This window comes from Panthera tigris, chromosome B3 (genome assembly GCF_018350195.1).
Source record: "Panthera tigris isolate Pti1 chromosome B3, P.tigris_Pti1_mat1.1, whole genome shotgun sequence".
NCBI classification, from domain to species: domain Eukaryota; kingdom Metazoa; phylum Chordata; class Mammalia; order Carnivora; family Felidae; genus Panthera; species Panthera tigris.
This window is the reverse complement of record NC_056665.1, coordinates 45,010,466-45,154,644: the sequence shown is the minus strand read 5'-3', so window position 1 is coordinate 45,154,644 and position 144,179 is coordinate 45,010,466. Positions and strand designations below refer to the sequence as shown.

Sequence of the window (144,179 nt, the reverse complement as noted above, 5' to 3'; positions counted from 1 at the left end):
AGAGCATTGTCTAACACTTGCTAAGTCCTCTGATTCAAAGACATGGGATCATAGCCTATTATTTACCGTTGATTAGGGCTCAGACTCCATAAACTTAATGCTATTTGTGGATTTTTGTTCAGAATAGATGCAAATGATTTCTATTAGAAAAGATAACCTGGAAGCTTATATTTTATTTATCTTGTAAAATGTGAGCCAGAAGGTTTATTTCTGTATTCTTTTTATCGACTGATTATATGTTTGCCACATTCTCCTATCCTTGGAGACAGCTCCATCCTGCCGTTTCCCTTAGTGATGTTAAATACATCTTTAACACAGGCTTGCTGTGAAATTATGAGAATGAGAACTGTTTCAAACTCTTGAAATGTATAGTTTGATAGTTCAAACCTATGTCAGTAAAATTTCACTTAGAGTAATTTGTATTTTGGATTAAAAAAGCAAGTACCATAAAAATAAAATCTGTTACTAATATATTCTATGGTATATCTGATTGAATACTCCCAAGAAACAGTCTTTGAGGATTGTAATCATATTAGTATTGCATCAATAACATTGCCTGTCGTTTTTTCATAGTAAATGTAAAAGCCTTTTAAAAACCTTCATTATGAAGGATTTTAAGTATACACGAAAGTAGAGCATTAAAATGAACCTCCATGAACCCTTTATACAGCTTCAATAATTGTCAATCCATTTGCCAGTCCTGCTCTGTCCGCACTTCCACTCACTATTAATTTGAAGCATTTCCAGATAGTCTATCATCTTACTGTAAATACTTTTTTTAAGTTTTAAAAATGTTTATTTTTGAGAGACAGTGTAAGCAGGGGTATGGCAGAGAGAGAGAGAGAGAGAGAGAGAGAGAGAGAGGCAGGCAGGCAGGCAGGCAGGCAGACACAGAATCCGAAGCAGGCTCCAGGCTCTGAGCTGTCAGCACAGAACCTGACGTGGGGCTCGAACCCACAAACCGTGAGATCATGACCTGAGCTGAAGTCTGATGCTTAACTGACTGAACCACCCAGGAGCCCTGGTGAGCACATTCTTAAGTTAAGACACATATGGGGCGCCTGGGTGGCTCAGTCGGTTGAGCGTCCGACTTCGGCTCAGGTCATGATCTCGCGGTCCGCGAGTTCGAGCCCTGCGTCGGGCTCTGGGCTGATGGCTCAGAGCCTGGAGCCTGCTTCCGATTCTGTGTCTTCCTCTCTCTCTGCCCCTCCCCCGTTCATGCTGTGTCTCTCTCTGTCTTAAAAATAAATAAACGTTAAAAAAAAAAAAAGACACATAAGCAAAACACCAAGTTCTTTTTGTAAAAAAAAAAAAAAAAATTTTTTAATTGAAGTATACCTGAGACACTTACGTTCATTTCAGGTGTATACCATACTGATTTGACAATTCTATGCATTATGCTGTGCTCTCTGCCCATGTAGTTACAATCTGTCCCCATACAACCCTATAACATTATCGTTGACTATATTCCCTAGGCTTCACCTTGCATTCTCACAACTTGTTCGGTAACTGGAAGCCACTCCCCTTCACTTATTTTGCCCATCCCCCCATCTCCCTCCCCTCTGGCAACCATTGGTTTGTTCTCTGTATTTGTGGGTCTGTTTCTGCCTCTTGTTTATTTTTGTTTTTTAGGTTCCACATCTAAGTGAAATCCTATGGTATTTGTCTTTTCTGACTTACTTCACGTAGCATAACACCCTGTAGGTCCATCCATGTGGTCACGGTGGCACGATCTCATTGCTTTTTATAGCCTATAATATTCCATTATATACATACACCATGTCTTCCTTATTCATTCGTCTATCGATGGACACTTAGGTTGATTCCATATCGTGGCTATTGTAATTAGAGCTGCAATAAACATAGAGATGCACATATTTTTTCAAATTAGTGTTCTTGTGTCCTTTGGGTAAATATCCATTAGTGGAATTACTGGATCATATGATATTTCTGTTTTATTTTTAAAAAATATTTATTTTTGAGAGAGAGAGAGAGGAAGGGAGGGGAAGGGGCAGAGAGACAGGGAGACAGAGAACCTGAAGCCTGCTCTGAGCCAACAGCAGAGGGCCTGATGTGGGGCTCAAACTCATGAACTGTGAGATCATGACCTGAGCCAAAGTCAGATCCTTAACTGACTGAGCCACTCAGGCGTCCCTGTTGTAATTTTTTGAGGCCCCTCCATACTGGTTTCTCCACATTCTTACTAACACTTGTTATTTGACTGTTTTTGATTTTAGCCATTCTGACAAGTGTAAGGTGATATCTCATTGTAGTTTCAGTTTTCATTTCCTTGATGATGATTGATGTTGAGCATCTTTTCATGTGTTCTTTGGCCATCTTTGGCCAAAGAAGACATCTTTGGCAAAAAGTCTATTCAGGTTCTCTGCCTGTTTGTAATGAGATTATTTTGAAGGGGTGTGTGTGTGTGTGTGTGTGTGTGTGTGTGTGTGTGTGTGTTGAGTTGTAGAAGTATTTTTAAAATATATTTTGGAGGGGCCCCTCAGTGGCTCAGTTGGTTAAGCATCTGACGCGTGGTTTTGGCTCAGGTCATAATCTCACGGTTTTGTGAATTCGAGCCATATATATATGTATATGTGTGTATACATATATGTATATACATATATATGTGTATATATATATATATTTTTTTTTTTTATATTAGCCCCTTATCATAGATGTCATCTGCAAATATCTTCTCCCGTTTAATAGGTTGCCTTTTCATTTTGTTGATGGTTTCCTTCACTATGCAAAAGTTTTATTTTGGTATAGTCCCACTTGCATGGGGTCAAGTCCTGATTTTACCACTAACTAGCTGTGGAACCCTCCACTTCTCTGTCCTAATCCATAAAACAGGGAAAGTGCTAATCCTCATAACAATCCCTTATGGTAGGTAGTAAGTAACATTTCTAAAGCCCTTAGTACAGAGCTTGGCACATTGTGCACCAAGTAAATAACAATAACAAAAGGGGATGATGCTCATTTTTTCAGGTTCTCTTTCAACCTTACCCAGATGCATGCAATTTATATTCTCATAATTAAAGTATGCAAACAATTTTGTAACCTGTTTTTTTTCTACCTATAATCAGTCTTTATTATCTAATTACCCTCATAGATACTTCTCTATGAGTCTAATTACCTCTCATGATGATCGTTTTGAGCTCTTTAATATTTCATGATGATGTAGGCTACTTTATCAACCTCTTCCTCTAATGCAGGCATTTAGATTATTTCCAGCGTTGTGCTATTGTAGAAAGGCTACATCTTACATGGGAATGACCAAAGAAAGGGAGAAGTTCCAGGAATGTGTCAGGGAGCCAAAGGGAAGGAAGGGGTATTGCTGGGGAAGATGGTAAAAGCACATGTAAGCTCCCTACACTGCCCCCAATAAAACAGAAAAAGCAGGGGCTCTTTATATGGAAACAGAGGTTGAAAGAGCTAAAGGGACCTTAGAGGTCAAAGCCACTGAATCTGCAATTTGGAAAGATCTCTGAGTGTGGGCACCCAGCCCACTAGGAGTGTGGTATTTAGGCACTCTGCACCTTGGTGCCCTTGCCATAGCCCGTGGGTCCTGGCCTTTTCCATGGAAGTATTGAACTTGGAGAGCAGAGAAAACACAGAGCTCTCCGATGTTCTGCTTGCCTAAACACAGGGGATGTTCTGCTTGCCTAGACTTCCACAGAGATGAAATTGATAAATCAGCTCACGGAAAATTTCACCTTTCCCGGGAGAAGTGGGTAGACAGGAGAGAGAGTGTTTGTGAAACCCATGGAAGAATCTAGAACTGAAGCAGTGAGGCAAATAGTTGGCTGCTCTGACCCTCGATGCCTAGAAGCCAAGCTCTGTGGCTTTGCCTGAGGCTGGCCAGGACCTGGTGGTCCAACTCCATCTACAAAACTGCCTTCGGCATAAATCCTAGAGATGGCAAATCACTGCTGCAGAAACTTTCGTTCTAGTCCTCTGCTCTGTGTACTGGCCTCAGTCACGTGTCTTGTGTGCTCTCCTATCAGGGGAGCAAGGTTGGACAACCCTGGGTTTCTGCAGCCCAGGCAAAAGAAGCCCTCGCTGGTGACTCGATTTGTTCCAGCAGTGAAGGGTTTTATAAAAATTCACACATAGTTCATTTGCACTCCATAATTTGTTTTTCTCTTTCTATATACATTAACCCTGGTATCATCAAGTCACACTCCCGTGTGGCTTCATGTATCCCCTGGCCTGCTACGACACCCCACACCCCCGTGCCTCAGTGAAAGAGACATTGGGGGCGGTGGTGGTAAAGAAGTGGAGGGGCTGTCTCCATTCCGTGTCATTTCCCTCCTGCTTCTCTCTCCTATGGTCTTTCCTCTTCGTATAATACTTAACTGGATTTTAAAGTCTTTTTATTTTTTGACAAAAATTACATTCAGACTGCTTTTATTGTTTTTTAAAAAAAGGTACGTTCAGACTAACAGAAAACATAGGGTTGTATATATCTTTTTCAAACGAGTGTTTTTGTTTTCTTTGTAAATACCCAGAAGTGGAATGAGTAGACCCTGTGGTACTTCTTTTTTTAGGTTTTTGAGGGAACTCCCTACTGTTTTCCAGAGTGCCTGCACCAATTTACATTCTCACCAACAGTGCAAGACGGTGCCTTTTTCTCTACATTCTCACAAACACTTGTTATTTATCCTTTTGATTTGAGCCATCTGAAGGGTATAAGGTGATAATTCATTGTGATTCCGATTTGCATTTCCCTGGTGATTAGTGATGTTGAGCATCTTTTCATGTGTCTGTTGGCCAGCCATATGTTGTCCTTGGCAAAATGTCTATTCCATTTCTCTGCCTGTATTTGGCTCGGATTGTTTGTTGTTTGGCACTGAGCTGTATGTTTTTTTTAAATCTATATTTTGGATATTAACCCCTTATCAGATTTATCATTTGCAAATAGCTTCTCCCATTCAGTAGGTTGCCTTTTCTTTTTGTATATGTTTTCCTTTGCTGTACAAAATCTTTTGGTTTGGTATAGTCCTAATTGTTTCTGCTTTTGGTCCTCTTACCTGAGGAGACGTATTCAGAAAAATGTTGCTAAGGCCCATGTCCACAAGTTTGCTCCCTATGTTTTTTTAGGAGTTTTATAGTTTAAAGTCTTACCCTTGGTCTTTAATCCATTTTGAGTTTGTGTATAGGGAAAGAAAGTGTTCCATTCTTTGGCATACAGCTGTCCACTTTCCCCAATACCATACGTTAAAGAGACTTTTTCCTCATTGTATGTTCTTGCCTCCTTTGTCAGAGATTAATTGACCATATAAGTGTGAGTTTATTTCTGGGCTCTCTCTCCTGTTCCATTGATCTCTGTGTCTTTTTTTGTGTGCATTCCATAATGTTTTGATTATTATAACTTTGTATTATCATTTGAAACCTGGGATTGTGATTCCTCTAGCTTTGTTCTTTCTCATGATTGTTTTGGCTATTCAGAGTCTTTTGTGGTTCCTTACAAATTTTAGGATTATTTTTCCTAGATGTGTGAAAAAGAGTATTTGAATAGGGATTACATTAAATCTGTGAATTGCTTTGGGTAGTATGGACATTTTAACAATATTCTTCGAAACCATGAGCATAGAGTATCTTTTGTGGTTGTTAATGTTGTCTTCACTTTCTTTCATCAATGTCTTACAGTTTTCAGAGTACAGGTTTTCACCTCCTTAATTAAATTTATTCCTAGATATTTTGTTCTTTCTCATGCAATTGTATTAGAATCGCTCTATGTTTCTATTTTGTTCTTAGTGTACAGAAATGCAACAGATTTCTATATATTAATTTTGTATCCTGCAACTTTACTGAATTCACATATTCTGATAGTTTTTGTTTTTTTTTTGGTGGAGTCTTTAGGGTTTTCTATAGATAGTATCATGTCATTTGCAAACTGACAGTTTTACCCCTCAGATGCCTTTTTTTTCTTCTTCTTGTCTGATTGCTGTGGCTAAAATTTCCAGCACTATGTTGCTTAACGGTGGTGAGAGTGGACATTCTTGCCTTGTTTCTGATCTTAGAGGAAAAGCTTGCAGGTTTTCACCATTGAGTATGATGTTAGCAGTGTATTTGTCATATATTTCCTGATTATATTGAGGGGTATTCCTTCTATACCCACTTTTTTGAAAGTTTTAATCATGAATGGATGTTGAGTTTTGTCATGCTTTTTCTGCATCTATTGAAATGATCACATGATTTTTATTCTTCATTTTACTGATGTGGTGTATCATGCATCGTTGGGTAAAGGTTTATCAATTCGGTGTATCTGTTCAAAGAACAAGTTCTCAGCTTCATTGATTTTTGCTAATTTTTTTAAGTCGCTCTTGCATGTGATCTTTAGTATTTCCTTCCATCTACCAATTTTGGGCTTTGTTCTTCTTTTTCTATTTCTTTTAGGTGGAAGGCTAGATTGAATTTTGTACGGTTTCTTAAGGTAGGCCTGGATCTATAAACATCTCTCTTAGAACTGCTTTTGCTGTATCCCAAAGATTTTGAAATGTAGTGTTTCCATTTTCATTTGTCTCCAGGTATTTATTTCTTCTTTCATTTCTTTTTTGACCCATTTGCTGCTAAGTAGCATCGTGTTTAGTCTCCATGTGTCTTTCCTCCAGTTCCTTTCTTGTAATTGATTTATAGTTTTGTATTATTGTGGTCAGGAATGATGCTTGATGTGATGTCAGTTTTCTTAAATTTCTCCAGACTTGTTTTGTGGCCTAATGTGATTTATCTTGGAAAATCTTCCATGTGCAGGTGAAAAAAATTGGTATTCTGTTTTGGGGATGAAATGTTCTGAATATATTTGCTAAGCCCATCTGGTCTAATGTGTCAATCAAAGCCACTGTTTCTCTATGGATTTTTCTGTCTAGATGAACTATCCATGGATGTAAATGGGGTGTTAAAGTCCCATGCTCTTATTGCATTACTGTCAACTTCTCCATTTATGTCTTAATATTTGCTTTACGTATTTAGGTGCTCCTATGTGGGTGCATATTTACAACTGTTAGGTACTCTTGTTGAATTGATCTCTTTATCATTATGTAATGCTCCTTATTGCTTATACAGCCTTTGTTTTAAAGTCTGTTTTGTCTGATAGAAGTACTGCTTCCTCAGCTTTTGTTGTTTTTTTTTTTTTTCCTTTGTGTGGAATATCTTTTTCCATCCCTTCAGTTTTCATCTATATGTGTCTAGGTGTGAAGTGAGTCTTTGTAAGTAGCATATAGATGGGTTTTTAAAAAGTTCATTCTGCCACACTATATCTTTTGGAGCATTTAAGCTGTGTTTGAAGTAATTATTAATATGTATACTGCCATTGTGTTAATTGTTTCCTGGCTGTTCTTGTAGTTCTCCTCTCCTCCTTCTTGTTCTTTTTCCTTGGGATTGGCTTTCTTTAGTGTTCAGCTTGACTCTCTTTCTCTCCATTTTTTGTGCATCTCTTATAACATCCTTTATATATGGCAGTTGATACTAAGGTGATCACTTAAGTTCAAACACATTCTACAATAACTACTTAAAAAAATTTTTTTTAATGTTTTTATTTATTTTTGAGACAGAGAGAGACAGAGCATGAGCAGGGGAGGGGCAGAGAGAGAGGGAGACACAGAACCCGAAGCAGGCTCCAGGCTCTGAGCTGTCAGCACGGAGCCCGACGCGGGGCTCGAACTCATGGAGTGTGAGATCATGACCTGAGTTGAAGTCAGACACCCAACCGACTGAGCCACCCAGGCACCCCTACAATAACTACTTTTTAAACTCTTCCCTCCACATTTTGTGTATATGATGTCATATTTTACATCTCTTTATTTTGTACATCCTTTGACTAATTTTTGTAGATGTAAATGATTATACTACTTTTATGTGTAACCTTCGTACGAGCTTTCTAAGTGATCTACTAAGTGATTTTCCTGCTGTATGTTTTTCCTTTCATACGCTTCTTCCAGTTATGACCTTTTCTTTCCACTTGAAGAAGTCCCTTTAACATTTCTTGTAGGACTGGTTTAGTGGTGACAAACTCCTTTAACTTTTGTTTGGGAAACTATTTCTTCTTCAGTTCTGGATGATAAACTTTCTGGAGAGGATATTCTTGCTTTAGGATTTTTCTTTCAACACTTTGAATATTTTATGCCATTCCCTTCTGGCCTGACAGTTTCTGCTGAAAAATCATTCTGTGGCCTTATGACGATTTCCTTGTACATATGTGTTTGCTTTCTCTTGTTACTTGTAAGATTTTATTTTTGGCCATTTTAATTATTTATGTCTTGTTGTGGGCTGTTTTGAATTTATCTTGTTTGGTACTCTCTATGCTTCCTCGACCTTGATGTCTCTTTCTTTCCCAAATTCGGAACGTTTTTAGCTATTATTCCTTCAAAGAAGTTTTTTGCCCCTTTATTTATCTTTGCCTTCTCCTTCTGGGACCCCGAGTATGCAAATGTCTTGAAGTTGTCACAGAAGTCACCCTATTCTCATGTTTAAAAAATATTTTTTCTTTTTGCTGCTCAGCTTGATTGTTTTCCATTACCTTGTCTTCCAGCACATGGACTCATTCTTCTGCCCCCTCTAATCTTCCATGGATTTCCTCCAGTGTATTTTTCACTTCAGTCATTGTATTCTTCAGAACTGTCGTACCAGTTCCGACTGGTAACTTTTTATATTTTCTATCTTTGTTGAAGTTCTCAGTGGATTCACTCTTCTCTTAAGTCCAGTGAGTATCTTTAATTCCATTACTTTGAACTCCTTTTTTAAAAAAATTTTAATGTTTATTTATATTTGAGAGAGAGAGGGAGAGAGACAGTGCGTGAGCAGGGGAGGGACAGAGAGAGAGACAGAGACAGAATCTGACATAGGCTACAGGCTCTGAGCTGTCAGCATAAGACCAGCACGGGGCTCACACTCACCACCTGTGAGAACATGAACTGAGCCCCAGTTGGATGATCAACCGACTGAACCACCCAGGCGTCCCTCTGTTACTTTGAACTCTTTATCAGGTAGAGTTTTTCCTTCGGTTTTGTTTAACTCTTTTAATGTAGTTTTATCTTGTTTTACTTAGAAAGTATCCCTCTGTCTCCTCATTTTGTCATTTTGTCTGATTCTCTTTGCCTCTGTATATTGGGTTAGGTCATCTATGCCTCTGGGTCTTGAAAGTAGGGGCCTTATGGAGAAGGCACCCTGTGGTGGTTTGTAGTGAAATCTCCCCCGGTCACCAGAATCAGGCACTGTGGGCATGTCCCCTGTGTGGGCTGCATTTCTGTTGTGCCTTCCTGTTGCGCATTAGCCACAGCTGCTGCTGGCACTCTTATGGGCAGGGCTTATCTCCCATGTGGCTGGGCTCAGCCCTACTGCAGTCACTGTGCCTGTGCTTGCGGGTGGGGCCAGCCCTCAACCTGGCTGTGTGCAATGATTGGTCACAACTACTGCAGATGCACCGGTGAGGAGGGCCTGCCCCAGGCATGGCTAGGAGAGGCCTGGCAGTAGCTACTTTGGGCAACACTGGTGGTTGGGTTAGCTCCCCACCTCCCTAGGGCAGGCGTTGCTTTTGGAGGGGCATCAGTCCTGGCCGGGGCTCCCCATTTACGTCTTGTGGGGCAATAGTCACTTTGGAGAAATTCTGGTCTCAACTGAGGTTGCCTGCCAGGGGTGGCAGGGTGGGAACAAGCTGGGGTGGGGAGATTGTATGAGATGGGTTTGCAGGGGAATGCTGGGGTGGGGCAAACAGTGCTGCCAAGGGAGATGGAGAGTGTCAGAAGTGGCTTCTGCAGGCATCTGGGTATCTAGGTGAAAGGAGGCCACATGTCAGCACTTCTGTTTCTGGAAAAATCTTCTATAGATCCTTGTCTTTCTGGCACCTATCCTAAGATTGCCAATAAATCTCATTCACACATAACCCTGGTGCTTTTCAAGCTTCTATTCCTGTGCTGGGTCTCCTGCTGTTGCTGGCTCTTTAAACACAGGGACTTGGTTTCTCATAGCCCTGTGCCCTCCTGGAGTTAAGCCCCACCGATTTTCAAAGTCAGGCACTGATTTCCAGAGTCAATGTGTGCGGCGTACCCGTCTGGGGTCTGGTCCCCTTGCTCCTCTGTGGTTGTGGTCTCCCTCCTACTTGTTAGCAGCCATACCTGTGGTCTGGTTCCCTCCCTGCCTTTCCCGATGTGGCCTTGTCTTTACGACTTCAGCTGTGGAGAACTTTTCCTGCCTGCCTTCAGGTCATCTTCAGAGCGAGGTACGATACCTGCAGGGGTCGCCTCTGTGTGTGGGAAGCGGTACACTCCGGATCCTTCTACTCTGCCGTCTTTTCTCTCTCCTCAATTTCTTATTCTCCTTTCTTTAGTATAAAGAAGAGTTAGCATGCTTTTTTTCACTTGACTGTATATCCTAGAATGCGTTCGACCTCCGTAGGGAGGTCTTCCTCGGTCCTTTTGACAGCAGCAACGGATCCATTTTGTTGCTGAACCATAGTGCAAACCTCTCCCTTTGGCCATTTACGTAGTTTAAAGTATGTTGCACTCATAAATAATACCGCGCTGACTAAACGTGTACATTTTTTGGAATTGTTGAGTATGTACCTCCAGTGCCAATTCCTACGAGAGTGTTGGATCAGAGCATAAATGTGTATGTAGTTTTATTAGATAGCTCCTGATTTCCCTGCACAGAGGTTACGCCATTTTGCTGTCCCTCTAGAAGTGTTTGAGAGCACCTGTTTCCCCACACCTCACCAATAATGTATTATCAAGGTTTGGAATTATTAACTAGCATTGTTCTTATTATCAGTGAAGTGAAATACCTTTTCACCTATTTAAGAGCCTTTTTTATATCTTTTTATGATTTTTCTATTCATACCTTTTGCATATTTTCTATTCAATTTTGGTCCTTTATTCCTCTATTTTAAAACAATTCGTTTATTCATATTGATCCTTGAGTTGTGATATATGTGGGAAATATTTTCTTTCTATGTCATTTACCCTTTTGCTCTGCTTTTGGTCTGATTTTCCTATGCAATGTGTTTTATACTTATGTATTTAAATATATCAGTCTTTTTTTTTTATGGCATCCAGACTTTGAGTCTTTATTAGAAAGTCCTTTTCTATGCCCAGATTATCTAGGAATTCATCCGTGTTGTCTTCTACCATGGTATAGTTTTCTTTTGTTAAAGCGGATCTCATGTTTAAAAAATATTTCTACTAAGGTATAATTTATAACGAACTGCTCAGTTCTTCAGTGTGTTATTCTCTCAGCTCTGATGAATGCAATCAAGGCATAGAACATATTATCACCCTCCCTTTTCAAAAATGTCAGAATTGCTTTGTGATCTGAAGTCTCTCCCTGCCTATGCCTATTTTTGCCCTCTCCCCTTTCCGGGCATTCCCCCCAATAAAGCTCTTGTATGTTTAATTTTGTTTCTGTGTTTTGGAGGACTAAAATGGACACAGGTGGTAACAGAAGTAGAATGTGGAAACAGATGCCTGGGGACCCATGGGGGGATTTTGCATTTCTCTTCCCTCAGCCGTGGGTTCCGCAGGGCTAAAAGTCCTGTTCCCACTGGGGATGTGCTCTTGCCAGGACACAAAGCTGATCACCTGCCTATGTCACTGGGACACTTTGAGCTGCTCACATCCTAGAACATCCTTCTCCTAGTGAGAAGTGGAGCCCTCATCTTAGCAGGAATATTGACCCCAGTCATCAGAAGATCTCAGAGCTGCTTTCACAAAATAGGGGCAGGGAGGAATATGTGTGGAAACTCTTTTTTTTTTTAATGTTTATTTTTGAGAGAGAGGGGGGAGAGAGCGAGACAGAGAGAGAGAGAGACAGAGAGAAAGGGAGACACAGAATCTGAAGGAGGCTCCAAGCTCTGAGCTGTCATCACACTGCCCGATGTGGGGCTCAACTTCACGAACTCACGAGCCATGAGATCATGACCTGAGCTGAAGTTGGATGCTTAATCGACGACAGACTCGCTCTTCGTGCCCACTACAGGATTAGTCTAATAGGCAGCTTTGACTTGGGGACTTGTTACCATGCTGGTCAGAAGTTTGTGGACTGGTGCTCTTCCTACATAACCCTTCCTTCCCTCTTCCTGTTGACAAGTGTTGGACCTAAATTGCTGTCTGAAAGCACCTGCTGACTTCTGGTCACTCGCCCTTTATCCCTCACAGGTGCTTTCCCCAGTCATCACCTTGCATGCTCAACCCTGAGCCTGCAGCTCAGAGGACCTGACCTGGCACTTCGAGGTCACTGGAATTGACCACCTGATTCTCCTCTGTATTTAAAATTGCCCCTCCCATAGGGCCTGGAGGCAATGTCATTTTTTACTCTTTCATTCCTAAGCATAACTGTCCCTGTCTCCAACTTCCATGAGGATAATTAGCCTCCCTCCCCAGGCTCCTCAGTGATTCAGACAGACACCTGACCAATCCCTAACACCAGATGGGTCAGCACCCCAGAGTAAATACAGTGTGAGCTCATACCGAGGCCCCAAATGAAGAAGCCATGTTGCACCATTCGTGGACAGCTTTGTCCAGAGGGCTCAGTTACTGAGCAGAAGGCTCATGCTCTCTTACGGAAATTGCAAAAAAGCTCAGAGAAGCTATTTCCTAGAAATCAGGGTTCCTACATTATTCTTTCAGGAATCTGTGCAATTATGCCAAGTTAGGGGCCTACCCCAGGCTGATATACTTTTAATTACAAATATACAAAGGGCTTATATTCTTGAAGAGTGTTGTATATATACAATACTATATACATATACACACATACATACTTATATACACGCTCATATACCTATAAACACATATATGTAATTGTTAAACATGTAATTCATGTATGTATAATTTACATAATTGCATAGAAAATACCCCATATACAATATAGAATGACTGCTTTATAGAAATTTTACAAACATCCCCTTTCTTTTGTTCTCTTCATATCCTAACAGAAGAATATCAGAAACTTTACAAGGGCGATAATACGGTCTGACTTCTCAATCTGCCACCAGAAGGATAAAATTTATCTTCTTTCAACACTCCACCCAGACACATTCTCAGAATATATAGAGAAGGTATTGGACTTAAAACGTAGTCACATTTTTGTGTTACAAATTTGAAAGCTCTGACTTTCAAATTTGCAAGACTCAAGGCATTACTCTAACCAAATTATGCCCCTTTTGGAAAGCAGGGAACAGAGAGAAGGAACTAAAGCTGCTTTGCATAATACAGCTAGCTATTGGCCATATTGTGAGAGGGAGGTAACTTGGAAAGTGTGAGACAATTGGGAGACACATTCTCTTTCTCCTTTGAGATTTACACTATATTGTCTCAGAACTATTATTTCTCTGTGTTCTGTGCTGAACTGTTGACAGAAGAGAGCGGGGTGTCTGAAAATTACAACTGCAGAGTCTATCCCTGAAGGATTGGGGGTGAAAATGGGTATCCCCGAATATGCTGCCAGACCACATGCTCCAGCATTTCCACCTCATGCTCTCCAAGGTATGATTCCAGATCAGACTGTGGAAAGTGTGCCCCAAGTACAGGGCAGGGGGTTCTGGAGTAAGATCAATCCCTACTAGAAGGCCTTGGTATTTTGGATGGAAGGCAGAGGGGATAGGAGGTGAGTAGGAGATCTAAATTAGGAGTTGGGGGCGGGGGCCTTCATAAGGAGTTTAATTTCCTGGGCACATAGTTTTAATCATACCCCTTCTACACTGAATTCCTTTGGGTTTCTTCCAAATCCTTCCGTGTAGTCTGATCTACCTGGAGGATGTTGTGGGGGGGTTTCTTGGCGGACAACGAGGTCAACCTTCCCCTGGTGCCTGAGGAGAGGGAAGTGGAGCTGTAGGCAGTGGCTGGGGGTGGGGGTGGGGGTAAGGAGGGATGCCCCCCAGGACAGTCAGGGACAGGGCTGAAGAACTACTCACGGGAGAGTTAGCAGATAGAAACTCTGACTTCCTGATATTTACCAGGAAACAAGAGAACCGAGTCTGGAGGCTGTCAGTAGTGGTCTGCACAGGGTGAGGAACACCAGTAGGAGACCGTGAGCCAAAGAACAGAGCTGTTGACTATAGTACTCTGCACGATTGTCCTATGACACTAAGCAGGGCTGCCTGTGCCATGTTTTGCTGTGGGACAAAAAGAGGCCCAGAATGTTACAACATTCTGAGATTACTTTTTAAGAACTGCCTCCCTGGAAGGAAGGAGAGAACTCCTCCGACGGTTGGGCGGTCCCACAGACAGAGTGTCTTACCACATCAAAACATAGAACTTCTTTTCTTAATGATTATGACCTTAGACCCCTTCAGAGTGTCCCCTGGTTTCAGCAGAGGAGAAAGATAACACTGAGATAAAGCAAACAGACGCTATACTACCCCATAAGGAAAAGGTGGCCCCTGTAATTCTAAGTCAGCAAACTTGAAAAGGGCTCTTTGAAAAAGCGATTAACAAGTCTTTGAAAAAGCTTACACTGTGAGCCAAGTAAGTCACTAGGGATCTATTTTATTTCTAGCAGTTTATCTCTTTCTCTAACCACTCACTACTCTTATCTACTCAAACTGCTATATTATTTTAGAGGGGCCAATTTCTTCCTCTCAAGTAGCAATCTCTTTCTGTAGCTCCTAGACGAGTGTTAAGTGTGAGTAGCAGGGACACTATGAAGAATTGTCTGTATTAATTTGAGGTTATTTATGAAAAAATAATAGAATGCATATGATCTAGTATTAAGCCGCAGATTAAGGGCAGAAACATGTCGCCACCTTTACCTATCTGGAAGCTGTCAATAACTATGTGTGGTACTGAATTAAGAAATGGTCAAAATTTTAAGTAAAAAGAAGCTGATAGTGTAAAATTTACTTCAGGCAGTGTTAACAATTCCTTATTTTTTATTTGACCAATATGAATGAAATGCACAGCGGAATCAAGGGGCTGGGCCTCTTCTTGTAGGAGTATTTGAAATAGATGGGGGTCAACAGTTCTTTTCACATAAGATGTATTATGAGAGCCCAACAAGGGGCTCGAACTCACAGACCATGAGGTCATGACCTGAGCCAAAGTCAGACGCTTAACAACTAAGCCACCCAGGTGCCCCTAATTATTGTAGTTTTAAAAATCCTATTTTATCGGGCAGCCAGGGTGACTCAGTTGGTTAAGCATCCAACTCTTGATTTCAATTTAGGTCATGATCCCACAGTCATGGAATTGAGTCCCTGGGTGTGGAGTCTACTTCAGATTCTCTCTCTCCCCCTCTCTCTCTGCCCATCTTACATACTCGTGCTTTTGTGCTCGCACTCTCAAAAAAAAAAAAAAAAGTCATGGGGCGCTTGGGTGGCTCAGTCAGTTGAGTGCCTAACTTCAGCTCAAGGTCATCATCTCACAGTTTGTGAGTTTCAGCCCTGAATTGGGCTCTGTGCTGATGGCTCAGAGCCTGGAGCCTGCTTCAGATTCTGTGTCTCTTCTCTCTCTCTCTGTTCCTCCCCTGCTTGTGTTCTCTCTCTGTCTCTCTCAAAAATAAATAAATAAACTTAAAACAATAAAAAGAATCATATTTCATCAATTCTGTTTTTAAGTGGCAGAGCCTGATGTGGGGCTCGAACTCATGGACTGTGAGATCATGACCTCAGCCATCCGAAACCGAGACTCAGATGCTTAACCTACTGAGCCACCCGCCGTTCCCATATATTTCATCAGTTCTAAGATACATGTTTTGTCCCAGTTTAAGACCTCTTAGCATCAACAGTATTCATTGATCCCTGTTGACCTCCTACAACCTGCTGTAGCTGGCATGCACAGGACATGCAGGTCAACCTGGGCATCACTATTCACATTGTCTCTTCAACAGAGTTAGGTACGTTGTTGGAAAGGTACATATCGAGTTTAGTAAATTTACCATTGTAACCACTTTTAAGTGTACAGTTCAGTGGCATTAGGTGCATTTGTATTGTTGTATAACCCTCACCACCATCCATCTCCAGGACTTTTCCATCATGCCAAACTGAAACGCTCTCCATTAAGCACTAATCCCGTTTTCATCTCCTTCCCACCCTGGTAAGCACTGTCCACCTCCTTTCTGAACTTTGACTAATCTAGGTAACTCATCTAAGTGGCTTCATACAGTATGGGTCCTTTTGTGACTGGCTTATTTCACTTAGCATAATGTCTTAAGATTAATCCATGTTATAGCATTTGTCACAAGTTCCTCCCTTTCTAAGGCTGAATGAAATTCCATTGTATGTATATATCACATTTTGTTTATCCATTCATCCCCTGGTAATTTACAATGCTTCTTAAAAAGCAGCTTGACTGAGGTATGATTGACATAGAGTAAACTCAACACGTTTCAAGTATACTCTTTGTCCTCCTCTGCACACACACGTACATCGATAAAGCCATCACCACTGTATGGCATTACAAAAAGGTACAAGGGCATAGATCACGTATTAGAGAAGCAAATGTTCATTGATGGAGGAATGACCAAAATCTGATATTTTCTTGCAAGGCACCAACAAAATATTTTGTTTATTTTTTTTATAGAATCTTTTTTTTTTAATGTTTATTTTTAAGAGTGAGCATGAGTAGGGGAGGGGCAGAGAGGGAGGGTACAGACGAGCTGTAGTGGGCTCCATGCTGAGAGCAGCGAGCTCAGTGTGGGGCTCCAACTCATGAGCTGTGAGATCATGACCTGAGCCGAAGTCAGATGCTCAACCGACTGAGCCACCCAGGTGCCCCATGTGAGAGATTAGAAAGAGGATTAGCTATAAGGCCATAACAACTTTGTTACAGACACTTTCCTAGGCCGAGCACTGCACCCAAAAGCAGGAAGAATTGCCCAATTCTTCAGAACAAGTTTCAAAGCAATGACTTGTGTGACTGATTCATGCATCATTATTGAGCCATCATTAAGGAGTTGATCAGTCATCTTTGAGGAGCTTCCTATGGATTTAGAACAGAAGTTGCTCAATTTCCAGAGACAAGGGATTGAGTTGGGCCCCAAACTAAAACTACAAATGTAGTCACCTACGAAATGCTACCTAAACTCTGCAGTTCTTCAGCAGCCTCAAAAATTATACTGTCAATGTTAAAGGTTCCAGGGAAGGCAAGACACTGAGCACTGGCATTTGAGCCTGAGTAAGTGTGAAGGAGCTCTTTAAGCAAAAACATTCTAAATGACCAGAAAGCTCTGTGTCTGGCTCTCATGGCAGCCTTTGTTCTTCCTCGGCGGGTCATCAAATAACAAGAGATCCTATGACCAACAGTATCTTCGATTCAAAGAAATGTGGTAATTAGGAAAAGACATGAAAAGTAGCTTCAAGCTTCTAAGTGAGACATTTCTGGTGGTCATCTCCTTCTTGTGATGCATGGGTCTCCTTAGTCCTCAGTCTCAGGAGAACGCAGGCAGAGCCAATGCGGGATGATGGGATTGCACCTGGTCTAAAGGTCCACCTGGTCTACCACACCTACATAGTCCTATTTACATAGTACTACTACTCCAAGCTGATATATTTAAATACATTTTTTTAAATGTTTACTTTTGAGAGGGGGAGAGAGACAGGGTGTGAGTGGGGGAGGGGCAGAGAGAGAGAGGAAGACACAGAATCTGAAGCAGGCTCCAGGCTCTGAGCTGTCAGCACAGAGCCCAATACGGGGGCTCAAACGCCAACAGCGAGACCATGACCTAAGCAGAAGTCGTCCACTTAACCCGACTGAGCCACCCAGGCGCCCCATACATTTAAATAAATTTAAATGATCACTTCGGACTTTACTTGAATTTCCCGTGGTCTTAATCCGTTCCTTTTCACGGGGCTTTTTTGCCTGCGTTGTCTAGGCAGAGGAAAACAGTGGTTCACCAGAAATGATCAGGGCGCTTGTGACAGAGACTTCCATGTTTATTTTGCACAGGTACAAATAAGCATTGCCTGAGAACTGGATTTGGCATATTGTGTGAAGTAAGAGGAGAAAAGTTAAACAACCGGCTCTTCATACCTTTCAGCTACTGAATAAAAGAGCTCAGTCTCTCTCACACACCAATGTATGCTTAACTGCCTCCCTTCTCATTGCTGGGTTTTATGCATAGCGCTCGAGAAAGGTGGAAGGTGTGTAGTTCTATTTAACCCTTCTCCATTCTGTGACAACTGTGCCATAGAGAGTGCGAAGTAGCAAATTGCCTGCAGAAAAGTGGTCTTGATAAGATCAGTTCAGCGAAGAAAAAGAAAATATTTGATTGAACTTATCAGATTCTACTTTTTGAAAACAATCCACACTGCGTTTTATTGATTGAGCCTCTATGACTGTGAAGACATTGGGCCTTGTTAATATGCAAAACTCTAGGAAATAGTTGGTTTGTTTTTTTTTATCCTTTCCCACCCTCTCCTCCCCTACACCGCCACTCTGGAGACCAGGAAACTAAGCCTCAGAGGAGTTAAGCAACTTGTCCAGGATCTCACAGCTGTGAAGTGGGGCCTGGGTGGTGATGGTTGTTTTATTGCCATACAGTAGACATATAACATTATATTAGTTTCAGGTGTGCACCATGATGATTGAAATTTGTATACATTGTGAAATTGTCACCAGAATAAGCCTAGTAAACTCCTGTCACCTCACATAGTTACAATTCATTTCCCCAGTGGTTAGAACTTTTAAGAACTCCCCTCTTAGCAGCTTTCAAATATACAGTACAATATTATTAACTCCAGTCCCCAGGCTGTATATTACATCCCTGTGACTTATAACGGGAAGTTTGTACCTGTTGACCACCCTCACCCCTTTCTCCCAACCCATACCTCTTGCCTGTGTACCAATCTATTCTTTGTACTCAAGAGTGAGTTGTTTTTTTGTTTGTTTATTCAAATTCCACATATAAGTGAGATCATACAGTGTTTGTTTTTCTCTGACTTATTTCGCTTAATATAATGCCCTCAGGTTCCATCTGTGTTTTTACAAATAGCAAGATTTCCCTTTTTATGGCTGAATGATCTTACGTTGTAGATAGATAGTAGGTGTTTTTCTTTTTTCTTTTTAAAATTGAAGTGTAATTGACATACAATGTTATGTTTCAGGTGGAGGACATAGTGATTTGGCAATTCTGTATATTACACAGTTCTCACCATAAGTGCAGTTACCACCTGTCACTATACAAAGTTACTACAATATTGGGGCGCCTGGGTGGCTCGGTCGGTTAAGCCTCCGACTGCAGCTCAGGTCACGATCTCGCGGTTCGTGAGTTCGAGCCCCGCGTCGGGCTCTGGGCTGATGGCTCAGAGCCTGGAGCCTGCTTCCGATTCTGTGTCTCCCTCTCTCTCTGCCCCTCCCTCGTTCATGCTCTGTCTCTCTCAGTCTCAAAAATAAATAAACGTTAAAAAAAAAAAAGTTACTACAATATTATTAACTGTATTCCCCATGCTGTACTTTACATCCCTGTGACTGACTTAATTTTATAACTGGACGTTTATACCTCTTAATCCCTTTCACCTATTTTGCCATTCCCACAACCCTCTGGAAACCACTAGTTTATTCACTATGCTTAGGAAACTGTTTCTGGCATGTGTGTGTGTGTGTGTGTGTGTGTGTGTGTGTGTGTGTGTGTGTGTGTTACAGGTTCCACATATAAGTGCAATCGTATGGTATTTGTCTTGTTTGTGTGTCTGATTTATTTCACTTAGCATAATACCTTCTAGTCCATCCATATTGTCACAAATGGCAAGATCTCAATCTTTTTACGGTTGAGTAATATTCCATTGTGTGTATAGATACTATATCTTCCTTATTCATTCATCTATTGATGGACGTTTAGGTTGCTTCCACATATCGGCTATTTTATTATTATTTTTTTTTATTTTTTATTTTTTTTATTTTTTAATATATGAAATTTACTGTCAAATTGGTTTCCATACAACACCCAGTGCTCATCCCAAAAGGTGCCCTCCTCAATACCCATCACCCACCCTGCCCTCCCTCCCACCCTGCCCTCCCTCCCACCCCCCATCAACCCTCAGTTTGTTCTCAGTTTTTAACAGTCTCTTATGCTTTGGCTCTCTCCCACTCTAACCTCTTTTTTTTTTTTTTTTCCTTCCCCTCCCCCATGGGTTTCTGTTATGTTTCTCAGGATCCACATAAGAGTGAAACCATATGGTATCTGTCTTTCTCTGTATGGCTTATTTCACTTAGCATCACACTCTCCAGTTCCATCCATGTTGCTACAAAAGGCCATATTTCATTTTTTCTCATTGCCACGTAGTATTCCATTGTGTATATAAACCACAATTTCTTTATCCATTCATCAGTTGATGGACATTTAGGCTCTTTCCATAATTTGGCTATTGTTGAGAGTGCCGCTATAAACATTGGGGTACAGGTGCCCCTATGCATCAGTACTCCTGTATCCCTTGGATAAATTCCTAGCAGTGCTATTGCTGGGTCACAGGGTAGGTCTATTTTTAATTTTCTGAGGAACCTCCACACTGCTTTCCAGAGTGGTTGCACCAATTTGCATTCCCACCAACAGTGCAAGAGGGTTCCTGTTTCTCCACATCCTCTCCAGCATCTATAGTCTCCTGATTTCTTCATTTTGGCCACTCTGACTGGCGTGAGGTGGTATCTGAGTGTGGTTTTGATTTGTATTTCCCTGATAAGGAGCGACGTTGAACATCTTTTCATGTGCCTGTTGGCCATCCGGATGTCTTCTTTAGAGAAGTGTCTATTCATGTTTTCTGCCCATTTCTTCACTGGGTTATTTGTTTTTCGGGTGTGGAGTTTGATGAGCTCTTTATAGATTTTGGATACTAGCCCTTTGTCCGATGTGTCATTTGCAAATATCTTTTCCCATTCCGTTGGTTGCCTTTTAGTTTTGTTGGTTGTTTCCTTTGCTGTGCAGAAGCTTTTTATCTTCATAAGGTCCCAGTAATTCACTTTTGCTTTTAATTCCCTTGCCTTTGGGGATGTGCCGAGTAAGAGATTGCTACGGCTGAGGTCAGAGAGGTCTTTTCCTGCTTTCTCCTCTAAGGTTTTGATGGTTTCCTGTCTCACATTCAGGTCCTTTATCCATTTTGAGTTTATTTTTGTGAATGGTGTGAGAAAGTGGTCTAGTTTCAACCTTCTGCATGTTGCTGTCCAGTTCTCCCAGCACCATTTGTTAAAGAGACTGTCTTTTTTCCATTGGATGTTCTTTCCTGCTTTGTCAAAGATGAGTTGGCCATACGTTTGTGGGTCTAGTTCTGGGGTTTCTATTCTATTCCATTGGTCTATGTGTCTGTTTTTATGCCAATACCATGCTGTCTTGATGATGACAGCTTTGTAGTAGAGGCTAAAGTCTGGGATTGTGATGCCTCCTGCTTTGGTCTTCTTCTTCAAAATTACTTTGGCTATTCGGGGCCTTTTGTGGTTCCATATGAATTTTAGGATTGCTTGTTCTAGTTTCGAGAAGAATGCTGGTGCGATTTTGATTGGGATTGCATTGAATGTGTAGATAGCTTTGGGTAGTATTGACATTTTGACAATATTTATTCTTCCAATCCATGAGCAGGGAATGTCTTTCCATTTCTTTATATCTTCTTCAATTACCTGCATAAGCTTTCTATAGTTTTCAGCATACAGATCTTTTACATCTTTGGTTAGATTTATTCCTAGGTATTTTATGCTTCTTGGTGCAATTGTGAATGGGATCAGTTTCTTCATTTGTCTTTCTGTTGCTTCATTGTTAGTGTATAAGAATGCAACTGATTTCTGCACATTGATTTTGTATCCTGCAACTTTGCTGAATTCATGTATCAGTTCTAGCAGACTTTTGGTGGAGTCTATCGGATTTTCCATGTATAATATCATGTCATCTGCAAAAAGCGAAAGCTTGACTTCATCTTTGCCAATTTTGATGCCTTTGATTTCCTTTTGTTGTCTGATTGCTGATGCTAGAACTTCCAGCACTATATTAAACAACAGCGGTGACAGTGGGCATCCCTGTCGTGTTCCTGATCTCAGGGAAAAAGCTCTCAGTTTTTCCCCGTTGAGGATGATGTTAGCTGTGGGCTTTTCATAAATGGCCTTTATGATCTTTAAGTATGTTCCTTCTATCCCGACTTTCTCAAGGTTTTTATTAAGAAAGGGTGCTGGATTTTGTCAAAGGCCTTTTCTGCATCGATTGACAGGATCATATGGTTCTTCTCTTTTTTTTTGTTAATGTGATGTATCACGTTGATCGATTTGCGAATGTTGAACCAGCCCTGCATCCCAGGAATGAATCCCACTTGATCATGGTGAATAATTCTTTTTATATGCTGTTGAATTCGATTTGCTAGTATCTTATTAAGAATTTTTGCATCCATATTCATCAGGGATATTGGCCTGTAGTTCTCTTTTTTTACTGGGTCTCTGTCTGGTTTAGGAATCAAAGTAATACTGGCTTCATAGAATGAGTCTGGAAGTTTTCCTTCCCTTTCTATTTCTTGGAATAGCTTGAGAAGGATAGGTATTATCTCTGCTTTAAATGTCTGGTAGAACTCCCCTGGGAAGCCATCTGGTCCTGGACTCTTATTTGTTGGGAGATTTTTGATAACCGATTCAATTTCTTCGCTGGTTATGGGTCTGTTCAAGCTTTCTATTTCCTCCTGATTGAGTTTTGGAAGAGTGTGGGTGTTTAGAAATTTGTCCATTTCTTCCAGGTTGTCCAATTTGCTGGCATATGATTTTTCATAGTATTCCCTGATAATTGTTTGTATCTCTGAGGGATTGGTTGTAATCATTCCATTTTCATTCATGATTTTATCTATTTGGGTCATCTCCCTTTTCTTTTTGAGAAGCCTGGCTAGAGGTTTGTCAATTTTGTTTATTTTTTCAAAAAACCAACTCTTGGTTTCGTTGATCTGCTCTACAGTTTTTTTAGATTCTATATTGTTTATTTCTGCTCTGATCTTTATTATTTCTCTTCTTCTGCTGGGTTTAGGCTGCCTTTGCTGTTCTGCTTCTATTTCCTTTAGGTGTGCTGTTAGATTTTGTATTTGGGATTTTTCTTGTTTCTTGAGATAGGCCTGGATTGCAATGTATTTTCCTCTCAGGACTGCCTTCGCTGCATCCCAAAGCGTTTGGATTGTTGTATTTTCATTTTCGTTTGTTTCCATATATGTTTTAATTTCTTCTCTAATTGCCTGGTTGACCCACTCATTCGTTAGTAGGGTGTTCTTTAACCTCCATGCTTTTGGAGGTTTTCCAGACTTTTTCCTGTGGTTGATTTCAAGCTTCATAGCATTGTGGTCTGAAAGTATGCATGGTATAATTTCAATTCTTGTAAACTTATGAAGGGCTGTTTTGTGACCCAGTATATGATCTATCTTGGAGAATGTTCCATGTGCACTCGAGAAGAAAGTATATTCTGTTGCTTTGGGATGCAGAGTTCTAAATATATCTGTCAAGTCCATCTGATCCAATGTATCATTCAGGGCCCTTGTTTCTTTATTGACTGTGTGTCTAGATGATCTATCCATTTCTGTAAGTGGGGTGTTAAAGTCCCCTGCAATGACCACATTCTTATCAATAAGGTTGCTTATGTTTATGAGTAATTGTTTTATATATCTGGGGGCTCGGGTATTTGGCGCATAGACATTTATAATAGTTAGCTCTTCCTGGTGGATAGACCCTGTGATTATTATATAATGCCCTTCTTCATCTCTTGTTACAGCCTTTAATTTAAAGTCTAGTTTGTCTGATATAAGTATGGCTACTCCAGCTTTCTTTTGGCTTCCAGGAGCATGATAAATAGTTCTCCATCCCCTCACTCTCAATCTAAAGGTGTCCTCAGATCTAAAATGAGTCTCTTGTAGACAGCAAATAGATGGGTCTTGTTTTTTTATCCATTCTGATACCCTATGTCTTTTACTTGGCGCATTTAATCCATTTACATTCAGTGTTATTATAGAAAGATATGGGTTTAGAGTCATTGTGATGTCTGTATGTTTTATGCTTGTAGTGATGTCTCTGGTACTTTGTCTCACAGGATCCCCCTTAGGATCTCTTGTAGGGCTGGTTTCGTGGTGACAAATTCCTTCAGTTTTTGTTTGTTTGGGAAGACCTTTATCTCTCCTTCTATTCTAAATGACAGACTTGCTGGATAAAGGATTCTCGGCTGCATATTTTTTCTGTTTAGCACACTGTAGATATCGTGCCAAGCCTTTCTGGCCTGCAAGTTTCAAAGGAGAGATCAGTCACGAGTCTTATAGGTCTCCCTTTATATGTGAGGGCACGTTTATCCCTTGCTGCTTTCAGAATTTTCTCTTTATCCTTGTATTTTGCCAGTTTCACTATGATATGTCGTGCAGAAGATCGATTCAAGTTACGTCTGAAGGGAGTTCTCTGTGCCTCTTGGATTTCAATGCCTTTTTCCTTCCCCAGTTCAGGGAAGTTCTCAGCTATAATTTGTTCAAGTACCCCTTCAGCACCTTTCCCTCTCTCTTCCTCCTCTGGGATACCAATTATGCGTATATTATTTTTTTTTAGTGTATCACTTAGTTCTCTAATTTTCCCCTCATACTCCTGGATTTTTTTATCTCTCTTTCTTTCAGCTTCCTCTTTCTCCATAACTTTATCTTCTAGTTCACCTCTTCTCTCCTCTGCCTCTTCAATCCGAGCTGTCGTGGTTTCCATTTTGTTTTGCATTTCGTTTAAAGCGTTTTTCAACTCCTCGTGACTGTTCCTTAGTCCCTCGATCTTTGTGGCAAGAGATTCTCTGCTGTCCTGTATACTGTTTTCAAGCCCAGCGATTAATTTTATGACTATTATTCTAAATTCACTTTCTGTTATATTATTTAAATCCTTTTTGATCAGTTCATTAGCTGTTGTTATTTCCTGGAGATTCTTCTGAGGGGAATTCTTCCGTTTGGTCATTTTGGAGAGTCCCTGGCGTGGTGAGGACCTGCAGTGCACTTCCCCTGTGCTGTGGTATATAACTGGAGTTGGTGGGCGGGGCCGCAGTCCGACCTGATGTCTGCCCCCAGCCCACCGCTGGGGCCACAGTCAGACTGGTGTGTGCCTTCTCTTCCCCTCTCCTAGGGGCGGGATTCACTGTGGAGTGGCATGGCCCGTCTGGGCTACTTGCACACTGCCAGGCTTGTGTTGCTGGGGATCTGGCGTATTAGCTGGGGTGGGTAGGCAAGGTGCACGGGGGCTGGAGGGGCAGGCTTAGCTCGCTTCTCCTTAGGTGATCCACTTCAGGAGGAGCCCTGTGGCAGCGGGAGGGAGTCAGATCCGCTGCCGGAGGTTTGGCTCCGCAGAAGCACAGAGTTGGGTGTTTGCGCGGAGCGAGCAAGTTCCCTGGCAGGAACTGGTTCCCTTTGGGATTTTGGCTGGGGGATGGGCGGGGGAGATGGCGCTGGCGCCTTTGTTCCCCGCCAAGCTGAGCTCTGCCGTCCGGGGGCTCAGCAGCTCTCCCTCCCTTTGTCCTCCAGCCTTCCCGCTTTCCGCGCAGAGCTGTTCACTTCTGACCTCCCAGACGCTAAGTCGCGCTTGCTGTCGGAACACAGTCTGTCCGGCCCCTCCGCTTTTGCCAGCCTGACTAGGGGGCTCTGCTTGGCCGGCGAGCCGCCCCTCCGCCCCGGCTCCCTCCCGCCAGTCCGTGGAGCGCGCACCGCCTCGCCGCCCTTCCTACCCTCTTCCGTGGGCCTCTGGTCTGCGCTTGACTCCGGAGACTCCCTTCTGCTAATCCTCTGGCGGTTTTCTGGGTTCTTTAGGCAGGTGTAGGTGGAATCTAAGTGATCGGCAGGACGCGCTGTGAGCCCCGCGTCCTCCTACGCCGCCATCTTCCGGAACCCCCCCATATCGGCTATTTTAATTAGTGCTGCAGTAAACATAGGGAGATATATATATAGATATATATAGATATCTATATATATATATCTATCTATATATATATATATATATCTTTTTGAATTAGTGTTTACGTTTTCTTTGGGTAAATTCCCAGCAGTGGAATTATTGGATCATATGGCATTTTCATTTTTGTTTTGTTTTGTTTTTTTAAGGAACCTCGATACTATCTCCCAGTGGCTACATCAATTTACATTCCCACCAACATAGCATGAAGATTTCCCTTTCACTGCATCCTTGTTAACTCTTATTTTTTTCTGGTCTTTCTTTTTATTATTATTTTAGAGAGACAGCATGTACATGAGCTGGGGAGAGGCAAAGGGGGAGAGACAGAATCTGGGGTGGGCTTCACGCTCAGTGCAGAGTCTGACCTGGAGCTTGATTCCATGACCGTGGGATCATGACCTGAGCCAAAGAGTCGGACACTCAACCAGCTGAGCCACCCAGATGTCCCTCTTGTCTTTTTGGTATTAGCCATTCTGACATGTGTGGGGTGATATCTCATTGTGGTTTTGATTAACATTTCCCGTTGATTAAAGATGTTGAGCATCTTTTCATGTGTCTGTTGGCCATCTCTACGTCTTCTATAGAAAAATGTCTATTCAGGACCTCAGCCTCTTTTTTAATCAGACTGTTTTTTCGTGTTGAATTGTAGTACTTGTTTACATGTTTTGGATATTAACCCTTGTTAGATATATCATTTGCAAATATCTTCCCCCATTCAGCAGATTGTCTTTTCATTTTGTTGATGGTTTCTTTCATTGTGCAAAAAGCTTTTTATTTTGGTATAGTTGTAGTAGTTTCTTTTGCTTTAGTTTCCCTTGCCTGAGGTGACATATCTAGAAAATGTTGCTAGGCCGATGTCCAAGAGATCACTGCCTATGTTTTTTCCGAGGAGTTTCATGATTTCAAGTCTCACATTTAGGTCTTGATTCCACCTTCTGTTTGTGTACAGTGTAAGAAAACGGTCCAGTCTTATTCTTTGCTCGCTGTCCAGTTTTCCCAGCACCATTTTTTGAAGCGACTATCTTTTCCCCAGTGTATATTCTTGCCTCTTTTGTCATAGATTAATTGACCATATAAGTGTGGGTTTATTTCTGGGCACTGTCTTCTGTTCTATTGATCTATGTGTCTGGTTTTGTGCTAGTACTACACTGTTTTGATTACTATAGCTTTGTAGTATACCTTGAAATCTGGGATTGTGGTACTTCAAGCTTTGTTTTTCTTTCTCAAGCTTACTTTGGCTTTCGTGGTTCTATACAACTTTAGGATTATTTATTCTAGTTCTGTTAAAAATACTACTGGTATTTTGATAGGAATTGCATTAAATATATAGATTGCTTTGGCTAGTATGTACATTTTAACAATATCAATTCTTTAAGTCCATGAGCATGGTATATCTTTCCATTTATTTGTGTTCTTTTCAATTTCTTTCATCAGTATCTTAATTTTTTTTAAATATTTTTCACGTTTTTTATTTATTATTGAGAGACAGAGACACAGAGTGTGAGCAGGGGAGGGGCAGAGAGAGGGCGACACACAGAATCCGAAGCAGGCTCCAGGCTCTGAGCTGTCAGCACAGAGCCTGATGCAGGGCTTGAACTCACCAACTGTGAGATCATGACCTGAGCTGAAGTTGGTCGCTTAACCAACTGAGCCACCCAGGCACCCCAGTGTCTTAAAGTTTTAAGAACAGTTCTTTCACCTCCCTGGCTAAATTTATTTCTAGGTATTTTATTATTTTTCATCCAATTATAAATGGGATTATTTTTTATTTTTTAAAAGTTTGAGAGAGAGAGTGTATGTGCAAGTGGGGGAGGGGGGCAGAGAGAAAGGCAGAGAGAGAATACCAAGCAGGCTTCTAGCTATCAGCATGGAGCCTAATGCAGGGTTCAGTCTCGCAAACCATGAGATCAGGACCTGAGCTGGAACCAGGAGTTGGACGCTTAACCAACTAAGCAACCCAGGCATCTCTATAAACGGGATTATTTTTAAAATTTGTCTCTCTGCTACTTTGTTATTAGTGTGTGGAAATGCAACCAATTTCTATATATTAACCCTGAAACTTTGCTAAATTCATTTGTTCTAATAGTTTTTTGGTGGAATCTTTAGCATTTTCTATATATAGTATCATGTCATCTGCAAATAGAGAGTATTGCATCCTTACCAATTTAGATACCTTTCTTGTTTTCTTGCTTAATTGCTCTGGCCAGGACTTTGAATACTATGTTGAATACAAGTGATAAGAGTGTAAATCCTTATCTTGTTCCTGATGTCAGAGGAAAAGCTTTTAGCTTTTCACTATTGAATATGATGTTAGCTGTGGGTTTGTCATATATGGCTTTAATTATGTTGCAGTATATGCCTCTAAACCCACTTTGTTTGGAATTCTTTTTTTGAATGTATATTTCATTTGGTTTATTCATCTCTTTGGGGGGGGGCTCCTTTTTATTTTATTTTTTATTTTTTAAAATGTACATCCAAATTAGTTAGCATATAGTGCAATAATGATTTCAGGAGTAGATTCCCTAGTGCACCTTACCCATTTAGCCCATTCCCCCTCCCACAACCCCTCCAGTAAGCCTCAGTTTGTTCCCCATATTTATGAGTCTCTTCTGTTTTGTCCCCCTCCCTGTTTTTATATGATTTTTGTTTCCCTTCCCCTTATGTTCATCTGTTTTGTCTCTTAAAGTCCTCATATGAGTGAAGGCATATGATTTTTGTCTTTCTCTAATTTCACTTAGCATAATACCCTCCAGTTCCATCCACATAGTTAGAAATGGCAAGATTTCATTCTTTTTGATTGCCAAGTAATACTCCATTGTATGTATATACATATATACATATATACATATATACATATATATATATATGTATATATATAACACATCTTCTTTATCCATTCATCCATCGTTGAACATTTGGGCTCTTTCCATATTTTGGCTATTGTTGATAGTGCTGCTATAAACATGGGGGTGCATGTGTCTCTTCGAAACAGCACACCTGTATCCTGTGGATAAATGCCTGGTAGTGCAATTGCTGAGTCATAAAGTAGTTCTATTTTTAGTTTTTTGAGGAACCTCCATACGTTGTTCCAGAGTGGCAGTACCAGCTTGCATTCCCACCAACAGTGCAAAAGAGATCCTCTTTCTCTGCATCCTCGCCAACATCTGTTGTTTGAGTTGTTAATGTTAGCCATTCTGACAGGTGTAAGGTGGTATCTCATTGTGGTTTTGATTTGTATTTCCCTGATGATGAGTGATGTTGAGCATTTTTTCATGTACCGGTTGGCCATCTGGATGTCTTCCTTAGAGAAGTGTCTATTAATGTCTTTTGCCCATTTCTTCACTGGATTATTTGTTTTTTGGGTGTTGAGTTTGATAAGTTCTCTATAGATTTTGGATACTAACCCTTTATCTGATATGTCATTTGCAAATATCTTCTCACATTCTGTTGGTTCCCTTTTAGTTTTGCTGATTGTTTCCTTCGCTTTGCAGAAGATTTTTATTTTGATGAGGTCCCAGTAGTTCATTTTTGCTTTTATTTCCCTTGCCTCCAGAGATGTGTTAAGTAAGAAGTTGCTGTGGCCACGATCAAAGAGGTTTTTGCCTGCTTTCTTCTCGAGAATTCTAATGGCTTCCTGTCTTACGTTGAGGTCTTGCATTCATGTTGGGAATTTTTATCAGAAAAGTTGAATTTTATCAAATACTTTTTTGGTATCTATTGAGATGATCTATGATATTTATCCTTCATTTTGTTATTTGGTGTATCAAAGTGATTGATTTGCAGATACTGAATCATTTTTGTATCCCTGGAACTTGATCGTGTAATGTGATTCTCCTAAAGTATTGTTGAATTTTGTTTGCTAATAATCTGTTGAGGATTTTTGCATCTGTGTTCATCATGGATATTGGCCTGTAACTTTTTCTTGTAATGTCCTTGTCTCATTTTAATGTCACAGTAATGCTGGACTCATAAATGAATTTGGAAGTGTTTCCTGCTCTTCTAACTTTGGGATAGTGTGAGGAAAAAAAGTATTCTTCAAATGCTGAGTAGAATTCATCAGGGAAACCATCTAGTCCTGGACTTTTGTTTCTTGGGAAGCTTTTGATCACTGATTCAGTCTACTCACTAGTAATTGGTCTGTTCAGATTTTCTATTTCTTCCTAATTCAGTCTTAGTGGGTTTTATTTTTCTTGGAATTTATTCATTCCTTCTGGGTTGTTTAAATTGTTCATGTATAATTGTTCATAGTACTTACCAGATATTAGCTGAATTTGTTTACCAATATTTGCTTGCCAAATAGCTTGCCTCACAACTGCATGAAGATACTCAGTAATTTAAAGTATATATTGTTTCCAGTTTGTTCCATTTTATCCATTCTATTCCACCCACATTATTGGCTACAAATGCAAGTCACAATCATAGATACTGGAGATACATAATGAGTAAGATACAGTCTTTATTTGCAAGAAGGTGGCAGGCCAAATGAGCAAGGTTGTGGGGTATAAGTTCAGAGATTAAATGACTATCTAGACCACATTGTGACAGGTGCTAAAAGAGGTTGAAGTTTTAAATTGGACAATCGTGGTTTTAAGCCTTCTCCTTATAAAACAAAAAGAAAAATTAATAGACACAAATAATCAGGTCTCAGCCTAGATATGACCTCTTTCAGGGGCCTTCTCTGACCCACATATTTGCCACCAAAAAACCTATCAAAGCACCTTACACAAATCTAATACCTACTTGTATTCTCCCCTTGTCTGTTAAATTCCTTGAGGTAAAGGCCTACATTCGGTTCACCAAGAATATCCTTGCATCCACCACAGGTTGAGTGAACGATAAATGTCAGCTTTGTGAGGATATCATTTTAAAAATAAAGCACCTGGGGGCACCTGGGTGGCTCAGTCGGTTGGGCGTCCGACTTCCGCTCAGGTCACGATCTCGCGGTCGGTGAGTTCGAGCCCCGCATCGGGCTCTGGGCTGACCGCTCAGAGCCTGGAGCCTGTTTCAGATTCTGTGTCTCCCTCTCTCTCTGACCCTCCCCTGCTCATGCTCTGTCTCTGTCTGTCTCAAAAATAAATAAATGTTAAAAAAAAAATTAAAAAAAAATGAATTTAAAAATATAGCACCTGTTTCCCTTGAATATCTTTTCCCCCCAAAGACCTTATTACTTTAAATTTAGGTTTTTAAATGTTTGGAAGTAGCAAAACTCATTTTTAAAATGAAAAACCTATTAAAAATGTCACAGGGGTGCCTGGGTGGCTCGCTCAATTAAGTGTCTGACTTCGGCTCAGGTCACAATCTCACGGTTCGTGAGTTCAAGCCCCATAACAGGCTTTCTGCTGTCAGCACAGAGCCCACTTCAGATCCTCAGTTCCCCCTGCCCCCGTCCTCTGCCCCTCCCCCACTGGTTCTTTTTTTTTTTTCCTCTCTCTCTCACACAAAGTAAATAATAAAATTAAAAAAAAAAACTTGCAGCTTAAAAAAAAAACATGTTCTGGCGACACGTTGTAGATGATCATAATTTGTTTTCTCACATTAGGAATATTTATTTTGCGGCAGGTAAATATTTATCTAGCATGACAGTCATACTGGTTGGGTGCCTTTATGATACCTGCAGATGAGGGAGTTGACAAAAATGAGCTGCCCTCTGTCCTGGGAGTAGTGAATGGTGCTTTCCGAGGCAGTATCTTTGACTCAAGAAAACCTGGGAGTTAAGTCTGAAAGAGCCTGATGGCTGAGTGAAGGTGACTGGATTCTATTCTCTAAGCCCATGCAAAGGGAAGTTCCTGGGGATTTGTTTTTAGCAGGGAGTTGCATGGGGCAGAGTTGTGCTTCAGGGTGAGGATCTGAAGGCAGGCGAAGCTGTACCGGGGGCAGAGGAATAAGAGGCTGTGGCTGCAGAGAGCCTGACTCACGGTAAGAAAGGACAAGGATGGAGAGCTAATCAAGGAGGAATCCAAGGGCCTTGGCAATCTGCTGAAAGACAGTTTTGCTCACTGTTGTCTCTGTGCTCAGTGCCCAGCAATAATCAGTAATTGCTCCGGACGTGCTTTACTGAACGCGTCAATTCATGTAGGTGGGAAGGAAAGAAGAAGAGCCTGAGATGTAATTGAAAAGCCTGGCCTGGGTGCCTCAGGGCACAGTGGTGTTGGCAGAGGTTTGGAACTAGAGGGCTGGAGCAGGAACGGGAGAGAAGGTGGTGGATTCGGAGGGGGGCGACTGGTGTGGCCGTCGGCCCCTCTCTCCTCCCTGTGCTGTCCTTCCTGTGACCTGTACATCTGTCACTTCTGTCTGCTTCCCCAAGTTCTATCATAGCATCTTTTTTTGTGTCTGGAGGGGTTTTTGTTTAAGAAATTTATGGGTCCTTTCATGGTCCCTGGAAAAATCCTATCATCTTTGGACAGAAACTACCTTGGGAGCTCAACAAGACCAGATGCTCAGTAAATGGGGAGAGGCGTTCTGTTCAAGTGGTTTTCTTTCTCACGTTCCTCAGGTTAAGGAGAAAACTTTAAAAAAATTCTTGGGTGAAATACTTGTAAAAAGAACTCTACCTTCCTTTGAAAGCAGATGGTTGACGTTACTGGTAATATAAATTACTTAAAACGTGTGAATAAGAAAAAACGATGGGCAACATATTCTCGCGATGATGACAGAGTCCTCTGAGGGCATTCTTTAACAAGCCCATCCAGGGGTGATTGTCTAGGGCAGAGCTTCTCACCCTTTACACTGTTGATATTTGGGGCAGGATAATTTCTTATTTCGGAGTGTGTCCTGTGCCCTGTAGGGTCTCGACTCGCAAGATGCTAGCCCCCCCCCCCCCAAACCCCAGCTCCCAGAGTTGCTGAGTTGTGACCAAAAAAGGTCTCCACATAATACCAAATGTCCCCTGGAAGGCAAAAGCTCTCCTGGTTGAGAACCACTAATTTAGAAAAACGAGTATTTGTTTGGCTTCCCTATTTCCTATTAGTTAAGGTCTCAGACTCCGTGAATTTCCCTGGTAATTTCCAGGTCTTTTCTGTAGAGAGGCAAATAATTTCTGTTCACTAGATGATCCTAGGGCCGCCTGGGTGGTTCAGTTGGTTAAGCGTCTGACTTTGGCTCAGGTCATGATCTCAGGGTTGGTGGGTTCAAGCCCCACCTCGGGCTTTGTGCTGACAGCTCAGAGCCTGCAGCCTGCTTCAGATTCTGTGTCTCCCTCTCTCTGTGCCTCCTCCACTCGTGCTCCGTGTGTCTGTCTGTCTCTCTCTCAAAAATAAATAATAAAACATGAAAAAAACTAAAAAAGAGAGATCCCAAATGTTATGATTTTTGTATCACCTTGGAGTATTGACCAGTTTTGTATCTAAACTAGAAACTTTATTCTAACATTGCTTTATAAATGTCTACAAATAGTTTCTCAAGATGCTCTTTGAGCCAGATGTACCTTCTTCCTTCTTCTCTGTCTTAGATTATCTAACTGAGTAAGATTTTGGTGCCTGTTCAGTGTATACTTGTGGAAAGTCATATTTTTAACTTTTGTGAAAGTTATTCAAAGTTTTCAAGTTTTGTGAAAGCAATCGACTTTTCCTTTCCTGGCTGGTGTGACCTGGGGTCACCATCGTGAACTTCAGGTCCGAAGGCTGCTAGTTTTCAGATTTGGTTTTCAAGTCTCCTCAGATCTATCTCTGTGATACTTTAAAATTTTTCCTGTCTCTGTCTATTCTCTCTTCTTATCCCCATTGTCACCGACATGGCTAGGCCCTTTTCATTTGCACATGGACTTCTCTTCCCAGAATCCTCCCAGCTGGCCCCTCACTTCTAGTCCTTTCCTCCTTCCTTCCTCCTTTGGGGAGCTCTGCTGTCAGATAAGGATTCTTGAACCATCCAAGCATGCTGCTCCCAAGACAAAGAGGCCAGGCAGCAGGATCAGAGAAGTTCTGTGTTGAAAGAGCTGGTCTTCCAGATTCAGAGGTACAGGTTTAGGGTTCAGGCTTAGGATTAGAGTTTCAACACAGTGAGGAAACCGAGGCCTAGAGAAGCCAAGTAGCTGTAAAGTCACACAGTGAGGGAGAGGAATATTTTGTTACAGAGGTTGGTAATCAGTTTGAACGCGCCCTGGACAGTCCCTGGAAGTTGACTTGATACATAAACCCCGGATATCACCCTGTTCCCCATTTGTTTCCACTGCAAAGGACAGAGCAGAAAATGGTTCCATTAATGGGTATGGAGAATGGGGTGCCAATTAATCCAAGCTTTTCTGGCCTCTATCACCACCTTCCATGTATGTGTTTATTTGGGGATTAGTCCCCTGCCTGCTTTAACCCCACAAAGGCCTGCCTTCCTTATTCTGCCGCTCATCTAACTGTATAGCAGGTTCTTCCTGATGCTTCCGCACTGGGCTCCGTTTGCCTGTCACTGTGTGTTTCTGTTAGCCCTCTGGACTCGCCAGGTACTTCTGTCTCCCTTCACAAATACCAGCTTCTAACCTCTCCTGCTTTTTGGCTTTTTCACAGAACCAACACGTGAGTAAGTCCCTTAGTTAAAAAAATTTTTCCCACGAGTATAAGTGGATCAGGTTGGTTGTTAGACCCCCTCTGTCTCTGCTTGATGACACGGATGTATGACATTGTGGATGGGAGCTTGACCAGAGCTCATGAGAATACACGCTTCCCCCACGACCTGAAGGTAGGGTGTGCCCACGGACACTTTCGTAAGCCACACGGTAAAAGGGAAGAGTATCCCCTGCTTTCCCAAAGTTTCTGTGAAGCCACTTCGCTTTTTGGAAAGACCTACGTTAGTAGAGTAGCAGCTTGTTATTTTTTTAATTAATTTTTTTAGCAAAAGTGAAACTCCCCTTTGGATTTAACGGATACTAACGTCAGTCTTTTGTGAAAGTGAAGGGAGTGTAGTCTGAGGAAAGCAGGGGATCCCTGCATCTTACTTAAATAGCACCTGAAGTGTATGGATTCTGCCACTCAGAACATGGCCAAGATAACTATGTGGTCCTAGCATAATCATTGCCTCCCCTACATCAAAATATATCCCCGATGGCTCCAAAATTTAAATGTAAAAAGCCCCTAAAAATTATTAAACGCAAATGTGAGTGAATATTTGTATGATCCTGGAGTAGAAATGGGCTTTCTATTCCATTCATTACATGAATCTCCGAAGGCAAAAGGAAAAAATAGAGAAGTTTGACCGTATCAAATAATCGTGAGTTTCTGTCTATCGAGTGTTAAGCCTAGGAAAGAGCCCCATAAAACATAGTCAAACAACGCACTGGGATGACATAGCCACAAAAACTGAACGAAGAGTACATAACTGATAAATTCAGAGCTATGTTTTTTTAAGTTTATTTACTTTTGGGAGAGAGAGAGAGAGAGAGAGTATGCAAGAGAGCAGGGGAGGTGCAGAGAGAAAATCCCAAGGAGGTTCTGAGCTGCCAGCACAGGGTCCGATGCAGGGCTTGAACTCAGAAACTGAGAGATCATGACCTGAGCCGAAATCACCAGTTGGACGCCTAAACCAACTAAGCCACCCAGGTGCCCCTAAATTCAGAGCTCTTACAAATTAATAATAAGTAGCAAATAGTGTAACATAAACATGGACAGAAAAACATTAGTGGGAAAGAAATTGAAGAAGAAATGCAAATGGCCACAAATATATGAAAAGGGGCTCAAGTTTATTACTAATAAAAGAAATACAGATGAAAACCACAGTGGGATATCACTTTTCATCTATCATTTGTGGAAAAGACAAAAACCAAAGATAATGCCAGGTGATGGCAACGGAGAAAAAAGTATTTTTGTGGTAAATGAAGAAAATCCTGTGGATGGTGCCAATTAAATATTTAATTTATTTTTAAATGTTTATTTTGAGAGAGAGCACACACATGCACAGGAGGAGCAGAGAGAGAGGGCAAATCCCAAGCAGGCTCTTCACTGTCAGCTCAGAGCTCAACGTGAGATTCGATCTCATGAACTACGAGATCATGTCCTGAGCTGTAATCAAGAGTTGGACACTTAACCGACTGAGCCACCCAGGCATCCCAAGAGAGTAGTATTTGTTTTGTTTCCCAAGATGATTCTAAAATAGCTTTTAAAAATTCTAAAAATCCATAATACATGTGAATTCTCGATAAATTGGAAAACTGATGAGGCGAACAGATAAAGAAGATGTGGTATGTATACACAATGGAATATTACTCAGCCATAAAAATGAAATCTTGACATTTGCAATGATGTGGATGGAGCTAGAGAGTATAATGCTAAGTGAAATAAGTCAGAGAAAGGCCATATGATTTCACTCATATGTGGAATTTAAGAAACAAAACAGATGAACATAGGGGGAAGAGAAGCAAGCCAAGAAACAGGGTCATAACTATAGAGAATAATCTGATGGGTGTGGTGGGTGAAAGAGGTGATTGGAATCAGGGAGTGCATGCGTTGTGGTAAGCACCAGGTATTGTATGGAATTACTGAATCACTGTATTATATACCTGAAACTAATATTTCATGGTATGTTGACTAACTGGAATTTAGATGAAAACTTCGGGGGAGGGAGGCGGGGAACCAAAACTGATGAAACAAAAAAGAGAAACTGAAAACCGGCAGTGATCACACAACCAAGAATACTGTGGTTAATGTTGGGTGCATTCTTTTCCAGACTTTTCACCTGAACTGTGTTTTTCATAAGAAACAAGAGATGCTGTAATAGTGTGGGGATGAGGGAGGCGGTGGTAGGATGGGAATTAGAGCTCCTGGATACTCTACAGCCTTCAGACTACCTTCTCTTGACTCCCCTGAAACATGTGACTTTTTCATACCTATGATTTGAAATGTCCCTCAATTAAGAAACAGCTTCTGTGTGGGTTAGGAATTTGTGAATGACGGCTCATAGCAGACCTGAAAAAGTAGTGAGTAAAGAAGGTATCTCTCTCTCTCTTATTAATGAAACCTAGAAGTAGGCAGTCAGTCCAGTACTGGTGAAATGGCTCCGTGGTATTACTTTCACCTCATGGCTTCCCCTTTCAAAGTTGCCTCAAGATCCTAGATAGCTGCTGAAGCCCCAGCCATTAAATCTGCATTCATGAGTTCCCAAAGAAGGAAAGAAGGTCTTAGCCTCTCCTTTTTAAAGAGTTTTCCCGAAAGTCCCATTTCTTACTTCAAATGATATTTTTGTTTATGGTTTCCATATAGTTAAATCTGTTTGTTTGTTTGTTTGTTTTTTATAATTTTCTGTTCTAGATATAATACTAAAAAGAAATTCCCAACTTAGGTATCATACATTTCCTGGATGATCTTTTGGAACTGTTTTTTCTTTTTAGATATAAATCTGAAATGTATGTTTATAGTGTTGGGATTGTGATCTCCCTTTCTTTTCCCAAATGGCTGTTCTAAGGAGACATTTCCTTTAACCCATATTTGTTCATCCTATGGTCACTGCCACTAGCCAAGACCCTTCTCTAGACAATGCAGGAGACAGCCACACAAATTCTTACTCTTTTTTCTTCTTCTAGATTTCATTAAGACCCACACTTAATTGTTTGTGCCTGTATTTCTGACCATTCCCTTTTTTTGTTTCAGCCTCTGGGCCTCTTTTAAAGCCAGCGTATATTCCTGCTTGTACTCCTACATGGCATTAGAATCTGTTTTCATGTATTTCTCCCACACGAGACTATGAGCACCTTGAAAGTAGAGACTGTCTTAATCAACTTTGTAACTCTAGCATCTAAAACTTAGCCTCCTCCATCAACAACTGTTACGTGGGGTGAATGGATGAAGCACTGCCATGTCACTTACCATTTATTGTTCCGTTTAGGTTACTTCCTAATGACACAATGGAAGGCATCTTTTTGTTTTTTTAATGTTTGTTTATTTTGAGAGAGTGAGAGAGAGTGAGTGGGGGAGGGGCAGAGAGAGAGGGAGAGAATCCCAAGCAGGCTCCTCACTGTCAGCACAGAGCCCAACACAGGGCTCTATCCCATGATCAGTGAGATCATGACCTGAGTGGAAATCAAGAGTCAGGCACCCAACTGACCGAGCCACCCAGGCACCCTGGGAGGCACCTTAATCTCATTATTAACTTGCTTCCAACTCTCTTTTTTGGTAGGCTATTTCTGAGAAAGTTTCCTAAGCAAAATTAATCCCTTTTTTAAAAAAAAACAATTTTTTTAACATTTATTCATTTTCGAGAGACAGAGTGTGAGTGGGGGAGGGGTAGAGAGAAAAGAGACAGAATCTGAAGCAGGCTCCAGGCTCTGAGCTGTCAGCATAGAGCCCGACACGGGCCCAAACTCCTGGACTGCGAGATCATGACCTGAGCTGAAGTTGGACTCTTAACCAACTGAACCACTCAGGCGTCCCAAAATTAATCCCTTAAATGCTGTTTGGATTTCAGTTAGTTTCAGCTTGGTGGCATTACGTTTTGGGGCATAGCTGACTTCAGGGAGTCTCTACCTGTTAATTCCAAGAACTACAATTGACGCTCGAACAATACAGGGAGTTAGAGGTGCTATCTCTCCCCATCACCCAGTCAAAAATCCATGTAAAACTTCTGACTCCCCCAAAACTTAATAGCCTATTGTTGACCAGAAGCCTTACCAATAACATAAGTCAATTAACACGTTTTATATGTTCAGTGTATTGGATTCTCATAATAAAGTAAGCTAGAGAAAAAAAAATGTTACTGAGAAAATCATAAGGAGAAAATACAAATACTGTACTGTAAAAAAAAAAAAAATCCACATATAAGTGCGCCCACTTAGTTCCAAACTGTCTCGTTGGAGGGTCAGCTGCACCTGTGAACTCTAGTTCTAAGACACCGGTACTAAGAGGACCTTCCCTGGGACACCGAGGCAGTTATTCATTCAGGAAACATTTGCGGTGAACCTATCACCTTCAGGTTGTCATGCTAGCTGCTGAGGCAGAGCTGAGTCATTCGTGGTCCCTGCCCTCAGAAGCTCATGACGCCACAGTGAGGGCCAGTGCATTTGGACAGGCTTATGAGGTGAGGGAATAGAAAACATGGCGGTGGCTGGCCTCTGGGTCTGTGGTACTGAGGAGCGGGTAGTCTGGCTTTGGTAGAAAGGGGGCTCCACTCAAAGTTGGGGGGCTGAAGGGGAGAGTAAGCAAATAAGGCCTCCTGTACAATTCAGCAGATGATCTGCCTTGGGAATGTGAGCAGGAAGGAGCAAGCGGGATTGTATCTACTTGAGAAGATACCTTCTTTCCTGCTTTGAGAATTTTCCTCTGCATTTAGTGAACAGATACATAGTGAATTCTATGGGGGAGGGGGGCGGTGTTCTTTTTTCTTTCTTGAATCTCTTTTCCCTTTTGCTCCAGTTCATGAGGAGTGTCCGCTGAGTGTGGGTTTCATCGAACAACCCTGAGTCGAGGCAGAGTTGATTGTGTTGGGGTCTTTTAACCACTTGTGTGTGGCCAGCTATCGTAGCCCCATCTTCCCCGAGATCCCACTGACCTAGAACATACAATAGAAGCTCGAAGAACCTCCGCCCCCTCTTCCTCAGAACCTTTAATTCCTTTCAAACCCCAGCTCCAGCCCATCCAGTAATACATTAACTGGCTTAATGCCTGTGTATCTGTTTTCACTTTCTGTCCCCTCTGAGTCATATTCTCTTCTCCTTTATTAGTCAGTGGGGTTGCCCTTGCTGTCTCTCTGTGGATAGCATTTCTCTTCTGAGCAGCCTTAGAATTCTAACATCTCCCATGCTGGGTGCTGAGAGAGAAAGCACATGACTTCCTGGAGCTACCAGCCTAATGAGAAGACAAAGCAGATACTTCCCAGAGGTAAACATCACTATATAAAATAAGTAAAAGGGTGCATTTGCCAATTTGTTAATCCAGCTTAAAATGGTTGGATTCCTGCTGCTTGGGGCCTCCTCTGACTTTATTTTCGGGGCTGGAGGGTCCCCAGAACGTCCCCTGAAGTTAATAATAAACTCCGCTGGATTCTTCCAGATTCACTCTGATGAGCTCAGCTTAGTTTCTCTGTTCCCTATTGGTAGGACTTCTAGACCTTCCCACAAACATATGAAGATTTATAATCTAAACCTCAGGGGATGCAAGCCAAGCTATTTGCCCAGTGGGGAAGCTAAACTTAGGAGAGGAGTAAAGGGTTGAGGGCGGGAAGAGTTTGCTGCTTCAGGAACAGTAAAATAGGTATGGTTATTGTGGGAACTCAGACCTGTGTTGGATGCTTTTATACTTAGTGTCCGGTTTCATGTTGCTTTTAATTTTTGATAGCTGAGGGAGTGGCTTCATCATTTTCAGGGTTAAATACCTGGCTGTACTCCTGAACTCTAGGATACATTTGCCTCCAGGCCCATCTGGCTCTGCCTTTACGTCTCAGAAGGGGTGAAAGAAACCTTAATGAAGGGCCTTGTCCTCCAGGTCCGGGTTCCTGCCTTGTGAACTGCCTGGTTCCCAGGCACCGGGGGCCCGGGCCCTTCCCCTCCCCTGTGCTCTACCTTCTCGTCATGACCCGCATGGACTTAAAGTATGGAACCCGCCACCATCCCGAGTGCCTGAGAGATCTCTGCAGGTTGCCTAGCTCACGATTGTCCCGTACCTCCAGCCATCCTGTCCCTCATCTGCACTTTCCCGGTATCAGCTATAGCTCGTTCCTCATCTCTGTGGTGTCAATACTGACCATGTCCAACTGAGTCTCTTCCAGGGCACAAAGGGACAATTTCAGGTCTTTCCCCTGGACTACCCATCTGGCCACATTACTACATCAACACTCTAGGGTTCAAGAATGCTATTTGTACCCTTCTTGAGCTATTCCTTGTGTAAAAGAGGCCTTTGTGGGCTGGACCCGGAGCCTGCATAACCTTCATCAAGGGGCTGCATTTGCCAGCTTCTAAGTCAAGCTTTAAATACGTGTTACCTTGTTTAATCCTCACCACCATCCTATAAGGTAGGTATTGGTGTGAGTCCCCCTTTTACAAAGGAAGTCACTAAAGGGGCACCTGGGTGGCTCAGTTGGTTGAGCGTCCAACTCCAGCTCAGATCATGATCTCACACTCTGTGAGTTTGAGCCCCGTGTCGGGCTCTGTGCTGACAGCTCAGAGCCTGGAGCCTGCTTCAGATTCTGTGTCTCCCTCTCTCTCTGCCCCTCCCTCACTCACACTCTGTCTTTCTCTCAAAAATAAAACATTAAATTAAAAAAAAAAAAAAAAAACTAAACTCGCTAAAGCGTAGAGGAATTACAGAATTTGCCCATGACTGCACAGCTAGACAGTGGTGGAGCCAGGGTTCAGACCTAGCTCTGACTTGGCAAAACCCAGGTGTGCCTGCGGCTACCACATATTTCGTATTACTAATGTGTAAATTATCTCAACAAACTGTATCTCCAGTTTGTCAATGTCATACTAGCATATACTTAGCAAATGAGAGTGGATCCCTATTTTGATTACCTTAAAAATCAAATATTCAGAATATTTTCTTTTATTGAAAGAAATCTATATCTGTGGTATAACTTTTATGGGAAAGAAGGCAGGACTTTGAGCAGGCCATCCAAGAAAAGTCCTGAATAAAGAAATAGGAGGGTGTGGCACCTGGGTGGCTTGGTCAGTTGAGCGTCTGACTCTTGATTTCAGCTCAGGTCATGATCTCAAAGTTCATGAGTTTGAGGCCTGCAGGGGACTCTGCACTGACAGCGTGGAGCCGCTTGGGATTCATTCTCATTCTCTCTCCCTCCCTCTCTCCCTGTCTCAAAAAAAAAAAATTAATAACAACAACAAAAAGAAATAGAAATGTTTGTAGAGATGTTTGTAGATACCAGAACAAGTGTTTATCATTTAATCATGTTTGCCTCAGAAATGTTACAGCTCAAAACAGAGCCAGTGGAGTGGGGCCATAAAAATGGGAGCACAGATGACCCTATACGGCTCTTTTGCTATTGGCCTGTCTCCATCTATAGTCAGAAACAGGCAGAAGATGTCCCCCAAAAGAAAAGACCTAAGTTCCCTAGGCTGTACTGGGGGCTATGTAAACACTTCTTGGAGGAAGAAGGCAACTCTGACAGATCTTGCTTATTATGTTGTTGTTTTCAGACGAAGCCCATTTTTGACATTGGCTAGGATTTCTGCTTTGCCTCTTCTGCCCCCTATTAAGCTCAGCCGACAGGGGGCGCCAGAGGGAGCCAATGAGGCCGGAGGCGGGATTTCCTGCTTGCTTCCGGTCTACTTCCTGCTTCTGTGAGCATCACCATGTCAACGCCTGTTTACTACTGGGCAGGGGCAGTCTCTTTATGTAACTGCACTGAATGCAGTTACAGTAATGGTGGACAAATACCTCAGCCACCTCAGGAGAGGTTGAGATCTCAGCCTGGGGGCCTCTTCCGAGGTCAGGGTCCCCAGCGCCTACTGAGCGGGTGGTGCTCTTCCCATCTCAGAGGTCTGAGTTTTAGCTTGTTGGCACCCTTCTTCCCAAATTTTAAATGAAAAAATTGCCAAATCTTCATTTCTCCAGCCTAGGATTAGTAGTTACTTCCAGCAATTGCCACTTCCTAATTTAGGGTGGCCTGACACCCCTCCCTGTCCCCTACAGTTCTCTACTTAACTTTATATCTAGTTAAGTTCTTTATATTAAATTGGCTCTTTCAAGTATTTGGCTAGGCATGCTGCTTTTATAGGGTGGGGGGTGTGAGGAGGGAAGGGGACGTTGGGTACAGGAGGGAAACCGTGGCAATGCCAGCAGCTTCGAAGAAGGTGTTTTGCATGCTATAATACCCAAACCAGCCAGTGGGGCTCTCACTGAAGTCCAACCACCCATAGCGTTTCCATTCCTTAGACTGCCAAGACGCTAGACTCAGACATGAGTGAGTGAGGTCTACAGTCTGAAACCCTGTGGGTGTCTCTACAACTCACAGATTATTTATAATGGGATGACAGGCAAAAGGATTTTTTTTGAGCAGTTTCTATTTGAAGAACAAACTTTTTTTTTTTTTATAGAACTATTTTTAAAGAAAAAAAAAAGTATTTTATTGTTTTACTCTTGTAATGTTCACGGAACGAAAGAGAAGTGATATTTGGATTCCAGGCCAAAATAAGGCAGGGGCCTACCGGTGTTTCTATGGATCCTTGCTAAAGGGGGTGGGGGTGGGTGGGGAGCTTTCAAGTTCTTGTGCCAGTGTTGACACGTTTCTATGAATGGTTTTGTGGCAGGAGAGCATGGTTACAAACTGGACTATTCTGGTTGAAATACCTGCTTGCCTTCTCAGATATTGCCAGCATTTTTTTTTCCTGCCTTGTTCACCTCCTTGAATGCCTAGTGTTTGAGAATATGCTCCTGAATGATATATGTGAGCTAGCTCTCCCATCTGAGAGCAGGAAGCTGGAAGGTGACTGATAGAGCCACCTGCTGCTCTCTACTTTGCAGAGACCGAGGAGGAGCCTGAGACTGTTCCTGGACATCCTGTGAATATCAGAAAACACCTTGTGGAGGCATTAAAAGAAGGGGATATGGTGTTCACATTTGCTTCCATGGATTCCAACCAATCTTCCTTGGAAACAAACACATCTTGACAAGTGATCTTTCCTAAGCAAGGACAAAGGTATTAAAAAGGTGAGAATTTTCTTCATGTTTCATTTTTTTCTTCCTCTTAGATTCCCATGAAAGTTATGACCAGGTAGGACACAATCTTATGCTTACAAAGAGGACACAACAAGGGAAAATAGTCATTGTTGAGAGGGTTTGTCACATTTTGTTTCTCTCCTTTTAGAGTTTTTTTTCCCCCTAGATCATCTGGTTTTCTTTGATGGTACTCAGTACCCTGTACTGTATTATTTAAAAGATGGTTGTGGTTTGGAGGAAGAAGCATTAAGGCTTGTGGACAATAACAAAACAAAATGAACAAACAAAAAAACTGGGGGAAAGGCGAGTGGGGAAGAGTCCCATATTTGCTTCTTAAAGCATATGTGATATTTGGCAAATTATTTAGCTTTTATCTTCCTATTTAAAAAAGAGGCCTAATACTACTACAGCTCAGGTATGTTGTGAAGACGACCTGGGACAATGTTAAAAAAAATTTGTGGCCCACAGAAAGCACTCGTTAAATATTGTATATGCGTAGCTTTGTGTGCCTCTGTGTGTATATGTATTTTAAATTTGGATAGACTGAATTATCTACATGAGTGATTACAATGCATTTGTTGGATCATATCCAATTTTTTTGTACTTGTTTAAGAACGCTTTTTAAAAAGGGGGTGGCTAGATACCAAATCTAACCAATGAATTGTATGTAGTAAAAGTATCCTAATATGTAAATTGCCAAACAAGACCAAGAAGTGTACTTTTAAAAGGATTGAAATCTTTGGATTTCTAGAACAGACACTGAGAGTCTGAATTTCAGGGATTGTCTCTCTACACTGATTAGAAATTCTAGGCCCCAGATAAGAGCCCCATTTAGGAACAGGGTGGTCAAGGGTGGGGGAAGACTGAGGAATGAAGGGCGGGTGCAGATTTCCTCTTACTAATTAAACCTCAACATCAACAGGTGCTCAGTTCTGTTTCCCTTTCTTTTTTTCTTGGAGGGGGGGGTGGAGCCAGCCTGATCCCAGCACACATGGCCAGTTAGTCCAGTCAGGCTCTAGGCCCCCGCCAACAGGCCAGGTGTAAGAGATTCGTAGGCCGGTCTTTACTGAGGTTATTTGTCTAGTAAAGGAATGTATTTTTGCCATCACTTTGGAGTTGCACTTTTGATGTTCCTGTGAATACATGCAGGGTTAGTGTGTAATTGAAGGCATTTTGTTCTGTCCAAGGATTCCATCCTCCTCCTCCGTCCTTGTGCCCAAACTCTACTGGTTTCTCATTCCGTGAGGATGATTTGGTGGAAGAAGATACAGTGGCAGCAGCGTTACCTGTGGGCCCTGGGCTGCTATATGCTGCTGGCCATTGTTGCTCTGAGGCTTTGTCTCAGATTGAAATGTGACTTTGATTCCCTGGATCTGAAGTCCAGAGATTTTCAGAGCCGGCACTGTAGAGACATCTTGTACAAGTCCCTGAAACTGCCAGCAAAGAGATCCATCAACTGTTCTCGGATCATCCAAGGGGACCAGCAGGCAGTGATTGAGGCTGTGCTGGACAATCTGGAGATCAAGAACAAGCGGAAGCCTTTCACAGACACTGACTACCTTAACATGACCAGAGACTGTGAGCACTTTAAGGCTGAAAGGAAGTTCATACGGTTCCCTCTGAGCCAAGAAGAGTTAGACTTCCCTATTGCCTACTCAATGGTGGTCCATGAGAAAATAGAAAACTTTGAAAGATTGCTCCGAGCTGTGTATGCCCCTCAGAACATATACTGCATCCACGTGGATGAGAAATCCCCAGAAACTTTCAAAGAGGCAGTCAAGGCAATTATTTCATGCTTCCCAAATGTCTTCATGGCCAGTAAGTTGGTTCGGGTGGTTTATGCCTCCTGGTCCAGGGTGCAGGCTGACCTGAACTGTATGGAAGACTTGCTCCAGAGCCCAGTGCCATGGAAATACTTACTAAATACATGTGGGACAGACTTTCCTATAAAGACCAATGCCGAGATGGTCCTGGCCCTCAAGATGTTGAATGGGAAGAACAGTATGGAGTCAGAAATACCTACTGAGTACAAAAAGACTCGCTGGAAATATCACTATGAGACAAAAGACACATTGTATATAACCAACAAGATGAAGGATCCTCCCCCTGATAACATACCTATGTTCACAGGGAATGCCTATATTGTAGCTTCCCGAGACTTTGTCCGACATGTCTTAGAGAACCCCAAGTCCCGACAACTGATTGAATGGGTAAAAGACACCTATAGCCCCGATGAGCATCTATGGGCCACGCTTCAGCGTGCACCATGGATGCCTGGCTCTATTCCCTACCACTCCAAGTTTCACGTCTCAGATATGGCAGCCATTGCCAGGCTGGTCAAGTGGCAGGGCCATGAGGGAAACATCAGTATGGGGGCACCTTATGCACCTTGCTCTGGAATCCACCAGCGGTCTATCTGTATTTATGGGACTGGAGACCTGCATTGGATTCTTCAAAACCATCACCTCTTGGCCAACAAGTTTGACCCAAAGGTGGATGACAATGTTCTTCAGTGTTTAGAAGAGTACTTACGTCATAAGGCCATCTATGGGACTGAACTCTGACATAAACTATAAGAGGATTGCTACCTGTGGGGCAAGAACATGTGGATACATACTCCAGATGGGCTGGGACAATGTGGGGTGGGAGACCAGGGCTCTACAATCTGTGGCATCCCCAAGTTAGGGGGCTGCTATGGGAGTGTGAGTAAGTAGATCTGCCTTGCAACTTGCTGTCCTGGGTGAACACTCCTGGTGAGCATTCACCCACCCCACTCCTAAGAGCTCTCCCACTGACTTTGTCACAGAGTCAAAATAAGAAGCAGTTATTTGGGGGAGTAAGGGAGGGAAGTGTGGCAGGGGACCCTGGATTTCAGTTGAGTGCTTGCTGTCTGCTTTTCTACTCTATGCTGGTTCTAATAAATTCTAGGCTTGGTAGTGGGGGCGGGGTGGGACTTTAATGAAAAGAGGGCCTTTTGTGCTATTAACTTAAAAATAAATAGCTCTTTATTCAAAGCCCTACCTCTACTTTTGTCTAATAAGCCAGAAAAAAAAGATACAAGTGTGGGACTTTTTCTCATAACTATTTGTGACATTTAAAATCCCTGGTGGCTGGCAAGAGAATCTCCATTATTCCAAAGTTGATCATGGCTGAGTGTGTAAATAGCAGATTCAAAAGAATGTACAGGAACAGAGTGGATTCTTTGATTATTCAAAGCCCTCCTCATTTTGTTTACATTGCCAGATTCATGACTTCTCTGTAAGGGAAAAAGGGCGATCTGACCAGTGTGATCACTCATATACTTACGGGACAATTACAGCACTAATTTTGCCAGCTTCACAGCCAAAGCTTAATGTTCCATAGCAAAGACAGCGTTTTAGGTAAGGCCCTCATATAATTTCTTGGCCAAACTGGAACACATTTTAGTGGGGGAGGGGTTGAGAGGAGCACCTGCTTGGCTCAGTCAGTTAAGCATCTGACTCTTGATCTCAGCTCAGGTCTTGATCTCAGGGTGGCGAGTTCAAGCCCTGTGTTAGGCTCCACGCTGCAAGTGAAGCCTACTTAAAAAAAATATCGTGTTGGGAAACCAGAATGAACTAGGGCTGTCTAGCTAAATCAGGAAGTCTGGGTATTCCAAGTTTAGGCCTCTTTAGTCAAAACTCTTATTCAGGAAGGGTCACTATTTGTGGCTCTGTGGTTTATACATTTCCTTATAGGAAAACAATTGTGTGTGTATTCTCCCACACCCGCAGTAAATGTTACCCAATGAAAGATTCCTTTCTGAAGCTCCAGAGAGAGGTGACAGGCAATTGGAAGGCAACTGGGTATTAGTCATAATCTTCTGTGATGGGAAAGGGATATTATATAAAAAGGTAGACATGTCTTATACACAGAGCAACTGGTCTTCTGTGTACAATATGCTCTGGAAAAGGGATTTAGACACCAGCTGGTGTAATGTGAATGATCCGATTAGTGCGTGATGTCACTACTGTGTTTCTTCTTGGTTATGATTTGCTTAATCAAGTTTTCTCTCACAGTCAACCTTCCCTGCAACCCATGTACTCTGACGTAGTTATCATTGTGTCTAACACAGTGAATTTTCTATTGGTTAAGTTGTTATTTCTTGTAAGGGCCTACTCCTCTGGTGATGGGCATTGCCACCCCTCCTTACCTGCACTGTGATACCGAGTCCTCCTCCACCTTGCTCTCAGCCCCACCACGGAGGTGACTGATGAATAGTTATGTGCTCGGCAGATGAGCCCTGTGACGTCTGTTCCCAGCAGTGGTGACCATGGACCTCTCCACCTGCTACCCTTTGGGACTGTCCTTGTTCCTCCTAGGAGGGGGCTGGAAGGGGGGACCTGCTGCTGTGGGAAGTGGGCAGAAAATCTCCCATGTGTGCATGGGTTCTGAGAAAAGAACTCAGGTCTTTGGCCTCATAGTCAACTTTCTCTGTAAGTTTTCATGTGAAATAAATTGAAAAAGTTTAATATAAATTAAAAAGATAAAAGTGTGAACTTGTCATTTTGGGGGAAATAAGTTGTTGGACTTTTCCAAGCCCTGAAATTTTCTCTAGAAATATATTTAGGTGAATAGGAAGTGCTCTTTATTTAATAACATGCGGTCTTCATATCAGAAGGGTCAAAATTTGCCCTCATTTATTGAGTGTATTTTAGAAATCATATGATTAAACCAACATATCTGTTGGTTTTTTCCTTCCTTCTGAGTCATATCTGTTTCTTTAACCTTTCTTGGGACAAGAAAAATCATAAGTGAGTTGTGCAACAATGTTTGTATTACCTCTCAAGGTTTGAATATTTCCTCTTTTTGATTTGGTAAGCATTGTTTAATCACCATATTTTTATTGCACGCTCTGCCTATTGTAATCTTTGCTCTTGATTGAGGGAAAATTTAAGAAAGGAAGAAAAGGCAGTTGGTAACATTGTTTGGGAATACCTGACCTGATTTGTTCAGGGGAGATCAAGTATTTGCATTAAAAATGAAAAGGACAATTGAATGCATTGCCTTCAGTAAGTACCTTCATTAAACTGAAGATCCGTTCTTCTTTCTTCCATTGAGTCAGTCATTTATTACAAAGATAGTTAAGATGTGGTTCCCATCTCTATGAAGCTTGAGTGTGTGTCAGGGACTGACATAACTCCTATGTTCATTCCGCAAATAGTAACTAAACTCTTACTATTTACTAGGCATTGTTCTTGACACCAGGGATATAGCAGTCAACAAGACAGAAATCCTCATGCTCCTGTTGTTACATACTAGCAGGAAACCGACAGCAGACAGATAAGTAATACATATGTGTATCGGAAGGAGATGGTGCTAGAGAGAAATTAAAGGAAGTGATAGAGACTGTAGGAGAGTGGGGTGGAGAGGGAGAGTGCTTAACATTGGTAAATACTGTGGTCAGGGAGGCCCTTAATGAAAAAGTGACATTTGAGTCCAGATCTGAAGAAGATGAAGGGATGATCCATGAGGATAAATGGGGGAAGAGCATTCTAGGCCAAGAGGAAAGAGTTGCAAGGCCTTGAAGCAGAAGCTCGTCTTCCATGTTTGAGGAGCAGCAAGGAGGCTAGTGTCAATGGAGCAGAGGAAAGGTGGGGACAAAGAAGAGGTAACAGTACAAGGGAGAAGGGGTATGCTGTGAATGCCCTTGTAACCCGTCACACAGAAATTGTCTTTGTGTGAAATAGGTAGGACATGGAAGGTTTTGAGCAGAGGACTGACTTGATCTGGCCAGTGTTTCAATGGTGCACCAAGACCAGACTGGTTGGGAGGGAGGGGAAGCAGGAAGGCCAGTTAGGAGGTTCTGGCAATAATCCTGGCACTAGCAATAGTGGCTTAGGCCAGGGTTACAGAAGTAGAAATGGTGAGAGTGGTCCGATTCTAGAAATGCTTTGGCGGTTCTGTTTGAGGACCTGCTGACAGACTGAGTTTGTTTAGGAGAGAAATGGTGGAGTCAAGAATGTTTCCGAGGGTTTTGTCCTGGTGAGGAGTCAGAAGGATAGAGTTTCCGTTAACCAAGACGGGAAACCTGTGAAAGAGTGGGTTTTTAGGGGCAGATCCGGAGTTTGATGTTGCACATAGAAAATTGGAGATGCCTGTTAGATATCTAGGTAGAAACGCTGGGAGACAGATGTGTCAGGAGCCTGAGTTCGGGAGAGAGGTCTGGGCTGGAGACATTTCGTTGGTGTTCCTCCACTTACGCAGTGTGTACGTGATGCTGCATACGAGCCCCAAAGGAGAAAACATGGATGGACACTAAGCCCCTGGATGAACTCTGGGGATCTCCAAACTGAGAGGCCAGAGATGTAAAGAGGAAGCATATAGGAAAGTTGGAAAAGAGCAGCTAGTAGTGTGGTAGAGGGCAACATGGGTGCTCAGTATTCTGGAAGCCTGAAGGAGAAAGTGATCTGGGAAAGAGGGAGTTGATGACTAAGCCTAAAACGGCGGAAAATCACGGAAGACGGCGATGAAGAAGTGGCTACCGGGCTGAACAATGTGGAGGTGACCTGGATGAGAAGATCCGTGTTTGTGGAGTGTGGAGGTGAGAACATGACTGGAGCGGTTCAAAGAGGGTATTAGAACAAATCGGCATTCAGCGCATATAATCATTTGAGTTTTGCTCTAGCCCAAGAGAGGGGGAAAAAACTACAGCAACCGAAGGTTGAGAAGGTTGTCTTATACATTAGAAAAGTGGTAGTATGTCTGTAGGTTGATGGGAAAAATCTAGTCGAGAGAAAAGGTGTGGGAATGAGATGGGAGACCTGCCAGAGTGGCATTCTTAGGAAGAGAGGGGGTAATTCTGTAGGGCACAGGAGGCAAAGCCTATCTTTGATGGAAGACCCACAGTAACAGGAGTGAAGGCCAGTGAAGGGGCTCAGATTGCACGTGGTCAGTTCCATGAAGCAGTGGGAGCTTGTGGAGTTCGGTTTCTCTCTTCTTTCATTAACATTGTACCTGAGGTATAATACACACACAGGAAAGTATGTGTTACTAGGATCCAGGTCAGGAAACAGAACATTACCAGCAATCCAGAATGCCCCTCTATCCCTTTCCAGTTACCACCGAAGCTACTGTAAAGAAAACTATGGTCCTAACACCATAGGTGATTTTGCCTGATTTTTACCTTTCTTGTAAGTACTATATTCTCTTTTGCTTATGACTCCTTCAACTCGCTATTATGAGTTTTATCCATGTTGCTGTGTAATACTCTATTAGACAACTATACCATAGTTTATCCATTCTCTTGTTGATGAATATTTGGGTTGTTTCCAGCATTTCTCTGAGTTATGCTCCTGTGAACCTTCTGGAACCTGTTTTATAGAAAGCACATATACGTTGGGTACACATCTAGGGGAGAAACTCGAGAGGCCATGAGCATACATGTGTTTGACTTAAGACTGTGATGTAGTTTTACAACATGATGAGTTTTACGACTCAGCTCCCACTAGCAAGGTATGAGAGTTTCATCTGCTTCCTTGTGACTTTGGGCATACTTTGTTTTATTGAGTTTCACTGAATTGTGCTTCTGTTTTTCACACCTGGAAGGTTTGTGGCAATCCTATGTTGAGAGAGTCTTTGGGTGCCATTTTTCCAACAGCATTTGTTCACTGTGTCCTTGTCATGTTTTGGTAATTCTTGAGGTGCTTCAAACTTTTTCATTATTGTTATATTTGTTATGGTGATGAGTGGTTTCTCGAGATGGAATCGACTGGTGAAGATGCTGTGAAGGTTGTTGAAATGACAACAAAGTGTTGAGTACATAAATTTAGTTGATAAAGCAGCAGCCAGAGGATTGAGTCCTTTTGGAAGAAGTTTTCTGGGTAAAATGCTATCCAACAGCATCACAGGCTACAGAGAAATTGTGAAAGGAAGAGTGAATGATGTGGCCAACTTCATTGTTGTCTTATTTTAAGAAACTGCCACAGACATCCTAGCAACCACCACCCTGGTCCACGCAGCAGCCATCAACATCGAGGCAAGACCCTCCACCAGCCAAAACATGACAACTTGCTGAAAGCCCAGATGATGGTTAGCATTTATTCTTAACGATAAAGTATTTTCAAATTAAGGTCTGTACTCTTTTTTTTATTTTTTTAAGGCATAATGCTATTGCACACACCATAGACCACAGTGTAGCATAATTGTAACTTTTATATGCACTGGGCAACCAAAAAATTAATTTGACTTGTTTTTTTTGTGATAGCTGTTTCATTGCAGTGGTCTGGAGCCCGAGCCACAAAATGTCTGAGGAATGCCTGTATTTCTACTGTCATTTTAACTGTTCTGGTGATTGGTAGTGGTACCAGGATGTACAGTTTTAATTTGCATGTGTAGTAGCTTTTCATATGTTTATTAGTCAGTTAGATGTCTTGGAAGTTCTCTTATTACTTTTATTTAGTTCAGTGAAATATCGAGCAAGATGACTTTATCAGATGAGGATGGAGATTTTGGAGGTGTTTGGAAAGAGGAAAAGGTATAATTGTTTCAAATTGGAAACTGGAAAAGAAGCCAGACCAAGGGGAAAAAACTGCCAGGCAGCGTTAAGGTTCCAGTGACATTAAGGAGGGTGAGTCTAAAAAGAAATCAGCTATTCATCCACATTCAGCTGCTAGAGGACAGGCATATAGAGTAGGATTTACTCAGGTGTGTGATCTACCCAAGGAAGTATGAGAGGGGGCAAAGGAGCTTACGTTATGTGCAAGAGAGTGATCATAATGATGACCATGGAACTGAATCTGAGTAAGGTGGAAGGGGAGGGGGGAATCCTGAAATAGGTAAAAGGGGCATAGTGGAGTGTCAAGTTCTTGATGTGTTGGGATTGCTTTGAAGTGAGGGATTTGTTCTAGTTCAAGGAGTCTATTAAAGGTTTACAGAAACAGTAACATTTGAACTCTCTTAAATCTTTAATTATAAATTTCCCCTTCCTCCTTTTTGGTCTTCTTGGCAATTTGTTGAACAAGGTAGGTCTTTTCCCTCTACATTTTCCCTCACATTGTGGATTCTGCTTATAGGATCCTATCAGTTCTTTCATTTAACATATTTCTCTCCCCAATATTTCTTATAAACTGGTATTTGGATCTGGGGGAGCCTGATCCAGTTTTGAAATTTTGCCAAGAAAATGTCATGGTTGGTATTTTGTATTTCCTGTTGTATCCCAGCAGGAGGTACATAACATCGTTTTGTGAGTGTGTGTGTGTGTGTGTGTGTGTGTGTGTGTGTGTGTGTGTGTGTATGTGTGTTTTAAAATGATGGGACTGAACTGTGGGGTTTGGACGTTGTCAGCATGATTATAAATTCCCCATAACCTTTCGACCTAATCGTTTTAGCAGTCATTGATGATCGTTGATATTATTTCATAATGAATTGTAAAATGGAAACCTCTTAATTCTACAAATCCTTCACATTTTTATAAAGCACAAATTTTTCATAACTATTATTCCAGTGAGGTACAGTTATTTCCCATTATCAGCTTTTAGAACACTGAACAGTTTAGCTAGCAGCAAATTTACATACATAGGGAAGGTGTTGGTATCATTTTGAACCTGTGGTTTAAAAACATACTTTATATGCTGTGATGCACTTCAATTATTTTGATGCTTGAAATGCTCCATTTTTGGCTAGTGTATTATTTTCCTGTGGCTACTGTACCAAATTGTCACAAATTTGGTAGCTGTAAATAACAGAAATTTTATTGTTTCACAGTCCTGGAGGCCAGAAACCCAAAATCAGTTTCACTGGGTTAAAATCCAGGTATTGGCAAGGCTGTGATCCCTGTGAAGGCTGTAGGGGTGAATGTGGTCCTTGCCTCTTCTACCTTCTGGTACCTGCCAGCCATCCTTGGCTTGTAGCCACATTACTCCAACCTCCACCTCTGTGGTCATATGGCTTTCTCTTCTGTGTCTCAAATCTTCTTATGCATCCCTCTCATAAAAGAGATATATGACTGCCTTTAGGACACACCCTGACTATCCCGTGGTCTCTCCATTTCAAAATCCTTAGTCACATTTGCAAAATTTTTTCAGTATAAGGAAACACATCTTTCAAAGATTAGGACCTGATATCATTGGTGGCCATTATGCAGCCTGCTAAAGCTAGTGAGAGCCCTTTAAAGTTAGGCTTTAAAATCCCCAAAGTTCTGTGTCTTTTTGACTTGACTCCAGGAATTTCTGATAACTGCCTTATTTTCCGAAACAAGAAGGCTTTCCGAGTTCTCTGTATTTCTCATCACTTACCTTTAATTAGCCATTCTCCAAGGAGGTGGGTTTTGTTGTTGTTGTTTTAAAAGTGTGAATGGTATTTATAAACTACAATTTGGGCATTAGGAATGCTCTTTGCTAGTGAGTTGTCCACTGAATCAAAGGATCCAGGAATCAAGCAGGGCTTGGGGAGTAGGAAGAATGACTCTTCTCAATAATACATCTAATAACCCCATTCACAGAATTTTGGCTTCTGTACTTGAAACTTTGGGATCTGCTGGTTGAGTCCCAAGGGAGGAATGTGTCCATTAGGAAACCAACAGTGCTCTCAATGAACTGGAAAGTGTGACTTGCACTTGGGCATTTAGGGTGCTTGTGCCACTGAACCAAGGGGAAAAGAAAGGGGTTACTGTATTGACTGGGGTGCTTGGTCTCAATTGTCAAGGGAAATATGGCTGTTGCTAAGCAATGGAGGGCACTCTCTGGAGTGCTTCCGTAGTGCTTCTACGTTCAGCTGTTCAAAGTTAATAGAAGGCTACAGTAACTCACCAAAGGAAGAATCAATAAGGACTTAGATACTTCAGGAATGAAGGGTAGGGTCTCCTCACTACGTAAAAAACCCCAGCCGGCTAAGATGCTGACTGAGGGCAACAAGAAAATGATCTGGGCTGTGAAGACAAGATGAGAGATAGCCATATGATTTATAACAATGAGGACAATGCCAGCTGTTGCTTTCCTACATATTTTCACTTGTTAATCACCTTCCCTCTCTCTTCTATTAAATATAAAAGTTTTGGTGGTGACTGCTTTATAATTGAGACTCAAGATGATAAAATATCCTCCAGGGGGACTGTCTCAACTAAAATTCTCATCATCCAGATGTTCATAGTGACTGGTGGGATGTTTTGTCTTTCTTTGGGGGGAGAGATTAAGTGTACTTTGTACAAGAAAAGTTTGTTGTGTATAAATCTCAAAAGAGCAAGAGGATGGGTGTACAGGCAGAGTAGTTAAAGGAGGGTGCTGGATATTGTCTGTTCCTTCAGCTCTCTCTCTATATATTTATGCTTTGAGAGAGAGAGAGAGAGAGAGAGAGAACATAAGCAGGGGAGGGGCAGAGAGAGAGGGAGATACAGAATCTGAAGCAGGCTCCAGGCTCTGAGCTGTCAGCACAGAGCCTGATGCAGGGTTCGGGCTCACGAACCACGAGATCATGACCTGAGCCAAAGTTGGAAGCTTAACCAACTGAGCCACCTGGGTACCCCTCCTCCAGCTCCATATTAACTCTTCTATATTTTTTCCTCTTCACTGTTGTGGCAGGAGATCCACAAGCTACATTTCCCTAGACTCTGCAGCTGGATTTCTGTAAGTCTGACCTGTGAGAGGCACTACTGGGATACTGGGGGGGAGAACCCATCTTCCAGTGGTGTCACAAGCAATGGTACTGGCTGCGGTACTCCAGCTGCAGAAGCTGGAGTGCACCAGCACACTGGCAGCTGTGGCTGATGAGAGTAGGCTCTTGGCTGCTTGGTTCCACAGTAGCAGCCTCAGCGATAGTGACTGTGGGTCTTAGGATTTTCCTTTTTGCTTCTTCCAGCCATAGGAATAGCAGCTGTTTCCTTAGTATTCTTTAGATACACTTATTCCTCCTTTGCTCCTCCAGCCCTTTGAAGACCTTTGTAACAAACTCCCTATATTACATTTCTTGTGTTTGAAACACTTTCTAAAAAAAATTTAAAAAATAACTTGTTTTTGAGAGAGGGAATGTGCATGAATGGGGGACGGTCAGAGAGAGAGGAAGACAGAGGCTCCGTGGTGACAGTAGAGAGCCCTACATGGGGCTCAGATTCACAAACGGTAAGACCATGACCTGAGCCATAGTTGGACACTTAACCGACTAAGCCACTCAGGTGCCCCTAAATTTTTTCTAAAGTTTATTTTTATTTGAGAGAGATACAGAGAACAAGTGGGGGAGGGGCAGAGAGAGGGAGGGAGACATAAGAGCCGAAGCAGGCTCCATGCTATCACCGAAGAGGCCCACACAGGGCTTGAATTCCCAAACCATGAGATCATGACCTGAGCTGAAATCAAGAGTTGGACGCTCAACTGACTGAGCCACCCACACACCCTGTTTGAAATACTTAATGTGGTTTCTGTTTCACTGATTAGACACTGACTGATACACTTCCTCTACGACTGGTATTATCAGGGCCCCCAAGACAAGCTGAAGACATAGTTCTTTTCCTCAGGGGTCCTACAGCTTGTCAAGACAAGAAGATAATTCAGTACTAAGTAGGGTGGTACAGGAATTCGGAGACATGGGAAATGGAAAGATGAGGAAAAGCTTCTCAGATGTGGTGGGGCTCAACTAGAACAGACAGCTCTGGGGAAGGCAGGGAGAAGACACATAGCAGGTTTTCTCCTAAGCATTATTTTTTTAAAGGTTAAAAAAACCCAAAAACCTGTTGGCAAAATATACCTAACATTAAGTTGACCATCTTAGCCATTGTAAAGTGTCCAATTCATTATGGTTCGTGTTGTTTTGCAACCAATCTCCCAGAACTTTTTTTGTCTTGCAAAACAAAACTCTGTACCCGTTAAACAACTAAATCCTCCCAACCCCAACCCCTGGCAGCCACCATTCTGTCTAAGTTTGTTGTAGGTCCCTCATGTAAGTGGGACCATAGGGTATAGGTGCTTATCTTTCACTTAGCATAATATCCTCAAATTTCATCCATGTTGTAGCATGTGTGAGACTTTTTTAAAGGCTGAATGATATTGCATTGTATGTGTATGTAACATTTTGTTTATCCATTTGTTCATCAATAGACACTTGTGTTGCTTCAACCTTTTGACTCTTACGAATAATGCTGTTGTGAACACTGGTGTACAAATATTTCTTTCAGTCTCTGCTTTCATTTAGTTTTGGTATATACCCAGAAGTAGGAAGGCTGGATCATAGAGTAATTCTAGTTGAAAATTTTTGAGGGACTGCCATGTTTTCCATAGTAGCTGTACCATTTTATAGTCAGTTGTACACAAGGGCTGCAATTTCTCTACATCCTTACCAACACTTGTATTTTGTTAGTTTTGTTTTGATAGTAGCCATCGTAATGGGTGTGAGGTGGTCCTCAACACTTAAGGTTTTGTTTTGAGCTATATGGTTTTTAAGAAGTTGGTGGAATTTGTTACCTGTTTCTGTGGTAATAAGGTGTTTTTTACCCTATTTAAAGAATGTCTTTTGCTGTTTTTCGGCAGTTAGATTATGGAGTGCATCATTATCCTGTTTGGAGTTTATCAAACTTCTTCACTCTGTCAGTTTAGGGCTTTCCTCAAATCTGAAAAAAATTGGCCATTATTTGTTCATTTTTCTACGTGACAAAAAGAAAATGCTGTATTCTGGATAGATTTTATTGCTAGGTCTTCAATTTCACTGAACTTTTCTTTTGCAGTGTCTAATTTGTTAATTTATCCAATATTTCACTGCATATATAGTTATTTTTTATTTCTATCCCATTTTGGTTACTTAAACATATTTTAAATTTTTTTCATGTTTTTAATACTTGTACAAAATTAGCTGTCTTAACATCCTTGTCTGCTGGCTTTCATCACTGCCATGTCTGGGTCTTTTCCTATAGACTACTCTTTCTTTTAGTTATGGGTCACATTTTTCTGCTTCTTAACATGTCTACTAATTCTTTAATTAGATAGGTGCAGGACATTATGACTGTTACATCATTGAGGAACTGGATTTTGTTTACTTAGCAGTGTCAGGCTTTGTTTTAGCAATTATTTGTGGATCAGTTTGATCCCTTTGAATCTTGTATTTAAAGCATCTTTGCTAGGGTGGGTCTAAGCTAAAGTGGCCTTCACTCCAGGGATATATTTTTTTTAATATATTTTTTTAAGTTTTATTTATTTATTTTGAGAGACACAGAGACAGTGTGAGTGGGGGAGGGGCAGAGAGAGAGGAGAGAGAGAATCTCAAGCAGGCTCAGCACTGTCAGCTAAGAGCCTGATGCAGGGCTCGAACTCATGAAACCACAAGATCATGACCTGAGCTGAAACTGAGTTGGACGCTTAACCAGCTGAGCCACCCAGGTGCCCCTTACTCCAGGGATATTTTATGGTCACTACAAAAGGCATGATCCCCCTCTACTTAATACCCTGGGTGATTACTGAGGACTCTTCACTCTGGCTCTTCACCCTCTGTGAGCTCTGGGAATTGCTGTTTGCAACTAGCCTCATAACCTAAGTCACTTCTTGCTTGATCCTGTAGAGTGTCATTCTACCTATATGCAGCCAAGTACTCAGTGAAGACACAGTGAAGACACTGTATTGATTCCTTTCTGGAATTCTGCTTACTTCCAATTACCTCATTGTCCCTAAACTCTGATCTCTACTTTGCAGCACCACACAGTTACACATGTATTTTCTCGTGATAAGAACTTTTATGATTTTTCTCTTAGCAACTTTCAAATATGTAATACATATATGGTCACCATCTGGGACATTACATCCCTAGGACTTACTTATAACTGGAAGTTTGTACCTTTTGACCATCTTCAACCATTTTGTCCACCCAACTCTACTCCCTGCCCCTGGCAAACACTGATCTATTCTCTGTATCAATTTTTTTTTTTTTTTTAAGATTCCACATAAAAGTGAGATCATACAGAATGTGCTTTCTTTTTCACTTAGTATAATTCTCAAGATGTATCTATCCATCTTGTCACAAATGGCAGAATTTCCTTCTTTTTTATGCCTGAATAATATTCCATTGTGTATGTATTTATATATATCACATTGTCTTCATCTAATGACAGACACAGGTCATTTCAATGTCTGTTATAAATAATGCTGCAAGAACATAGGCATGCAGATATCTTTTCAAGATAGTGACTTTGTTTCCTTTGGAGAAATAGCCAGAAGTGGAATTGCTGGATCGTATGGTAGTTCTATTTTTAATGTTTTGAGGAATTTTCACATGGTTTTCCATAGTGGCTGTACCAATTTATATGATCACCAATGGTGCACACGAGTTCTCCACATCCTAACACTTAATTCCTGTCTTGCTGATACCAGCCATTCTAACAGGTTTGAGGTATGGTATCTCATTGTGGTTTTGATTTGCATTTCCCTGATATTAGTGATATTGAGCTCCTTTTCATGTACCTGCTAGCATTTGTATGTCTTCTTTGGAAAAATATCTATTTGAAATCCTTATTTTTTAATTAGACTGTTTTCTATTGAGTTGTAGGAGTTGGTAATATATTTTGAGTGTTAACATCTTCTCAGATATATGATTTGCAAATATTTTCTCCCATTCAGTAGGTTGCCTTTTCATTTCATTGATGGTTTCCTTTGCTGTGCAGGTTTTTTTGGTTTGTACAGGGCTACTTGTTTGTTTTTGCTTTTGTTGCCTTTGAAGTTAGATCCAAAAAAAAATTACGAAGACTGATGCCAAGGAGCTTACCATCTGTGTTCTTCTAGGAGTTTCATGGTTTCAGGTCTTACATTCAAGGCTTTAATCCATTTTGAGCATTTTTTTTTTTTTTTTTTAAGATTTAAGTATTTCCTACACTCAACGTGGGACCTGAATTCATAACCCTGAGATCAAGAGTTGCACACTGTACCAACTGAGCCAGCCAGGCACCCCTGAGCTCATTTTCGTGTATGGTAGAAGATAGTGGTTGAGTTTCATTCTTTTGCTGAAGCTGTTCAGTTTTCTCAACACGAGTTATTAAAGAGACTGTCTTTTCCCAATGGGTATATTCTTGGCTCTTTGGTCATGAATTAGTTGGGACATATAGGTGTGGGTTTATTTCTGGGCTCTCTGTTCCATTGATCCATGTGTCTCTTCCTATGCCAATACCATACTGTTTTGATTATTATAGCTTTGTTAATATCCTTTGAAGTCAGGGAACATAATGCCTCTAGCTCTTCTTTCTCAAGATTGTTTTGGCTATTTGGGTGTTTGGTGGCACTTCATCTTGGAAAATAGAATGTATAAAAATCATAGGGAGAAAAACATAGAGCATGTGTGTTCACTCCCTTAACTTAGACAAAGGTTTGGTACTTACCCATGTATTCTAAAAGTGTAAAGAATAATCTCCAATCTCTGCCTAGGGGCAAAGGAACCAATTTTGAAGCCAATTTCTCCTGGAACAGAACTTTAAGGGTTCACATAGTCTTTCTGCACAGTGCTCTTGAGCTAATCCTACTAAATTCTTTGCTGCATGTTGACACATTCCTATACCTATTATAAAGTGAAATGCCTTGCCCTAAACCCCGTGGAAAGTCTATCTACCTATGTACTAGGAAAATAAGGTTCTAGTATTACCACAGCATTAAAAAAAAACAAAACAAAACTGGATGAGTTTTCACCAAATTAGAGGGCATTTTCAGAATGGATTGACAAAGTCTTTAAAATCTACTGGAGGGTCCTGAAAGTCTCCAGAAAGGAATGGCAATCATTGTATTAAGCAACTGAAACTGAGTTATGAGACAGCTATGTGGGTCCCATATGCCATGATAGTAAGATAATGTGGACAGAGAAAACCATAGTAAAAAAACAAGCCCTAAATATATTTTAGGACAAATGCCACACATTACAGGCATTAAGATAAAAACCCAAGAACTCTTTTTTTAATTTTTTTTTCAACTTTTTAAATTTATTTTTGGGACAGAGAGAGACAGAGCATGAACGGGGGAGGGACAGAGAGAGAGGGAGACACAGAATCGGAAACAGGCTCCAGGCTCCGAGCCATCAGCCCAGAGCCTGACGCGGGGCTCGAACTCACAGACCGCGAGATTGTGACCTGGCTGAAGTCGGACGCTTAACCGACTGCGCCACCCAGGCGCCCCCCAAGAACTCTTTTAAGAAATTTTCTAACATATATTCAAATAGTGAGGTGAGTATCATGAATCCCATTTACCTATTACTAACCTTAATTTTGTTTTATTAGGGTCTCTCCTCCTCTTCTCCCAGCCCCTGATCACTTCCCTCCTTAGTTTTTGCAGTGCCAGGCATCAGAGTTTCATTCGAAAATATTTTAGTAGCAGGCATGGATTATGATTTACTGCGTTCTCACTTGGACAGCTCCACGTATTGTGCTCTTACATGTGTAGTCGTAAGGACTTAAAGCAATGCTATGAAGGACCGCTTGTATTTTCATTTAGTTTTACAGCTTTGGGGCTTTATACTCCCCCTTCAGGCTTTTTGGTCTTGGAAAAGTGGACCCCTATCTGGATCTTGACTTTCTGGTGCACTGGATGAGGATGGGTTTATTGGTTGATCTTGAAGTTTCCATCACCTTTGAAGTCTCTGATCTGTGAACCTCATCATGGGACCAGTGAAATTTCCCTGGTCTGGGGCTCTGTCATTCCCACAATTAATCTTCTAGGCTAAATTTTAACTCCTGCCAGGATACTTGTCTATCTTCCCTGCATTATTTCAGCTTTGTTTCATATGTCTCCCCCCACCCAAAGCCCATTAAAGGTGCTGTATTTGCTTGCTCTGGGAATGCAAGCTGGTGTAGCCACTCTGGAAAACAGTGTGGAGGTTCCTCAAAAAACTAAAAATAGAACTACCCTACCACCCAGCAATTGCACTACTAGGTATTTATCCAAGGGATACAGGTGTGCTGTTTCGAAGGGACACATGCACCCCCATGTTTATAGCAGCACTAGCAACAATAGCTAAAATATGGAAAGAACCCAAATGTCCATCGGTGGATGAGTGGATAAAGAAGATGTGGTATATATATATAATGGAGTATTACTTGGCAATCAAAAAGAACAAAATCTTGCCATTTCCAACTACATGGATGGAACTGGAGGGTATTGGAGGGTATTATGCTAAGTGAAATTAGAGAAAGACAAAAATCATATGACTTCACTCATATGAGGACTTTAATATAAAAACAGGGAGGGGGACAAACAGAAGAGACTCATAAATATGGAGAACAAACTGAGGGCTACTTCGAGGGGTTGTGGGAGGAGGGATGGGCTAAATGGGTAAGGGGCACTAAGGAATCTACTCCAGAAATCATTGTTGCACTATATGCTAACTAATTTGGATGTAAATTTATTTCATTTAAAAAATAAAATAATAAATAATTTGCTCAGCTTTCAAGACCTCTGGTATTCTGCTTGCAGTCTACCATGTCAACTGTATCTTCCACTTTCCCTTACCATGTGCTGTTCTATTAAGTCCAAATTTTGTAACTATGCTACAAATAATGGCTTCCCATCATATATATATTCCCATCTTATATATATGTGTGTGTGTGTGTGTGTGTGTGTGTGTGTGTGTGTATATACACACACACACATATTCAAATACGTGTACATCAACTTTCAAAATTTTACCCTTAGTAGCATTTAATTATGATCCACTCAAAACTGAAGGCAACCTACTTTCACACTGTGATTGATGTCTACCAAGAGATATTCACTTTTCTTTTCCAAAATTAGCTGTAGATAGATCACAACAAACGAGCCAAACAGCAACCAATCTGGCAGTAAATGCAGAGAGGGTACTCTTTCCTATTAGGGTGTTAAAATAGCATTTAGTAATGCATCCATAGTGGACTGATTTTACATTATTACAAAAGCCCAGCTTTTTGTCCTAGTAGTAGAAAAACTAATCGATTTTTTTCTTCTTTCACATTGACAGACAAGCTTACTATCACTGGAGCCCATGGCCAGCTGGGAAAGGACACAGTGGCTTGAGTTCTTGCTGTGACCCTTTAGTAATTCCAGTAAAGTCTGAGTACCACTATGGGAGCATTAGAACACCTACACTGCAATAAAAGAATCAACTGTGTGATGTGTATGCAAGTAACCAGAACTGACAGGACATGTGACCTAGGACTACTGACCTCCTGCCTGGGCAAAGCAGAGGTGTGTATGGTGACTATAACTGAAGTACAAGAACTGACTTAAACTGGGGGGAATGAAATCTGAACCCCAGGCATTCCATACCAGTTACCTGGATTGAGTACAGAAATGGACCACGTTCTTCCTGTGTCTTATGTCTTTTCATGTCTTTAAAGGGCTCCTTTGTAAGAGGAGATCAGTATGGGCTATATACTCAGAGACACAACTGGGTAGGATCTTGATTTTTAAAAGGAAAGCCATGAAAAATGGAGGAAACAACGTAATGAAACTTGACTGGAGCAGACTACGATGGTTGGTAGGGAAGGTTTGGAAGGGAATGCTGGAATAGATTACTAGAATAGGGTGTGAAAATAAAAGTTAGTGTCCATGTGAGAGCAAGGCTTACACTGACCTGCTGAGGTCATCCGGCAGAAGCACCCAGAGGGTGCAAGTTATTGTTGCTCCAGTTAGTAGGTCAGGCCAGTCAACAGTATCTTACAACAAACTCCTCACCCACGGTGCATATGCTGCTTCTCTTAGCTCTTGGATATCTATTGATACCATTTACAGAATTTTAAATTCCCAAACAGGTACAGAACTCTAGCCCTATATTTCTTTCTGTAACATCTCAGTAACTATTACTAACAAAAAAAATTTTTTTAATCATGACTTACTCCTTAAGAACTAGAAATTTCTGGGCCCCTGGGGGGCTCAGTCATTAGGCATCTGACTTCACCTCAGGTCATGATCTCATGGTTTGTGAGTTCGAGTCCCACATTGAGTGAGCTGGGGTCCTGCTTCTCTCGCTCTCTCTCCCCCACTCCCCCCCCCCCCCCCCCAGCCCCCACCCCTCCTGGGAATTCTGTCTCTAGCTCACTTGTGCCCCCTCTCTCTCAAAAAAGAACTTGAAATTTCTACAACCACTGTTTACTATCAACATACTTGTCCCCTAACCATTATGTGTAACCTCCAAAGTAAAAAGGTTTGGTTTTGATTAACTGCAATTAAGAAAAATCCTAATTCCGTAACTTTTGGTAATTTAGAGAGGTTGAGTTTCAATTTGTTAATGTGTAAAAAAGAACAGAGGTCTTCTGGGGTTGTTGTGAAGATCATCCAGTGGAATATATGTAACAGAGCACTTGGTCTCACCCATAATAAAGTTAGTTATGTTATAGCTATTATTTTACAAACAAAAGTCTGTGCTGCTAAATAGATCAGACTTGAGCACTGGTTGCTTAATGACACCTGTTACATAATGTGCTTCTACAAATGAATAGAGAGAACTATGTGTAATACAAAGACCTATTTAACATTTTAATAGGTTTATAAAAAGCTGTTTTGCTGAAGATCACTGCCAACTCTATTATCTCTCAGCAGCTTTATCTTTTAGAGAGAGAAGGTAATTTTTCATCCCAGGGTAGCTTCATTTCCACCTTTAAGGTGTAAATGCAGCTGACCACAGGATGAGGCTGGCAAGAGCCTACCCTCCCTAAATGATAAAGTGTCAGATCGTTATTAAAGATTCATCTATAGTCAGCTACTAAATTTTGGTTACTTAACTACCCAGTGCCTGACCTTCTCCCTCTGATATTTTGGAAAAGTCATATTCTTATTATACATACCTAGCTTGACAAACAGGAGAACTTTGTGTACTTGAAGGGAAAAAGATACGGTAGGTGTTCAGTAGGACTTTGTATTGAAAAATCTATTGTTAAGATGTAGATGATTTTAAAATGTATGAAGTATGACCAATATGGCCAGTTTAAGAAATAATTTAATGTCCTGTAAAGACTTATTTTATGTAGTTAGGTTTTTTAGTTTGGTTTTGGTTACGGAAGCTGTCTAAAGATGAAGTTTTCCAGGGTGCCTGGGTCGCTCAGTCAGTTAAGCATCTGACTTTAGCTCAGGTCATGATCTGGCAGTTTGTGGGATAGAGCCCTGCATCAGGCTCTGTGCTGACAGCTCAGAGCCTGGAGCCTGCTTTGGATTCTGTGTCTCCCTCCCTCTCTGCTCCTCCCCTGCTCGTGCTCTATCAAAAATACAATAAACATTAAACAAAAAAATGGAGCAAAATGAAATTCCAATCCAGAATTTGGTTTTACCCCTGCTAAAGTTACTATTGATGAAAAGTAACTTCACTTTACTGAAATGAATGCATTTCCTTTATAGAAAAGGAAAGAGCAAATGCTTTCCAACACTTATCTAATATCTTCATATTGCTAGCTTAATAGTTCTACCAGTTATTACTCACATTGAGTTTTAAAATGAGTTTATTAAAGAATGTTTTTAGGAAGGCAACAATGTTATTAAAAAAAACTTCTGTTTCTTCATGCTGAAAAGGTAAGAGGCTATAGTTACAAGCTTCTTTCTATTGGAATTCTGATAGTATAGCACAGTGTAGTCATTTCTGCGATGCTAGAATAAATAAAGTCTCTTCTATGCTTCTCCTCAAAAAAGCGATGAATAATAACAGAAGATGGCATAAAAAAGCCATTTTTTTCCCCATTCATTCTGTAGTATTGGAGCCAGTATCTAGGAAACAGGAGAAGAAGAATAAATTGAAAGAGCAACTTAATTTTAAATATTTTGAGAATATCTTTAAAACAGGAAATAACAGTGGCACTGTTGAGGGGTGGGGAGAAAAAGAAGGCAAGGTTGGGGGAAGCTGATTAAGGAAATGTCTTGAGAACTTTAACTTGCTTTTTAAGGCACAGGTAAAGAAGATAATTCTTAGCTCTCCCTATTTATGCTAGAGAAAAACCAAATTAATATTACTTGGTTCATTATATAAGTTATACCAATTTGGTTCATATAGTTGCCATAGGATGATTTTTTTTTTCTAGGTCCTCTACTGTCCCCAAATTTTAAACCACAAAGAACCGTAACATATAATCAGGAGAAAATTGTATTTTAATTTCTGATGAGAAACCAAAATTCTAGCCACTGTCACTTTTCCTATTTCAGAAAGCTTTTAGGAAAAAAAGGGCTTATCCATTTATCTGGTCATTAAGGAATGACATTTTCTCAATCATTTATATTTTAATTTTGGAAAGAAGAAATTCTAAGATTGTATTCTTTTCTGCTGACAGAACACATGCAACACAAACTTTTCTGGAGTACTTAACAGTTTTCTGACGATCAGTTAATACACTCCTCAGAAGCTACTGCAGTAGGTAAGGCTGATTTTACTATTCATCCACTGAATTCTGAAAAAAACAGATAATCTTGCATCTAAGCAAGAGTAATACACTCTAAGGACTACCAGACAGGAGCTTCTGTGAGTAAAACACACATGTTTACATGGACTCTTTGATATTAGTAATTTGCTCAGGGGTCTTCTTTAACTGACTTTTTGATTCTTAGCTATGTTTCTTTCTTGCCTTTTTTTTTTTTTTTTTGGTGGTTCCACTGGTGAGGGTTCTTAGCTATGTTTCAAACAACTGAAACAGACAATCTATGAGTCTACATCTGTGCTGTCCAACAGGGTGGCCACCGGGAAGCCATGTGTGGTTATTTAAATCAGTTAACTGATAAACATTAAATTTCTCAGTTGCCCTAACACATTTCAAATGCTTAATAGCCCTATGTGGCTACTGAAAAGTACAGATGGAGAACATTTCTATAGGTACGAAAGTCTTACTGAATAGTACTGGACTACATCATTAACTTATTTTGATAGAGGTGCAGGAGTTATAAATTAATGCCCCAGTTCCCCAGTCTAACAAAAACTTAAAAGTCTCAGACTTATGCTGATGCTCTTAGCCTTAATTATAAGGAAAATATGAAAAAAAGTATAATCTGACCTACAGAAATGTCATAATCCAGGAACTATAAAATAACATAGATTTTTTTCTGTCATTAAGCAAGGAAACAGTATTTGATTGGATAATATTAAAAAGCCATCTTTATTCCTACATAACCTTTTGAAAAGCGCAAGTCATTGTAGTGTTGCTACTTTCAGAGACTTGCTGGTATCTGGAAAAGACTTCATTCTTTAAAAAAAGGGCCAAAGGCATTGATGCAGCCCTGAAAAATGATGTATCTGCAAATGCATGCATACATTTATTACTGTAAAAAAGGATACATAAGACTAGAGAGTTATGCAGTAAGATATTAAGTGACGTTCTCTCCAGATGGTGTTACATATTACGCTTTTCTTCTGTCTTCTCTACATTTTTCAGTAATTAGCTTATTTCTTTTGGAACCCAAAATATACAAAATAACCTGAGAAATTTAGGGTATTAAATTTCTACATTTTCTTTTGCTTTTCCAAATTCCCCTTCTTAGGGAGTAACAGTCTTCTCTATTTAATTTCAGGAACAGCTGTTTGAAACACAAATGGTTCAGATCATAAAGTAAAAGTAAGTATATGTTTAAAATATAATCAGCAAAAAGGAAATGACTAATCATGGAAGAGGAAGCAGATACATATAGTTTTTGAAACATTTAAGGACTTGAACAAGGTCCTAGGTCTGCTGTGGAAAATATATCTGCACAGATATAACAGAGAGGGGAATGGATATTTATCATTATAACTGATAAGGGTCTTAGGGTTTTTCAAATTCTTTTACACGATTACTTTTAAATATAAAACATATAAGCATCCAGCAACGCAGAAATCATAGGATAAACTGTCAAAATTAAACACTTCAAATGTGCAACTGAAAAAAATTTGCTTATTTTTACTCACACAGATTGAATTTGTGTGGGTTAGTCTACATGTCCTATGAAATGTTCATCCCTAAAGTCATTAAGAGGACTGTTTGAGACCTGGAATTCAGAATGTAGCTGAGACAGAAGCCAGATCTCTTAGCCATTTCCCCCCTTAATTCCAGATGACTGACAGATGAAGATGTTCTAAAGACTCAAAAAAACAAGATTTCAAGTAGTTTTGCTTTCACAGTAATTAGGTAAACACTTACTTTTACCATCACAGGCTACAATTTTCACTTTATCCACTTTAATAAGTTCTGTCACCTCTCTGAATTCAACATCATTCAATACAAAAGTCCACACATTATCGCAGAATCTGTACGTATTTAGAGAGCCCTTTAAAACAAAACATTTAGACATACCATGAAGTCATTTTTCCCCCAAGGCAATTTAAGAACTCAGTTACCAAGAATGTAATCTTTAAAACAATATGATGATTTAATACTTACCTTAAGATTTTCCTTAATTTTCATCCTGTCATTTGGGAAAAAACAAACCAAAAACACCACCCTAGATAAATTTGCTAGTAGTTAAATGCTGTAGTTAGCAGACTATTTTCAGCTCTCAAAGAGTCTGCAAATTACTTACCTGAACCATGTAAAAAAAGCTGGAAGGAAATTTGAATTTGTACTGCTCTCTTGTGGCAACATGATGAAAGTTCACTTGAATTTTTATGTAAAACACCACTCCTGCAGTAGGAAATCCATACAAACTTTGATTCTGCCCCAATTTAACTAATAAGCCTCACTGATAACAGAGTTGATTAACACATTTTGTACATTATATGCATTATATTCTGTATTACAAAGTAAGCTACAGCATAGAAAATGTTACTAAGAGAATCATGAGAAATATTGAGAAAATACATATATAAAAGTGGATCCACACAGTTCAAACCCATGTTTTTCAACCACATTTTGTATGTGTTAATTCTCTGAGCTTGTACAAAAGCAGGGACTACCCAGAAACACTAAATTTTAACCCTGTGTCTTGGATGAATTACTGTGCTATAACCAATGGAACTACATTATTGTCCTGTGCAACTGATAAGTATTTTGGTTTTTTTTTTTAGGAGCAGGAATATAAAAAGGAAATTCTCGAAGAATGCGGTAGAAGTGCAAAGGAAGACACAAGCTGAATGCCATCAAAACAGACACATACACATGGAATCTTCACAAATGAAATTTAGTATTTGGTAAGAGATTTATAAACCCCAAACCTTCAATTCAGAAAAACATTCTCTGCAGTGTTACTTGTAATAGTGAAAACTGGATTCTACCTACATGTTCTATCAAGTGAGAATGATTAGGGAAACTATGATGGTTGTGAATGACTTCATGAAATTTTAAAAAGATGAATAATTATCATTTGTTGGACTACGCTATGCTCTGAGGATACAAATATGATCCCTGCCATCAATGAGCACACGGTAGCAGGGGAGATCGTTAAAACAAGAAAGCATACAGTATAGCAGTACTATGAAAGAGGAGTAAGCTAGGGGCACCCAAGGGTATGGAAGACATGGGGCACAGGAGGCTTCCCCTCACAAAGTGAAGTTGAGTCCTGAAAAGCGAGTACAAGTCAAGGAGAGGTGGGACAACAGAAAGTAAAACACATAGTTGGAATGGGATAGCTAAATGAGTCGAACTCCCAAGGTGGAGGACATCCTGGAGAACCTTGGAAAGATTTGCTGCATCCTAAACCTATTATTAGGTCAGTGAAGGATTTTGAGCAGAAGAATAACATCAGATTTGCATTTCTGGTGATAACATTAATTGATTGGGGGGGGGGGGGGGGGAGGCGGTTCTGATGGAGGCCGAAGACTTTGATGCCTGCAAGAGAGGTGAGAGTGGCTTTACTGTAGCAGCAAGGAAATGGAAGTGGAGAGATACCTGGTAACAGTGCGCTATGGTAGGGAGACAAAATCTGTTCATCCCCAAGTTTCTGTCTCCAATAACAGTGCAATCATAGGAAAAGCCAGTTTGATTTGGAACTTGTTGACTTTGAGACCTAAGTCACCATGTGCAGAAAGCTGCTAGAGTGTGGAAGAAAGCCTGGGAGCATGAGCCTATCCACTTTAGAGACACAGGGTTGGATGAGATCATTCAAGGAGAATAGGTGGAGCCCTAGATAACCCTAAGGAATACCAACAATGAAACAAAAAAGGGTCTGAGAGACAGTGGGGTCAGAGAATAGAAGCTGGGATAGTATGGTTTCAAGGGAAGTATGGGTTTCAACAGAGAATGTAATGTCACAAATTATGCATTAGGTTTAGCAATAAATGATGTGGTAAGAAAAGTTTTAGTGGAGTGGTGAGATTAAGGCATGGAAAACCTTCAGGACATAGTGTTAAGGGAAAAAAAAAGATCTCTTTAGTTACATTCTGAGCCTTTGGAAGGCTACACAGCTAAATGCCAATTTTAATGTTCATTTCTAGCACCCCTGAATGCGAACTACCCAGTTGGTGACAACTATGCTAATAATCTGAACAAGGCATGTTACTGGGATATTTTCAAATACATGTTGAAATTCTGTTAGTTGTAACGTAAATGTATATACTTCCCTTATTTTATTGTGAAATTGCTATAAAACTTGACCGAAAACTATTTTATGTTCAACGCTAACATTTAGATTAAAATAGACAACTTGTGAGCCAACAAAGGCTTAATAGAATGTAAACACAAGAAGAGATTAATGATAGAATCTTTTGAGAATTGTTTAGTGAGCTAGAATTCCTAATATAAAATACTATATTTAATTTATAGTATCTTCGTCCAAGTCCTAATCTATCTCAAGTATAAGGACTCGAGAATAGAAAATTTTATTTAAAAAAATGTATACAAAGGAGTGCCTGGGTGGCTCAGTCAGTTCGGCTCAGGTCATGATCTCCCAGTTGATGAGTTCAAGCCTCACATCAGGCTCTGTGCTAACAGCTCAGAGCTTAGAGCCTGCTTTGAATTCTGTCTCCCTCTGTCTCAAAAACATTACAAACAATGTATTTAAGGAACTTTTTGAATACTAAGATACTTGACTTTGGTCAAGTAACTGATTTAAACCGTAATTAATTTGGCCAAACTAGGTCTTCAATGCACCTTTACATATATCTGTATCTGGGCAACATTCTTAAAATATCTTAATACATGTTCTTGGTAGAAACAGACCAGACAGGGAAAAGGAAACTGTCAGTGTTTTTAGAAGGGTGATTTTTCTTGACCTTTAAATCTTTTAATGCCTAATTACTACTTCAAGTTTAACATTACTCTCACCTGCTAGCATACTTTTTTTCTAAAGCACACATTGACTTTTTAAAGGACTAGTTCCATATGAATTTTCTCCCTAAAAATTAGTTCAAGGTCCTTGGTGAATATATACATTGACCTTTTTAACATGTAATGGGCCCCCAGGCTAGTAAAAATTATTACAAATAATATAGACTTAAATGTGACCAAGCAAAATAGGTTATTTGCAAACACTCTGAACAAGTTTGCTGTAATGGGAGAGGTAGGTAATGAAAGCCCGAGCTATGACAGAGTAGTTATTACTAGCTTTTGGAAAACAGGCGAACTTATAAAACACTATGCAAAAGATGCAAATGTCAAATTGTGTTTAATTTTTTTTAATGTTGTATTCATTTTAGAGAGAGGGAGACAGAGAATCCAAAGCAGGCTCTGAGCTGTCAGCACCGAGCCCGACGTGGGGCTGAGATCCCATGAACCGTGAGATCGTGACCCGACCTGAAGTCAGACACTTAACCAGACTGAGTCACACAGGTGTCCATGTTTAACTTTACCTAACTAGACCCAAACTGGGAACCTACAGTACCACTAGAAGATAAGTAGTCAAATTGTCTATATAGGCAAAAATGTATGTATTAATTTAGAATTAAAGCATCAGGTTCTGAATGTCAAACCTGGCAGATTTGTACATCTGGTTATACAAAACAGCAAACTAATTTTGCCAGAAAAATTCAAGAATCTACTGACAAAATTTATAAAGATACATTTTACTCCAGATAACTTTTACACATGTGAAATTGATAAGATTTATTACATAAAATACATGCAGACTTTATCCCTTCATTAAAATTATTCTCTGTATACCCAAGATCCACAATGCCTGGTATGTAATAGACACTGACATGTTGAAGAAAGGATTTTAAATAAAAAGTTTTTTAATTAAAAAAACCCCAAACTCTATACTTCTCTTAAATCAATTGACCTCTATGTTCTTTTCATATACTGTAATCTTTTAATTTCTACTTTATGGTATCCCTTAACAACATAAGCACAAATATTAAATATAACCAAATTATGACTCTATTAATATCAACGTGGTAAGATTATTTCTATTTACCATGATGCTTGCAATGGGCTTCAGTCTGATTTACCATCCAGTTTAGAAAGATAGCTTTGTTCCGTTTGGGCTTACTGTTCAAAGTATAAATGAGTTAAATGAGATCAAGCTACCAGAACAGGTCATTATCTACCACCAGTCCAGGTCTTCATTAGAGTAGGTGGGAGGCAACATGAATGTACTTCCCTGGAATGAGGGAAGGTCAGAGTTTGAAAAACATAAGCAAACCTGAGAGACAGCTCTCATTTACCTTCAATTCTGCAGATAAGGGTTTGGGCATTTGAGACCTCAGTAACTCTGGAGGGAAGGCAACTAAACATACATAGGCTGATTTGTGAAACAATGGAACAAAAATCTTAAAAACAACTCTGTATCTCACGTTAGGTGGATAGAGCTGGTATACAGAATTTAAAAGTAAAGTATAATTTGGGGCGCCTGGGTGGCTCAGTCGGTTAAGCGTCTGACTTTTGATTTCAGCTCAGGTCATGATCTCAGGATTTGTTGAGTTCCAGCCCCACATCAGGCTCAGAGCTGACAGTGTGGTGCCTAGTTGGGATTCTCCCTCTGCCCCTCCCTTGCTGGCACACTCTGTTTCAAAATAAATAAAGTTTAAAAAACAGTTAAAAGTAAGGTATAGTTACTATAAAACAAGTTCCAAAATTCGATTAAGCCATCTCTTCCTTTTATATTAATAATTATGTACGGATCCTAAAAAGCACTGTTGTAATAACCACTGGTATAAACTGCAAAATTTTAGGAAAATATCCTTACCCTGAAGTTGACTCTGTTCCTGACCCTCTGGGCCAATGCTGAATTTATAGCCTTATCAAACTGAAGGAGAACTTGGAGAGCAAGTTGGGGGGTGATCTGTTGAGACTGAGAAAAAGTAAAGCTCGTAAATCCTTTTAGGGAAGGACATTAAAGACAACATACATATGAGTTATCATCTAAAATTTAACCGAGGTTAACCAGAGCCTCTTAAACTAGAATCTCTTACTCTTTTGTGCCATAAATGACAATTAGGAAGTAAAGCCTCACTGTATTTTCCTGCACTGTCCTGACTCAAACAGAATTGTGAAAAGAAAACATGCAGTGATGTTACACTGCCAGGACAAAACTCTATCACTCCTTTATAGTGTCTGGAAAGAGGCATTCAGTAAATTGAAGGAACCAAGTTTCTTTTAAATAAAAACCACAGGACTTAATATACTAAAAAACCCCTAATCTCATTAAAGCTCATAAAATGTATGAAAGCAAATGAAAATAATATTAAAATGTTCTTAGAGAAGTTTAATTTAAAGGTTAATTCTCCTAAAATTGAAATATAAATTCAAATTTAAATCTCAAAAGACTATTAAATTTTCCAAAATTATCTTAAAGCTACACAGACTATGCCTTTCTTATAAGAGAAAACCAATACTCTCAATTTTTATGTTTAACAATAATCTTTGAAAAATTAGGCATGTTCAACCATGTCATCGGAATGGTATAATGTACAAGAACTTGCAGTTATTCATCTGAACACTGACTTGCTGGGTCAGAGAGTCTAAGATCTCTAATGTCCTATCTCTGCCTGAGACCAAGGATATAACAAAAACTATTATAGATCCATCTAAATAAAAACTGATGTTTAGTCTCCCACCTGTATGAGCTCATCCAGGCTCTCCTGAAGACTGTTTCCCAAAGTGGTATTTCTGTATAACTGATATGCCATGGCTTAGGAGGAAGAAACTGTGTTTCTTATTCAGGCTTGCATTGATGTCCTAAAAATTTAATATGAAAGTATTAAACATTATAAACCATGTATGTAATATAGTCTACTTCACATACTAATATATGCTATCAGAACCCTTAATAATTGCAAATTGCCTTATAACCAAGAATTACAAAGAACAGTTAAAAATGACTTATTCTTTTGTTATTTTGACATAGGCATTTATTCTCCTTTACACAAAGTACAGGTATACTCATTTACAGATATAGGTATATTTTTGCTATTTCTTTTAAAAGTCTGCCTTTTAACTTAATCTAGAATGAATTTATCACATATTACCATTCCTTTCTCCTTACTGTCAAGTCACTAATCCAGACAGTCTTCAGCTTCCACGTACATGCCTTCGCTTCATTCCCTTTTTTCCTTAACATTTGATATGTACAGAGTGCCTATCAAGAAGATCGCACTATCATAAGCAGCAGGGACAGGAAGGTAAGTAAGGATATACTTCGGATTCTAAAAAACTTATACTCTAGACAGGGTAACAGAAATACAAAAATAGGATTTAACTCAATAGAGAAGAGTAACTATGATAGATCTATAGAGTGTATGATGCAGGCTACCTGTGGACTGAGTAGACTGGTTACCCCAATCTTCCTGATTCTTCAAGCTAGACTTCAGCCAAGCAAAAGAAGAAGAATAGAACGAGTAAAGCCACAGGAGTATGAAATGATACAGTTTAAGGAAGATGAATAGGCAGTGGTAAGAAACGGAGCTGAGAAAGAGGACACGATGGATTTGTTCCACCAGGAGAGACACCAGGGTTTTACAGGGAAGATAACGGGAACCACTGAAGCATTCCAGGAAAGGTCAAATGGGCAGCAATCTGAAGAACATACTTGAAGGAAATGAGGGCTCAAATAGGGTGGCAGTAGTACAGTTTCAACAAATTTTGAGCTGCTGCTACATGTCATACACAAGACCACTGACCTCATGGCACTTTCAGCTTTAGAGATGGACAGGAGACTTTATCAAGTAAAGCTCGGCAAAAATAATGGTTAGTTATCAATCTTCACATTATACGCCCATGGAATTTGATACAGGAGATCACGTCTACCTTCTTGAAACCTTTTCTTTGGCTTCTGGGATGCCACACTCCGTTCTCTCCTCCCAACTCACTGGATATTACTATTGTTTTCTTTGCCTGGTTCCTCCTCAGCAACCTGACCTCTACTGGAGGGCCTTAAGGCTTCTTAGGTCTTCTCTGTATGTTTTACTCCCTTAGTTAGCTCATTCAGGCTTATGGCTTTTACTACTACCTGCTGATGACTTCCAAATGTATATCCCCAGTCCTTGTCCCCTTGTTGCCATATATAAAATTGCCTCAACACTCCCTGAAAGTATCAATACGGTAGCTCAAATGAAATGTGACAAAAACCAAATTCCTGACTCTGTCCCTCCCAAACCTTTTCTGCCCTCAGCTTGCTCACTCTAGTAAATAGTAAATCTAGTCTCGTGTAAATAGGACACCCCCAAAATTTTACATTCAACCTTAGCTTCTCTCTCAGTCTGCATCCAACCTGTCAGCCAATCCTTTGAGCTCTTCCTTCTAAGTATAGCCAGGAGCTGACCACTTTTGCCATCTCCAGTGCTACCATTAAGTCCTCATCATCTGCCACCAAGATTACTGTGATAGCCCTGTAAGAGCTCTGCCTGTTTCTACAATTGCCTGTAACACCCCTGCCCCTAGAGCAGCCACACTGAGCCTTTTAAAACATAAATGAAGCCACATCACTCATTTATTGCAAACGTTCAATAGCAGCATCCTACCTCAGAATAAAGTCCTCCTAATGGTTTGCAAGGCCGACATCCTCTGGGTCCCTTACTACCTCAATGAACTTACCTTCTTCCACTTATTCCTTCATTCACTCTGATGCAGCCATACTGGTACCTTGCTGGTCTTCAATATGGCAAGATATTCTTGCTTTGGGGCTTCTGCACTGTCATTTTTGCTTCAAGTGTTCTTCCCAACTACCTCCACGGTTCACTCCCTGATTTAATTCACATCTCTGCTCAAATGTCACTTCATTAGAAAGGACTTCTGTGACCAACCTATAAAAAAAGAACTACCTCTCTTCCCCCTTACACTGTTTTAACTTTCATTCATACCATTAACTGTAGCTGACACACATATGCTTACTGTTTCCATCCACTAAAATAGATGTTCCATAAGACTGGGTTTTGTTCACAGTTAAAAAATTTACCGTCTAGAACAATGACTAGTATGTATTCAATAAGTATTAGTGAACAAATAACTTGGTGGTTATGTCAAAATGCTAATATCAAATATTAAAAATTTGTCATAGTGTGATACAAAGTTTTCTTCGTTACTTAGGAAAATGAAGCAACGAAACTTCCAGACTCGCAAGATGGTACCAAACCACCTACCAACATCTATATGCACATACTTTGCCTCCCTGCCTGTCACTGTGCCAAACCATCCATGCTGTTATTCAAATACAATCTTTCAACCTGTGCATCAAGCCTATCCCTCTAGTACACTCAAGAATATTATTCCAACAACTGAATTAGTCCTTCTCCCCCTGACCTTCAAATTTCCCATCTCTAAGGATCATTGCCATCAGCAAATAAACAAGGTGGCTACTTCTCTTATCTCAGGAAGAAAAAAAAAAAAGTCCTGGGGCACCTGGCTGGCTCAGTTGGTACAGCATGTGACTCTTGATTTTGGCTCAGGTCATGATCCCTGGGTCCTGGGACCAAGCCCTTGATCAAGCCCTCCGCTGGGCTCTGAGCTGAACATGGAGCTTGCTTAAGATTCTCTCTCTCTCTCCCTCTGCCCCTCTCCCAGGCTCATGCGTGCTCTCGAAAATAAAATAAAAAGTCTCAACTCCCTTTCCTCATAGCTGCACTCTGTTTCTCTGTTCCTCTGTAAGGAACACTCCCAAGAGTTACCCGCACTCACCATCTCTCATTCCTCCTTTCCCATTTTCTCTTACACTCACTCCTCACAGGCTTTGCCTCCAGCACTCAAATGAAACAGATGGGTGAACCAACGGCATTGGTGAAGCTAATCCAAATTTCTTAGTCCTCTTCAGACTTAATCATTTGACACAGCTGATGACTCTCCCTTTTGATATAGGACCTTGGCTTAGCTTCTGGGACCTCACACGTTTTTTCTTTTTTTTTATGTTTATTTATTTTTGAGAGACAGTGAGCAAGTGTGAGAGGTGGAGGGGACAGAGAGAGGAGATACAGAATCCAAAGCAGGCTTCAGGCTCTGAGCTGTCAGCACAGGGTCTGACAAAGGGCTCAAACTCACAGACCGTGAGATAATGACCTGAGCCGAAGTCAGATGCTTAACCGACTGAGCCACCAAGTGCCCCTGGGTTGTTCTCTTCAACTCCCTGGTTTATCCTTCCCTATATCATTTGTTAGTTTACCTTGTTCTTTCTGAATTCTCTAAGTCACAAATCACTGTCTGTGGTCTTTTGATGTCTACACTCATTCCTCAGGATAATCCTTGCTGATGATTCCTAAATTCATATGCTAGCATATACCTTGCCCTTGAAGGCACTACTGGCCCCAACTGCCTACTCAACATTTTACTTTTTGTTTTTCCCTTTTCAGTTGATGTAACTCCATACTTCTATGGGTTTACACAAAAACCTTTGAAGTTATCCTCCACTCCCCTCATCTCACCTCCACATCTAATCCCTAGCAAATCCTGTAAACTCTATCTTCAAAGTGCATTCAGAATCCATCCATTTCTCACCATTTCCAATGTTACTCCACCACGTGTTATCACCCTGGTCTGTGCTGTGATCATCTGCCACTGGATTACTGAACTAGCTTCCTAACTGGTTTCCCTGCTTCCACACTGCCCCTACACTTTAATCCCAATTTGGCAGCCAAATCTGTTAAAACTTAGGTTAGAACATACCTCTTTTCTGTTCCAAACCTTCCATTTCACTCAGTCCTTACAAGAATTTGGTTGCCTATGATCTCTCCAACCAGACCTACCATCTCGCCCTTGCTCTCACCCAGTATGTCTTAGACACACTGCCTTCCATGTTATTCTTAGAACATGACAGGGAAGTACCTGCCTATGTAAGCCTTTGAAAAGGCTGTTCTTTCTACCTGGAATACTCTCCCCCCAGATACCTACTTGATTCTCTCAATTCCTTCAAGTACACCTTGTACTTAATGAGCCTTAAACTGATGGTCATACTTAAAGTACCAACTTGCACCTCCACTTTGGAACTTCCCAATCCCCCTTTTCCTGCTATGTGTTTTTGATGGCACTACCACCTAACATGTTATGTAATTATGTTTACTTTTTGCATCTTCCAATAGGGGCTTTTATCTGTTTTGTTCACGGAAGTAAACCAATTGTCTAGAACAAACAGCAACTAACTCATAATGGAAGCCATATAAGTATCTGCTTAGTAAATTTAGGCAAAAAATCTACGTGGGTGGATGGGGGAGGGGTTAAAAAGGGCAACAAGAGGTCCCAATAGAGAGAGAAACTTGAGAAAGTAGGAGTACCAACTCTTAGGTCATGCCCACTTGACAACACTCTAAGAGTTATCCAGAAAATAATTATAACAATGAACTATCAGGGAAATAAAAAAAAAAAAAACAACTCATTGGCTCTACAGGCTGATAGAATGGAGCCAGCTTGGGATTCTCTAATCTCTCTGCCCACTGCTCCTGCTCCCAGCACGCTCTGTCTCTCAAAATTAACAAACTTTAAAAAAGAAAAAAAAAACCAAAACCCCACAATCTCATTTACAATTGCATCAAAAAGAATAAAATAAAAATAAATTTAAACAAGGTGAAGGTCCTGTACACTGAAAATGTAAGATACTGGTGAAAGAAATTGAAGACAACAAAAATAAATGGGAAGATATTCCATGCTCTTGGGCTGGAAGAGTATTGTTAAAATCTCCATACAATCTATGTAAAGCAATTTACAAGTTCAATGCAATCCATATCAAAATTCCAATGGCATTTTTCACAGAACTACAGCAAAGCCTAAAATTTATACAGAACAACAAAAACCCACGTAGCCAAAGCAATCTGGACAAAGAAGAACAAAGCTGAAGGCAACATGCTTCCTGAGCTCAAACTACATTGCGAAGTTATAGTAATTAAAACGTTATGGTATTGGCATAAAAACAGACATATCAATCAATGGAACAAAACAGACAGCCCAGAAATAAAAACCACATTTATATGGCTAATTAACCTATCACAAAGGAGGCAAGAATATACTATGGGAAAAAGACAGTCTCTTCAATAAATGGTACTGGGAAAACTGGGCCACTTTCTGACACCAAACACAAACACCATACACAAAATAAACACAAAATGGATTAAAGACCTAAATGTGAGACCTGCAACCATGAAACTCCTAGAAGAAAACATAGGCAGTAATCTTTTGGACACTGCCCTTAGCAACTTATTTATGCATACGTCTCCTCAGGCATGGGAAACAAAAGCAAAAATTAAGCTATTGGGACTACACCAAAATAAATAGCTTTTGCACAGCAAAGGAAACCATCAATCAAACAAAAGGCAATCTTGTGAGTGGGATAGAATGTCTGCAAATGATGTATTTGATAAGTGGTTGATATCCGAGATATATAAAAAACTTCTACAACCCAACACGAAAAAACAAATAATCTGGTTAAAAAATAGGGAGAAGCCCTGATTGGACATCTTTCCAAAGAAGACGTACAAGTGGCCAAGAGACACCTGAAAAGATTCTCAACATCATTAATCATCAGGGAAATGTAAATGAAAACCACGATATCACCTCGTATCTATCAGAATGGCTAGTACCAAAAACACACAATATGTCAAGTGTTGGTGAGGATGTGGAGAAAAGGGAACCCTCCTATACTGTTGGAGGGAAAGTAAATTGGTGAAGCCAGTGTGGAAAACAGTGCCTCAAAACAAAACAAAACAAAACAAAGCTATATAGTCCAGTAATTACACTAGTGTGTATTTACCTAAAGAAAATAAACACTAATCTGAAAAAAATATATGCACCCCTATGTCTACTGCAGCATTATTTACAATAGCCAAGATACTGAAGCAACCCATGTGTCCATCAGTAGAGAAATGGAAAAGGAAAATATGGTATGTCTGTGTATATATCCACATCTATATCTATATCCACACACACACACACACACACACACACACACACACACACAACAGACTATTACTCAGCCATAAAAAAGGATGAGATTGTGCGTTTTGAGACAACATGGATAGACCTAGAGGGTATTATGCTAAGTGAAATAAGTCAGACTAAGAAAGGCAAATACCATGATTCTACGCATCAGTGGAACCAAAACAAACAAAACCCACAACCAAACAAATGAATAAACAAACAAAAACCAGAATCAGACTGATAAATACAGAGAACTGTTGCCAGAGGGAAGAGGGGTGAGGGGTTGGATAAAATAGGTGAAGGGGAGACGGAGATACAGTCCTCCAGTTATGGAATAAGTCAAATAAAAGGCGTAACATAAGGAATACAGTCAACACATTTTAATAGCAATGTAATAGGACAGATGGTAGCTACACTTGTGGTGAACATAGCATCATGTATAAACATGTCAACCCACTAAACTGTACACCTGAAAGTAATGTAACATTGTGTGCTAACTATACTAAAAGAAAAAAAAAGTGGTGTATATATGCAAAGAAATACTATGCAGTCATAAAAAAGAGTATCTTGCCATTTGTGGCAACATGAATGAACCTAGAGGGTATTATGCTAAATGAAATAAGTCAGACAGAGAAAGACAAGTACCATATGATTTCACATATAGGTGGATTCTGAAAAAAAAAACAAAACAAAAACAAAACAGACCACTTTTAAATACAGAGAACTGACGGTTGTCCGAAGGGAGGCAGGTGGGAGGAATGGGCACAATAAAAGAGATTAAACAGTACAAACTTCTGGTTATAAAAGAAGTCACAGGGATGAAAAGTACATAGGGAATACAGTTAATAATATTGTAATAACACTGTATGGTGACAGATACCATGGTGAACACTGAGTAATGTATAAAACTGTCAAAGCAATATGTTGTATGCCTGAAACTAACACAGACATAAGTTATTATATATAAGCCTTTTGGTAATCACAGAGCAAATCTCTACAGCAAACACACAAAAGATAAACGAAAAGAATATCAGAATACTGCTAAAGAAAGTCATCAAACCACAAAGGAAGAGAGAAAGAAGGAAGAGAACTACAAAAACAGCCAGTAAACAATTAACAAAATGGCAGTAAGTACATAGCTATCAATAATTACTATAACTGTAAATGCACTACATTCTCCAATCAAAAGACATAGAGTGGCTGAATGTATGTGTGTGTGTGTGTGTGTATTATATATATGCATATATATATATATATATATGCATATATATAAACAAAAGACCCATCTATATGCTGCCTGCACAAAATGCCTACATTTTAGAAGAACATGTAAAATGGAAAGTGAAGAGATGGAAGAAGATATTCCATGCAAATGGAAACCAAAAGAAAGGTGATGTAGCTATACTTCTATCAGAAAAATAAACTTTAGGGGCACCTGGCTGGCGCAGTCGGTTGAGCACTGACACTTGATTTCAGGTCAGGTCATGATCTCGGGGTTCATGGGATTGAGTCCCACATAGGGCTCTGCACTTACTGCACAGAACCTGCTTGGGATCGTCTCTCTCCCTCTCTCTCTGCTCCTCCCCTGCTTGCACACACACTCTCTCAAAATAAATAAACGTTTAAAAAAAAGACAGAAAAGAAACTTTAAAACACAAAGACTGCAATAAGTGATAAGATGAGTGTCACATAATGATACAGGGGTCAATCCAACAACAGAATAGAACATTTGGAAATACTTGTGCACCCAACATAGAAGTATCTAAACATATTAAGCAAGGAGTAACAGACATACAGGGAGAAAGACAGCAATACAGTAATAGGAGATTTCAATATTTTCAGTCAAACAGAAAATTAATAAGGAAATGCTGGTCTTAGAACATGTTAGGCCAGACTTAAATTATACATACAGAACATTCCATCCAAAAGCAATATATATTTCTCTCAAGTGCACATGGAACATTCTCCAAGATAGATGATATGTCAGGCCACAAAACAAGCCAATAAATTTAGGTGGAATGAAATCATATCAAACATGTTTTATGATTATAATGATATGAAACCAGAAATTACACAAAGAAACCTAGAAAATTCACAATGTGTGATTATACAATATGTTACTGAATAACCAATAGATCAAAGGAGAGATCAAAAGAGAAATAAAAAAATGTCTTGAGACAAAGAAAATGGACATACAACATACCAAAATTTGTTGGATACATCAAAAGCAGTTGTAAGAAAGAAGTTCATAGTGATAAAGGCTTACCTGGAGAAGTCTCACAAACAACCTAACTTTACACCTCAAGAACTAAAACACACACACACACACACACACACAGCAGAAGGAAGAAAATAAAGACAGAAATGAAACAGAGATTTAAAAGCCTTAGAGAGTATCAATGAAAAAAAGAGCTGGCTCTTTGAAAAGATAAACAAAACTGACAAGCCTTTAGTTAAATTCATAAATACACCTAGAAAAAACAATTCAAATAAAATCAGACACGAAAGAGATGTTACAAATGACACCACAGAAATAGAAAGGATCTTAAGAGACTGCTATGAACAATTATATGCCAAGAAGTTGGACAACCTAGAAGAAATTCCTAAAAACACAGAACCAAATGATGATGAAATAGAAAACATGAACACACCAATCAATGATAAGGAAATTTACTCAGTAATCAAAAACTTCTCAACAAACAGAAGCCCAGGATCAGACGCCTTCACCGATAAATTCTACCTAACATTCAAAACAGAATACCAATCCTCAAACTCTTTCAATAGAGAAGATGAACAAACTCTTCCAAACTCATTTAAGAGTCCAGTATTACTCTGAAACCAAAACCAGACAAGGATCCTACAAGAAACAAAACAAAACAAACACCCCCCCCCAAAAAAAAAACCAAAAAAAAACCCTGCAGGCCAATATCCCTGATAAACATAGATGCAAAAATCCTCAATAAATATTAGCAAACTGAATTCAACAATACATTAAAAGGATCATACACCATGATCAAGGGGGATTTATTCGAGGGATGTAAGCATGGCCCAAGAACCTCAAATCTGCCAATGTAATACACCATAATAACCAAGTGAACGATAAAAATCTTATTTCAATACATGCATAAAAAGTATATGACAAAATTCAACATCCATTTATGATAACTTTCAACAAAGCAGATTTAGAGGAAACATACCTCAACATAATAAAGGCCGTATAGCACAAGCCCATAGTTAAAATCACACTCAACAATGATAAACAGAAAGCCTGGGTTGCTCAGTACGCTGAGCATTCGACTTCAGCTCAGGTCATGATCTCAGGGTTCATGAGTTCCAGTCCCGTGTGTGGAGCCTGCTTAGGATTCTGTATCTCTATCTCCCTCTGCCCCTCCCCGACTTGTGCTCTGTCTCTATTTCAATAAATGAATAAACATTAAAAAAGAATTAAAAAAAAAAAAAAAAGAATTAAAAAAAAAAAAAAAGAATTTTTTTTTAAAAAAGAAAGTCTTTTCCTCTAAGATCACGAACAAGACACGACTCTTATCCTATTATATGTGACAAAGTACTACAAGTCCTTCCAGAGCAATTAGGCAAGATATAGAAACAAAAAGCATCCAAATTGAGAAGGAAAAAGTAAAACTGTCACTATTTGTAGACAACATGTTATATACAGAAAACACTAAAGACTCCATCAAAAACTGTCAGAATAAATTAACAAACTGAGTAAAGTCACAGGATACAAAATCAATACACAAAAATCTACTGAGTTTCTATACACTAATAACTATCAGAGAAATAAAGAAAATAATCATATTTGCAATTGCATCAAAAGGAACAAAATACCTAGGAATAAATTTAACTAAGAGGGTAAAAGACCTATATGTTGAAAACTACATTATTCAGTTTATTCAGTGAGATAAATTGAAAAAAGGCACAAATAAAGGGAAAGACATTCCATGCTCATGGAGTAGAAGAAGCAATATTATTAATATGTCCTTCCTTACTACCCAAAGCAATTTACAGATTCAATGCAATCCTTATCAAAATTCCAATGGCATTTTTCAAAGACACACAACAATCCTAAAATTTGTATGGAACCCCCAAACCCCCAAACAGCTAAAGCAATCTTGAGAGTGAAGACCAAAGCTGGAGGAATCACACTCCCAGATTTTACACAGTATTACAAAGCCATGGTAATCACATATATCAACAGAACATAACAGCCGAGAAATGAACTCAGGCATACATATTCAATGAATTTATAGTAAAGAAGCCAAGAATAACGGGGAAAGGGAAGTATCTTCAAAAAATGATGTTGAGAAGACTGCACAAACACATATAAAAGAATGAAAATGGACCACTAATTTACACACTATACCCACAATAATCAACTCAAAGCAGATGAAAGACTTGAATGTAAGACCCAAAACTATAAAACTCCTAGAAGAAAACACAGGCTACAGTTAAGTTCCTTGACACTGGTGCTATGATATTTTAAACTGGACACCAGAAGCAAAATCACAAAAAGCAAAAATATATAAGTAGGATTACATCATACTAAAAAGTTTCTGTACAGCAAAGGAAAGTGTCAACAAAATGAACAGGCAACCTACTGAGTGGGAGAAAATATCCGCAAATCATCTATCTGATAAGAAATTAATATCCAAATTATATAAAGAATTCATACAACGAACAGCAAAATAACAACCCAATTTAAAAATTGGCAGTAGATCTGAAAAGACATTTTTCTTTTTTTTTTTTTTAAATGTTTTTAATGTTTATTTATTTTGTGCAAGCAGGGGAAGGGCAGAAAGAGAGGGAGAAAGATTCACAAGCAAGCTCCACACTGTCAGCACAGAACCCAACCTGGGGCTCCATCTTACAAACTGTGAGATCATGACCTTAGCTGAAATCAAGAGTCAGACGCCTAACCGACGGACTCACTCAGGCGTCCCATGAACAGACATTTTTCTAAATTAGACATACAAATAAATGGCCAACAGACACACAAAAAGAAGCTCAACATCACTAATCATCAGGGAAATGCAAATCAAAACCACAATGAGATATCACCTCATGCCTGTTAGAACGGCCACTATCAGGAAGACAAGAAACAACAAGTACTGGTGACGATGGAGAAAAGGGAACTCTCTTGCACTATTGGGGGGAATGTAAATTGGTGCAGCCACTATGGAAAACAGTATGGAAGTTCTTCAGAAAGTTACAAATATTAACTACCAGAGGATACAGCAATTCCACTTCTGGGTATTTATCCCCCCCAAATGAAAACACTATCTTGAAAAGATATATGCACTCCATGTTCACTGCAACATTATTTACAACAGCCAAGCTATCAGAGCAACCTAGGTGTCCATCAATGGATGAATGGATAAAGGCATCATGGTGAATATATTACAACGGAATATTATTCAGCCATAAAAAGAATGAAATCTTGCCAATTACAACAGGGATAGACCTCAAGGGCATTGCCATTTTATTTATTTTGAGAGCTAGAGAGAGCGAGGGAGGGTCGGGGGGGGGGGGTGGGGTGGTGGAGACTCTGTGCTGTCAGTGCACAGCCTGACATGCGGCTCAGTCCCACGAACCATGAGATCATGACTTGGGCCAAAATCAAGTCAGATGCTCAACTGACTGAGCCACCCAGGCGCCCCATCATGGGCATTATCATTAAGTGAAGTGAGACAGAGAAAGGCAAACACCGTATGATATCGGGTACAGGTGGAATCTAAAACCAAAAAAGGAAAAAAACCCAAGCGCATAGTTTCAGAGAACAGATTGGTAGTTGAGGGGGTGGGATATGGTAGAGAGGGAGTCAATGGAAAACAGACACTGAAAGTTTGAATCAATCAAAAGATTGACTTTTACATGTTTATATATATGCTAAATACATACAAAAGAGTTACATTTTAAAGTCAGAGGACAAGTGAACTGGAATGTTGAGCACAATGCATACACCCAAAAAAGTAAAGAGGTTTGAAGGGATAATATATAAATATATACATAAAAAACAGAAACAAAAAGCAACGTACTGAATAGGAGAAACTATTTGCAAATCATAAAAAAGAATTCATACAACAGCAAACAAACAACCTGATTAAAAAATGGGCAAAAGATCTGAACATTTTTCTAAAGAACCCCTACAGATGATCAACAAACACATAAAGAGATGCTCAATACCACTAATCATCAGGCTAATGCAAATCAAAACCACCATGAAATATCACCTTACACATGTGATAATGGCAATTCTCAAGGAGACAAGAAATAAGTGTGGGCGAGAAAGTAGAGAAAACGGGACCCTTGTGCACTGTTGGCAGGAATGCAAACTGCTGCAGCCACTATGGAAAACAGCATGGAAGTTCTGCAAAAGATTAAAAATAGAACTACCAAATGATCCAGAAATTCCGCTTCTAGTATCTGTCTGAAGGAAAGGAAAACACTAATTAACCTGAAACTAATGTTATGTGGCAATTATACACATACAATAGATACTAATTTAAAAAAAATAGCTTTAAGTTACTTAAACATTTGTTAGTTACTTTAATTATTTTAGATTCTTAAAAATCCCTTGTGAAATGTTCAAATCTGTTAGATCTGGTATCCCTCACATCCATTTCGTGCTCCTTCACTTCGCAATTTAGAAAATTAATTAGAAGGGCTCCACATTCGGAACTAACTCAGTAGTCCTCGTCCTTCCTGATCAAATCATCCAGTTTAAATTCGTTACCCTGTGGGAGCCCGCTTGAACTTTAAGGCAGATTTCAAATAAGCGAAGCAGCCCAGGAATGAGACACTTACGGAATGCGCTCCTCTGAAATTCGGCAAAAACAAAACGAAACAACACAACAACTCTGGATGCGTAAAGACATTCACCTGGCTAACAATAAGGGGCTGGGCTGAAGACCTCCCCCAGGACCGTTCAGCTGGCGCCCTGTGGACCACAAACCTCCCGCCGCAGGGCGCAACCTCCTCCCGCCGACTCCCGCACTTTTCCTTCGCGGGTACCGGTCGCCGGGCCATCCCGGCAGCGAAGTCAGTAACGGGCCCACCCCGGGCCCCTGCCCTCCGCGCCGCCCTCGAAGACCCAACCGACCGCAACCCCACCTTTGGGGGACGGCAAGGAGCGAGGGTACGGCTCACCCAGTACCTGTGGGGAAGGCGCTTCCCGCCGCGGAGCGGACAGAAGCGGAGCAGCCAGCAGCCCAGCAGGAAGCACCTACTACCCGACCACCTCTTCGGCCGTCGCAGAAGCCGCAGAGCTGCGCCGACGACCCGGAAGTGCTCGCCGAACCTGGAAGTGACAGCACGCGGGTGGGCCGGGAGGCCCCGCCCAGCCCCTCCTCCCACACGCCACTCAAGCCTTGCCACCGGAGGGTGTGGTGTGGAGGGAGGAAGGGCGTGGGGCCCGCAGCTTTCAAGCCCTAGACCGGTGGACGAGCTTCCTTTGTGAGTAATTCACCAGGTTTACCAAATCGTTCCTAATAAGCTTATCCGCTGTTAGATACACAATTAGGAATGTTAGGGCAGTCACATTTTATGCCTGAAGTGTGTTCAGGGTAATACTGTTGAAGATCCTGTAATACTAAATTGAAGACCAATTCTGAAAACATTAGAGCAGGTATCACTTGATGATTCAAAATACGGCTGCAATTCAGTTAGCCCAACAAGCTCTTGTTGAGTTCTGAAGAATTTTAATGTGGGAGAACTTGTATTTAAAATTTGTACCTAGTGCAAGACGAATACTGCAATATATATTGAGTTTACATAAACCCAAATGGCATATCCTAAGTGGACTAAAGGCAGCATGATGTGTAAGGCTGTTTGCCATTAAGTAGGTGAACAGTGATTAAGGAGTAAATACATAAACAAGTGCTATCAAATGGAATCTCTGAGCAGTTTCGTTAGCTAAACATTCTCATTTAAGCCATGCTTTCAGCCACTTATTGGACTGATTTTATTGTTGGATTCCCCACTACCAAAATGATTCTAAACTATGAGATACAAAGTTTGATAGTTTCGACAATGTTTAAAATGAAAGCAGGATGAACACTTCACCCCTTTGAAGAATAGCAAGTAGTGCCCAGACTACATAAAGAGAAACAAAAGTTCTGTAACTACTGAAAGGCTTACAAGATAAAAACTCAGTGTAAAAATTTAGTGACGTAATGTAAGACAAAATATGTGATAAAAATGAGTCAAAAACAAACTTTACAATTAATTTATTTAAATTCATTAACGTTGCAAAAGTATCATGTGCAACAAATCAGGACACAAGTTATTGTATTCCTAATAAGTCAGAGAAAAATACAATATTACATCTCCTTAGTAAATCAAGACCATCTCTTTCCTTTCTTACAGGGATCACATCAACATCTTCCACACACAGTCATCAGAACTAAATTCCTCACACTGTAAAATGACAGCACCAACCTAGGCAACATATTTTGAATAGTGAAATGATCACAGCACATTGTGTCTACATGGCAACAACGTGAACTTACATTAAGAAAAATACTTGAATTTTTGGAATTCGTATCAAAGTGTGTAGGTGACTAACTCTAAATTGTGTTCCAGGTGAACAGTGTCCAATCGGCTGTGCAAGACAGTAGCCCCGAACACCTCCAATATTTACCAGTTAGGTTTATGTAAATGAACAGTTTAAGGGGCATAACTTAAAAAGTCTGTATACAAAAAGTGCAGTGGAGCAGCAGATTAGTATTATTTTCCAAGTTCCTCCTTAGCCATACTGATTGTGAAAACACACAGATTTCAAAATGTAAATGTTTTAACCTCTTATATAAGGTCACATAAGACTCAGCTATCCGAAGCAAACAGTTTAATATTGTTCTTTATCAATCTGAGAGCATTAAACCTTTGATTTTCATTACATGTTTAAGTGCTTTATGTGAACTTTTCATAGAGTTTTTAAAGTAAATCTCAAAACATAAGAAATTAAGTAGATCTAGCATACATAGTTGAAACAAAATAACAGTTCTGTTCAAATTTTAGAGTCACTCCTGGTGTTTATTAACACATCTTATTTTCAAGTACTATTTTTAGAACTTTGAAGGAAAGTTACATTACAGGGACTCACCTCTGATCTAACTCTAATTCATTCAGAATCTTGGGTGGCGGAAGAGGGAGTGAAAGGCTCCCCAGGGAATTCTTCAGTACTATTAGAACACTGCACAGATGGTCTCCACTGCCCTTACCAGCTGACCTTCTCATGTGAATGTAAATTCGTAATGCTTTCTCCCAGCAACTCAACTCCTCCAATTCCTGGTCCCTGCGACAAGATAAACTCTAACGGAACAGGTGGTCTAATTAATAAGCACATTAACTCCTCTATTCCTTTCTTTTGAGGTTTGTGATCCAGTTCTCAAATATCTAAATAGGATGGGAAAAAAATAAGCATGAAAACAAGATGGGACGGATTAGCAAATCTATTTTCAGCCTATCTTCTCCCTTCTGATTAAGCAACGTTACTAATTTTCCATATATAACATGGGGAAAAGGAGGACAAAGCAACTGTCACCTTATATATACCTTTACCAATCTCATCAGGAAACTGGCCCGTTCTATCCGATAATATCCTAATGCTAATTTATCTGTCAATTGAAGAAATCTAAAAAAGCCACTTCCGCACTAAATCAAACACTTCGAGATTCCCTGAGCACTCACATAAAAACAGCCAAATAGTGGTGCTATATAGTCCTCTACAAGAAGTCTCTATCAAAAAGCAGATCCCTTACCTTTTTAAATTCTGAAATTGCAGCCGAACAAATTCTAGCTACTGACATATACTCGTCAATCAGCAAATTTCAGTACTCACTGCAAGTTACTAAATAGCGATGCCCACTTTCAAGGACTACATTAACGTTTACCAATCTTAGAAAACATAAAAAATAACCTAGTCCTAAACTTTAATCTGAGCACTGTTACTGCTGACCCTCTCTGTTCAAACTTGTTTCTGTATGAAGAGACAAAGCAGAGGAAAATACAAATTCTCATTATAGGTGTTACCAGTCTTTGCCTCCTTCACTTCCAGTCTTCTTACTCACATGTTCCGTGTGAAGCCTGCAGGTTTTCCTGTTGGATGCAAGAAAGCCTACTGCATGGTGCCAAGAGCTGCCACACACACTATTTCCCTTTACAGACACATTCAGTGACATCTGAGAGAACCCCTTTATAGTTTTCTTTCTCTTCCTTCCTTGTTTTGTTATTTTCCTTTCAAACTACCCTGCTAGGGCTTACCTAGAATCATATTCCACCACCAAGCTCCACCCAAGGTAAAGGCTATTAAGCTTAAACTGTGAGGTCAATATACCATCTTTCCTTGGTGCTACCTAGGAATATGATCCAGCAGAACACAACCAAATTACTTTATACAAGAAACTTTTGACTAAGAGGCATTCAGAGCCCAAGTACAACAAAATATACTGACAAAAATCAAATTAAACCAGTTAAGTTAGATCCATGACCTTAGGAGAAACATGAAATATTACAATTATATGTACTTTCACTTCAATCAGTAATGGAAAATTAAAATTGAATGATATGGGGGAAATGTCAAAGACAAACGATTAACAACAAACTTAGTAAATGCTTCTCCTCCAACCTACCAGTTATGATCTTAAGCCTTAGGGTTATGAGACATTTATTATGGGGCACATCTCTATACCAGATTCCATTAAGGTGCAGGTTAGAGCAGGTGTGTTTTACTCTAGCGATTCACGGCACATCCCTTTCGTTACATCCCAAGTGTTAACAGTGTTCCCTCTGATTTTTAATGTTCTAATGGATGACGGGCTAGTTGTACTTCAAAAAATATTTAAGAAAATGCACCACTTTTGCAACAAGCTGTATCTGTAGTTAGGAACAATGCTTGCAAAAGCAAAAGTGAACAAACACAATAAACTGTTGAAACTGAAAAACTGTTAATGTGGAGGAAAACCACCTATTTAAAAAGCTCAGCAAACTGTGAGCAGGATAAAGACTTTTATAGATGAAAGACTACTTAAAGAGCTCTACAAATACATACCCTAATCACAATTAAATTCCACAATCGTTTATCCATGATTCTCATATGGTTCAATTCAGAAGGAATGGCTAAGTTGTTATTGTTAGTTTGCTTTTTCAACACAAGCCGTTTCTAAGGTTTGAGCAAGCAATAATGGTTTTGGCTTTACTTGCCAGAATGACGTTAGTTTAGGATCTGCCTACAGCTGCTTATCCAAGGTAAGTCAGAAGGCTGCTGAGGAACATCTCATCCTGGGAATCCTCCAGGATTAGACTTAGGTTTAGCATGTCAAGTTTATAACTGAGAAGGACAAAAAGTAAAGGAAAATTCTCTTGGTAATACAAACTTTGTATTAAAAATGGCAATGGTGAAAGCCACATGTATGTTCAGTCTGACAGAATAAAGCCTAAAAGCTTAGCCCTCCTTTGCTCCAATTTTGCTACTCTAGGACACTCTTTAATAAATTGCCTTACAGGAAGGCCCAGAGTGTGGCAGTACCCTCAAATTTGGAGGATACCAAGTTTTCCAAATGAGTCACACAAGTGTATGACACAATATTAGACCAACCTACTGTTTTAGGATGATTCTGCGGGCAATTAAGTTCTGTTCGAGCACCTAAGGACAATGTATTTTAATATAGTGTCAAGGTACTTACCAAATTAAACAAAAAGTTAATATAAATGTGTCATCCAAAACAGCATAATGCAGTGATGCTCTAAGACTTACAAAATAACTTAGTTTTACAGTACTGTCAACATGATTCAAAAGAAAATGTGAATACACACAATATCTGACTAGGTCAAACACTTATTATCAAGTTTAAATAATTGATAAAGTATTTTGGTAAAGTGCCCACATTGAGAGCAGTTAAAAAAGCAGCCCCTATTTTCTACAGAAAAATAGTGACAGTGAAGAACTCATCACATTCTCTGAATACTACACTGCACTCACAAATTCTGGAGAGTGATACCCTGGACACACAGCTTATTTCACATTAGTGAACAAATCTAAAATTTTTATAATAAAGTTCTGACTTTGGGCCAGAAGATAAAATGTCCCATATATACATATATACAAATCCCAATTCTTAGCCTCTGTAGTTCTAAAAATGGCTTTTTGACTTGTCTTTAAAGTTTAAAAAGGAAACAGTGTGCAATACATTTGTATTTGCGCTTCTGAATTAAACGGTATTTATTAAATGAGAAAAAAGCCTAGGATAGTATACATCTACTTAGATTATGAACATGACCTTTGGGTGTTCATGAGAACCAGTTTAACTGTCCCTCATCTTATGAGCAACTTTATTCTGTAAGTTACCCAGGAAATGTATCTAACCATCTACAAAAACAGAAATTCGAACATGCACTTTACAAATCATGATCTCATTTACCTGCACATTCTTCCACAAGACAGGTATACATTAAAAAATATTGCTCAGAAACATAAAAATATATATTATCTCTTTCCTTTACCATTTAGGCATATAAATATTTTACTGAAGAAGATGTATCATTCAACAAACAAATGCAAAAACTGCTTTATATAAAGTGTGGTTCTCTGCTATTCAGCAATATAAAATATAAAATGAGTACAATATAATTAGCTAATAAAGAGCTAAATTCAAGAGATTTGCAAACCAATACAGCAGTGAACAGTCCCTTATACAAAAGTCCATTAAGGAAGAATCAAGTCAATTTTGTAACAGGTTACATAAAAATCAGGGCCAATAAATGCATTATAAATGCAAAAAAGAGCACTGCTTCATCAGCACATTCTTCAGTCTTGTCTGGACTAGATGCCAAACTTACTGTTCACTTTTCGGTTCATCCTGTTTTCCATTAAGCTCTTGATCAACTCTGGTTAATGAAAAACAATATAGATAATAAGACACTAGCAAGTGAACAGTTTTCTTTTAAAAACTGTGACTACTTTTAGCATAGAATATTATTCTGTTAAAAACAAAGCTTTGCAAAGAAGCAGACATAGTAAAAAGGTTACCAGACATTTCCCCAACCATGAAAGGTAATTTTTAAAGACAAGAGGACACTGGCAAGAAATGTGACTGTTGTTTCCTCAAAGACTGTAATATACTTTACGTACAAATGCCCATAAACTTTACTAAAAGTTCAAACTATAACAAGTATATTAAAATCTTGGAGCCATAGCATGGCTGGGGCAGGGATGTAAGTGATGAGAAAGTGGCAGGAAAAACTCCCTCAAAAATGATTCTGTTAACCGAAATATTAAAATGATACCAATCCCACCAACTGATCAATGTTTTTAAATTCAGTGATAAAAATGCACATTTATAGAAATCAGAATTATTGTATAAAATTTACTAGTACACTTAGAATATAAATGCCTTTCACTTATTTTGATAGTAAGAAGCCATCGAATTTAATAATCAGAAATATCCAGAGGTGGTTAAAAATCTGCCTCGATTAGTAGTGTGTTGCACAGAGATCATATCAAAATTTAGGCAAGTGGAGATTAGAATTATGTAATTACCACACAATTATAAACAACCCTTTAAAGAAGATAATGTACCATAGTCTATTATATTTCTACTAGTTGGAATTACTGATGGAGGGGAGTTTAAAACAATTTGATATATAAAGATACTTTTCATTACTATGTTTACATTACTATGATCATCACCACTCATTACTAGGATCACCTGAACATTAGTAAATGAGACTGAAGAGTCTTGGTCTGTGGTAAAGCCAGATTAACAACATTTAAAAACATTTTTTTTTTTTTTTAATATGCTGGTACCAAAAATCTGAAAGGTACATATTCTTGGTAAGGCTTGCAGTATACAACCAATCTTTTCAAAATCTGAAATATCCTTAAGAACGAATTTCACAATTACTTTACTTTTAAACTACATTCAAACATGTTAACAACTGTTATCTCTCCCTGGCCATACTTGGCACTGAGGAACTGTTTGAAAGAAACATCTACAACATTTAAAATTCCTATACTTCCACACTCAGTTTTGAAACCCTATTATTACCAGTACTCATCATAGGGATTTCTTAATAGGGAGCTTAAGTAAGCTCCTCCTCATACAGTCTCTGTGAAATGTCTTAAAATATGCTCCTTTATCTTTAAAACTTTAATGTTACCATTTTCAAGCTGACAAGAATTTATTATTTTTTAAGAGTAAAAAAACTTGGTACAAAAAAATAAGGAAGTGCCTGAAAGATACATGTAATGATTCTATCAAGGTTAAACAGAAGTTTTTAAAACAGAAAACAAACAAACAAACAAGATAAAATAGTACTGGTAGGTTATCAAAAAATACATTTAAATAAAAAGTATAGTTCTACTATTTTTCTGATGCCTAAATTCTAGGTAACTGAATACTAAGAACTTTGTAAAAAGGCCCAGCAGATTTTATCAACAAAGGTAATTCATTTTGAAATCCATGAAGCAACTGGCTTCAGTATACAATTACAGATTATATTTTTAATTTCAGTTATCTGTCTGGCAAATGTACACTAGTGCCTAGGAAAAAAAATTAGCAAGATCTAAAATTACTGTTCACACCTCTATGTTCAAATGTTTGTTAAACTGTTAAGTGTCATACAAAAATGTAAAGCTATGATTCCGTCACAAGGTCAACGGAATTCTTGCTCATCAAGAGAGTCAAAACGTCCTCAAAGTTAAGAATGTTTCAGTTCCTTATAACTGGTTCCTTAGAATGGTCAAAGTAATAACTACATACAAATTTCTCACCCTAACTCTTAAGACACTTAGTATTAAAACAGTTTTGCTAATATGTCATTATTTTTTAAAAATCCATTAACAAGTTAGCTCCAAATTCTACACTGTTCTAAATTAGTATATAAAATGGTAATTATTTTATATCCTTGCCTTTCATGTTCTATGCCAAGATATTAAGAGCTAATAGTTTGTTATGCTCAAAGCAGAAGTATTCAAAATTAAAGACGGAAAGCAGAGTATTTAACTATTAAATGGTATACTGAATTTTAGGTATTTTATTGTATGTAGAATTTGACTGGTTAGCAGGCCATTTATAAGCATACAGGGAAATCAATGTTGGTTAGCCAAAGAATATGTACATTGCAAATATAATCATAAACCCCAGGGAAATAAATTGATTCCTTAAATAAGTACATGTATTTATCAAAACCACTAGACATGTAAAGAATATGGTGAAACAGATAAAGTCTTAGAGGTAATTGGTTTTTCAAATAGTATTCTTAGCAATTTCTCTGGTTTTCTCATCAGTATACGTATACCAAAAAGGAGTGAAGAGGGGCTGTGGCCTTTAATTCCTAATTGGCATTATACATGGTGTTAAAACAGGGTGAATCCAAGCCATATTCAGCATCGGGAATTTTAGATTCACTCTGTATTTGGATTCTGGGGTATGTTTATATTTACAGATGCTATTATCTTTGTCTACAAGCTAACCAACCAATAAGGAAGAGTTAGTCTGTGCAATGCAAATGGACTAGTCTAGATGCAACCCAGTCAAGGTGTGCATATACCTTTTTTGTTTCTTTTTTAACTTTTCTTCTTCATACCTTGGTAGGGAAGAGTTATTTCAGTAAATATACATGTTATGAAGATGAACAAAAACTCGAAAAAAAGGCACTGACAATAAACTCATATAAGACTGCAGGCAAAACCAAAAATACTTAATACACTGTGGAGAAAGTCAAAACTGACCTAAGAAATCTGGCTTTGACACATTAAATGGACTAAACCTCAGATTAGCAAAACAAAAAACTTTTTTCTACATGACAGCAGTGTGATACCCAAGTATTTATGTTAATAGCCTTCTACCAAATCCTTATAAAAGTTATAAAGAAGTGAATGTGGTAAACAGAATATATTCCAGCCACTGGAATGTACCAAGGTTAGGCTGATAAAAACAATACTGTATTTCTCCAGTAACAGGATTATTCAATGCCATGATGAATTTACTCAAATTTGGAGAGCAGCATGTTCCAAGTCTACAGAACGTTCTTTAGTACTGACCAATGAAGAAATCAACTCTTAAGATTGCAAAGTCTTTAGAAATGAAAATTAATCACAACCAGAAAAATACTTCCTACTTCTTCAACTAATAGCCTGAAGAAAATGGTGACTTATGGAGAAGGTGTTGGAAAATGGCTTCTTTCCCTTTTCCTTCTTTACAAAAGCAAGAGCAGTTACAAAATATTTATAATACAGGAAAAAGAGTGTGTATTGAAAAATATTTACCTCTTGCATATCAAAATATAAAAATCCAATATAATTAAAGAAGTAAAACAAAACATACTGTTTTATGCATTCTGGTATGCCAACATATTCCATGGGGACAAGTTCCGCTAGTTCTGCCAAATTAAAGACGTATCTAATTTTTTGGCTGAATTTTGAGCTACGGAAGAAAATAAAAATAATTACCTCAATATTCTGACCAACAGAACTGACAAATTCATGCAAGGAGTTTGTGTTTTTGTTTCTAGTTTTGTTTTTTTTTTTTTAAAGTCAATGGCTCTCAGAAAATTACCTAATAAAGGGTCTTGTAACAGCTAGAAGTGTTCTGATAAACCATGAGGGATGTACAATGATTAGTGATTTTAGATTTTTCCGTAACCTGGAGTTAAAAAAAAAAAAGAAAAAGAAATAAAAATTTAAAAGCTCTACAAATTCTACTGCTGGAAGAAAAGGTAAGACATCAGTAAGTATGTACAACTTTATACAAAAAAAACCCTCATCCATAAGTTCATTTAGATGGGATATTCTTAAAGACAAGAAAATGCACTCTTGAATTCTGATGGTCACTCCTACTACTGAGATGAACTTTACTCCACTTGGCTAAATTTATGTCCATCCACAGTACAGCCTGTCATTAAATGTCTCCTAGATATATTCACTTTAGGATTCTGTCAACCAGGGGTAGAGGTCAATATGGAATACAGAGGTAAATTGTTTTCATTTTTCAGGAGAGGAGGGAACTGGTACTCATTTCTTTGACACTATGAAAGGCACTGTGCAAGCAGAAAGCTGGATGTGAAGATCACCATAGGAACAGGAAATGTAAATCAGATCTAACACATTCTTATGGGGTGTAAAACTCCCCCCTAAGAATTAAAGGCATTATCCTGGATGACTTATAATGACCAAATAAAACCTGTTTTATTAATGCATATTTCACACTTAAATAAAGTGATCATTAGCATTTTTTTTTTTATCATAAAAACTAGCTCCTGCAATGTTTAGGTATTTAGAGAAACCTATTAATGAGTCTGAGTTCATTAAATTAGTTCAAATTAGCTATAGTCAAATCAAACCAATTGTAGAATCAAAGTTCCTTCCATTCACATGGATGACTAACTCCTAGGAGAACACACTTCTGGAGCTCACTCCAGAGGAAGATTATAGGTGAGCATCTTTAAAACCATAAAACATGCTAAGCACTATGAGTTAAACAAAATTCACAATATATTAAAATAGGAAATGTACTAAGTTTTCCATCCTTTCCCAGAATGTAAATTACAGGAAAATGTTCAGTGTGGTATAAATAAGGAGAAATAAAGAACTATTTTATAAGTTTGTTTTAAGGAATTATTCTTTGTAAAACAGATCAAAACTCATTTCCTTCAGGATATTCTAAGATACTACATTGAGAAAAGAGAAATGTGTTATGAAATTAACCAATGTAATTTATGGTGTCTTTAAGTGGCAATAGGAAATAAAATTTAACCTAATAAATCTAATCTAAAAATTATTCAGACTAGCTTGCAATATGTATTTACAATACCTTCTATCAATTTGCTGATAGCATTTCCTGAGCCATCCCAGACTGGGCATTTTTCTTCGAGTTGTAGCACCATTTAAATAAACTATCATGTAGTTTTCTGCTACTAACAGCTCCAAAGTGCCAATAACATACCTATAAAAACAAATTAAGTTTAAGCCTTAAATATTGCTTTACACTACCAAACCCAATTATCCAAATTATAGAATGTCCTTCCCTTCTCTTAAATGACAGCAAAGCCAATTAAAATTCTAAAACTCCATTGGTTGGGGGGGGTGCCTGGGTGGCTCAGTTGGTTGGGGATCCCACTCAGGTCAGGATCCCAGGGTCATGGGATTGCCCTGCATCAGAGGAACCTGCTTGAGATTCTCTCTCTCTCTCTCTCTCTCTCTCTCTCTCTCTCTCTCTGCCCCCCTTACAGAAGCACACTTCCTATCTCTCTCTCTCTCTAAAAAACAAAACAAAAAAAGTTTTAAAATTGCATTAGTCAGTATTATGATTATATACAAAAAAGTTATCTTTTAGAAATACATATTTAAGTGTTTATAGATGAAATGACATGATTTCTGGGATTTGCTCCAAAGTTATACAATGGGGAGAGCATAAATTTTGGGGAGGTATAAACTGTTAACTATGGAACTGGGTGATTCATACACAAAGATTCAATATATTTCTTTCTGCCTTTGTATATGTTTGAAATTTTCCACAATAAGTTTTTAAGTTCATATATTTTGAGAGAGAGTGTGTGTGTGCACAAGAGAGAGGGACACAGAGGGAGAAAGAGAATCCTAAGGAGGCTCCACGCTGTCAGCGCAGAGCGTGAAGCAGGGCTTAATCTCACGGTTCACGAGATCAAGACCTGAGCTGAGATCAAGAGTCGGACACTTGACCAACTGAGCCACTCCGGCACCCCTCCACAGTAAGAGTTTTAAAAACAGCACTAACTTAAGAAACAAAACGATTCTGGAGAAATATAACAGAACTTAGTTCAGTTACATTTGGCTTCTTGGGAATAAATGCAGTTTAGTCATATGATTTTGAGATCAAAGCAATTTCTTTACACTCAATGTATCCTCAAATATAAATAATAAAGAAGCTGGAACAGATCATTTGAAATATCCCCTCCGGTTTTAAACTGACAATTTTTCTGCTGAGTTGGAAAACAAATAGTTGCATAATGCCAAAGAATAAGGACTTAACCAGGATGGGGATATTTATAATCTTTTCCCAGTTAAAGTTCACCTTCTTGAAATGGAGATCTAATTAACCCAAAATTCTTCCAAGTATTTTTGTGAAGATACACTTACTTAAAGAGATTGTCCATCAGGTATCGATAGTTGGGTTGACCACTTTCAGGCATAAAACATACAGCAAACACAACAATGGCATTTAATCCATCGCCATAATATCCTGGAAAAGAAATCAAAGAAAATCGCTAGCACGATTTTACTTTTTCAGAGGAAATCTGTACAGTTGACAGATTATAGTGATTCACTTTCCACAAGTTTTTGGATCAAAAATCCTGGTTTCTTATTTAATCTTAAATAGTCTTAGAAAGATGTTTAAATCCCCTCTTCTCAAAACAAGTGCAATAAAATCTCAAGAGGAAAGGGTGGGCATAAAACCAGAAACCCAATTAAAATAGCATAATCAGAAAGCCAGACTCATTTTAGCAAATAGACAAATGTGATATAATCCAAGCAGACATAATACAAAAACATCTGCAACAAAACAATCTTAAGCAATTTATGGTTAAAGTGGGTGCTTCTCAAAAAATAGTTTTACAGTCAACAATACCTAGCATTTTGTGGATTTTAGAGAGGATTAAAAACTAAGAAAAGATTACATCTCTGACAATTCTAACAGAAGAAAAAGTGTTAAAATGTGTATGTCTATTAAAATGTGTATGTTTATTATAATCTCTAGATATTAAGCTGTATCTAGTAACAAACTGTTTTGCTTTTTCATTTCTATTGTTTACAAACACACGCTGAAAAGGTTTAAACATTTCAAGTACCTTAGCATCTTCAATATCTTTCTTAATCTCAGTCACAAAACACATTGTGATAATTCAGTAGGATAAAATGGCCCTAATTATTTTCCCCTAATCCAAATAAAGCACTATTTCTGAAAGATAATAGGTTTAAACCATAAGGCAGGTCTCACAACTTGTTTCCCATGAACCAGCTGAATTAATGCAAGTCTGTAGACTTCCTGATCCAGATTATCCTGTTTTCTTCATCTGAATAAGATTAAATTAGGTGGAATAATGTAACTGCAAATATTCAAGTGATTTGTTTTCAGATGAATGAAGACTATAGAAATAAGGAAGGGAATGCGTTTGGTAGAGAGTAAATTAAGCAGAAATGATTTTACATAAAAAAACCCAATCTGCTTAACCTGTGTGGTCCCTTTCCTGCATTAGGATTTCAGGTAATATGACATGTTCTAGAGAGTGACTTGCATTTTTTTTTTTGTTTGTTTATTTTTGAGAGAGAGAGAGAGACAGACAGACAGACAGACAGAGCACAAGCAGGGGTGGGCAGAGAGAAAGGGAGACACAGAATCCGAAGCAGGCGCCAGGTTCTGAGCTGTCAGCACAGAGCACGACATGGGGCTCAAACTCATGAACCGTGAGATCATGACCTGAGCCAAAGTCAGATGCTCAACAGACTGAGCCACACAGATGCCCCAGGAGTGAACTGCATTTTGACTACCATTAACATTCTGGCACTATTTACAGCGTGTAAGTAAACTTCTGTACATGGCACAGATGGACAGAAGTTATAATTGTACTTCCAAAGCTTTTCCTATTTGACTTGTGATTTCTTAAGGATCAAAGCCTTACATTTTTGGATATTCCACAAATATGCAAAGTTGGTGCTCTGTAAGAATGTGGAATGAATTAGTTCTGTACTTTATGGTAAAGCTACAGGATTTGTTTAGGGCTTTAAGTAACACCAGGTTTTACTTACACAACAAAAATACTAGTACAAGAATGTTCACAGCAGTTTTAATCATAATAGCCCAAACTGGAAACAACTCACATAGCCATCAAAGGAAAAGTGAATAAGCCAACTGTGGTCAAACCACACAATGAAATATCAATTAGCAATAACAAGGAATGAACAATAGACACGTGCAACAATATGGATGAATCTCCAGAAGATGCTGAGCAAAAGAAGCAGACACAAGAGTGTATACTATATGATTCTAGTTACATGAAATTCTAGAACAGGAAATGTCATGGGGACAGACATTAGAATAGTGGTTCCTGGGGAGGGGGTATTCATTGGGAAGGAGTATGAGAGAATTTTGGGGGCAATGAGAAGTTCTATCTGTCTAGAGGTGTAGGTGATATGGGGATACATGGTTACATGGGCATTTGTCAAAACTCACTGAATCTTACATTTCAGATTAGAGCACTTTTAAGTGAAAAAGTCAGAAAGAAGAAAAACAAATACTGTAGGATATCACTTATATGTGGAATCTAAAAAAGCCAAACTTAGAGACTAGAATGGTGGTTACCAGGGACTAGGGGGAAAGAGGAGATGTTGGTCAAAGGGTACAAACTTCCAGTAATATGATGAATAAGTTCTAGGGATCTAACATGCAGCATAGTGACTACAGTTAATAATACCCTATTATGTACACGGAAGTTGCTAAGAGAGCAGATCATAAATGTTCTCACCACAAAAAAGAAATGGTAATCACTATGCAATATGTATTGTATCAGATCAACACATTTTACACCTTAAACTTACACGATGTTATGTGTCAATTATAGATATCTCATGAAGCTGAGACCAAAAAAAAAAAGAAATTTGCAAATGCTACAAAAAAGGATTACGGCATTTCACTGTATATAAATTACAAACGGATAAAAAGATGAGAAAGTCTCAATTTTGGGGGGGTGTCTTAGGAAGAGAGCGGGAGGAAAACAGTTTTTGCTGTACACTCTTGTACCTTTTGAACATACTGTGTGCGTCTACTAATGATTTTTAAATGTGGTTTTATCCTTTTACTTCAAACCTGTTATATTTCTAAAATGACATAAAAATTACCAGTTACAATTTTTAACTCAAGGGAGAGCTTCTTTAAGCATTTACATTTCTGATACTGCACTAAAAAATACGAACAATCTTTGATCGCTCTTACCTCCGTGGCTGATAACTTTTTTATAGGGTTCAATTGCCTTCATATCAACCCTGTGGTCCTGTTCTCCAATTCTGAACATACGCCAGCGTCGTCCATCTTCTTTTTCCTCTGCTGCTGTGTATTCGGTAATTGAGCCTTTCCTAATAATTTCAGTAGTTTTGGGCTTTGGAAGATCATCTGTCAAAATAAAAGGTTTTTGAATCACAAATTGTTACTTATAAATAACAAATAAAAATAAAATTGCATGTTAACCACTTTACTATCTAATTAGACTGTTCAGAGAATTTTTCATTATACCTTCTGTGGAATTTTTAAGTGTTTCTTCTATAATAGAGGAAAAGGCTTCTTGCTCTTCGTATGAGGCCATTTTATGCTTTTGGAAAACATGGTGAACTCTTTTTGTATTGCTTAATTCAGAAAGCACCTAATCACAGTGCAGTGTATATTCATGAGTCCAAAAAAAGATAATTCACACAACCATCAAAATCTTAGCATACTGGCCTTACAATACTGTTCTAGATTCTATTTACAACATTGTTCTTGGTAGTTACCACTATAGGTTATTTACAGTAAGTATCTGAGAGCAAACCGGTTTTTGTTATTGAGCACATAAATTACTCCCCAAACATTGTAATACCAGATAGAAAGTGGTTAACTAGTCAATGATTATTTCTCATTTGATCAATTTTATTAAGCATATATTTACTGAAAAAATTCTGATGTGTACATGCAAAAGTCTATTTTGAATTGACATTAGCCAAAGCAGAAGCACCAATGATTAGGTGTAATTTATATTTCAAGATTGCATTTTAGTGGATTTTAAATGAAGAAATGATTTTCAAAATTTTAGTATCATAGTCCTTACCAAAAGATGGGGGAGGGGGAACCTACTGCATGTTAGTTGTTTGTTTCCAAGATAAAGCTGTTAACGGAAAATATCCTTCCAGGAAATGACTACAGCAGCATTAAAGAAAGAAGAGACAAAACACATAGGCAGAAAACTATTTCAGTATCTTTTAAAAAAAACTGCTATAACTGGACTGCTTAGTGAACCAGTAAAACAGGGCAGAAAAAAGGAACAAAGATACAGCATATCAAGGATTTTACTCTTTACTTCAGATAAGACACATAGTGCCGAACACTGCTTTGAAATGAAAATCATTCTAAGGATAAAACCCACAAACAACTATATAAAGATACTGTACACAGCAATTATGTCATTAAAGAAAGCATCCAAAGCAACAGACATGCCAACTCCTTTGAATTCTAAATAACTAATAATCAGGAATATAAAGTTTGAAGACTAAGAGTATACATAATTCAAGCTGGTTGTTTATACAGTGTAGGCAAACCTAATTAAAAAAAACTCCCTTCAAAGCTCCCTCTCTGCAAATCCTTAATTACTTGTAGCATATTCCCTAAATTACATGTCTCTTCAAAGCTTTTCTTGCTTAGATTATTGACTGAATAAAAGAACATGCCATAATTATCAAGCGATATTTTGGAAGCAACATGAGAAAACATAACTTTACAATACTGGGCAATTAAGAAAAAAAAATTAAGCCACCTGTGTAATCTACTAAAAACAGTTTTGAAACATAAGAATATTCAGCGTTAGCAGTACTTCACATCTTAGTAACAAATACAGTAGGAACTTTAAAGAATAACATGATATTTCAACAAAATCCCTTCGTCATTGATTTTGGGTTCATGCTCAAGTTTTAAGTTTTTCCAATTATCCTAATACGAAACCGCTACTCAAAAAACACGTATGCATACAGAGACAAACATTTATTAATAAAAGTTAGATAAAAACAATGAAGCATTTACCTTCCCACTCAAATTCATTACTGTTCTCTGATGGCGTGTCTAAGCCATCTAAGTCAATCTCTCCACTTTCATCCAAATCATCTGACAGCACAGAGCCATCACTAGGATCCAGGGTCAGGCTAATGTCTGGGGCCATGAGTTTCTTTCTCACTTTATTTCCATTAAGTTCTAGTGAGCATGGAATGGGTAAAAGAAAAAAAAAGGTGAAAAATAGATTAGAAGGATTGTTTACATGCTCAAGTTGAGTAAGAGAAAGTTTTAATCACTTCATTCTTGAGGAAAATTAACATTAATCAGACACAATCCCAAAGCATTACTTTACGAACTTTGGATTTTGCTCATTATTGTTTCTACATCATGGCAAGATGACATACTCCGACAAGGATATATCTTTTTAAATAACAGAGGCAGATCTTACAACCAACTCTTACTACTAAAAATGAACTCCTCTCAACTTTTTATTGTAGAAATTTCCAAAAACCAAGGGTATGTCTTTGGAAAGTTATAATTTCCAAAGCATTCCAAACACGCTTTCTTAAACATTCAACTCATTCTTTGGCTCCCTACAATAGAACAAAAAGTGAGTGTGTATGTATATGTATATATTATATATATATATATATATGTATATATATATATACATTTTTTTTTTTTTTTTTTTTTTTGCTTGACAAAGAAAGGTGTTAAAAAATAGCACAAAGTCTATCATTTCATTGAAACCAAAATGTCAAGTTCTTACCAGGCTGGCTCTCTGGTCCAGTTACAGCTAATATATCTGCTTCCATACTATCATCCTCTGGTAAAGGTCTAGAAGACACAGACATAATTTTTATTTCACAAATTAAAAAAAATTTTTTTGAAGTTAAAAGAACTATTAAAAATATAGAACCAATTATGTGGAAAACTGAATAGAGTGGTTTCTTAAGCTTCAGTAATTTACAAACCACTTTTAAAGAAAATTTCAGACTGTTGGAGATGACTTACACATTTAAATAAATAACACATAAAAGTAGATACAAATTCCTTATCTAATTCCTCTTGAATACAACTATAAAACAATTCTAAAAATTATAAACAACCTAAATATATAATATTTGAATATATAATTCAAACGCAGGAATTTAATGTGACATATGATACAATGGGTGATGAAGGTAAATTGTCCCTCACGTGGGAGGATGGTGATGACAGCTACAATTCTTTTGAGCTTAGTATTTCTACATTACTATTATCCCCATGTGTTATGCAATGGCTTGGTATTCCCACCAGCTGTCCATATTCCCACTGCTAAGGGACCTTTCTATGCACTGGGATGGTCTTCTAACCAGGAAGGTATGGAAGCATCATTTACATATAAGATCTGCCTCTGCCCTTTTTCTCTTAACCCAGCTGGTGTCAATACCATTGTAAACACAAATGCAAACATATCAAGGTAGCTGGCTAGATGATCTAAAAAAAAAAACCCTTATTTATTTAATAAATTTTTTCTTAAAATAGAAACACAAAATTTAATAATTCTTACAGACATTTAAAGACTCCCTTCTCCCAAAAACCCCTTAGACTCTAAGAAATACCACATTAAAGCATTTTTTTATAATAACAAAAATTTTGAAATTTAAATCTTGAAAACAAAAATGAAAGATTATAGAAAATCACATATATTTATTGGAATATAAGATACAAGAGAATTCATCTAACTGTTGAACAGGAACTCTCATTTTCTAGTATCAAATGAATACCTTTCAATACTGGGCTGTTTCTTTTTTTTTTTTTTAATGCTTATTTACTTTTGAGAGAGAGAGAGAGAGCGAGCGAGCATGAGATGTGGAGGGGCAGAGAGAGAGGGAGACACAGAATCTGAAGCAGGCTCCAGGCTCTGAGCTGTCAGCACAGAGCATGACACAGGGCTCGAACCCACGAACTGCAAGGTTATGATCTGAGCCAAAGTCGGATACTTAACCGACTGAGCCACCCAGGTGCCCCTCAATACTGGGCTTCTTTAAGAAACTCAATATTCATTTAGTAAGTGACATCTCAATAAAGAGATTTTGAAGTTTTGTTTTAAATTTTCTTTTAAAAGTACTGCTCACATTGGAAAATCTTCATCTTGCCATTCTTCCTTAAGTTCCACACCTTCCATCCTCAGCTTAGATTCAATATCAACTACAAGCTCCTGATAATCCAGAGAGCCAATGTCCTGTGAAAAGAGAAAAATTTATAACAACATATCTTCCATTTTATTTTTTAACCGCTTAAAAGGCATAATAATCTTGTACCTTAGTTCACACCTCCACCCTGGTTGTGAAATCAATTTACTGGGTTTCAACTACCATTATAAAAAAAAAAAAAAAAAAAAAAGAATGAGAATGAAGAACGGTGTGTGTGTATATATATCCACACACATATATACATATATACATATGTATATGTATACATATATACATACATATATACACATATGTATATATGTATACACACATATACATGTATATGTATATATATACACGTGTATGTATATATACATATAGGTATATGTATACATATATACATATATACATATATATGTGTGTGGACATATATACACACATATATATATATTCTAGCAAAGTAAGTGCTATTTGTAATAAGGGTATTGTGCAGTGAAAATATTTGTTTTCAGTTACATATATGCATGTGTATCCCAGGCTGTGATTTAAAATTTATTAAATATTTTGACTTATGCAAAAAAAATTATGCAATTTTAGGGGGAAGGCACAATGAATAAAAAGTAAATATATTCTCTACTCTAGACCCATAATTTTCTGTCATGTGGATGGAGGTTGATTCTAGAAATCGACAGTAAATCGCATTTACATTCATGATGGCACTAAAGCCAAGTAATATGTGTGCTGTATTTTTTTTTTAACTGAGGTATAATTAACATTTTTGAGTTGAAGTACAATAAACATGCGTGCTGTTTTCTATATTTCCTCCCGTATAGTTTCAATGCCATAATTCTGGAGGTATTTAAAGAAGGCTATTTAGTAATTATCCAGTAGATTAATTTTGATTTGCCTCATATCTACACTAAACTTTTCTCATACAGTTCAGCATAAGTTTTCAGACACTTAGTGAATATTTCTATTGATGCATCTACATGTGTTAACCTAGGCCATTAAATTTTAGTTTGTCTCAGGAAGGGTGTGGGGCCAACATCCTTATTTTACAAAGTGAAGAACCTAGAGATTGGTTTGGTTGATGGAATAAGAAACAGAGGTTTAAGTATATTATTTAAGAAGTCATAAAGATCAACTGGTTAATGAGTGCAACAAAAAACGGACAACTTTAGGGGGAAGAGGTATAAATGAGTATTCAGTTGAATTACATTAGACCAAGTCAATAGATGACTAAAGGTATTTTTTGAAAAAGTAATAAAACATGTATTTCTTAAGAGATAGGAAGTATCACTAGAAGTATTAAAAACAAAGCAAAAAGCGTTGGCCCCAGTAGAAGAAAGAGGGTGAGATGGGGAGAATGACTGATGCATTTCATAGTAAATCCTAAACTATTTGACTTTTAAAATCATGTATATATAACTTTTAAAAATACTTATCAAATAAAACAAAAGGTGACAGTCATTCACATTCACTTCAATTAGTCTTCTAAAACAACATGGAAGGATCTCAAGGATAGAATGCTAAGTGAAGTGTCAGTCAGAGAAAGACAAATACGTGGACAAATACATCATATGTGGAATTTAAGAAACAAAACAAATGAATGAAGTAAAAAGAGAGAAACAAAAAACTCCGAGTCTTAAATATAGAGAACTGGTGGGGAGGTGGGTGAGGGATGGGTGAAAGAGGTGAAGGGGATTAAGGGTACACTCATCATGATGAGCACTGAGTCATGTACAGATTTGTTCAATCACTCTACTATACACCTGAAACTGATATAATTCCAGTTAATCATACTGGAATAAATAAAGAAAGAAATAAAACAAAGACATGGTTATGGTTTATGGTTGCTTCATGTGCTGTCATTACAACAGTCAAAAGATGTACAAAGCTGGGGGCGCCTGGGTGGCTCAGTCGGTTAAGCGGCCGACTTCGGCTCAGGTCATGATCTCACGGTCTGTGAGTTCAAGCCCCGCGTCGGGCTCTGTGCTGACAGCTCAGAGCCTGGAGCCTGTTTCAGATTCTGTATCTCCCTCTCTCTGACTCTCCCCCGTTCATGCTCTGTCTCTCTCTGTCTCAAAAATAAATAAACGTTAAAAAAAAAAAAAAAAAGATGTACAAAGCTGTACAGAAAAAGCACTGTGTTCCAGAACAACAATAAAATTAGGCAATTTTCTGAAGTGTTAGATTTCACATGGTAAACTAAATTTATATCTCTGCCAAGTTTGAATTCTTACCTCTGCTCAAAGAAAGGTTTCACACATTCTCAAAAGGTTTAAATTTTCGAGGACACGCTTTCAAGTACAGAAAAAATGGCAAATGCTATCTTTTCCTCACTAACATATTTGCTTGGAAAACTCAGTATTTATATATAGGAGTAAAGGATTTTTAACTCTTTGGGAAAACAATGAACGAGGCAATGTTGAGTAGAGAAGAAAATAAACAGAAAAGGGATACCTACCTTACCAATCTCTTCTATTTAAGACACAGAACTAGTGTAAAAGACCCCAAAATTATGGTCAACAAGCCCAAATACTTAATGCTTATTGCCCTAGAAACTGATGGTCAAGAAGACTGAAACACTCCGTTAATACAGGTTTAAAACTGTCTCTTTCAAATTTTTAATTTTTTAAATTAATGTTTGTAAATTTACATCCAAATTAGTTAGCATATAGTTCAAATTTTTAATTTTTAAAATTTTAATTTACTCCTCAATGTTTTCTCAAGTCTTTTATAATCACATTAAAGTGAACTAATATACTTCCTAAATTCAATAATCAGAAAAAGTTTCCATTATTTTGTCTCGCCTTTTTGCCAGGTGTTGGAAAAATACCAGGATGTTCTTGGTGTCTTTTTCAAATATCCCACATACTCAGAAAAAGATTTAATATCTCAAAAACAAAAGCAGAGACTGAAAGTGCTATCACTATATTCCCAACACCTAGCACAATGCCTGGCACATAAGCCTGTAAATATCAGTTACATGAATAAATACTTAATTGTAGGTATGACACTGGATAGCAAGCCTTTGTGTTGTTCTACCCCTTAGGCTTATTTTTCTTATTAAACTATGTAAGTAGGCTTTCTGTTGTTTTACTCCCCAAAAAGTGTAGTGAAAATATTTAGGGCAATCCACATCCATGCAATTATCAATTTCTGTTGGTAAAATTATTCCTCATTTGTAAGAGAAAATATGTAACCAGTGAAATTCGATAAGACAAACCCTGTCCTTTCGATCCTCTACCACAGGAACCAGTCTATCACTTGAAAAGAACTTCTCTACCCAATATAGAGCCTGAGTCCTTCAGATATCTCAGCTGATTCATTCAATTTGTACTTCAAAATCATGAAGTACATGATGTTAATACACACAGCACATGGACATGGATATTTAGTTTGGGGATAATTATTTAAGCTAGTTAAACAGAACCCAGGAGGAGAGCTAAAGACACATTCACTCTTGACCATTCCATCACGAATTTTAGGGAGAAAATACACTAGGTAGATAAAAAGTTTAAACAATTGAGAGAATATTGTTCTTGGAAGCACTTAATCATCAGCAGCTGTAAGAACAGGAAACAAACAAGAAAGGAGCAATATAAGCACAACCACTTTGAAGGAAATCAGGACATTGCTGACTCACAAGTTAACTGTGCCTGTTTCCCACTTTTTGTTCATAGATTTAGTAAATTAGAATGGGGAAATAACACTTTAAGATGCCATGTGTTAAAATAACCTAATGCAACAGGAATAACTTGATTTCTCAACAGACTTGTGGTACCGGGAGAACATCATAACTTGTGCCAGTTATCAGTGGAAGTCATAGAGATAAATTCACAACAGTTGCTGACCTCAATGAGGTTAAAAATCAAGGAGAATGTATTTCCTCCTGACAGTCTCTGGAGCGAGGTGTGGTGGTAAATTCAACCAAAACGAAGAAGGGGTTTCCCTATAAACTCAAGATTGAAAACATTAAAAGCAAAAATTAAGTATTAAGGGGCGCCTGGGTAGCTCAGTCGGTTAAGCGTCCGACTTCAGCTCAGGTCACGATCTCACGGTCTGTGAGTTCGAGCCCCGTGTCGGGCTCTGTGCTGTCAGTTCACAGCCTGGAGCCTGCTTCAGATTCTGTTGTGTCCCCCTATCTCTGCCCCTCCCCCACTCACGCTCTGTCTCAAAAAATGAATAAATGTTAAAACAACTAAAAAAAAATTAAGTATTAGAATCATATTTACAACCGTCTTGGGTTATAAATTATAATCTTACATGACAACTTTACTATTATGTAGTGTAACAGTTCTGCTGGAATAGGTGCTAGTGACCACCATCTACAGTTGCAGAAGGAAATGCCCAGGCAAGCCTTTCACTTCCCCATTTAAATGAAAGGGCTTCGTTCTAAATATTTATGTTCACTTTGCCCTGTAAGGTTGGCAACACTGGTAGCACTATAGGAGAACACTTTAGGCCAACTTATATGTTTACAAAGATCACCAAAACACCTACAGAAAAATCTTATATGCTTGTCACTACTTGAGAGCAGGATCATGCAGGGGTTTTTAAGAATGAAATGACACCATGATCTGTCACCTTACACCTATTAGAATGGCCATTCTCGATTCAACAAGAAATAGCAAGTGCTGGCAAGGGTGTGGAGAAAAAGAAGCCCTTGTGCACTGCTGGTAGGAATGTGAAGTGGTGCAGCCACTGTGGAAAACAGTATGGAGGTTCCTCAAAAAATTAAAAATAGGAACACCATATGACCCAGAAATTCCACTTCTGGGTATCTATCTGAAGGAAACAAAACCACCATCTCAAAAAGGTACATGCAGCCTCATGTTCACTGCAGCATTATTTACAACAGTGAAAGTAGAGAGGCAACCTATGTTTTCATCCATGAATGAATGGTAAAGGAACTGTGGCATACATATAGAATGGAATATTATTCAGCCATAAAAAGAATGAAATCTTGCCAGTTGGGACAAATGGATAGACCTTGAGGGTATTATGCTATGTAAGATAAGTCAGACAGAGAAAGACAAACACTATATGGTCTCACTTAACTTATATGTGGAATCTTAAAACACACACATGTGCGCGCGCGCGCGCGCGCACACACACACACACACACACACACACACACACACACCCCGAGTTCTTAGATGCACAGAACATTGGTTGCCAGAAGGGAGGGGGGTTGAAGGAGTGGGCAAAATGGGTGAAGGGGGTCAAAAGGTAAAAACTTCCAGTTATAAAATAAATCCTACGGATGTAACGTACAGCATAGTGTATTACAGATCTGAAAGATGCTAAGAAAATAATTCTTGAAAGTTTTTATCACAAGATAAAAATGTTTAACAATATGTGGCAATGAATGTTAAATACACTCATTGTGGTGATCATTTCCCAATATATAAAAATATCAAATCATTATTGTATGTACACCTCAAGCCAATATGATGTTATATGCCAACTGTACCTCAATTTAAAAAAAGAGCAAAATGAGATACTCTGTCAAAAATGTTAACACAAAACTCAAGAAAAATTACAATGGTCTGACTCTTCTCAAAATTGTGAAAATAAAGCAAAGAATAATTATGTCACCTATAAACAGTACTTTTAAAAAAAAGTTCTTAATGTTCATTTATTTCAGAGAGAGAGACGGAGCGTGAGCAGGGGAGGGGTAGAAAGAGACACAGAATCCGAAGAGAGCTCCAGGATCTGAGCTGTCAGCACAAAGCCTGACATGGGGCTTGAACTCATGAGCCATGAGATCATGACCTGAGCTGAAGTCAGAGGCTTAACCGACTGAGTCACCACCCAGGCGCCCCTAAACAGTACTTTTATTATCAGTATGCAGAACATACTGGAGATGCTCTAAGGCCTTTACAAAGATTAAAGTATAATACTGATCTCCTTATTGTAGTTATAAATATATTTTTAACATTTTTTAAATTATTTATTTTTGAGAGAGAGAGAGCACGCGCGAGGGAGGGGCAGAAAGAGAGGGAGACAGAGAATCTCAAGCAGGCTCTGCACTGTCAGGTCAGAGCCCGACAAGGGGCCGGAACCCACAAGTTGTGAGACCATGACCTGAACCAAAACCAAGAGTCAGACGCTTAATCACTTAATCGACTGAGCCATCCAGGAGCCCCTGTAGTTACAAATATTAGTTGTAATATAAAATTATAATTTTGAGGACCGCCTAGGTGGCTCAGTCAGTTGAGTGACCAACTCTTGATTTCGGCTCAGGTCATGATCTCCAGGTTCAGAAGACTGAGCACAGTATCAGCGTGGAGCCCTCTTGGGATTCTCTCTCCCTCTCTCTCTCTCCCTCCCCCACTTGCACTTTCCCTCCCACAAAATAAATAAATAAACCTTAAAAAAACGATAATTTTGGAATATTACTATCATCACATTATACTAGTAATCTGCTTTACACCATGTAAGCTTAATAAGACATCTTTCCATCTACTGTTAGCCAAGGTTAATTTTTCAGAACTGGCTATATATACTTCCTTTTTTAGATGCCTTCCTGCATCCCTGATCTTACCAGCATTTCTCCAGATGGAATCCGGAGAACTACTTTCCTTTTCACATTTACTAACCACTTGCACATTCATCATCTCATATGTTCCAATCAACAACTTCTGCGAAGTGTCAAACATTGGTGTTATTATCACCATTTTCTTCTTATATGTGAGGCAAACGACACTACATCCCGGTTCCCAGATTAACCCGTAGACTATTACAGCGCACTGTCTCCAGTTCACCATCAACTTTATACAGAATAAGCCTGTAATGCCAGATCTGGTTACATTTAACTTCAAAGGTCCTCTAACGCTTAAAGACTACAACAGCACTGACTTATGATGGTCTAGTTCAAGTTTCATGTTGGCAGAAGTGGACCTGTCATACTTCCTGTATAAGCCCAACAACGTTAGGTGGCAATTGAGGAGATTAGAAAGATTTAAGAAGAGTGCGGAGAAAATGTAAAATGACAGGAACTAAGTAAAAGATGTGCAAGATCATCAAGAAGATAGTACAAAAGGTAAGTAAATTGGGTAACTTCAGTTACCAACCTTATCCATTTACAAGCTGCAGAAATTCTTACACAATTTTAGAGAAAGGATGTTTAATTGAAAAAAAGTTAAGTAATTATGCATTAAGACAAACAGAGGTCCTAATCAAAAAAGGTGAGGACGAAAAAAGCAACACTAAAATGCAACCACACACTTCAGCTAACTATAAGGCACTACGATTACCAGGATGAACAGGGCAAAAGCTGTGCTCTCAAAGAGCTCCAGGAACAGGCAGACAAGGTGAGTTTCAAAGCAACATAACAGACCCAAATAAATTCCTGATTTAACGTGAGCAGATCTAGTTGATCTCAAGGTGCATCAGCTACACCAGGAAACCCAAACCATTCAACAAAAGGCGAAGTGTGAATTCACGCAGGAATTCGTCTTTTCACAGAGGAAGGTCTACTAAAGCTTTCATTACAAATGCCGCTTCCGCGTCTACTCCCCGAGAGTATGAGGCACATCAGAAGTCCAAGTTTCTTTGTTCTGCACCAGGACTGACGCTGGTCCTAAATACGGGACCAAAGGGGCCAGGTCACCGCACCCCGACTAGGGTGTGTGCAGGGGGAGCGGAAAAGGGGCAAGTTCTCTCCTGAGAACAACAGCACAAACGGCAGACGGGTGGCGGGGGGCGAGCAAGGATGGCAAAGGCAAGCAGGAGCCGAGCCAAGGGCGGGGGCCTAAGCTGGGTGGGGATCCGGGAAGCGCCTCCCGGGCAGGTTCCAAGGCGCCCCCTACACCGGATAACTCTCTGGGTTTCCTCTCTCGGGCTGTCCAGGGGACACGCGCCCCTCAGACATCCGCCCCAGGCCTGCTTCCAGCCCAGGCCCGCCGTGCCTAGTCTTCCCGGGCCGCACTCACCCCGGAGGAAGCCTTGGCCCCCTCGTCTTCTTCGCCCCTCCAGGCCGGCGACGCGGGGCTGACGGCCAGGTCGCAAGAGGTAGCGCCGAGAGGAGCCCGCTCCCCTCGGACGGCAGCGGAGACCCTGGCCCAGTCCCCTGGCTACAGCTGCAGCGGCAGCAGCTGACCCGGATGCAGAGAGCTGCCCCGGCGGAAGTGGTAGTATCCTGACCTTCTTCGGGCGAAGGCGTGGCGACTTCCCTAAGCAGAGCAGTCCTTGCCCCCACCCCCTCGGCCGTCGCTGACGAACGCCTGCGCAGGCGTCCGCCGGGAGCCCTGTATTCCAGCAGATCTGGTGGCGCTTACTCGCGTGATGGCGAGACTGGGTGCCCGAGTCGCAGAGAGCCCTTTATACACTATTTTGGCTTTATTGATCATTACAATACATTTGTAGCATAAAATGGAGGAAAATAGGGGAGGAAAAGTACCCGAGGCCTCATTTTGGGGAACTAAACTTCAGAAAAACCCTTGGCAAAATTCTCGAGGCTGAATAAAACAGTGCTGCCCAGAATACAGGGAGCGATCAGATTAGTGTTTTGGATTAACAGTTAGTTGTGGACCATGCTCTAGTAAGATAAAACAAAAATATTAGACACATTTTATTATTAGAGTCAACAGCCACACAATTACTTGTAAAATTACTATAAAGTTTTCCAAACGCTTACTCTAAATTTCTGCACCTGTCTCACCGTGGATCGCTAACCATCAGTTCTCTGAAGGGCCCAGTTCTCTGAAGGGCCCAGCTCTCTATAGCTTCAAGGAACTAAGATCATTTGGAGAAGATAATAATCTCTCTCAAGAAATTTCATCCAGTAAATCCCTACAAAGGCGCAACGGTCAACTACTGGGCAGGGTATTTGTGAATGGGGGAAGGGTGGTTGAGGGGAACAGAAAGCTCAAAAATTTGAGTCATTGACCCAAAATGCAGCTCCCGGGTTTACACTGTTTTGGCAACATTTACTGACCGTTGGCAGGTGGTTAAACTCTCTGTGTCCCATCTATAAAAATAAGGAAAAAACAACTTCATAGGATTTTTGTAAGATAAAGTCATATTTATTAGAATAGTGCTTGACTTACTGTAATCATATATGTTAGGTATTATTCCCCCTAAATAGCTGGCAGAGAAAACAAAACTTACCAACTGGTACACAGAGCTTTAAACAACGTCTTGGATCATGCTTATGTATGTGAGTCCATCTTCAGTTACAGATTTTTCATAGTTCCATAGTTTGCTTATTTCAGTCCCGCAATTAGTAGCATTCCTCACAGGGTGGCAGCAAATCATTTCAAATCATATACAGTTATGTGATTTGGTTGTTGTTGTTTTGTTTTGCAATCTTCAGTTTCTATTTCATTTCAGTAACTTCACTGTTTAATAAGCTCGGTTAGTGTTTCCTTTAGTTTTGAATAATCCATTCTATGAGTTATCTTTTTATCCCCATCTCATGAATTATCCATACTTCTTGCTGAAACATTAGAAACTATAAATAAGGCAAAAAAGATAGTCACTGCTAATACCTTTATGCATATCCTTTCAGATTTTTGTATACATATACCTATAGAAATAGCACATACATGTTTTTATAAAAAATGAGATAATGTACCTAATAGTTTATAAATTTTTTTTCATTTAAAAATATATCCTGAACTCCTCTTCAGGTTGGTAAGTATATTTCAACACCATCGTTTCTATTTTGGGTAATTTACATATTAACAATTCCTTATTGAACATTTAGGTTACTCCATTTTTTTTTTTTTTTTGATAATGAAAAACCACACTTCACGGAATGTACAAAAACATCAAAAACATAAGACTAACTGATTTTCAAACAAGATACTAGTTATATTTTCAAATAATACGCTCAGTATATTTTCCTTCAACTTTTAGGTGACATACCTTTAAGCAGTGGATCCAACTGTTAGCCTGAAAAAACTATAATTAAGACACAGTTTTCCTTGTGTTTGCAGATTTTTTTGGACAATCTTTAGTATATTTTTACAATCACTTGTTGTCTAGTATGGGTGTCCTTGAATAGGTATTTAGAATATTTAGAACCTTAAAAATTGAGGGGTGCCTGGTGGCTCAGTCGGCTGACCATCCAACTTCGGCTCAGTTCATGATCTCACGGTTCATGAGTTCAAGCCCCGCATCAGGCTCTGTGCTGACAGCTCAGAGTCTGGAGCCTGCTTCAAATTCTGTGTCTCCCTCTCTCTCTGCTCCCCGCCCCCCCCCCCCCCCGCTCACACTCTGTCTCTCTCTCAAAAATAAATAAAGATAAAAATTAAAAAAAAAAATTGGAAAGTAATTCAGAAGAAAAAAGTGTGGCTTCCAGACCCGAAGTAAAAGATACCATTTGGAAAGTGATACATTTGGTCAGAACCACCATCAGCCATTTCCTTGTGGTTTTCAGCTTTGGTGTTATGTTTAAATAGGCTCTCCTGGGCACCTGGGTGGCTCAGTCAGTTAAGCCTCTGACTCAGTTTCAGTTCAGGTCATGGTCTCTTGGTTTGTGAGTTCAAGCTCCGCATTGGGCTCCGCGCTGGCAGTGCAGAGCCTGCTTGGGATTCTCTCTCTCTCTTCTCTCTCTCTGCCCCTCCCCGGCTTGTGTGCTCTGTCTCTCTCTCTCTCTCTCTCTCAAAAATAAAAAATAAAAATAAAAATAAAAAATTGGCCCTCCTCACCCTAAAATTATACAAGTAGTTAGTAATTGTTTATAGTTTCATCTTTTTAAAAAATACAAATATTAAATTCAATAGGAATTTTGTAATATATGCTTATGATATGAGGTAGGGAACCTGATTTTTCCCACACTGACAAACTAGTTCACTTAACATCATTTATTGAATAATCTGTTAATTCCTGAACTTGACTAGAACTCATTCAAATGAAAGTTTACCTTCAAAGATGTCATCTTAGGTTACCCACTTCATTCAAGTATCCATTCACAAACCTTTCGCCAAACCTTTGTATACATTCACAACCTGTCACTGAACAAACTTTCGTTGAACAATATTATGAGTCAATACTGTCGGTCCCTAAGGGTACAGCTAATAAAGACACAGTGTCTGCCTTCAAGGAGCTCACAGACTAGTCAGGGAGAGGGGCAAAGGAACCCAGTAAAACAACTTGGTGGATTGAGGTGATATTGGTACTTCCAAAGGACAGCTAAATAGAAGGGAACTAAACAGACGGCTGGAGAGGAGTAGGAGGTGGGGTCAGTAAAGGAAGACTTTTGGAAGGAGGTGATCTCGAGCTTAGTAGTAAAAGGAGAATCTTCTAAGCAGAGGTAATGGCATGTGCAAATGCACGGAGGCTTCTAGGAACCGCACACTGTTCTTCACGACTGGAGCCCAAGCTGTGGGAGGATGAGTGGGTGTGAAAGGCCAGTAACAAAAATAAGCCATCAAAGGCCAGATGAAAGGGGAGGTTTTTTTAATGCTAAGTATTTGTTCAGAGCCACTATAATGAGCAACGTGGAAAAGCAATCAATTATTACTTTATAATTGTGCTCCAAAAGAAGAGATTGAAACATGTCCCTTGCAATGACAGCATTGTTAAGTTCTGAGAGAACCACTCTGAAAGCGGCAATATTCATTTGAAAATATACTTCAGTACGTGTGTTAAGATCATTCATGTTACTTTGTCATACTTCATCTATCAAAACAAAAGCACTTAGCCAAAATAGGCTTGCAGAGTGCTGAGTCTATACCTGCTTCTCGCCCTCACTGCAACCTGGGATCAGAGAGGTAGGATGTGAGATGACGAAGAAGACATTTCAGACAATGCTAGGAAAATGCTTGTGTAAATTCAAATTTTCGAAGGTAGAATGTACATTAAACAAACCTCTTGAATAATACTGCCCTCCCCACTGTATAATTTTATAGGCAGATTGTTATTCTTGCTTATGAGCATATAAACTCAGTGATGTTCGGCAGCTCACCCATAATTTTTGAAAAAAATGTGAAGTCTCCTTTTCACGTGGGCTGAAGATGTCTTTGCTGGTTGAGCTTGAGGGTAAAACTGGATACAATTATGTATTCATTTAATTATTCATAACTTGAGACTGCGATGCAAGTATATATATTTTTTTCACTTCTTCACTTTATAAAATTCTAAACTAAACCCAGCAGCAGTTTTGTCTTTGGCATGGTGACAAGTTTCTTTTTGACAATGAACCAGTAAAAGAAATAATTCCAGAGAGAATTGATGCTTCCCTATTTCTGAAAATGAAATCGGACGGCACACATATATTACACATCACTGTTGCGAGATGTTTCCACATTTCACAGAGCCCAGCACATGTTTTTAAGAAATGTTTCCATATGCAGAATTAGACTATGGCCATTTAGGAGGAAAACGAGGTTAATTTGCCTGAGAATTTTAGTCCACAGGACTTTAAGTATTCATCTCATTCAGGGAAATAGGTTATAGATTGAAGTCATGTGAGAGCAAGAGCTCAGATCTGGAGAAAGTCATGTTTGTTGAAGATGAGACAGGATATGCATTTCATTCAACGTAAGAAAAGTCTAGTGCTACTTTCGAATGCTCATCAAAACTAACACTGTGAACAAATCTTAGAGTCCACATTCAAGTCCTCTGTGAAACTGTTTCTGCAACGTCATGAAAGAAATAACAAATAGGAGTTTACAGGTATCTGAGGATATACATTTTATGATCTAAAAGAACAAAATCTGGACAAATCATAGCAACAACTAAACTGGACATCATGGTTGACATTTGGAAAGAATGTCACCTACCCCGAACAGGGGTCATTACGAAAAACCACTCCCCTTATTAATTAATGCTCTTGCAAAAGTACTGAGACATAGTATCCCCGTGCTTGGTTTATTACTAAAATAAAGAGTAGCTTTGAAGAGAGCAGGAGATTTGACTCTTCTTTGTCTCAGTGTGGCATCTATATTTGGAAACATGCAAATAAGTGATAGCTTCCAATTAGAAAAAAGCAGTTTGATTGACTGAATGATGATGATGATGATGGTTTTTACCAGTGATAATGCTTTTCAAATTCTTCCTGGGCTGGGTAAATAAAAGTGAGAATCTTCTAAGGTCATCCAGACTAATACAAAATTAGATATAACACTGTCATTCACCAATGCATTTATCATTTATTCTGCATCTTTAGAGTCAAAATGCAGTCTTATTTGCTTTAACAAAACAAGTGTATTTCAAAATGCACAAAGAATTGTTGGGCCAATTGGGAATTACATGCTACTTAACAAAGCAAAGTGCTAACACGGCTCTACGTAAGGCAAATGCACTTTTATTTAATTTCATACAAATATAAACATTAAAAGGTGATATCATCTAGTTCACTATTGCAATAGGCTGTATGTCCTACAAATGTATTTCCAAAAATACTTCACTTCCTAAGAGTAACTACCTCAACTGAGAGAATCTAGATCATTATGTATATTTTAAAACAGCACAGGTAAAAGTGCGGGTAAAATGTACTAACTCAATTCTTTTCAATGAATGTCAGTACAATGAGGAGAAAATATTAATATTGTAACATTATTTTTCATTTACATGGTTCCCTTAGGATACTTAAAGCAATACTTTTTTTCCCTATATAATTGCTAAAGCACCAAACAGTACTCACTGAGAAAAAGTAGGACACTTTCCAGTTTCAGGTATGTATGTATGGAATGGGGAGACATGAAAGACAGAAGTTTACCATGAATTATCAGCTTTAAAAGATCCTTAGTCTCTAAAACTCTAGATTTTTTTTGAATGGAATACTAATTTTTCAGCAGGTCACTCATTAATGTGAGGGACTTTTCATATACATAGATGGGAGATGCTATTCCATTAGACAATGCCCTTACTCAAGCACTATTTACAAAAATTGTATCTAGTAATCTTGGTGTGCAGTTTGGGATATGAGAGAGTGTGGGCGAATTTAAATAAATAAGACGGCTAATGCCTGAAATTACATTATTAGTCTTTCTTAATTAGCTTATGACACTGATTCATGTTAAAATGCAATTATTTTTCATAGAGGGTTTAACACATAAACTTTACGTTAAAATGGAAGGCCAGGGACCGGACGGGGATTAGGAGAGGCATTCTAGTCCTTACTCTGCTACAGTCTCTGTGACCTTGGGAAAGTTCTCTGTCTTCTGCAGATCTTCAATTTCCTTGTCAGTAACTAATGGGGTATCCAAGACTCATTTTGCCTCATTTTTATTATTTTGCTGAAAGCCGAGCTTATCGTTTCCTTAAATTTTAGAAATTCACTCAAATGTTTTATGGGTGCTTAAGTACAAATACCTGAAAATTACACACCTTCATATTATTGTCTGCCTTAGAAAAAATTGGCATTAAAAAACCCCAATCCAAGTGCATACGTAAAACCCATGCCGGATAATAGGAAAGACACTTTAAAGAATCTGAATATTTACCAGGGATATTGGTATTTACAGTTTGCAGGTTTGCACAATACAGTAGATAAAGCCCTGAACTCAGAATAAGCAGATTTCCTTTAAAATTCCAACCAGACCGTTGAAGATCTCCCCCACACTCCATATGCAGTATGTATTCTCTAAGACTAGGAAACAGGCAACGGCAAATGAAGAAAAAGATGGTAGTCTCAGGGAGTCTCAGGCACTGCCTTGAAGTGATCACTTTTGTTTAAGGACCATTATGACAATAAGGAGTTCCTTCAAAGTTTAGTTTATGAGACTGACTCTTATAATAGTTTTTGCTTTCGTTCTTTAAAAAAAAATTTTTTTTGAGAGAGGGAGAGACAGAGCGTGAGCAGAGGAGGGACAGAGAGAGAGGGAGACACAGAATCTGAAGCACGCTCCAGGCTCCGGGTTGTCAGTACAGAGCCCGCCATGGGGCTCGAACCCACGAACTGCGAGATCATGACCTGAGCCAAAATGGGTCACTGAACTGACTGAGCCACACAGTCAGTTCTTTGGTCCTTTATCTGACGTGAAGGGACAGAGGACACATGCTGAAATGAAATCACTTGAAACTTGTCCCTCTTTTTCATTTTAATAATTCCTTTTGTGATTTGACTATTAGAAAAGACATTCTCTAGCAGGCCAATTTCTTGGCACAGCTATATATTTTTTAAAGTATTAATAGGAATGTATATAGTTTTCGGTTCTTAGAGTATATTTTCTAAAGGTGTCCCGGGAGCCTTGGAAATAAGGGGTCTTTTTGTTAAATTAGTAAATCTAGCAAAAAAAACAAAAATCTCATTTCAATTTATTTCAGAACAAAAAGTCACAGGTCGTGGTCTTCACTGCCCATCTTCCCCCACATCCTCATAAATTGATTAATTTTTGATCTAGGAAAGAATAATTCATTTTTATCTTCATTTAATTTTAATAGTCAAGGAGTAGTCTATAGAGATTGAATAAATTTAATCCTTCTGCAATTAGTGTCAAATGAATTCTTCCTGGATGTGGATAACGAAAGAAATACAGACCCTCCCACACACTGACAGAAACCTTTATCAGGTTTAATGTTTCATGTAAATGATCCTACTTGAAAGGAAGCTTGTCTTGCTTTCTCTCCTCCCTTTCTGTCCTCGTTAATTGTTTGTTTTTAAACCTAAACTTTCTCTCAGCTTCTCTGAGAACTGTAGTCTTCACTGGATCAACCACATGATCCCACAAGGATAACATTCTGCCACTGACTTGTCTCTTTTGGGTAGAGGAATTAAATTTTTCCCCTGATCCATTTTACAACCACATAACTTCTGTGGGATGCTCCAGTGAGGATGATAGGGTCAGACCTCACAAGAAAGGTCTGGATATGTTCTGTGCGCAGCAAGCGGATAGGATTATTTTAAGTAACCAGTGGCTGCACGCAACACGATCCATTTGGATCATCTCAGATTTGTCACCCAGAGGTGCCTTTTCTGAGCAGGAATGTTGTCCTTCCTATGGGGGAAGCCCAGACACAAAAAGCCACCAAGCACATCAGCATCCAAAACATCTTAGATACCCTTTCTTCTTTCTTGCCTTTAAAATCAACATTTGAGTTTATAGCATTGACATCTATATAGGTTTTATAATTAACCATCTTAATACATGAAGAATATAACAATCTAATGCACCTCCTTTAATTTCTAGTGCAGTTATAAAAGCATACGGGCTATTACTAAACATGACTCATCAGGATTTTTTTAAAAAGATAATTTAGTTATCTCTTGTCAAGTCACTATTTAATGTTACTTTCTATATTTGCTGTGATAAGCATTAAAACCTGTATATTGGTTGATAAATCATTGTTTAGGAGTGTCTAAAGGGTTCAGTAAATTGTATGAAATTGCCATAGTGTAATAAATGGTTATTTGATAATGAATGAAATTGTTTGAAAATACTGTTAAAATGTCAAGTTTAAACATATAGATCATCACTCAAAAGGAAGGCAAACATGGAAACCACAGTGACATCATAAATATACGGCAATAAACACATTTATTTATATCGGGCAAGTTGTAGGTACTTTGTATAAATGTGTACAAATTGATATATGAAGTTAATTTCAATCTGTAAAAGTAATTGCATTGGTTTAACTTATTTAACTCTCCTTACAATAATATTTATTGCAGAAAAAGAAGGTAAAGAAATAAATGATGATAAATAGATAAAATACATAGGAAATGGGAATTGTTTTACAACTTAATTACACTGTCACATAAAATTATCACACAAATACACCAACCAGACAGCAGAAATACATTAAAACTCTATTATCCAATGCAGAGAACAGTTTTTTGTTGGCCTTTATTTCATTCGCACATTTAAAATAATTTTTATTTTTTTCTACCAGCATAAAATGCAAAACAATGTTGAAAGCAAAAAGAGTAAGTCAGGAACAAAATTTTTCTAAAAGAAATGTTCTGTTTTATACAGTAGTGTGGAAAATTGACATAAAATCTAAGAAAAGTGCAGCAAAAGCATTCCCAATTCCCCACAATAGCTATAGTGAAGAAATGTAAATTCGGGAACTCAATAGAAAATAAAACTAATTGATTTGTTTTTAAAGATTTTAGTTTTTAATTTTTTAAGGTAATCTCTACCTGCACTGTGGGGCTCAAACTCACGACCCAACAATGGAAGAGTCACAGCCCTACCAAGTGAGCCAGCCAGGTGCCCCACTAGCTAATGGTTTGGTGAGACTGGTGCAGAAATCATAAGATGAGCACATGATTTAGTAGCTGTACATCTTTAACGGCAAAACATTTCACTCTGGGATAAGTAAATATATCTGGCAAAGATTCACTGGCTTTTAAAAGTCAACTCAAATTTCCTAATACTTAGTAGGTATGTGCTAGATACTGGGCGTGTTACTTTGGCTTTGTCCAGGAAAGGCTGATCATCTACTAGGGGAGATGAGACGTGTTCAGAAGAAATAAGGCATATTTGTTGATCTGTATATATGCTTACTTTGCTGTTAGTTTCTCAACCATAAATTGGGACCAGAGTATAGTGTCACAAAACTTTCCAGTAAAATTCTTAAAATTTGGTATTGATCGCCATCTTTGGTATCTAATCCTAAAAATTCTGCAACACATTTCATATCTACTCTTGTAACATATTTAGGTTATTAGGGCAAAAATAATTTCATTTATTATATGGAAATTTAAAATTTATAATGAAAAGTACACAGTTTAGTTTGGGAAAAGTGAACATGATAATTAAACTAGTCAAAGAGAAACAGTCATTGAAGGGTTGGATGAGAATTAAAAATAATTACGAGAGTGAAAAGCTTAAAGGTTTAATGCACTTAGTAACAGAAAGTGATTCAAAAGCATATCATGCAATTTCTTTATGAGGGTCAAATATTTAACCATGGATAATAAACTAACTTTTTAGATGATATTTAGTTTTTATGAAACAAAGCCATATTTCTTTCTCAAATCTCATTTTTCTCAATATCCATTCAAATAGAAGGCAAATGTGTGGGTCTTTCACAGTCTGGATGTTAAATAGGACCCTGTAAACACAATGCTTGGATCATAACAAATTGAATTTATTCTTCCAATTTGTTATAAAATGCCAAATGGGGAAGCATAAATAATGAAGGGAAAACCAGAAGAAAGTTTTCATGGACCAATTGACCAGACAAGGCTTATGTGAAATTATGCCCTTCCCTAAATTTGAAAAAAAATCTCTGATAAATTCCTAATCACTGGTGTTTGAAACATCTCTAATACTATAGGTCTTACAGAGCCATTTTACAGTTTTGTCTGTTGATATGCATATGTACATATTTTCATTTTATATACATTTATGTATATGTTCTGTTACATGTACATTTCCAGTGGGCAAATTTTTTTCCTAATAAGGAGAGGAAATTATGGAAATACAGTTGTAACAGCAGTCAAATTGTTTCAAAATTTTTAAAAGGTAAAATAAGAATAGCCCAGGGGCGCCCGGGTAGCTCAGTCGGTTGAGCGGCCAACATCGGCTCAGGTCATGATCTCGCGATCCGTGAGTTCGAGCCCCGTGTCGGGCTCTGTGCTGACAGCTCCGAGCCTGGATCGGATTCTGTGTCTCCCTCTCTCTGACCCTCCCCCGTTCATGCTCTGTCTCTCTCTGTCTCAAAAATAAATAAACGTTAAAAAAAAATAAAAAAATAAAATAAAATAAGAATAGCCCATTTTTAGTATGCTAAAAATCTAGTATTCCATTTTTATTGCTGTGAAAAGACTATTTTTAATAAGTCAAATTTAATGATGAGAAAAATGTCAACATAATTCTTATCAGAGAGAGCTAGATCTGATTTTTCTTAGTGGCATGATATATGGTAATTAAAGAGTATTCTAAATCTTAAGGGTTTCTAGGCTCATTTTGACTTCAACTGGTGAATTCATTTATAAAAGAAAAGAAGTAGACATTGAAATAGGTAAAATACAATAATAAGAGTAATTCAAACATGACAGTTGAAAATGGAGGTGTTTAAAAAGAAAATTTAGAGTATCAGATATTGATGAGAGTACAATCATAAAATGTTATTCCTAGAACGATTTTCATCTTCCTATAAATTAAATAAATTGACTCACTTCTGAATGTTAGAGTCTTCAAAATGATATGTATATACTGAAAATATGATCTTTTTTATTGGCTATTGCTACAGAAAGGGTCATAAGTAATGCCAGCCATTAGTAGAATTTAGAAGATATCATTTATTATACTTCAGAATGGCCTGTTATAGACAATCGTTATTTAAGAAAATATTGAACATGGGATGTAGTTAATTTTTAACATATTGGAAATATTGTTAATTTAAAATTCAAGTTCCTCTATTCTCAGAGGGAGCAGTGTATAATCTTTAAAAAAAATTTATACCCGTCTTAAGACAAAACTCAAGAAAGACAACCAACGTAGCAAAACAGAAATGCCTGCATCTCTCTGAACATATTAGATGCTATCGTACTGAAATAGAACTCTTTTTTTTTTTTTTTTTTTTTAATTTTTTTTTTCAACGTTTTTTATTTATTTTTGGGACAGAGAGAGACAGAGCATGAACGGGGGAGGGGCAGAGAGAGAGGGAGACAGAGAATCGGAAATAGGCTCCAGGCTCCGAGCCATCAGCCCAGAGCCTGACGCGGGGCTCGAACTCACGGACCGCGAGATCGTGACCTGGCTGAAGTCGGCCGCTTAACCGACTGCGCCACCCAGGCGCCCCTGAAATAGAACTCTTTTGCTTTCATTATTTTTTAAAAGATGTTATTTTTAGGTAGTCTCTACACTCAACCTGAAGCTCATACTCACCACCCTGAGATCAAGAGTCACATGCTCTACTGACTGAGCCAGCCAGGTGTCGCTGCTTTCATTTCTAACATCCTCTTAGCATTAATGCTTTTGCTGATGCTATTGTTCCTTCCTGCCCTACCATGACACCTATTTCTCATTTGACATGCTTTCCTACACTATGTCATTTGGGTGCCTAGAGAAATTTTGTGTGTTTGCGTATGACATTTTAAGAAGAGAATAGGGTAAATCCTTCTTTTCTTTAAGATTAGAGATGGGCCTTAGAATAATCCACGCCCTCTGTTTATAAAGAAATGACATTCAAGTCAGGTCAAATAAAAACAGGAAATTCCCAGTTGAGTCCACGTTTACACCAGTAGAAGTATGAATATGGGAAGTGCTGCCTGGACCTTCCTAAGACTTGACCTGCCATAGATACCTGTGAATGCCTATGGGTAGAGATCTAAGATATGGACAGTAGGGATAACACCGCCCATGGGCCTGTGTTTGGAGTGGTTCTAAACGTTTTCAGAGTTCAAGCAGCTGTTGCTATATGGCACCAGGGAGCGGAGAAGAGCGAGGAATGCTACCAGTTGGTGCTAAAAACAGATTGGAAGCCCTGGTCCACATTTGCAGAAATACACTGCCTGGACTTGGCAGGCCCTCCTTGCTTTCAGACCTCTTTCTCTTCTTGAACATGAGCAGTTGAAATATTTTCTTCCCTTCTTTTCCTCTTTAGTACAACAATTGTTGTTTTGGTCAGATTTTTATGCACAAATAAATTATTTTACTTAATACATATACACTTCTTGCTGAAGTTGGGGGGTAGGAGTTCAGAGAAGGATGATAATACATCCTGTGCTTTGCCCCCAGCCTTAAAAAGCTCTAAAGATCTGGACAGGGGCCTATTTCACTAGACAGATAATGAAGCTACTATGGAGTGCTTGTTGGTGTACTGTAATTTTTGTTTTCTTTTTTTCCTTAAGCCAGACTTATCAAGTATAATTTACATATATTAAAATTCACCCCATTTAGATGTATAGTTCTATGAATTTTGAAAAATGTATATAGACTTGTAACCACCTTCACAGAAAAGATACCGAATATTCGTATTATCCCGAGAAGTTCCCTTTTACTGGCCCTTACCGTAGCTGTTGGCCTTAACCCAGCACTGATATATTCCTTGTCCCTAGAGTTTTGACACTTGGGAATGTCATATAAGTGGAGTCATACAGCATGTAGTTTTAGTTTGGCTTGTTTCTCTTAGCATGATGCTTTTTGAGATTTATCCGTGTTGTTGCATAGACCAGTAGCTGGTTCTGTTTTATTGCTGAGCAGTATTCCATTGTATAGATATACTATAATTTATCCTTCAATTGATGGATACTTGAGTTGTTTATACTTTTTGATGATTTTGAGTAAAGCTGCTAGAACCATTTAAGTACAGGGCTTTGTGTGTATATATGTCTTTATGGGGGGGGGGCTAAATACCCAAGACTGGTTTCTGGGTTGTAAGGTAAGTCTATTTTTTTTTATTTTTTTTAATGTTTTTATTTATTTTTGAGACAGAGAGAGACAGAGCGCGAGTGGGGGAGGGGCAGAGAGAGGGGGAGACATAGAATCCGACGCAGCGCTCGAACTCACAGACTGTGAGATCATGACCTGAGCTGAACTCGGACGCTCAACGGACTGAGCCACCCAGGCGCCCCGGTAAGTCTATTTTTAACTTTATAAGAAACTGACAAACTGTTGTCCAAAGTAGCTATCTTGTTTTTCATTCCACCTGCAATGCATGTCAGTTACAGTGGCTCTTCCTTCTTCTTGGCACTTGACATTGTCAGTTTGTTCTGATTTGAGCCAGTCTAACAGTTAGTGAAGTGCCTTGTAATTTAATTACATCATTTCATGTCTATAACATTTGATCCCACGGTTCAATTCGGTGAAGTTTAAATGATTCTCTCCACAAGGAGTTTGTCTTTTAGTTGAGAACCTAATACAAACATACACAAAATCCAACGCAGTATTTCAACAATTGTCCAACTTAGTAGCAAGAAAGCTATCAGATGAAGTTCATGATTGATTTCCAGTGAGTTGTTCAGTTGACCATTGCTACAGCATTTAACTATCCCTGAATGGTTTTGTGGACACCAAGTCTAATGGATTCTTCCTTCACAATCTGTTACTAGTTTTTCGTTGTGGATTTTTATTGTCGACACTTCAGGCCTTTATCATCTCATCATAGATTACTACAGCAATTTCTAACTGGTCTTGTGCCATCTAGATTCTTTCTACTATAATCAGACCTAAACACAGCCATTAAACTCCTCTACCTAAAATGGTATTCTGCTGTTGTGTAACAAATTACCACAAACTTAGTGGCTTAAAACAATGCTATTATTTGTCCACAGTTCTGTGGGGCAGAAGTCTAGACGCAGTGTAACTGGGCTCTCTGCTTAGTGTTCACAAAGCTAAAACCAAGGTGTTGGCCGAGCTGCTTTCTCATCTGGACCTGGGGCCCTCTTCTGAGCTTACGTGGCAGAGTTCAATTCATTGTAGTGGTAGGACTCGGGTTCCCACTTCTTACTGGCTGTCAACTGGGAGATACTCTCAGTTCCTCGAGCCCACTCTCATTCCTTGACAGGTGACCTTTTTATCTTCAAACACTGGGATAGAAGTTTTCCCTCTCATCAAATCCTTCTTATGCCTCAAATCTTTCTTTCTAAACAAAGCCTAATCCCATTTAAGGGCTTACCAGATTAGGTCATGTCCACCCAGGATAATTTTACTTTTCTTACAGTGAACCATTTCATAAAACATAATCTATTTATGATTGTCATGTCCCATCTACGCTCAAGCGTAGGAATTAGACAAGGTGTATACGGCAGGGAAGGGGAATATTAATAAAAGGCAATATTGGATCAGATCTAGGTCAAGAAATTATGTCTGCGTCCTTTCTCCTCCCTAGAGTCTCATTTCCCTATAAATTATATCCCTGGGCCAAAGGGTCCTTGAGCTTGAGTGGAGGAGTGCCACCCCAGTCATGGCCTCAAACAGTGAGAAGGGTTCTAGTCCCTCATTTCTTTTCAGGCACCTTACTTTTTGGTATTCTACAGAAGCTGAACCTCCTCAATATGCTTCCAGACCCAGAGTGCATGCCACAGTTTGGGCTCTAGTCATTGCACGGTTTTGAGCGGAGGATTGACATGATATGATATGCATTCTAGAAAATTATTCTGGCTGCTGCCTTGAGAATAGGCTTTGGTGATCAGTGGTGCAGTTGAGGAAGCCAGAGTGGAGGCAAGGAGGTGAGCGAGGAGATGCTGTACTGACCCAAGTCAGAGATGATGGTGGCTTAGACCAACACGAGGAAAAGAATCAAGACGGCTGTTGACTACAGACGTGAAGCAAGCAGTTAGAGGTGATCTGGCCTCCAGCACTAAGGTTAGAGGTCTACTGGACCAAAGGATCAGAGGTCCTGAAAAAGGATGGGACTCTCTAAAACTGGACCGGATCATTCTGGGTTGGGAGTGATAAAGTGACCCCTTGGCATTGATGGTGGAGGAATAATTTAATCTAGACCCAGCCAAAGCTTCTGTTTCTGAACATTCGGTGCCATGTGCTTGCCTGCATCAGTCTGTGCCCAGCACTTCTGGGGGGGGGGCTCTTTTCTGTGTGATACCCCTAGTTTAATCCTGTTACCTTGGCAGTTAGCCGTGGCATCCATAGCGCCCATGAGAAATCAAAGGATAATTCAGATTCATAACCAAAGTGTCATTTAGGGCATGTCTCTGTGCATGGAAAGTGAAATCAAATGTTGAGGCAATTATGAGAATTATTCAGGCAAAGACATTTCTTCTTCCCTTATATGGATATTTCATGAAAAATTTCTAGGCCTGTCATTAACTAGCTCATTACTTTAATTAACCACTTCATTATGTAAGTGTAGACACAGCCTTAAAATTATTTGTACTGTTTTTTCCTGTGTGTAAATAACAGCGGAGTAAAAAAATATTAATTTATGAATGTAATTGTGTAGGTGATCACTCCACATTTACTCAGCACTAGCAATTAGTGCATGCAAATCAGCTAAGACAAAAGTCTCTCTGATCCTATTCGGAATACAGGAAGAGTTAATTTGCAAGAATGCCTGTTTCTGGCCCATCTGATTCTCTAAAGTCACGTTCTTGCCTCTGAAAATCAGAAACTGACCACATTTGTTGTGTGCTTTCTGATCACTGTTAATGCCCTTGCAAACACAGGAAATAAAATGCTAACAAATCATCATTCATTACCTAATTATATTTACCTAGACAGATAAAGTTGGGGTGAGGGGGAAGAGTGGATCATATTTTTTTTTTTTTAAAAAAAGGCATTTCTCATTTGGCAAACAAAGATGAAATTTATAGCTTAATTATTCCTCATAGTGCCATACATAGAGCCTTTTCTGTTAAACATATCCAAGTCCTGAGATTTTTCTCCCAAAGAGGTGTAAAATGTGTGTTGATTCCCAATTAAATCAGTTCCCCCTCCAGTGGGGATAGTGCTAATGGGATTTAAACGTTCTTGAGGCTTCACTAGGGCACACATTAGGAAAAATCCTGACGTGGATGGAATATTGCTCCTTCAGCAACACAAATATCAACTAATAGAGAACTGTACAACTACCTCTGACATCCTGCGTTGTGGAAGCTGCTTGAATTAGTCATTTTCATTAAAAATCATGCTTGTGGATGAATAGCAGCAGTTGATTTGTCTTGATCCTTGGACAATATTTGGACATTTATTTCTAGGTTGTTTATTTAAAAATGCACGATGCTGAAGTTTTATGAGATACACCCACAGGTCTGTGTAAACTGAGCTACATCCGCTGGCCACTGTGACCACATATATTATTAACTCTTTGTGTGCCATGGGAAGCACTCAGGTACCAGTCTCCCGAAGTTGAGAGCTGCTTTGAACAGGCATGGACTGCAGTGGTTTCCGGGAGATGAAGGTAGGTATCTAAATCCGCTTATTTAAAGTCAGTCAGAGAGAGACAGATACCACATGTTTTCACTCATATGTGGATCTTGAGAAACTTAACAGAAGACTATGGGGGAAGGGAAAGGGGGGAAAAAAGTTACAGAGAGGGAGGGAGGCAAACCATGAGACTCTTGGATACTGAGAACAAACTGAGGGTTGATGGGAGGTGGGGAAGAGGGGAAAGTGGGTGATTGACATTGAGGAGGGCACCGGTTGGGATGAGCACTGGATGTTGTATGGAAACCAATTTGGCAATAAATTATAAAATCAATCAATCAATCAATCAATCAATCAATCAATCCACTTATTTAATCAGGGAGGGGCTCGGTTCAATTTTTCTTCTCCCATTTGTTGCAATTCCTGGGTATCTCCACCAGAGGGAGCACGGTTAATGTTTGGAGAAAAAAAAAGCAAGTAGCCTTAAGCCTTACACCCTTACTACTCACGAAGGTGGTAGATAGCTTTTCTATCAGGGGCTGATATCTAAGTGCTAGCCACATGCTACGTTTTCACAGCATTATTTTGTTATTTTTAATCCCTTCAGTTTAAATTACATTATTTTTAAATTAAAAATATAGTCATAAGTTTCAAAATTTCTACAGTACAAAAGTATACAGTGAAAACTCTCCCTGCTACATTTGTGCCCCAGCCTCTCAGCTACCCTCCCACATGCAACTAATGTTACCAGCTTTTTTGTGATGTGTCATTTCACAGGTATTTAATGGTATCAGTTTGTTTAGAGCTAAGTTATGCATATAAATGTAAATGAATACTTTCTTTCCTACCCTTTTAAAGATTCTAGTGTACTATATGCACAGTTCTGCATTTAGTATCTTAGAGATTGCTGCCTATGAATGCAAAAAAAGATCTTCTCCAATCCTTTTAATGATGTCATTGTACACATGTACTGTAATTTACCCTATCAGTTCCTTACTGGGGGACAGTTAGGTTATTTAAAAACTTCTGTGATTCCAACAATGCTACAATGACTAAGCCTATAAAAACATTATTTCTTAAGAATGCAAGTTTACAGGGGCATCTAGGTGGCTCAGTTGGTTAAGCATCCGACTTCAGCTCGGATCACGATCTTACGGTTCCTGAGTTCGAGCCCCATGTCAGGCTCTTTGCTGTCAGCACAGAGCCTGCTTTGGATCCTCTGTCCCCTTCCCTCTCTGCCCCCTCCCCTGCTCTCTCTCAAAAATAAACAAACATTAAAACATTTTTTTTAAAATGCAACTTTACCTGTAGGATAAATTCTGAGAACTGGAGGACCTGGGTCAAAGAGTATATGTACGTATAGGTTATTTCTGATCATGGAACCATTTTACACACAAGGGCTCAGAGAAGTGGAGTGACTCACCCAAGGACACACAGTTATTAAACACTGAAATAGGATTCACACACATATATAATTTAAAGACAAACAATAGAGGGGCACCTGGGTGGCTCAATCAGTTGAGCATCCAACTTCAGCTCAGGTCATGATCTCGTGGTTCATGAGTTCAAGCCCCACATTAGGCTCAGACTTGTTGCTATCAGTCTGTCAGCTCAGATCCCGCTTTCAGATCTTCTGTCCCCCTCTCTCTACCCCTCCCCTACCTGCACCCTCACAAAAATAAATATTAAAAAAAATTAAGACAATGGATATGAATATTTAAACAAAAGAAATTATTTAATGAGAATATATGCACATTAAACCAGTTTTTAATCATTTAAAAATAATACAGTGGTATTATAGGGAGAAGCATTGAAAAGAAAAGGAACATTCCTAATTCTATTACCCAGAGATAAACTATTAATTTGGGGGTACATATCCTTCCATTGTTCTTATTTACAAAATAGGATCCTATTTTAAATATTGCTTTATAATCTATTTTTTCTCTTATTAATATTTAATAACTAGCTTCTCAGATCATTAAATATTTTGCCTTAACATCATTTTCAGCTTCAGTGTTTTCTATTATATAAAATGAACCATAATTTAACTAAATCCCTTATTGTCAGAAAATGTTCTCATGCCTCTCCCCACTTTAAGTATGATACCCAATACTGTGAGGAACATGTTTGGACTGGATTTTATTATTATTATTTTTTTTTTGCAATCTATTGCACTGGGGCAGCACTCTACCCCTCCTTCAGTCCCCTTCAGCCTCTGGATCACCCTTTTGGGAGAATTCAACATTGTAGTTAGTCTTTGCAAAGTGGCAATGCCCAGTGCTCACTCCCCTTCTCCCCTATTTCTGCACATGAACAGAAAATAAGGGGACCTGGTTATTCCTCAGCTCACTTTGTGGTAGTGTCGTGGTCTGTTCAACCGATCAGACATTTGCTCCCAGGCTTTGGATCCCATGACAATGGAGGCACAAAAGGAATCTTGGAGGTCAAGGTCATTCTTATGGGACTGGTGGTGAAGGGCCACTGCTCCTGTGGGGTGACCTTGGTTTATCTGGCCCCCTTGTATCCTAGATCTCAAGCATGATTCTCTAGCCTTCCATTGATTTAGTGGGCTCCCAAGATCCTTGCAAAATGGTCTCTCTTTGCTTAAGATAGCCAGAATTGGTCTTGATTGCTCGCAACTGAAAACCATCATGAATGCAATAGTAATTGTAAGCCTGATCCATGATTATTTTTTTAGGTAAAGAAATCATTTATGAAAGAAGGGAAAAAAGGATTGCTTTACATAACAAATTCTCTCATGCATTTTAGAAAATCATGGATCAAGTAAGGTACACCTGAATAATTTAAAAATTGTTTACTGGCTAGCTTGTCAATAATCTTTTGGCACCTTATTAACATAGAAAGCTGTATATTTGTCAAGAAGGCCCTCTGAGGGGTGTCTGGGTGGCTCAGTCAGTTAAGCGTCTGACTCGATCTCAGCTCAGGTCTTGATCTCATGGTTGTGAGTTCAAGGCCCACGTTGGGCTCCATGCTGCAGGTAAAGCCTACTTAAAAAAAAGAAAAGAGGGGGCACCTGGGTGGCTCAGTCGGTTAGACATCTCACTTCTGAGATCATGATCTCACAGTTCTTGAGTTCAAACCCCACATCAGGCTCTCTGCTGTCAGTGCAGAGCCCCTTTGGATCCTCTGTCTTCCTCTCTGCCTCTCTCCTGCTAGCACACACACACTCTCTCTCAAAAATAAAAGTAAACATTTAAAAAAAAAAAAAAAGAAAAGAAAAAGAAAGCCCCTTGATACTTGTGAGGTGATAATTATATAAAAAAATTAGTTGTATCTGGCTTTAGACAAACTCAATGTGTATAAATTTAGATCTATTATTCACATAAATAGGGAGGGAAGAGGGGCTCATTAGAAGACTGAAATACAAAACCTAGAGTTTGTCACCTCCTAGCACTTTTACCTTGGGCAAGTCACTTGACCTCATGGAATTGCTTCTTGATCAGCAAAATTGGGGTAGTAACAAGCCCTATATTACAACGTTGCTGCTTAGAGTCTAAATGTCAGGAAACATGAGATGCATGTGAAAGTATGTTATAATCTGTAAGATGTGAAATAGCATTTCTTTTATAATTGCAGGAAAGGAGCATTTCTGGTCTTTTTAGAGCTTGTTCATTATTTTATACCCGACAGGTTTACATCAAACCACCCTTAGAGTATTCAAGTCGATTCCATTTACAAAAACTTCGGCTTACTTAATTACTTTAATTAGTAAAAGCTATTTCTGGGGCACCTGGGTGATTCAGTTGGTTAAGAGTTATGACCTTACTGTCATGAGGCTGATCCCCATGTTGGATTCCATGCTGGGGTGTGGAGCCTGCTTGAGATTCTCTCTCCCCCTCTCCCTCTGTCCCTCTCCTTCTTGTGCGCTCTCTCTTAAAAAAATAATAGGGGCACCTGGGTGGCTCAGTCGGTTAAACGTCCGACTCCGGCTCAGGTCATGATCTCACGGTCCGTGAGTTCGAGCCCCACGTCGGGCTCTGTGCTGACAGCTCAGAGCCTGGAGCCTGCTTCGGGTTCTGTGTCTCCCTCTCTCTGACCCTCCCCTGTTCATGCTCTGTCTCTCCCTGTCTCAAAAATAAATAAAAACGTTAAAAAAAAATTAAAAATAAATAAATAAATAAATAAATAAATAAATAAATAAAAGCTATTTCCTTTCCTTTCCTCCTTTCTTCTTTCATCTTTCCATTCATATATGGTTAGTATCTAGGACATTAGAGTGAAAACAAAGGTGATAATTATTTGTAGTTCCATTAAAACAACTTGATTCAATACTTCTTCCAAAAACCTATACTGTGGATTGAAAACTGAAAAATTTAATCAATTATTTCGCTTCCACAGTGCCCAGCCATTGTGTTTTATAACTGGTTCTCCTGATATGACATGAGTTCTTGAAGTCAGTGACCTGAGGCTACACTCTACCAGTTACCTTATAGAAAAATAATTGGGAAGTGATAAAGAAGTGTCCCTCAAAGGGAACCAGCCCCACAGAAGCAGATCATTCCCTGGAGAGAAGGGAGCATCTACGGTTATCCCTTCATATCATTTCAAGGGCCATGTGGAAGTCAAGGGAAGTCCTGGGGACACCATTCTAGGGATGATGGACACGGACAGCAGAAGGGGTGAGGATGTAGGTCTTGAGGTCATGAAAACTGTAACTTGCTCATATTTGTTTTTCTTGTTATCCTGGTAATGTTACCGTTTTTCTATTGAATTGATTTCTTTCCTGTCCATGTGACAAGCTGGATTCTTGTCATGTCTTCCTCTGTTGTTATCCCGGTCTCTTAACTGGCCTTCCTGCTCCCATCTCTCCTCCCTTTCAATTCAGTTTTTACACAGCTTCCATACACAGGGGAGAGAATGTCAGTTTTTATCAAGTGCAGCATAATAGGTCATTACTAATTAATTTGTTTGTTGACTATCTCCTATCCTCCCTAGAACATCAGCATGGACTTGGTATTGCACATTTCTGTATCTCTAACCCCTAGTACTGTGCTCGGCACATGACAGGAGCTCAGTAAACATTTGTTGAGTAAATGGATGAATGAATGAATGAGTGAACACCTTTCTGTGGGATGACCATTCCTTTTTTCCATCATGTACTGAAATCAGACTTGTTCTTCAAGGCATAGCTGACCTTCTCTAACTGTTCGTCTTTCCCTGTACTGTTATTCATGTCATAACATGCATCAAATTCTTCTTTGTATTAAATTAGATCTGTACCCCACTGCTTTGTAATTACCTCACATGCAGTCTCTGTGTCCTGCTCACCTCTGGTTCCCCTACAATGTCTAGCACATTGCAGATGGGAGTAATCAATTAGCATTAAGCTAGTGAACATTCTTAACTTCTTCAGCAGGTGACTCTCTACGATCATCCTAACTGGTCAATTCCAGTGACCTAATTTAAACTGGCAGAGATTTCAATCGACATGCATAGCGAGCATTCACATCATACAGTTAAAATCTATGGGGGACACAGAAGGAATCTAAGGCATGCTGTTGGTCCTTAAGGGGCTTACTGCTTAATTAGGAATACAAGATAATTCCATTGACCACAGCATTAGAGCCACTTTAGGATTCTTGTTAAAAATGTCGCCTGACAGAAGACCTCCTGAATCAGAATTTCTAAGGAGGTGGCTGAAAATCTGCATAAAATCTTCATAAGCTCCCCAGATAACTTATATTCTCAGCAAACTTTGAATTAATGAAAACCCCAATTGGCCTCATTCCTCCTTTCATTCCCAAATGGTGCATCTGATCCCTAATTATAGATGCAATCGGTCCCCAGTTCCTAAGAATAATACTAGGTTCCAGATCAACATGCAATGGCTTAGTATCAAATCACCTCTGCTACAAGTCTGGTATCTCATTCATTCAGTCATCAAAATTCATCCATTCATTTATCTCAAAATTTACTTAGAACCTGCTGGGTTTATAGTATTACCCCTGAGGCTTCGGTCTCATTTGTAGATTTCTGCCTTGGTCCTGATTCACAAGTCCTCATCTATTAACCTCCTATTAGAGAAGTTCCCCTTTGGACTGAAGCCTCATCCTGTCCTTGGTCTTCCTCCCCTCAGAGACTGGCGCTCTGTTCTGAGCTGTAGGTCAGTGGCTGAGGCCCAGCTATTTGTTGACAGTGTTTCCAGAGACTGAATGCTTACCTGTCTAGTCTCTGGCTTTATGGAGTGCCAGATCTAGGGCCTCCCCCACTGTCTGCGCTCATTTTAAGTAAATGGACACAGTCTTTATATGGAGAGTAAGGCTTGAAAGATATATGAATAAGTGGCTTTTCTAACTCTAAGTGTTATAAAGTGCTAGTTATCATCATAAAAAATAGGACCCAGGTATAAATGCAGGATGTTATCAGCACAAAAGTACTGGAATACACCTATCTCTGGTCAGCCCTTGAAAACTGTGAAGTTAAATAAAAACAAGGTCTCATAAATGCACCATATTCAGAAGCACATGTATTGCAACTGACAGGTTTACTTATACTTGAAGCTATATAAAATGTCCAAATATTTTTTAAAAAGTAAAGAAAAGTAAAAGCAAGACTTTGGCCAGGACACTCAGGATAGTAGACCCTATCGGTTGTCCACTCAACAGCCTTCCCATCTTCTTGTATTTCTTTCTTGCTGGGAAAGCTGATTCTCATTTCAGAGGCTGAAATGTCCGAAAGGTACTTTCCAGGTTCCTTCCGGCTAGGGCATTGGCACGTGATCCAGTAAGTCTTGGTCAATGGACCCAAGCGGAAAGTCTGCTGGTGAAGTTCTGTGAAGTGTTTTTCCCTGATGAAAAGAACAACACTGCCCTTTCTGCTTTCAGACATAGTTGCCAACTTGATGTGTGGGGCGGCAGCAGCCACCTTGCTACAATGAGGGGATAAGCCTGAGGATGACAGCTAATACACTGAAGATCAATGAGCATTAAGACTGAAAGAGCCTGGGTCATTGATGTCACTGTTGAGGTATGGAATTAACCTTACCTGCAGCCCCTCTAAAGTTACTACCTTAGTAAATGATCTTTGTTTGTGCCATTTTCAGTTAGCTTTTCTGTATGTGTAGCTAAAATAATCCTAAATTTAAATGCAATCTTTAAATTAACTATCTAATTTGCTACTATCCTGGGTGTTTGTAAGAACAGTTTTATTCGCCTTGCGCCTTTCTCTGATTGAGACTTTGGTTTGAGGAGTAGCTACAGTAAAAGTAAAAGTAGCTGCAGTTGGTGGGGTATGAGGTTATATATGTTATATGATTTAATTTTTTTTTTAATTTTAGAGACAGAGAGAGGCAGAGGGAAAGAGAGATAGAGAGAATCCCAAGCAGGCTCCACGTTCAGCACAGAGCCTGACACAGGGTTTGATCCCACAACCTGGGGACCATGACCTGAGCTGAAATCAAGAGTCAGATGTTGAACCAACTGAGCCACCCAGGTGTCCCTAATTTAATTTTTATAGGCCAAGCTCAAATGGTTCTGCCACTGCACAAAGTAATATTGACTCTGAATTATAGATGTGGTAAGTAAGGTAGTGTGTGGTGTAGAGACCTATGCAGGAGGGGTGTTAAAGTTAATATTAGAATTCTGTGTCTCTGACTTGGGTTTGCGGTTAACATGTCTGGATTCATGATATAACATTCTGACTGGCATAGTTAAAAATACCTGCCAAACCACAAGAAACTCTTAAACACAGAGAACAAACTGAGGGTGGGTGGGAGGGAGTGAGGGAGAGGGGAAAGTGGGTGATGGGCATTGAGGAGGGGACTTGTTGGGATGAGCACTGGATGTTGTTTGGAAGCCAACTTGACAATAAATTATATTCGTAAAAAAAATCATCTTCACTCCCCCCCCAAAATAAAATAACATAAAATAAATGAAAATACCTGCCAAAACACTATGACATGATTAAATATATCCTTTTTGCTGGAAACATCTGGGAATTCTTGTTTCAGTTAATTGGAGATGCATGTGTGCATCCAGGTGTGAACAGACCACAAAGGCCCACTATTCATTTTCTTTTCAGTTAAACTGACCCAGGAAATGTTTTTCAAAGTTTTCAGGCAAAAAAAGTACACCCTGTACATTTTCAATGCTGTATTCTATAAATTAAGTGAACAATGTCCATAAGTACAAATTTACCCACTGGAATCTAATAAAGAATCTAATTTTATGGATAGAATTTGAAATTCATTTTGAAGGTTCTTGTTCTGAGAGTCCAGGCCAATATATAAGTGTTTTGCCTTTGCAAGTGATAAGAATGCTGAATACATTTCATTTCAATTAGTATAATTTAACAAGAATCACAAATTGTTTTAGGATGAGTTTGCTAAATAACAGATATTGTGTACTATGGCAACACTACTAATTATTCAGTCTAGTTAGTATTTCTAATTATTCTTTAAAATGAAGTTTATAATCATAACGTGATCCCAAGTGAATTAAGAAAAGCAATAAAAAGATGTTGAAACTCACAACAGCTAAAGACAGTTACTTCGGTATTTTTTATAACCAGATAAGTAGTAATTAGCAGAGCTAATTGATTTTTAAATTTGTATTGTAATAATGAGAAAAGCAGTGATTCAATTATAGTAAGATTATTTTTCAGGACTATGATCAATGAGCAACAAGTAATAAAGAGAAAAGATAAATAACGTTTCCCAAATATGACTATTTTCCACATTTTAGAAATGGAAGGCAATCTTGCAATGACTTGCAAGTATATTATATATAGTAGAGGTTAATTGAATTATAGATGAAGCAATTATGCCTTGTAATGTAATCTTTCCTATTTAAGGCTGGAAACTACCGAAGTGCATGAATACAAATTAAAAAAACAAAAATAAATTTTTGCATTGCAAAGAGAATACATATTAATTAACAATTAGAAAATATAGATGAACAAAAACATCAATAAAAAAAAATTTAAGCAAACAAGTCCCATTACTCAAGAGATAACCATATTTTTTTGTACATTTTGATGTATATTCTCTGACCTTTCTATGTATCATGTATATTATGATACACAGCTTCTACAAAATAGAATCATAGTTATTGTTTTATGCCCACATTTTCTTATTTTGAAATGCTTTACAACATAGGGAAATTTTGGAAGTACAGAACAGAACTCCCTAAACCCATCATCCAAGGATCCCACTTAAGTACCAATAAATATTCTTTACACAAAAAGATCCAATCCAGAAACAGATGTTGCTCTTTTCATGTCTTTGTAGTCTCCATTCTGAGACAACTCCAGTCCTAACTTGACTTTTATGATCTTGATGCGTTTGAAGATTACAGTTGTTAATCTTATTATTATTAAAAAATTTTTTTAAACACATTTATTTTTAAGAGAGACAGAGAACAAGTGGGGTAGGGGCAGACAGAGAAGGAGACACAGAATCTGAAGCAGGCTCCTGGCTCTGAGCTGTCAGCACAGAGCCCGATGCAGGGATCAAACTCACAAACCATGAAACCATGACCTGAGCCGAAGTTGGACGCCTAACTGACTGAGGCATCCAGGCGCCCCGTTAACCTTATTATTAGTTATGATTATTAGCTGTTTTGTCAACTGTCCCTTGATTTGGTTCGTCTGATGTTTCCTCATGATTTAGATTCAGCTTATTAGTCTTTGGCAGGCATATCTCAAAGGGCTGTTGGGCTCTTTAGCATCTTGTAAGATGGCACACGAGTTGTCAACTAGTGGTGGTGTTGACTTTTGTTACTTGAGTAAGATGGTACTTGCCAGGTTTTTCCACTAGGGAATTCTTATTTTTCCTTTGTAATTCATAAATATTTTAGGTGGAGATACTCTGAGAATGGGTGTATATATCCCATTCATCAACCAATTCTCTTTTATTTTCTTAATTAAATGTATTATTACTATGATAGTTACCAAATGGTGATTTTCTAAGTCTGTTATTTTTTCTACATTTGTTAGTTGACATTCTACTGTAAGGAAGAGACTTTTCTTCTTTTGTGTGTTCATTCATTTATTTATATCAGAGTGGATCCATGGATTTCTACTGTTTTATTTCTTTTAAAGTAAAGTTTATTTATTTATTTTGAGAGAGAGAGAGAGAGAGAGAGAGAGAGAGGGAGAGAGAGAGAACCAGTGGGGCAGGGGCAGAGAGAGAGGGGACAGAGGATCATAAGAGGGCTCTGTACTGACAGCAAAGAGCCTGATGGGGGCTCAGACTCACAAACTGGGAGATAATGACCTGAGCCAAAGTCCAAAGCTTAACCGACTGAGCTACTCACGCACCCCAGGATTTCTACTGTTTTCAATGGGGGTATAATCTATTACTATTATTAATCATTCTGACAATTACATTATCCCAAATTTAGCCAGTGGGAGCTCCTACAAGTTAACTTACATGTCCTAACATGTTCCCATTGTTCTTTGAGCACTGTCTTCCTTTCTGGAACAAGATATTCCAGGCTTCTTGTGTATTTTCCTTCCTCCAGCCTTGGGATTAGCCATTTTTCCAAGGAGCCTGGTTCTTTTTAATGGAGAGTGGTATAGACACCAAGATCTCAGCAGTTGTGTGCTTACTGTAACCAGAATGTTGATACTCTTTTACTAGAATGTTGATGTGCCCAGGCACCCCCTTTTTTTTTAAAGAGTGGACAAAGTCAGTAAATATACATATATACATATATAATACATATATATTTGATTTTATACTTATGCATACAGAATACCATGTGTCTACATCAGAATCTCTAATTTCAGTATAACACTGCAGGGTTAATTCTAACCTTCTCTCTTTTTATATTTGTAACTCTCTTCTCTGACAGCAAGAAACCTGGTTCCTTTAATCCATTGCTTAAACTGCCTCTATGTAGCCAATCTCTCAACCCCTGCTGGGTCACCCTTGGGTTAAAAAAAAAAAAGAAAACTAAATAATATATAATTATTATCTTTCCAAGACACAAATAGTTATCTATAACACTTTTTAAAAAATGTTTATTTATTTGTTTTGAGAGGGAGAAAGCATAAGCAGGTCAGGGGCAGAGAGAGGGAGACAGAGAATCCCAAGCAGGCTCTGCACACTATCAGCACAGAGCCCAATTTGGGGCTCAAACACACACCGTGAGATCATGACCTGAGCTAAGCTCAAGAGTGGGACACTTAACCAACTTAGCCACCCAGGCGGCCATAAGACTATTTTTAAAAGCTAAATATTACTCCACCAAACATATATGTGGACATTTAGGTTGCTTCCAAGTTCTTTTACACAATGAATTTTACACAATTCATTATTATTTACCATTCCTAGAAGGGCATACTGGGTGAAAGGCAAGAGTATTTTTAAGACTCTTAATTTTTAGTGCCACATTCTATTTTCTTTTTTAAAATATTTATTTTTGGGGGACGGGAGAGACTGAGAGAGAGAAAGAGAACAAGTTGGGGAGGGCCAGAGAAAGAGGGAGAGAGAGAATCCCAAGCAGGCTCCACAATGAATGTGGGGCTCAATCCCATGAACTGTGAGCTCATGACCTGAACCGAAATCAAGAGCCACCCAGGTACCCCTTTAGTGCCTCATTTTAAAGTCAAATAAAACTATATGAATTTGGATCCCACTTGTATGGGATTTATAATCACTCTTTCATGGATTGTACTAAAACTGAACTTTGCACTGGCTAAAGTGGCAATTACCCTGTAAAATGAAAAAATACAGAAAGAGGTATTTACTCAAGAGAGCAAATCATTTTCCAATCCCTTACATGCACATTCATCTACTCAGCAGCTAGTTCCTGACTGTCACCCTTGTTCAAGACAGCCTGCCGAGCACTGCAAGTGACATAAGTTTGCGTTAGATGCCAATTCCTTCCTCAAGGAAGCCATTAAATTAATGAATTAAAAATCCTTAATTTATTCATCAAAGGAAGGCCCTCTAGGACTTCTGTTTGGCAGGACTTCATTAAGGATTAATTTTCATTATTTAAAAAATATTTTTAAAGGGCATTTTAAAAAAAGTCTATAGTTGAGACTAATTCAGAATGGTCTTTTCTTTATATCCTATGGTACATTTTTACTGGAACACCATACAGCACAGTTTTGTTATTCAAAAGAACTTGGGCTTGCAGAATACTTGTGAATCAAAATATTAAAAATTGATTTTTTTTTCAAATTCTGGAACAGTCTAGTCACTTTCTTTTTCTTTTTTTTTTTTTTTAGGGAACACAAACTTAGTATAAATACATACTTTGGCCTAGATGCAGAGACTGGCCTTTTTAAGGCAGACTATGCTTAGAAATCCAGATGGCAGCCTTATTGAGGGCTTTTCTTTGAAAGGCAGGTACTAAAGGATGAGTTCATGGGTTTTACTAGAATGGGCGTCTGTGTCTCCTGAGACCTTGAGCTACATGAGCAACACCCTACCCTCAAGAAAACAGAGAACACTGGGGCGCCTGGGTGGCTCAGTCAGTTAAGCACGTGACTTTGGCTCAGGTTATGATCTCACAGTTCATGAGTTTGAGCCCCGTGTCAGGCTCTGTGCTGACAACCTCCCCCACTCGTGCTCTATCTCTGTCTCCCAAAAATAAATAAATGTTAAAACAATAATAATAATAATAATAATAATAATAAAGAAAGTGGACGACAAGAAGGTTAACAAAGACCTACTCTCAGGAAATTAAGAAAATGAGAATTTCATTCATTTTTTTTCATTTCCAAGCAAGCTCTCAGTCATAACGTCTGAGGAAGGCAGTGTGATAAACAACGTGGTAAGCCGGGGAGCTGAGGCAAGTCCCTCATCTGCAGGAGATCCTACAGGGCGGAAGTCACTGTGAGTGGGTTGTGTATCTGCCACAACACAAGCATGGAGTCCATCCGAGGTTAACATCCTAATACTTCTTTCCCTTCTCCGCCTTCAAACTTTCTAAGAGTTTCTAAAGAAGATGGGCTCTGACGGGCTCTCGTAGGCACACTGACTCGGGTCTAGGAGTCTCACTGACTCTTGGCCCTGGGGTAAGACGATCCAATCCTTTGAAAAGTTTTCTCATTTCTCCAGCAAATAGCACAGCGTCCCGTTTCTGCTGGGCCTCATTTGTCATTCCCAAGAAAATCTTTTGCAGACAGACTGTCTCTGAAGGACCCCATCATATTCTGTTTAGCACAGGCTCTTGTACAGGAGCTGCCCTCTGATTGCCCTTCAGGAGACTCTTAGAAGACTCACTATATTTCTTTCAATGTTTGGAGGCAGACTGCCAGATATTAAAGAGTTAGTGAGAGGGTGGCAAACTCGTGTTAACCTGAGTGTCTGAAACACTGGGTTAAGATTCTGAGATTCATCTGGGCTCAGTGGTTAAGACAGTACTCTGACTGACTGCTAATGTTTGATAGGTTTGGAAGGGGGTGGCTACCCTTGTGCCACATGATGCTGCCTCTGACCCTTTTTTGGACTAAAGATAGGGCATAAATAACTCACTATAACAGCCAGTGTTTCTTTAAATCTGTATCCCATTCCTGTGTCACTCTGACCACAGTAGGGTAGTGCTATGGTACGTACATTCAGTTCCCCAGAGAGCTCCTTCAAATAAACTCGGTCTTTCAAGTTCAACCTTAGTAAATCTCCCAGATTGTACCTGAGGTCCCTTTTCTGCACGTGGACTTCACACAGTGGGGGCTGAGGAGCAGGGAGCAGAGGATATCTACTTTCATATGATCTGCGCCATGCATTAACAGAGGAAAAATGTCCCATCACTGTCAATGGAATGAATATTCTATCAAAATGGCCCTCTCATTCTCCAGTATTGAGATTAACTTTACCTGCTAAACATGGTAAAATTTATTTCGGTGGCCTATGACCACCATCTATCAGCATCCGACCCCTATCTATATAAAACAATAAGCATGATCTTAAGGCACTCTTAGGGGCTGTCTAAGAGATGTATATTTGCTGACATACAACCTGACTGAAGCCAAACACCATTACCCCTGTGACTGATTGGAGGGCGGCCGTAACTGAACAGTTTTATTTCCCTCCAGCAGCTGAGCTCCCTGACCATGCGAGCTGAGCTGACACGGCATTTCAAGTCCTGT

The 144,179-nt window shown here is 39.1% G+C and overlaps 3 protein-coding genes across 13 annotated transcripts; 1 reads left to right on the top strand and 2 right to left on the bottom strand.

The window, feature by feature from the left end:
- The first annotated feature begins 42,059 nt into the window (after positions 1-42,059).
- On the top strand, positions 42,060-75,775 carry GCNT3 (glucosaminyl (N-acetyl) transferase 3, mucin type). 8 transcript variants are annotated; one of them, XR_006218603.1, is made up of 9 exons: positions 42,060-42,223; positions 43,208-43,393; positions 44,590-45,894; positions 46,646-46,782; positions 62,297-62,523; positions 65,589-65,672; positions 66,817-66,860; positions 68,285-68,407; positions 75,675-75,775. XR_006218603.1 is itself a non-coding variant. In XM_042988738.1 (5 exons), exons 3-4 carry the CDS (start codon positions 44,650-44,652, stop codon positions 46,763-46,765), a joined length of 1,365 nt encoding a protein of 454 aa, XP_042844672.1. In that variant the 5' UTR covers positions 42,060-42,223; positions 43,208-43,393; positions 44,590-44,649; the 3' UTR covers positions 46,766-46,782; positions 48,610-48,797. The 8 variants fall into 8 exon arrangements, 4 of the variants coding, with proteins under 4 accessions (XP_042844672.1, XP_042844671.1, XP_042844670.1 ...); XR_006218604.1 differs by lacking the exon at positions 75,675-75,775 and adding an exon at positions 70,850-70,888; XR_006218606.1 differs by lacking the exons at positions 44,590-45,894; positions 46,646-46,782.
- Positions 65,001-86,792, bottom strand: GTF2A2 (general transcription factor IIA subunit 2). Its single transcript, XM_015538599.2, has 5 exons — positions 86,650-86,792; positions 73,208-73,328; positions 72,337-72,441; positions 67,422-67,548; positions 65,001-65,031 (listed from the first exon to the last, which is right to left on the bottom strand). The coding sequence occupies exons 2-5, from the start codon at positions 73,277-73,279 to the stop codon at positions 65,006-65,008; spliced, it is 330 nt and encodes a 109-aa protein (XP_015394085.1). The 5' UTR covers positions 73,280-73,328; positions 86,650-86,792; the 3' UTR covers positions 65,001-65,005.
- A 914-nt stretch (positions 86,793-87,706) lies between these two features.
- BNIP2 (BCL2 interacting protein 2) lies at positions 87,707-113,563 on the bottom strand. 4 transcript variants are annotated; one of them, XM_007084641.3, is made up of 11 exons: positions 113,379-113,563; positions 105,379-105,485; positions 104,028-104,095; positions 103,289-103,456; positions 101,459-101,635; positions 98,608-98,710; positions 97,304-97,435; positions 96,050-96,136; positions 95,819-95,917; positions 95,043-95,078; positions 87,707-92,378 (listed from the first exon to the last, which is right to left on the bottom strand). In XM_007084641.3, the coding sequence occupies exons 2-11, from the start codon at positions 105,426-105,428 to the stop codon at positions 92,327-92,329; spliced, it is 972 nt and encodes a 323-aa protein (XP_007084703.3). In that variant the 5' UTR covers positions 105,429-105,485; positions 113,379-113,563; the 3' UTR covers positions 87,707-92,326. The 4 variants fall into 4 exon arrangements, with proteins under 4 accessions (XP_007084703.3, XP_042844674.1, XP_042844675.1 ...); XM_042988740.1 differs by lacking the exon at positions 95,043-95,078; XM_042988741.1 differs by lacking the exon at positions 96,050-96,136.
- Positions 113,564-144,179: the final 30,616 nt, after the last annotated feature.

What these genes read in the sequence shown, in the direction of transcription:
- GCNT3 (XM_042988738.1), top strand. Translation starts at nt 44,650, where the DNA reads ATGATTTGGTGGAAGAAGATACAGTGGCAGCAGCGTTACCTGTGGGCC. An exon ending in CCAACAAGTTTGACCCAAAG is followed by an intron (nt 45,895 to 46,645) that starts GTGGATGACAAT and finishes TTACATTGCCAG; the next exon opens with ATTCATGACTTCTCTGTAAG.
- GTF2A2 (XM_015538599.2), bottom strand. Translation starts at nt 73,279, where the DNA reads ATGGCATATCAGTTATACAGAAATACCACTTTGGGAAACAGTCTTCAG. An exon ending in GCCTGGATGAGCTCATACAG is followed by an intron (nt 72,442 to 73,207) that starts GTGGGAGACTAA and finishes ACTTTTTCTCAG; the next exon opens with TCTCAACAGATCACCCCCCA. An exon ending in TGTAGCCTGTGATGGTAAAA is followed by an intron (nt 65,032 to 67,421) that starts GTAAGTGTTTAC and finishes CCTGTTTCCTAG; the next exon opens with ATACTGGCTCCAATACTACA.
- BNIP2 (XM_007084641.3), bottom strand. Translation starts at nt 105,428, where the DNA reads ATGGAAGGTGTGGAACTTAAGGAAGAATGGCAAGATGAAGATTTTCCA. An exon ending in CAAGATGAAGATTTTCCAAT is followed by an intron (nt 104,096 to 105,378) that starts GTGAGCAGTACT and finishes TGTGTCTTCTAG; the next exon opens with ACCTTTACCAGAGGATGATA. An exon ending in AAAAGTTATCAGCCACGGAG is followed by an intron (nt 98,711 to 101,458) that starts GTAAGAGCGATC and finishes TTTCTTTTCCAG; the next exon opens with GATATTATGGCGATGGATTA.